The 121,896-nt window shown below is 45.0% G+C and overlaps 3 protein-coding genes and 1 pseudogene across 3 annotated transcripts; 1 reads left to right on the top strand and 3 right to left on the bottom strand.

The window, feature by feature from the left end:
* Nucleotides 1-1,934: 1,934 nt before the first annotated feature.
* On the bottom strand, nucleotides 1,935-2,648 carry RGS9BP (regulator of G protein signaling 9 binding protein). The gene has a single exon (XM_049786986.1). The coding sequence runs from the start codon at nucleotides 2,646-2,648 to the stop codon at nucleotides 1,935-1,937; it is 714 nt and encodes a 237-aa protein (XP_049642943.1).
* A 1,613-nt stretch (nucleotides 2,649-4,261) lies between these two features.
* ANKRD27 (ankyrin repeat domain 27) lies at nucleotides 4,262-72,307 on the top strand. The gene is made up of 29 exons (XM_049786989.1): nucleotides 4,262-4,378; nucleotides 28,446-28,577; nucleotides 34,248-34,358; nucleotides 36,821-36,977; nucleotides 37,595-37,749; nucleotides 38,301-38,360; nucleotides 38,444-38,497; nucleotides 38,594-38,659; nucleotides 38,752-38,828; nucleotides 39,777-39,898; nucleotides 40,927-41,005; nucleotides 41,692-41,824; nucleotides 43,811-43,903; nucleotides 44,950-45,077; nucleotides 45,201-45,283; nucleotides 45,882-45,997; nucleotides 46,252-46,344; nucleotides 48,350-48,547; nucleotides 53,392-53,451; nucleotides 53,538-53,657; nucleotides 55,110-55,154; nucleotides 56,301-56,426; nucleotides 64,386-64,583; nucleotides 66,334-66,453; nucleotides 66,535-66,696; nucleotides 67,915-68,026; nucleotides 68,885-68,963; nucleotides 69,335-69,413; nucleotides 70,947-72,307. Exons 2-29 carry the CDS (start codon nucleotides 28,476-28,478, stop codon nucleotides 71,142-71,144), a joined length of 3,126 nt encoding a protein of 1,041 aa, XP_049642946.1. The 5' UTR covers nucleotides 4,262-4,378; nucleotides 28,446-28,475; the 3' UTR covers nucleotides 71,145-72,307.
* Nucleotides 13,926-14,081, bottom strand: LOC126029356 (uncharacterized; annotated as a pseudogene).
* Nucleotides 72,308-75,330: 3,023 nt separating the features above from the next.
* PDCD5 (programmed cell death 5) lies at nucleotides 75,331-82,150 on the bottom strand. The gene is made up of 6 exons (XM_049786324.1): nucleotides 82,018-82,150; nucleotides 81,323-81,360; nucleotides 78,372-78,433; nucleotides 77,346-77,437; nucleotides 76,114-76,185; nucleotides 75,331-75,530 (listed from the first exon to the last, which is right to left on the bottom strand). Exons 1-6 carry the CDS (start codon nucleotides 82,081-82,083, stop codon nucleotides 75,480-75,482), a joined length of 381 nt encoding a protein of 126 aa, XP_049642281.1. The 5' UTR covers nucleotides 82,084-82,150; the 3' UTR covers nucleotides 75,331-75,479.
* Nucleotides 82,151-121,896: the final 39,746 nt, after the last annotated feature.

The following is a 121,896-nucleotide window of genomic DNA, read 5'->3' as shown; positions in this document are numbered from 1 at the left end:
TCTGAGGGAGGTGTCAGATTCCTGTCATATTGTAGACAGAAGGAGGGTATGAACTGGTGCAAAAGAATGTGGCCTAGCCTCTGCCCACACTCACCTAGACTGGGTAAGGTAGGTTATTTTCATTAAACTTTGAGTTGGATTAAGATCTGCTGATTTTTGTTGTTGTTGTTGTTGTTTTTGGGCCATACCAGGGGTTACTCCTGGCTATGCACTCAGAAATTGCACCTGGTAGGCACGAGGGACCATATGGGATGCCAGGATTCATCCTGGGTCGTCTGCATGCAAGGCAAACGCCCTACTGCTGTGCTATCTCTCTGGCCCCAGGACTGGTGTCACCTTAGCAGCTCACTGCTCTTGCCTGTCCTTCAACCCCAGAGTCCCCTGGATGTTTCTTCCTTCTGGCCCCTCTCTCACTGCTGGATTGAAAGTGAAAACAAGAAATCCTTGCCTGCTTTCAGCCAAACTAGTCTCAAGTTTTATTGCAAAAAACCTGTAGAATTAAATACAGCTGTTTTCAGAAGTGGGCTTGGTATGATGTCTCACATTCCAGATGGGACACAGGGGGTTTGGGGTATTTCCTTCCTTATTGACCCTAAGAAGGAGGTGGCACCTAGCACCCCCTGAAGGCTACACCTGTGCTCTGCCCTCAGGAAGATCCATTTTTTAAAATGGATGTAGCTGTCTATTGTGAACCTAAGTTGGTAAGTACAAACCACACCTTTGATTCTGTCCTTGAAACCAATGCCACATGGCCTAGATACAAAATCACCTCTAACAGTTCACCACGTGGCCATGTGATTTTTCCTGGAAATCATTTTTATTTTTAAAAGCTTATTACATTCCAAAGGAAAGAGACTCTCTTCTAGCCTTCAGAGACTATTAGCTCAAAACTTTAGTGTACCAGTGGTACCAATGTAGCTTGCAGGCAAGGTGTGTGTGTGGCAGGGGGGCATGGTAGGGCCCAGAGAGAGCAGAGCCACTATCTCTGAAGCTGGCTTTCCCACAGGCCAGAACACATATTCCAGGGGATAGACAGGATTAAGGGTTCCAAAGAGGATTCGCCCAGCCCTCCTAAAGGGGATCAAAAAAAAACTCTGGTCTAATTCTGGGACAAAAATAAAGTCTCCATCAGAGAAGTGCATGCTTAGATAGCACATAGCCCTTCCCAAAGCTTGTGTACCTCCCAGGCCAGCTGGAGTGAGCCTTTTCCCATAGGAGGAAGAAGGGCCCGGGTCCCAGCACAGGGCAGGTCACCCATCTTCCTAATTTCCTGAGTAGCTAAGGGTATGCAATATCTTAACTCTAAAACTCTCTTGCTGCTAATGGCTAAACTGTGCCAAGGAACGGAAACTGTGCCATCCAGAAAGCACTCGCTTGAACTGTTATTTGCCATTTCTCTAAGCTTAGGCCCCAAAGGATTAAGGTAAATAAAAACCGCTTACATCTGACAGCTTTGTGCTTCTTGTTCCGGAAACCAGCCCCCCCTCACCTTTCGAAAGCAGCCCCTCACCAACAGCCTTTCATTTGTGTGACCTTTTCCAAACTGTCGGTGCAGAAGGGAGTGGTGGGGCACCAGGCTTCCATTCAGTGTAAACACGCTCCAGCGAGCACACGTGGTAATCCATTAACTCCATGAAATCTGGGGTAACCGTGGACCATTTTCTATTTATAGGGGCTAAAGCTCCTGCATAGGTTAGCTTCAAAGGCTTAAGCGGCCCATGAAAAATGAACCCCCCTGGGCCAGCAAGAGGAAAAAACCGAGTTCTTGAGCTGCCCAAGCAGATGGGTGCTTGAGACGCACGTGTATGAAGAAGACATAACTGTGCTTTTTAAGAGTCGTCCCCCTTTTATACATGCTGGACCCCACTACCAGCATGTCCCAAGTCCTGGCAGTTGTCTTTTTCTTGTCTCCCAGGAGGAGAATGCGGCGTCGGTCAGCTCAGCTTCGCCACGCACACGGCCAGCACTACCGTGGCCAGCAGTACGGCGCTGAAAACCCCCGCAGCCGTGGCCTTGCTGAGGTCGCAGGGTCGCCTGCGCCCTCCTACCGACATGCCACCCCCAGAGGAGGCTCCGGCGCTGGCACTGGACAGCAGCTCGGCGCCCGCAGGCTGTTGGGCCTGCACGGTCCAACGGGGCACATTGACCTTCATTTCCATCTTCTGCATCATCTCGCTCACTTGCAAAACCTCTCGCTCCAGTTGCTGCAAGTCGTGCACCTCGAAGTCCTGCTCAGCATGGTCCGACAAACTGCGGGCACTCAGCACACGCGCTGCCACGCCGCTGGTGGCACCCGCCACGCCGGTGCGCACTAGGGGTCCCCGCGGCGCATGCAATGGGAATCCGGTGCCCAGCTCCAGTGAGCGTCGCATGTCGGCTTCCAGGAGGTCCAGGCAGCTGGAGAAAGTCGCCCAGAGGCGCTCGAACTCGACGCGTTCCTCGGTGTCTAGGCTCCGGTCTCGAAGCGCGGTGGTGAGCCGGACGCAGACGATGGCCGCCAGCTCCTGCGCCCGATGGCGCGTCTTCTGCAGCTGCTCCCGCAGGTTCTGCGTGTCCGCCGAGCCCCCGAGGGTCAGCACCAGGTGGTGGTAGCACGCCGTGGTCTTATTGAGCCTGTGCAGCAGCTCCTTGCACTCTTGTCTCGCCATGGGCACGTTCCCACCAACCCAGGTCCCCTCTTAGCTGTCAAGCCTTCAGCTTGGCTGCAGGGCTGCAGGGCTGGTGGCTCCTAGGCTTGCAGCTTGGCTGCAGGGCTGGTGGCATGGTCGATGCTGAATCTGGCTCGAAGATCTGGGCCCGCGATGGTTAGACCCGGTAAGGAGGAGAAACTGGATTAGTTGTCCCTGGTCCTGTCATCCATCCAGTCCCGTGACATACGTCCAAGGTCACCCACTTGCGGTGGTAACGCTGCTGCATTGGCCAAGTTTCTTTCCCCCACTTTCCTCCAGAGCTCTGGCCTGGGCTGGCCGGCTACTGAGCCGTGCGCTCTGCCTTAGGGGCCTGTCTGGGGGAGCAGCTTGGCCGTGTTTCTTCGGATCCACACGCCCCCGCCTGTCCTAGCTGGGCGCTTCCATCCTCTGGACTAGGAGGGAGAGGCGGGGGGAGGGGGCATGCTGGGCAGTCACGTGTAGGTGCTTTAACTCTCCCTCCTTGGCAGTCTAGTTAGTGCAAGGCTGGTACTAGCACTGGGCAGAACCAGATTCCCCGTTAGTTGTGAATGGGGAAACTGAATTCCAGGTAAAAGGGGATGGAGGTAGCGTCTGCCTTGCCCGCGCTAGCCTAGGACAGACCTGGGTTCGATTCCCAGGCGTCCCATATGGTCCCCCCAATCCAGGAGCGATTTCTGAGCGCAGAGCCAGGAGGAACCCCTGAGCATCACCGGGTGTGCACCCCTCGAAAAAAAAAGAAAAGAGACCTCAGCTAGGAGGAGCGATGGCGCAGTGGTAGGGCATTTTGCCTTGCACGTGGCTGCCCAGAATAGATCTGGGTTCGATTCCCTGGTGTCCCATATGGTCCCCCAAGCCAGGAGCGATTTTTAAGCGCATAGCCAGGAGAAAACCCTGAGCTGTCATTGGGTGTGGCCCAAAAATTAAAAACAAAAGGGGGTGGAGGTAGATTACAGGGCATCCATGAACATGAAGGTAGAATCTAGGGGGACCTTTTTTTAATTTGGTTTTGGGGTCACACCCAGCAGCGCTCAGGGGTTCTTCTTGGCTCTACGCTCAAAAATCGCTCTTGGCAGGCTCTGGGGACCATATGTGATGCCGGGATTCGAACCACCGTCCTTCTGCATGCAAGCAAATGCCCTACCTCCATGCTATCTCTCAGGCCCTTAGGGGGACCTTTAACTTGCACATCTTGCAAGGGCTAAGTGCTGTGTCTCTAGCACCGGGCACCCCGGTTTTCCAAAACGGAGTTGCTGAGGGGATTGAACCAATCGCCCCTCGGGGGCGCCTGGGTCTCGCCTAACTGGTCCAGGCAGCTCAGCAGCATCTTTGCATCCCACCCCTAGTGCTAGATCTGCTCTTGGCCACGCCCCTCGGGTTCTGCGCTTGCGCAGTAGGTGTCCCCGGGACGGTACGGCTGGACTAGGAAGCACCGCGCGGGCCTGTGCTCAGCCGCCCCGCCCACCTAGCACGATGGACTCAGCGATTGCTCGATGTGCATGTCACTCATGGAAAGAGCGGCCTATGATTGGTTTGACCGAGAGGAGGCCCCGCCCAGCGGCGGAATAAGGCTGGCGGGTGGGTGGTGCTGCAGAGTCGTCGCGCTGGGCTAAGTGGGCGCTGAGGTCCAAGCGGAGGAGCCGGGAGGTGTCGCAGCAGCTCAGCTCGGGGCAAAAGCCTGGGAGTGGAACTAACTATGTGTCACCTTTCCAGTAAGCGCTTCTCTGCAGCCTGCTCGCGTTTCCACCTTTCCCTCGGGACTGCTGCGGCCCAGACCCGGGAAGGAGAGGGAAGGAAGGGGGTTGGAGGTTTTCTCCCTCCTGGGCCAGCAGCTGCCCAGGTTGGACGGGTCAGGGCCTTTTGGGGGTTTTGGGGGGGACACCTCCTGATCTGTGGCTTTCCTGCCCTGACCGGTCCGATCTGCAGCTCTGCATGTTCCTGCTGACTTTGCTCCTGGTGTCTCGTGTGTGTGTGTGTGTGTGTGTGTGTGTGTGTGTGTGTTGTGTGTATTGGTGTGTAATGTGCATGATGTGTGTGTGTTGGATATCTGTGTGTGTTGTCGGGATCAGTTGTGCGTGCATGTGTGTGTGTAATGCGTCCTCAGACCTGCTGTCCCTGGGGTGAGTTTGGGCCTGGGTGCAGTGGGCAGGTGGTAGCTCTCCTGCCAAGTGCTCTTTTGGTTTGCTGGTTGTCTTGTTGGATAGCTGAAGTTGAAGTCCTGGAAGGGGGCAGCTTGGAACCTTCAGCCAGGAGCTCTTGGCCCGAGTGTGTGGGAGCAGAGATAGTGGACACTCGTCTTGCTGGGTAAAGATTACTTTTAAGCATCTAGATATGTTATGGGGGTTTTGGCTGACACCCGGTGATGCTCAGTGGTAACTCCTGGCTCTGCACTCAGGCATTATTTCTAATAAATAGTATATAGGTCCCATATAGAATGCCTGGAATTGAACCCTGACCACGTGCAAAGCAAGAGCTCTCCTCTGCACTATCTCTCCAACCTTGTTAAGTTCTTTCTGCTGAGAATGGAATGCTCTGAGCCTTGAGAGTTGGCCTTGCTCCACAGGCGACTTCTCCATATGCTGTGGACCTGCTTAGGGGACCTGAGCTCCAAGAGGCCAGTGAAAGGCACTGGAGCAAGCAGAACCTGTTGATTAAGCATTTGGGGCTTTCCAGGAATTCGAGGCCAGCAAAACTGGAAGGACTAATAGTTTTGCACACAAACTGGGGTTTCCCAAGTTTATGGTTTAATGGCAGAAGACTCCTATTTTGACTAAGTGTTGCACTTTTCTACCAACCCTAGAGAGGAGAGCTCTGAAAGATTTCCCTCCCTCAGTCCAGTGAGATAGTATAGCGGGTAAGGTGCTTGCCTTGCTCATAGCTGACCTGAGTTCAGTTCCTGGCATCCCATCTGGTCTTCTGAGCACAGAGCCAGGAGTAAGCCCTGAGTTCTGCTGTGTGTAGCTAAAGGAGCCGAGGCTACAGAAATGGTCGGGAGAGAAGGGTGGTGGATTGGGAGAGGCTCTCAACACCAAGGGAAGAAGTTGAGAGTTTATGGAGAGAACCTACAGTAGAGTGGAGGGGAGGCATTGAAGAAAGCGACAGCTGACCTCCTCATTGGCCCATGTGCCCCTCAGGGAGTAGGATCCAGCCAACCAGCTTAAAAACCTTTGTTGGGGGGAGTTCTGGCAACCTTTGGTCTGGGGAGTATAGGTGGGAGCTAGAACTTCTGCTGAGGGATCAGAGTACAGCTGGGAGGGCTTGCCTTACACTTGCCTATGGCTGACCTGGATCCGATCCTCAGCACCCCATAGAGTCCCCTGAGATCACCAGGAGTGATCTTTGTGCACTGAGTCAGAAGTAAGTCCTGAGAATTGCTGGGTGTGCCCCTTCCCCAAAACTATACTTCTGGTTAGTCCCACTGGGAAGCTGATGCGGTGCGGAGGTTGGGTGGATGTATTCTGACTGCGGACACCCTGGGCGACTTGATTCTTTGCATGACTTGTAACCTGCAGCAACCCTTTTTGTGGAAAAGGAAATAAAGAGCATTGCTGGGAGCAAGTCTGCTCTTTGTGCCTGCTTGTCATCAGAGCTTTGAATGTGTATCCTGGACAGTGCACTACACAGTACAGACACTGTCTCCTGTGTCCTTGTGTCTATCAAAGTATTCTTATTAATATATATTTTTCTGTTCTGGTTTTTGGTTTTGGTGACACACCTAGCAGTGCCCAGGGACTGCTCCCACTGGCTGTGGTGCTCAGGCATTGCTCCCTGTGGTGTTTGGAAGACAGGGCTCCCTCTCTCATTAGAAGCATGTGCTCTATCTTTCCTCTCCCTTGATGAAATACTGGTTGAGTTGGCTGTCTGATAACTTCACTCCAGAGGAGTAAAGGAATGTGACTAGATACCAGACCTAGAAAGGATTCAGAGAATCCAGACCTGACTTGCCCCAAGGTTGCCTCTGCAGCTGAGAGGTACTGAGAAGGGTCCTGTCCAGGGTGATGGGTAGTGGTGACTTGTCGGCAGCTCAAGGAGCAGGGAGATTGAGTGGCAGCTGAGTGATTGTGCTCACTTATGCTCCCCTCTTGCCCGCTCCCCTTTCCTCTTCTTCCACATTCCAGCTGTCAGGATTTGGCCAACTCTGGTTATGCTCTTTGTTTAGGGGCTTTTTGTCATGCCTGCCTGGATCCAATCCTTCCTGCATCCTTGGATATGGACAGTGGATTTTCAGCTTCTGTGAGAAATGCTCCCTGCCTGGGAGTTTACATCTCTGACACTCCCCTTTTCCTTTGTTCAAGTGGAGGAACAGTTAACTGCACGCCTGGCCTACATTGAGCCTCTAGCAGGCTGAGTGCTTTGCAGAGGAGCTTGGAGAAAAAAATATAAGCAGGTTTTCACTGATATCCCAGCAGAGGTACCAGAGACTGGAATACCATACATTATATCCATTTGGTATGAATAGAGGAATAGGAAGTTATTTGCCTGTTCTTTCTGAATCCTGAGTTAAGCCAGTTGGAGACTGCCACTCAGGGGGTTTGGTCAGGGTTCCGGAAGGGAGGAGCAATGCCTAGCAAGGAGAGTTTGGCTGCATCGGTCTCTTGGCAGCACATGCCTGCTGGGCTTGACTCTATGTTCATCAGGTGGCCCCTAACCGACTCATCCGGACTGGCAGGAGACAGTTAAAAACCACAAACTTCTGAAATGCTCAAGACTGCTTCAAGGCCTTGCCCTTACTGTCCTGCTACTAGAATGACCTTTAGAAAACACCTTTAGGGGGTTGATATCTTTAATCATGAATCATGTAATCTTTAATGCTGGAGGTTAAACCCAGTCCCATAAATCTTTAGCACCAGGGTAGATTTATTTTATTTCATTTTATTTTATTTATTGTCATTATTATTTTGAGTTGGAAGGTTATATCTACCTCTGCTCAGGGCTTACTTCTGGTTCTACGTTCAGGGATCAGGGTTCAGGGAATAGGGCCCAGGTCTGCTTGCAAGGCAAGTGCCCCTACTCTCTGTACTATCTCTCTGGACCCCCAGGGTCGATTTCTTTTAAAAATGAGTTTTATGGGGCCAGAGCGATAGCATAGTGGTAGGGCGTTTGTTTTGCATGTGACCAACCCAGGACGGACCTGGGTTGGATCCCCGGCATCTCATATGGTCTGCCTGAGTCAGGAGCAATTTCTGAGTGTATAGTCAGGAGTAACCCCTGAGCGTCACAGGGTTGCCCCCAAAACCAAAAAAAAAAAAAAAAGTTTTTAAGAGGATTTTCTTACCTTTCCAATCAGTTTACATTGTGGGTTGTATTAAAGTCTAAAATTATTTATTTATTTATTTTTGATTTTTGGGTCACACCCGGTGGCGCTCAGGGGTTACTCCTGGCTCTGTGCTCAGAAATTGCCTGTGGCAGGATTGTGGGACCACATGGGGATCAAACCTGGGTCCGTCCTGGGTCGGCCACATGAAAGGCAAATGCCCTATCCCTGTGGTATCGCTCCAGCCCCTGAAAGTGTTTCTTATACTCAAACTTGTTAGGATTATTATTTTTTGATTGATTGTTTATCATTTTTATATTTTTGGGAGCCCCTAGGTGGTACTCAGCAGGTCTGTGGCCCCACCTGTGATTCTTGGCCAATTGGGCCAGAGATTCAGTGCAAGGGCTTATGCAAGGCATACCTCTGCTAGGGTGCTGGCCATCTCCAGGGCAGTACCTTGCATTTGGGACCTTGTGGTACCAGAACTAGGACTCAGGTTGGGTGCAAGCTATTATCTCCTGTCTCCTCAATTGTTTTTAAGCATTTCCCCCTATTTAAGAATTAAATGGGACCTTGTGGTACTAGAACTAGGACTCAGGTTGGGTGCAAGCTTGTTTTTTTTTGTTTTTTGTTTTTTTTTGTTTTTGGGCCACACCCGTTTGATGCTCAGGGGCTACTCCTGGCTATGCGCTCAGAAGTCGCTCCTGGCTTGGGGGGACCATATGGGACACCGGGGGATCGAACCGCGGTCCGTCCTACGCTAGCACTTGCAAGGCAGACACCTTCCCTCTAGCGCCACCTTCCCGGCCCCTCCTCAATTGTTTTTAAGCATTTCCCCCTATTTAAGAATTAAACTGTGGCTTGGGATGTAGTGTAGTGGTAAAGCACTTGGCACTATGAAAGTTAGTGAATTTAAAAGTTAAGTGAAAGAATTAAACTCTGGCATTAAGTACTATATTCTATGCAGTTATTTCATATTTTTACATTGGGACAAGAAAGCTTATCCCAGTATGTCCCAAAATGGTGCTGTGGTAGCTGGGGTTAAGTTTAAGTCTAACTATAGAGCACAAAGCCGGGAATTATCCCTGAGCACGTTTGATTATGACCCAAACTCCTTCACCTCATCTCTTCAAACATGGTTCCACGTAGAATTCAAAGAATCTGTACCCATCTGGAGATGGTGACTAAGAGATACTTTAAGAGTTTAAGTGACCTGGAACTGAATAATAATAGCAAGTTCTGTCCCACTCAATGCTTACTAAGAGTTTCATGCAGTTATTATAGCTCTTACATTTGGCATGTATTTCTTTTTCTTTTTTCTTTTTTCTTTTTTTCTTTTTGGCTTTTTGGGCCACATCTGGTGATGCTCAGGGGTTACTCCTGGCTATGTGCTTAGAAATCGTTCCCAGCCCTGGGGGACCATATGGGTGCCGGGAAATCGAACCCCTTACCGCATGCAAGGCAAACACCCTACAGCTTGCGCCACTGCTCCGGCCCCTGACCTGTATTTTCTGTGTTGTTTGATTTTGTTTTTTGGGAGAGACTTCATAGCAGTCCTGGGGCCACTAGTACTATATGGGTGCTCTGTAGGTTGACCAATGCTGTAGAATGAACCCAATGGAGGAGTCTATCTCCAGACCTTGAGCTGTGTTTCTTTGTTTGATTTAATTATTATAACACTGGTTTACTAAGTTGTTCATAATAGTTGTTCCATGCGGTGTCCTGAAGCCCCCCCAGGGGGGACCCGGCCAGCAGGAATTAGCTGGAAAGGCTTCTCAGACAACCGCACTCCTATTTTGCTGAGTAGAAGAGCAACCACACCTGTAAAAAATCTGAAAGAGGTTAATAATAAAGACCCAAGGCAGCGTCTCACTGTTCAAGGGCACCTTTATTGGCTACAGTTCCTTCTTATATAGTGAAGGAGAAGGGGGCAGTACAAAGGTGATGTCAGTCATACTTTTGGCGCGAAGGCCCATACAAGGCAAGGATATATTTCAGGTTTCAAGGAACAAAGAAACTTAGGCATTCTCTAAATAAGGAAGTGGGCAGTGGGTCTAGGTGACCTTCAAGTTATGCTGAACGTGCTGTTTCTATGGAAACCTCTAGTGTCCTTCAAGCTGCATTTTTAATTGCTTGATTATCAGGTGGTGCAAGATGTGCCTGCCTCAGTGATCTTGAACAGACAATGTAGCATACACTTATTGATAATAGCCTAGTTCACTCCGAAATGTGGTCTTAAGGAGTGAGGCCTAGTTTCTGATAACGGTACCGGACAGTGTTGCTCTCCTCCGGGCTAGAGTTAATTATATCTACAGTTGCACATTCCTTTCTCTATAGCTCAAAAACTTACAGCAAGACTGCAAAATAGCTTTAAGGTGAAAAGCTGGAATATGGCAGAAAGAACAGCAAAATGGCCTCAAACAAGTCAGTCCCCAACATCTCCCCCTTTCTCTTCTAATAAAAGAAGGAAAGTCGTGAGCGGGTGGAAGAACCGTGTCTTAGGCATACAAGGTTTGACCAGGTCGGACACGGCCAAAGCCGCAATTAAAAGGTGGCTACAAACGCCGTGGGTGTGCACAGGGATCCGAATTATGCGCTGTAGCCTTTTTGGGCCGTGCCCTAACTGGGACCTTGCTAATCCCGTCGTAGGTGTCTCCACAGCCAAGAGCACAAGTGCCGGAGCGAGCTCCGCTTGTTAGCTATGCGCTCTATCTCCTGGAAACTTAGTGGCTGGAAAGGCGGCTTGGTGACTAAAGCCAAGTTTTCACAGGAGTCACGCGGGGTTAGATGCTGGTAGTTAACCTGAATAGAGGTTTTTGCCTGTTCATCTACCTGGTTCTTAATAAAGGCAGTGATTTTGCGGAAAATCCATGGGCTAAGAGAAAGGAGCAGCATGAGGCTAATGAGTGGGCCCAAAATAGTGGACAAGATAGTGTGAAGCCAAGGAGAAGAGAAAAACCAGCCCTGGTACCAGCCTTGTTCTTCATCGAAATGTTTTTCAAAATCTTTTATACCGTCACCAATGTGTTGAACGCTATTCCTAACTAATCCAGGTTTATCTTTGAAAATACAACATTGTTCCTTAAGGGCTACACAGACTCCCCCCTCTTACATAAGGGCAAAATATAGAGCACGACGATTTTGGAGAACAACATCAGCAAGGGAACTAATAGTATCTGTGAGAAATTGCAGACTAGTTTTGATTTCATTAATGTCTTGTTCCACTGCTTGAGTAAGAGTGCGGAAATTGGATTGAGAGGATACAAGAGAGTAGATACCAGTGCCAGCGCCAGTAGCGCCAACAGCAAGGAGCACTGCAAGTGTAATGGAGGTGAAGGGCTCACGGCATTGTCGAGAAAGGGATTGAGAAGAATAGGAATAGGGTGAGGCGGCAGGAGAGGGAAATGGTGATTTTTGGAATGAGAATAACGAGAATACAGTAATCATGTGAAAGGAGAAAAGAGGAACAAATGATGAAAGGAGTAAGGCCAGAAGCACAGGCAAAATAAGTACCATTGGGGGCTAACAGATAGGGTTGTGAGGAGGAAGAATTGTAGATGTCAATAGTTTCGTTGCACACGTCAAGTAATTGGCTAGGAAGCAGGGAGTCGTTAGGCTTAATGCAGAGGCCAGAGCCTACGACTTGACTGACTGTAATGCCATGTTGAGGTTGTGTGTTCCAACGGAGGTCAGAGGGGTTGAAGGTAGAGGAAAGGTTGCCAAACACTGCAACACCTTCATAGAAAGGAGGTTGAGGAGAAAAGCAAAGCCAACATCTTTCATAGGCAGGATCTGTAAGGGCAAGAGCAGAAGCATTCATAAGATTGAGAATAACCTGAGAGGACGGAGAAGGACCTGAAGGCATAGTGAGCTGTCTGAGAGAAGGAGAGGCAGATGGAAGAGGATAAGGAGGAGAAGGCATGTGTGATGGACCTGAATGAGGATGAAGAAAGGTGTTAGGACCAACGGCGAGGGGGTGAGAATTCGGCAACTGTTTAAGTAAACGGAGGGAAAAAAGAAGTCCAGGGTCGGTACACCTAACGTAAAGTCTGAGTCCCCATTGTACGGGTTGAGTCCAGTGATGCTGACGTCCAGCAGCAGTAAATTCGATGATGAGGGGGTTACACCAACCACGGGTAGCAGAGGATGCATCACAGTTCAGAAAAGGAGGAGTTGGGGGGCGTGAAACGGTGATGAAGTCCCAGGAGGAAGAGGGTTTCCAATAAGCAGTTCCGGTGGTTTCACAGCCCCAGGAGGCGCAAAAGTGTTGGTTATGAGCGCCACACTTATAGTCGCTGGAACGGGGCCGGTGGTGACCAGGGCAGACGTAGAAGGTGGTGAAGGGGTGGCGTAGTACATCACGGCGAATAACAGAGTTGCAGCCACCGCTAGCAGGGGAGTAATAGTCATCGGGGTCAACAGCACGAGGTTGAGGCAGGCGGAAATTGGAGGTGCCCCAGTATAGGCTTGCACCCATGGCTAGGGCACAAAGGTCGACTTGCAAGACCGGCCAAGGGATGGAGGTAGAGAGGATGGAGGTTGTTGGTGGCATCGGTGGGCATCCAAGGCAGCTAGGCAGAGTGTCTAATTCAGCATTGTCAAAGGTGGAGTCAGTTAGAAACAGGTTTGCAGGAATGGCGTCTAGCAGGAGGTTTATAAGAAAACAGCTTGGCAGAAGGCAAAATGGTTACTTCATATAAAAATTAAGAATTTGCAGAAAACATTAGCAATTTACATTACACTAGTTATTTTTGAATACCACGGGAATGCTATTTGACCTCTGTTAGACTTTGGCATAAAAGAAAATTTATAATTAACAATTGCTAATTAAAAAAAATTTTTTTAAACTGAATATAAAGGATTTTTCTTAAACTTCTAGTTATTATGTTAAAGCTGGATGCTATTTTTTAGCCATAAATACATATTCTATAGGCTTGAACTTACACATAGCAGGAAAGCCAGGTGACTGCAAAGTCCAGAAATTCTCCAGGGAAAAGTTATCCCCGATGGCCATTGAGAAATCTGGGGTTTGCCATTCTCCACACCCTCCGCCATGTTCTTAGAAGGACAAAGCTAGCTTAATACATAATTTTTAACACATGATTTTTAGTTGTAAGATGCCAGTTTGTGAACTGACCAGACTGAACCAGGTTGAAAAAATTAATTGAAATTTAAAAAATGGATAAGGCTTTAAAAATTGTATTATTATAAAATGTAGAGATAACAAATAAACAGACAAAACAAAACAACACTAAACACAACATTTTACACTTGTGGCCACTTTCATTCATCACAACAGACACATAAACAGACAAAAGGATTGATTTAAGACTTATTTATAAAAAAATTGACAAGCGCTTTTAAATATTTAGCTAGCATGTTTGTGAGAAGAAAAAAAATTTTGTAGAAAAACTTTTTTAGTTTTGAGAAGTACTTAATGTAGATGGAGTGGAACTTTGCTGAAAATAAATTTTAAGGTTTAGATTTAACACAAAACATTTTTAAAACAATTTTAATTTGAAGTTTAAAACATTAAGTAAAATGGTTAATGAGCACTGTAGAAGGAGTCTTCACTCTGAAGTATGAAATCATTTGCTGTAAATGAATAGGTTTTCTTTAAATTGGTTTTGCAGTAGAACAGTAAGACAGCTGCAATAAAGTGTTAAAATTTTTATGATTAAACACAATAGCATGAACTATGATTATTAAAGGTATAAAAAACTGATTTTAAAAAACAAACAACTGTTTTTACTATGAAGACTTTAAGTGAATAATTTGTAAAAAATATTATATACTAAATTAACTAAATGCTTAGATTATTATAAAATATAGTTAAAGACATCTGATGCATTTACACACCTAGAACTTAAGACTAAAATTATATTTAATACTAGTTAATTTGCTTATAAAGTTTAGTTACTTTTATATATTACTTATAAAATTATATATAATATATTTTTCATCAATATTATTTTTTTACTGCGACACAAATATACAGATTTGTATAATGTGCTGATATTTTGAATGCACTTAAAATAATAGTTTTTTTTTTTTTTTTTTTTTTTTTTTTTTTTTAATGCAGAAATAAAGAACAACCATTGCTGTAGCACAAAGTTAAAACTAAGGGTACTATAAAGCATACTTAGGTGTTTACTGTGCATTAAATTAACTATATTGTTTAAAAAGGCTAACCACATTATTTTTCACATAATTTTGTAAATACTTTAAAAATTAAAATAAAACTTTTAATAGAAATATAAGACTTAATTTTAACACTTTTGTGTTCGTTTGGATTTTAAAACACAAAGAAGTTTTTCTTTTACCAATATTTTGTTATCTGTAAAGTGACAGAATTATGACCTTGCTTTAAAATTTTCTGAGAGGCATGAAAAAAAAATTTATTGCCTTTATCTTTCTGTTGCTTTTTAATGTTTTAATAATTACTTTATACCACTTAATGCACTAAAATTAATAACACATATTTGACGAAGTGTAGGGCTGACAAGGTGAAGCAGAGTTTTTCACTGATAACTCGGGGAGGGGCCAGCACAGTTAACAGCAGGAAGGCTAGAGGCAAATTATTTACAGTCAGCAGGGTGTAATGATATAGAGAAGAAAAAAGCAATCTTTTAAGATTAATTACTAATTTATTGGAATTAGAGGGAGTGGCAACCGAAGAGGGGAGTCTGGGTTGCAAAAGCACCATGAGAATCATGGTTTTATTAATTGATTTGAGAATATGCAAGAGATGCTACTTTTCAGATTTTTTTTTGAATAACAAAGATTGGGTATTTCAAGGTGAATTGGAAGGCTTAAAGTGGGAGTGTCAGGGCTTGAGCTGGCTGTTCTCCAAGGCTGGCAGGAAAGAGGCTGAAGGAGGCTGAGGATTGGTTTGAGCAAAGTAAAGGGTACATTAGGCTCAGAAGTTTTAACAGCAAAGTGTAGATATCGCAAGGTTTTATGGCTTAGCAGATGATACTTTGTAATTATCCTGCTTACTGTGCCCTTAGAATTTTTTGTAGGCACTGCAGCAGTTTCTGTTTTATGGCACTTAGCCTCACTTTCATTAGTTTGTCTCTTTGAGTTCTCAAGAGGGGGGGCTTGGCCGTGGAATTCAGTGGGCAAAGGACAGACAGCTATAGATTTAGGAGGGCGGGGGAAAGCCTGAAGGGCAGAAACTTGTGAATTAAGAGAAGCAGCCTGTTTTTGAAGGCTTAAGATTTGTTTAAGATTTTCAATTTGGCCAAGTAGTTTCATATCTATAGCTTTAAGAGGGGGAGCGGTGAGAGGAGGGAATCTGCCATGGTTAGGGACTGAGCGTTCTCCGCGGTGGAGGCTGCTGAGCAGGCGGGGGAAGACTTTCTCCATTAGGGAGAAAGACAGGAAAGGTAGCGCTGGTTTTTGAGCCAAGAGCATTATCAAGTTTGTTAGAGAGGTGAGAGACCATGGATGTAATTGTGGTGAGTTGGGAACTCAAGTCAGAAAAAGGGGGGGGGGAGGGAGAAAGCAGCAACAGTTTGTTGCCGGTGTGGGGGAGCTGCTGGAATACTGGCTTTGGGGAGCGACTTCCAGGCACGGAGGGCAGCAAGAGCCATGTTGGCAAGCTGGGACCTGGAAAGTGTGTGCTGTACCTTTAAGGTATGAAAAGAGGCGAGGCCAGCTATAAGAGCTTAGAGATCAGGATTCCTGCCTATCTGCAAGGGCTTTGCAGCGGAAAAAAAAGTTAACTTCCCAAGAGACAAAGAGTTCAGCTTTTAGATTCTAAGCAGGAGAGCGTGTAAGGGGCTTGGGGGCCATAGGAGGTTACGGCTTGAAATGGCTCTTTGAGGCTTTTCCAATTAAAGGCTTTGTATTGTTGCAATTGCTGGCTAAGGAGGGGAGGGTGGTGAAACAGGGACGGAGCTGAAGCTAGGGAAGTGAAGGGCTGTTTAGGATTTTGCACAGAGGGTGCAGCGGCCTCTTCTGTAGGGGTCTGGGTGCATAGAGCAGAAGTATGGACAGAAGTAAGGGAGGGATATAAATGAGAAGCATTAGAGAGATCTTTAAGAGCATTAGTTACTTTGGAGACAAAGGTAGAAGAATCAGTGGTGGAGGGAGGACAAGGGGAAGTATTCTCAGAGGGAGAAGGGAGATGAGAGACAGAATTAGAACGAGAGGGAGTCCTGGAACACTCACGGGAGACTTGTTGTACATGAGATTCAACGGCATGGATGATGTCTTTGGCGGTTCCGGCATTTTTAGTTACAATGATATCTCTTAACAGGCTCCAATATTGGAACATAATTTTTTCCTTCTGTGAATCATCATTATTTACAAAATAATCACTCATTTCATGTCCTACTTTGTCCCAAGTGGACGCAACAATTTCTGGACAGGTAATAATAAACCAATGACATACATTATGAATAAACATAAGAAAATTACAAATATTCTTTTTTGGTAACCTCTACATGTCTGGCTTTCAACTCAGACTGAATATCAATAATGAATTTAAGTTCAGTACTCAATGAAAACACCCATGGAAGTGAAGCCAACGGGCGAAGCCCCAAGAGCCAATCAGGGGCGGTGATCAGAACGACTGAAAAAACTGCAGTTTAAATATTTGATTAAGGCTAACTCGTTTCAACGCCTACCCGGATGGGGTATATCCTGCGATTTACGAAACAGCTCCAGACTCGCCGACCCGTAGTCGTTCGGAGTGTGGCGGTGGTCTTCGAGCCCAGCGTTGGGCGCCAAAATGCGGTGTCCTGAAGCCCCCCCAGGGGGGACCCGGCCAGCAGGAATTAGCTGGAAAGGCTTCTCAGACAACCGCACTCCTATTTTGCTGAGTAGAAGAGCAACCACACCTGTAAAAAATCTGAAAGAGGTTAATAATAAAGACCCAAGGCAGCGTCTCACTGTTCAAGGGCACCTTTATTGGCTACAGTTCCTTCTTATATAGTGAAGGAGAAGGGGGCAGTACAAAGGTGATGTCAGTCATACTTTTGGCGCGAAGGCCCATACAAGGCAAGGATATATTTCAGGTTTCAAGGAACAAAGAAACTTAGGCATTCTCTAAATAAGGAAGTGGGCAGTGGGTCTAGGTGACCTTCAAGTTATGCTGAACGTGCTGTTTCTATGGAAACCTCTAGTGTCCTTCAAGCTGCATTTTTAATTGCTTGATTATCAGGTGGTGCAAGATGTGCCTGCCTCAGTGATCTTGAACAGACAATGTAGCATACACTTATTGATAATAGCCTAGTTCACTCCGAAATGTGGTCTTAAGGAGTGAGGCCTAGTTTCTGATAACGGTACCGGACAGTGTTGCTCTCCTCCGGGCTAGAGTTAATTATATCTACAGTTGCACATTCCTTTCTCTATAGCTCAAAAACTTACAGCAAGACTGCAAAATAGCTTTAAGGTGAAAAGCTGGAATATGGCAGAAAGAACAGCAAAATGGCCTCAAACAAGTCAGTCCCCAACAGTTCCAGGCATTAAATGTTCCAACACCAGCCCCACTTTTCCTCCATTATTGTCCCCAGCTCTCTACCACCTTGGTGAGAACAAATTGACTTTTGTTTGTTATAACACAAAGGCAAGTGGAATTATCAAAACTTATTAATTCGAGCCAATTTGTGATAATTGTTATAATCTCACAAATGTGTTACTAAAGGCTATGTCAGAGAATTTACTGGGCTGAATGGTGTTAGTTGAGTCTTCTGTATTATTGTTTAGGCTCATTGAGGTTGGTGGTCTTCTATGCAACATTTCCTTCAGATTTGCTGTGATCTTACTGAATTGACAACTATGAAATTTGGAGGCATATGTAGCTGCATAGTCCAGGAGCTGGTATGATTTGATGGCTTGGGGCTTAATGAGGTTCGTTTGTGGAGCTAGCCTGTTTCCATGCCAGAGGGTGTCAGTGTGGCTGTGGGCTTCTGTGCCTTCAGACAAAGAGAGGGAGTCTGCCTGTCCCCCAACCCTATTCCAAGAAGGTCCCAGAGTTGTCAGCCCAGACCAGCCTGCCTGGGAAGATTTTACTTTTAGTTCTTTTTTTGTTTTGTTTTGTTTTGTTTTTTTTGTTTTGGGTCACACCTGGCTGCGCTTAGGGGTTACTCCTGGTTCTACGCTCAGAAATTGCTCCTGGCAGGCTCGGGGAACCATATGGCCCCACCCCACCCCTTTTTTATAGTGTAATAATTTTTTTTTTTTTTTTTTTTTTTTTTTTTGGTTTTTGGGCCACACCCGGCATTGCTCAGGGGTTACTCCTGGCTGTCTGCTCAGAAATAGCTCCTGGCAGGCACGGGGGACCATATGGGACACCGGGATTCGAACCAACCAGCTTTGGTCCTGGATCGGCTGCTTGCAAGGCAAACACCGCTGTGCTATCTCTCCGGGCCCAGTTTAATAATTTTTTAAAATAATTTCTTTATTTAAGCAAAATGGTTACAAATAGTTTTGTAATTGGATTTCAGCCATTAAATGCAAACTCTCCTTCACCAGGGCAACTTACCTGCTACTACTGTCCCTCCAATGCTCGGGAAGATTTGACAGAATTGTATTCTTTTAGAGATGAATTGTGAACCTGGGCCATTTTTGAGCTGTGTTTTGATGGGGCTTTCTGGGACTTTCCCTTCCCTTGCTGTTGCTTTTTGACTTCTACTTGGGTTCTTACCCTGGACTCATTTTCTCATTGAGTCCGGAAAAACTCTTGGGCCTTTGTGCTCATCATAGGAACATGTTCTTATCTCCTCAGCCTTGGCCCTGCAAGGATTGCCACCACTCTTTCCTTCTCTGCTTCTCTTCCCCTTCTCTGAACTTTACCTCTCAATGCAGTTAGTTCACTTGACTGTTTCTGGTCCCCGCCCACCAAGTTGTTAATACATCCTTTGAAGCTTATCTTGGGTCCATCTTGGGGAGGAGTTATTGGTGCTTTGTTTACATCAGTTATGGAGAAGGCAGCTTCTGCAGCTGTGCTCCACTTATTTGAATAGCTCCCAGCCCTCTCTCTCTTTCTCTTTTCCTTCCTTCCTTCCTTCCTTCCTTCCTTCCTTCCTTCCTTCCTTCCTTCCTTCCTTCCTTCCTTCCCCCTCCCTCCCTTCCTTCCTCCTTCCCTCCTCCCTCCCTCCCTCCTTCCTTCCTTCCTTCCTTCCTTCCTTCCTTCCTTCCTTCCTTCCCCCTCCCTCCCTTCCTTCCTCCTTCCCTCCTCCCTCCCTCCTTCCTTCCTTCCTTCCTTCCTTCCTTCCTTCCTTCCTTCCCCCTCCCTTCCTTCCTTCCCCCTCCCTCCCTTCCTTCCCCCTCCCTCCCTTCCTTCCCCCTCCCTCCCTCCTCCCTTCCTCCCTTCTTCCCTCCTCCTTCCCTCCCTCCTTCCCTCCTCCCTCCCTCCCTCCTTCCCTCCTCCCTCCTTCCCTCCTCCCTTCCCTCCCTCCTTCCCACCTCCCTCCTTCCCTCCTTCCCTCCTCCCTCCCTCCTTCCCTCCTCCCTCCCTTCCTCCTTCCCTCCTCCTTCCCTCCTTCCTTCCCTCCTCCCTCCCTCCTTCCTTCCCTCCTCCCTCCCTCCCTCCTTCCCTCCTCCCTCCCTCCTTCCTTCCCTCCTCCCTCCCTCCCTCCCTCCTTTCCTTCTTCCCTCCTCCCTCCCTCCCTCCTTCCCTCCTCCCTCCTTCCCTCCTTCCCTCCTCCCTCCCTCCCTCCTTCCCTTCCTTCCTCCCTCTCTCTTTCCCTTCCTCCCTCCTCCCTCCCTCTCTCTCCTTCCTTCCTTCCCTCCCTCCTTCCATTTTCTTCACTTTTCCTTTCTTTTCTTTCTGTTCCAGCTGTGATGATGGGAGGGCACACATGTTTGGAAGCGGTGCTTCTCAGTTCTAATGTTCACCCAGGGTGGGTGTAGAGTCTCCCCCTTTACTTGCAGTGACTGCACACACCTGACTGCAGTGAGACTGGAAATCAGACAGCAAAACCTGCCAGATTCCAGGAACAAAGCTGCCAGGACTGGGCTTTGGTCCCTTGCACACTAGGGATTGAACCTGGGCATTAGCCTTAGACTTACATGGCTGGTGCTGTAAGCTACTAAACTATCCTTCAGGCCTCCCTTACACTAGCTCTTGACTGGTCATGTAGAAGTCTCTCTCTCTCTCTCTCTCTCTGGTGTGTGTGTGTGTGTGTGTGTGTGTGTGTGTGTGTGTGTGTGTGTGTGTTTAAAGCATCATTACTTCTGTGCTCTATTTGTGTCAAGGAACCAGAAAGGTTTTTTTTTTTTTTTTTTTAATGACTTCTGGCAAAATCACAATACCTGTTGTTTTGATAGGGACTCATGAAAGGATTAACTGGGCTCCAGTAATAACTGAATTCTGCTATTTAAATACCAGCATTGTTGCAGAGCTGTTTCTGGGGCCAAGGAAGGGATTGTATTTGGTCATTTTCATACTTAACTCTTAAGAGGATTGACTGGGAACTCAGGGGCCTCCTTCCAGCAGTCCCCAGAAGCGCCCAGCCCAGTAGCCAAGACATTTCTGGACCTACAGGATATAGGGAATTTGATATGGGGCCTGGGAAACTTCTCCTTCGGGAACTTCTCCATGGGAACTTCTTTGGGAGAAACAAACTTTTATCCAGCGGTGGATCATGAAATAAACTCCAAACCAGGCATATTTATTTTTATGATGGACATAGGCTCAAGAAGTGGATATTTGAACAATTCAGGTGATGCTTATGGAGTGAAGTGGGGAGGAGAGAGGCGGCAGCCCCCAGAAGGGAATCTACCACTTTCTTTCTTCCAACCTCTGTCACCCTGGGGATAGCTGGGTAAATCTAGGATTGATAAAGTTTGTCATGAGTCCCTTTCTTATCACTTAAGTCCCACCAGTCCCACTAGGCAGCCATCAAGCTGCACCTGATGTCAGCTTGTTCTGTCCAAGTGTGGGAGTTAACCCCCAGCACCCAGTTTCTTAGGGAACTGTGGACTCAGGCTGGAGCAAGGGGTTGCTCTTTGCAGGAAAGGAGAATCAATCCTGGACCTGACCTAGGATTTTCAGGTCTGTTATCTTCACTTACAGAAAAGAATAAGAGGTTTTATTTGGGGGTACTTGAGGAGGGAGGGAAGGAAGGGGAGGGATGGAGGGAGGGAGAAAGAGAGAGAGGGAGAGAGAGAAGAGAGACATCCAATTTGGAGAGAGCCCAGTACACATCCCAGAGTTTACAATGGGGGGTGGGGTGGGGTGGGAACTACATGTGCTTGCAGACACCATATATGGGGCTGACAACACACATGTGCCTCTTCCATTCTTCTGTTATTTTTTTTTTTAAATATGTATATACAATCTTTATTTAAGCACTATGATTACAAGCATGATTGTAGTCATAAACACCAGTTGACTTTTTGTTCGTTTGTTTTGGGGCCTCACCCAGCCTCACTCCTGGGTTACTACTGGCTCTGCGCTTAGGAATCACTCTGGGCAGGCTTAGGGGACCATCTGGGATACTAGGGATCAAACCCAGGTTAGCCACATGCAAGGCAAATGCCCAACTTGCCCAACTTGCTGTGCTATTGGTCTGGCCTCCCAAATTGACTTTTTATAGGATTTTCCCAACCTGTCCCTGTCCCTTGTGGGGCTTTCTACCTAGTTAATGGTCTTCCTGGGGTAGTTAATGGTCTTACCAAATATTCCTTTTCTGGCCTTTGTTCCTTTGTTCCTGCTGGTGCTTCTCCCGGTAGGGGATCTGGTCTTCTCTGGGCTCTCAGTGGCACCTTATGAGACTCTTATCAGTGACAAAGTAACTCCTCCAAAACCTGTCTCTTGGTTTGATCACATCTCAAGAATTCATTGAGGGTGGAGGGTGGGGTCCCTTCCCTACCTGCCTGCATCCTTACAAGCTGCAGTTAGAGCTGCAATTATCTGTGTTATGGCTTAAGATACCTGTAGTCATGCCACGGTAATTATAGTTAGTTACCAGTAGTTATTTTCAGCATTAGAATGGATTAAAGACTGGAGAGAACACCATGTTTGTCTGCCTTGTATTATTACATGCTGACCTGGGTTTGAATTTGACATTGGATAAGGTTCCCTGAATATCACCAGTAATAAATACTGAGCACAGAACCAGGGGTAAGTCCTGAACACAAAGGGGAATCTTCCTCCTTTCTTCAAAGATGGAATTAGGAGATACAGAAGTTTTCACAGTACTTGGACAAATGACACTTTCCTTTGTTCCAACACTGCTTTTATTATGGAATGGATTAGATAAAAAGTAATTTAGCTTTTAAATTTTTTTCACTTATCTGCATTAAATATAAGTTCACTTGAAGTTTTCTAGTAGTTACTTACTTTCTCTTTCTACTGAAGAGGACAGACTACAGACTCAAGTTCAGAACTATATAGATAAGCAATAGTGTTTTGCAAGGTTTTAACTAATACCATTTTTTCCCTTAAATAATTAAGACATTTTCTGATTATTCTTTCTTTGGGGGAAGTGATACCATTTTTCCATGAAACATAAAGTCTGAAAGACAACTTAGAACTGGAGAGATAGTACAGCTTATAAGACAGTTACCCATCTAGATTGAGTCCCCAACATCTTGTTTGGTTTCTCCCCAAGCTCTACCAGGAGTGATCCCAGATCTCAGAGCCAGGAGTAAGGCCTGTGCATAACTAAGTATGCCCCAATCTCTCCAACCCCCCAAAAAGCAGCAATCCCCAAACACAATTTAACAGAACATAAGTGTTTAAAAGAAAATGACAGAGATTAACAATAGAGAAAATATACAGAGTCTGAAAAGACAGAGTATAAGGGAGGTCTGTGAGGGGAACTTAAGAAATTATTGGTATAGGCTCTACACACTCTGGTGGTGATTTATTATAAATAATACTGTAAATAATGATGCCTAAATAAAAATTAATTATTATCTTGAAAGTAAATATTTGAATTTCTCAAAGAAAGACTATAAACACTGAAAACCTTGATGTATTTTGATACGATTTATATATGAAGGAAATCCTTGTTCTACATTTGCTACCAAATAAATAGTGTCTGTGACAGCCATAAGAGATAAAAAAAAAAAAAAACAGAGAGAGAAAATATATACAGTTAATCAGGATTTTCACTATGTAGGATGCCTCGCCTACATTTCTGTTTCTGTGGGGGGGAAGGTATCTAACTGCGGCCCATAGGTGGTCAATGAATTTCTTACCTTGTGCCCTGGTCCAGATAGGAGGTGCTGGTTCTTATTCTTACCAAGGTACCAAGTGGCTAGCAGTAAGGGGTGGCCTTGCAGTTTAGTAAATTGAATGGTCAGTGCCATTTGTATTCCTGTCACAGACTGAGGTGGAGGCAAAAAGACAGAGCTGCATAACCAGAACCTCAGCTCCTTAGTGTTTGTTGTTTTATCCTTGGTCCTGATAACCCAGTAAAAACCACATCTGTGTGTTAAGGAAGGGGATCAGATGGGGACAATAGAGATCTCATTTGCAGCAACAGCAGCAGCAAATTTATAGAGGACAAAGAAATAATTACTAGTATAAGTTGTATGTGATCCACAATATTTTTTTGTTTGTTTGTTTAGGGCTACACCCAGAAGCGCTCTGGGATTATTTCTGGCTCTACACTCAGAAATCACTCCTGGTGGGCTCAGGGAACTTATGAGATTGAACCTGGTTCACCTGTGTGTAAGGCAAGTAAGTGCCCTACCCACTGTGTATCTTTCTGGCCCCTGTGTCCCCCTCCCTTATTTTTTTTAAATGTGACAAATAGAACATTCTAAATGTGACAAATAGAACCAGTGAAGCAGGCCTAGTTCTAAAAATATGTGGGCATGTGGGCAGATGAGAATGATAGCAATATTAGCCATAGCAAAAGGGGTAGGAGACTCAGAAATGACAGTGGCTAACTGCATAATTTGCATCCCTGCCATTTATAATCTTCCCTGCCACAAAACCACAATTCTTTCTTTCTCTTTCTTTTTTTTTTTTTTTCCTTGAAGGGGTTTTGGGTCACACTAACAATGCTCTAAGGTTACTTTTTTTTTTTTTTTTTTGGTTTTTGGGCCACACCCGGCGGTGCTCAGGGGTTACTCCTGGCTATCTGCTCAGAAATAGCTCCTGGCAGGCACGGGGGACCATATGGGACACTGGGATTCGAACCAACCACCTTTGGTCCTGGATCGGCTGCTTGCAAGGCAAACACCGCTGTGCTATCTCTCCGGGCCCGCTCTAAGGTTACTTTTGGCTCTAGTTCAGAAATTACCCCTGGCAAGCTCAGGGGACCATATGGGATGCTGGGGATGGAACTTGGGTCAGCCACTTGCAAGGCAAATACCCTATCACTTTGCTACAACTCTGGCCCCACAAATCCACAGTTCATTTGTTAAAACCCCTGTCCTTACTGAGATGGTATTTTCTTTTCCAGGTTGAAATTAATTCTTTTGTTTTTTATAATATATTTAAGCACCATGATTACAAACATGTTTGTAGTTGGGTTTCAGTCATAAAAAGAACAACCCCCTTCACCAGTGCAACATTCCCACCACCAATGCCTCCCCATACCTCTCCTCCCCCAAACCCCTGCTTTTATTTGAGACAGGCATTCTACATCTCTCAGTCATTACCATTGCCATGATAGTTGTTAGTGTAATTATTTCTTTAACTACAACTCACCACTCTTTGTGGTAAGCTACATGAGATGGTATTTGGAGTTGGCATCCTTGGCAGTTAATTGGGGTTAGACGAGGCTCTGCAGTTGGGGTTTCATCATGAAATTGTGTCCTTATCAGAAAATAAAACAAAAAACAAAAACCTCTCTATTATGTGAGGATATAGCAGGAAGATAGTCTGTATCTTGGCAGTGTGTCCTCACCAACAACCAGATCTGCTCCCAACCTTCAAGATTATGAGAGAGGCCAGAACAACAGTACAGTGGGTATAGTGCTTGCCTTGCACACACCTGATCTGGATTCAACCACTGACATCCCATATGGTCCCCTGAGCACCACCAGTAGTAATTCCAGAGTGTAGAATCAGGACTAAACCCTAAACATCACTGGGTATGACTCAAAAGAAGAAAAAAAGATTATAAGGAATAAGCCACAGAGTCTATGGTGTTTAGCCCAAACAGACCAAAATGTTTATAAGAAGGAAAAAATTAGTCAGATACCTGATTTACATTAGATACATATAGAATGAATGGGAACCTAAAACTGATAGACTTTAAGATTCCTAGAAATTAAAGAGCTTTATTTTTATGGCGTTGGAGTTGGAAAGGGTGTGACTTCACCTAGCCTTATATAGCAGACAAGCTCAATATATAGGGCTTTCAACCATCTAGTTTGTTATTTCCTGCTATTCCATGAGCTCAAGCATAGTGTTTCTGCCCATCTCAGCTGGACTCATTCCCCTGGGTTCAGCTGCCTGCTGGGCTGTATTCACCTCACCACATGTGGCCTCTTTTAACACTTGTCATAATGCTTTCATCACGGTGGTCTCAGGGTGCAAAGAGAACTAGTGTGGAATCTGCAAGTCCCCTAGAAGCTGAAATCACAGAAAACAGTCAATTTTCTCTGTTGGTTGTTTATATAGCATAGCACTGTGCTAACTCAGATTGAAGGCGTGAATGATCCTCTTTTGAGAGGGAGAGTGGAGGTGAAGGACCACATTGTCAGGTAGGCACGTTCACTGCAGACTTTCTGAGATCTAGAAACTGACCCTGGAGGCACAGAAGGACAGGTTCAACTACATTAAAACCAAACGCTGGAATGGCCAGAGAGATTGTACAAGGAGTCGGAATCTAACCCTGCATGTGGCTGACCTGGGTCCCATCCCCAGCACCTCATAGGGTTCCCCAAGCCTCACCAGAAATAAGTCCTGAGCATCAGTGAATGACACCCCTTCCCAAATAAAACTTAGATGCTTCCATTTCTGACAACACTTGTGGGAAAAAAGAAAAGATAAGCCTCACAGATTGGGAGAAGATAGTTAAAATATCTTAGTGTTCATATGTTTAAAAAACATAAAATTGGGGCCAGAGCTATAGCGCAGTGATAGGGCGTTTGCCGTGCACATGGCTGATCCAGGACAGACCTCGGTTTTATCCCCAGCGTCCCATTTGGTCTCCTAAGCCAGAGCAATTTTGAGTTCATAGCCAGGAGTAACACCATAGCATCACCAGATGTGCCCCCCCCAAATAACCCCCTAATATATATATAAATGACTGGAGGACCGACAGTCCTCAAGAGAAGAAGGCAGTAGCCAGATGTGGTTTATAGAACATAAGGAAATGATTTCAACTTCATCAGTCAGAGAAATGGAATTTAGAGCAGAGAGGGACTGTTCTATTCTCACAGCTGCAGAAAAGTCAGAGTCAATCCATGAGACCCGGAAGTGTTGGCAGGGATAAGGTGCAAGGAAAAGGGGTGTGCCCATTTTTTTCTCAGGGTTGAAAGTGGTCCAGCACCGACAGCCAGCCTCTGTGACCTCCTCCTCCCAGGGCCTGTTAATGCTGTGCTCAAGGCATACTCTGATGTACAAATATGACAGCAGCTTCATTGTGGGCTCTCGGTCAGCAGGGACACATTCACTTGCACAACACACAGTCCAACTTGTGAGTACAGCAGTGTGGGAAAACTGGTAACTGGAATGTGGATTGAAGCAGGCACGTTCAGAAAACTTACGTAGAAGGGGTGGAAGGATACTCACCAGCTTCAGGATAGTGAGGTCTGTGAATGGGGAATACATGGAGATTTGCAAAAAACTCCCCTGGTGTATTTCTTTGTTTTGTTTTTGTTTTTTGGCCATACTCAGCGACATACAGGAATTACTTCTGGCTCTGCACTCAAAAATCACTCCTGGAAGGCTCAGGGGACCATGTGGGATGCCAGGAATCCAACCTGGGTCTGTTCTGGGTCTTCCGCATGCAAGGCAAATACCCTACCACTATGCTATTGCTCCAGCCTCTCCTGGTGTATTTCATTTTGTCATAATTATTGTTATTTTTTGTGGTGCTGAGGGGGGTTGACCTCCCACAGGGGTGAGGCATGCATTGTCCTATATTTTCCCAGCCCTTATATTTTATGTCATAAACTATGTTAAGATCAGATAATTCTTGGTGATAGGTATGCATTATTACTCTGTATATACTTTCTTAAAATTGTTCACCAGAAATCTGAATATTTTTTTGTTTTGTTTTGTTTTGTTTTGGGGCCACACCCGGCGCTGCTCAGGGGTTACTCCTGGCTGTCTGCTCAGAAATAGCTCCTGGCAGGCATGGGGGACCATATGGGACACCAGGATTCGAACCAACCACCTTTGGTCCTGGAGCGGCTGCTTGCAAGGCAAACGCCACTGTGCTATCTCTCCGGGCCCGAAATCTGAATATTTTAAAAAGTTTTAATTTAGGTCAAATAGGATATTCCAAAAATAGCTTTTTTTTTTTAAACTTTTGTACTAGTTTGGAGCTTAACAAGATTTTCAGAATATAATTTATTCACTTAATTAGAAAAAGACATTTTGGGGCTGGAGAGATTACACAGCAGGTAGAGCAGAGAGGGCTCTTGTTTTGCATGTGGCTAACATCGGTTCGATCTCTGGCACCCCAGATGATTCCTTGAACACCTCTTGGAGTAATCCCTGAGTGTTAGATATGAAAGAATTTCCATAAGATTATTATCTCTGCCTGTTGTCCCACCTACGACCTTCCAGGTGGGGGCGCTGTTGAGAGCCTAATAAATAGTTTCCGAGCTAGGGAGGTGCTTAGTGTCTTTTGGAACAATTTACTAGCTGGCTCGAGGTTTTATTGGAGCTGCTGGTAGGCTGACAAAGGACTCTGCAACCAACCTTGTTGCCCTTTTACCCTCCTGTCTGTGTGGATTATTTGCCGCAGACAAATATTACCAACATCTGGGGTCGGAGAGATAGCATGGAGGTAAGGCGTTTGTCTTGCATGCAGAAGGTCGGTGGTTCGAATCCTGGCATCCCAGATGGTCCCCTGACCCTGTTAGGAGTGATTTCTGAGTGTAGAGCCAGGAGTAATATATATATCACCAGGATCTCTTCCCCCTCCAAGGTGGTAGGGAAATAGGAATCAGTTTCTCATTCTGGGAGCTCTTTGAGGATCCTTCAATAACCAGTCAAGAAGTAAACGGGACCCAACATCTGAACACCAGGTGTAACCCCAAACAAAACAGAATAAAAAAGCATCTTAAATTGGTGGTTTATTGCTAATATTTCCTGATGGAGTATTAAGACTGTAGAGTAGAATTACACATGTCAGAAATACTCTTTCGGGGTCAGAGTAGTGGTGTAAGCAGTAGGGCTTTTACCTTGCACTTGGCTAACGTAGGATGGACTGCAGTTTGATCCCCCGGTGTCCCATATGGTCTCCCAAGCCAGGAGCGATTTCTGAGCACATAGCCAGGAATAACCCCTGAGTGTCACCGGATGTGACCCAAAAAGCAAAAAAAAAAAAAAAAAAAAAAGAGAGAACTCTTTCACAATTGGCCCATCAAGACTTCTGTGTTGCAATAAGTGAGAAAATGGCTTATTCACTGTTTTCCTCCTCTTTTCCCAGGAGACTCACTTCGCCCCCTCTGATGTCCATATGGCTATGTACGATGAAGATCTCATGAAAAATCCTTTTTATTTGGCTCTTCAGAAGTGGCGTCCAGACTTGTGTCACAAGGTGGCTCAAATCCATGGCATTGTAAGTAGGTCACTGATGAGGGCCACCCTCTTTGAAGACTTCCCCCACTAGGGCTGAGGGAGCCTGAAATATGGCAGAGTTGGGGAATTAAATTTAGAGAGGGTCAGTGACAGATACCCCTTTCTTATCACCAAGCCCCTGGCCACACTTGTTTTTCTCATGAGCAGAAAGGGACTTGCTTAGGACAGAAAGTACTGGCTTAGCGCCGGGAACGAGCCTTTCCCTGAACATAGGGGCATATCCCTATGCCACCTTTCTGGTTGCGACCAACAACCTTAAAAACCTCAGAGACACTGGGCCCGGAGAGATAGCACAGTGGCGTTTGCCTTGCAAGCAGCCGATCCAGGACCAAAGGTGGTTGGTTCGAATCCCGGTGTCCCATATGGTCCCCTGTGCCTGCCAGGAGCTATTTCTGAGCAGATAGCCAGGAGTAACCCCTGAGCACTGCCGAGTGTGGCCCAAAACCCAAAAAAAACAAAACAAACAAACAAAAAAAACCTCAGAGACAGTGAGATCCAGGACTAAGCATGCAGGGAAGGTGCCAATGGGAACTTGGGCACACGCTGCAGCACAGTACTTTCCAGTAGAACTGAACTCTACTCCAGTAGAGTACAGTAGTACTCCAGTAGAGTTCAGGGCTTTGGGCTGGGGCCACACCATGCCCGCCTGTTGCACTGCCTTTTTGTGCCTACACTGGAGCAAACTTCTGTTTGCTTTCGTACTTCCTGCCACATGATGTGACTTAGGGCTTCTGCATGAACAGCATGTGTTTGCTCTGGCCCTTTGAACTGTCTCCCTGTCTCTTCTAAAATATGTTTTCACTTTGTATTTTAGAAGCCTTGACATTTATAAAAAAAAAAAAAAATCAGAGATTACAGCTATTTCCAAAGGTGAACATGAAAATCTCAGAAAATCTCAGTGTTTTTCATGGTGACTGAATACTGCCTTAGGGTAGGCAAGGTGATTAATGCAGAAAAGTCAGCCAGAAATTGGAATATATGCTACTGCCTTCTCTCTTAGTAGGTTCTAGTGGGAGAAACAGCCATGCCCTGGGCAAGTGAGGCTAATTTTAATGTGGTCAGAGTCTCAGACAAAACTGAGTGCAGAGCAGTCCTGTTCTCCGGGAGCTCCGGGAACTCCTTCTTTGTCCTGTGAGAAGTCTGAAATACTGTCCAGAGAAGAGCCATTCTCAGCCTTGATGTCCTCTTGCTTTTAACAAGTGCCCTCTGGGGATGCTAGTGCTGTGGAAGCATTGCCTGGCCTGCTTGTTTGTCCATCAGGTGCTACCACTTGGCCCTGTTCCCTGCCCAGTACCTGCTCACTCAGCTGCTCCCTAGTGAGCTCAGTCCTGAAGTCACTTTAGTGAAAGAATGTTTGGTTTTGGGTCACTCCTGATAAGCTTGGGGGATTATATATATATATATGGGATGTAAGGATTAAACCCAGATTGGCCAGGTGTAGAAAAAAATGCCTTACCCGCTCTGTTATCTTTCTGGTTCCATTTAGCAAGAAGAGTTTTATATATTTTATTATTTACTTATTATTTTGCGGGGCTCTATCTGGCAGCTGTGCCCAGGTATATGTGTCCTTACTATTGGTCCCGAGTTGGTTGGCTTGAGGGTCCTGGGGATTGAACTTGTTTCAGGTTCATGCATGGCGAGCACCTTTCCCATTGTCCTATCCAGCTCCATCCAAATGAGTTTTAAACAAGAACTTTTTATTCTGGATTGGGAAAGAAAGGGGTAGGTGAGGGATAGTGGGGAGGGATATAGGCACTTAGGTCTTGGGCATAGTGTATAATGAGGCTTATCTAAAGCACTTATCTAAATTAGTGTGATTGTGAACTATGTGGCTGCTAGTAAACAACGTATTATTCATGGACTCAATCCAATCCTATTCCCTAAAGAAACTTTTCCATCTCGGATACTTTTCCTTTTTGTTTTTGGGCCACACCCTGTACAGATGCTCAGGGGTTACTCCTGGCCATGCACTCAGAAATTGCTCCTGGCTCGGTGGATCTTATGGGACGCCGGGATTGAACTCAGTTTCATCCTGGGCAGCCAGCCTCGTGCAAGGCAAACACCCTACTGCTAAGCTATCGCTCTAGTCCCTTGGACACTTTTTGTTTGTTTGTTTGTTTGTTTTGTTTTGGGCTACGCTTAGTGGCATTCAGGGTTATTCCTGGTTCTGTGTTTAGGAATCACTCCTGGCAGGTTCAGGAGATCATATTGAGATGCCAGGGATCGAACCCAGGTTGGCCACGTGCAAGGCAAATGCCTTCCCTGCTCTGCTGTTTGTCCTTCCCTTGGGCAAGTTTCTTTTGGGCCACACTGAATAGTAAAGGATATTTCTTCAACTGTGCTGTCAGGAATTCCTGGTGATGCCCGGGACTCTACCCAGGCCTTGTTGAGACCACAGAAGCTTCCAGGGACCACGTTTGGCTGCACTCTGCAGGCCAGAATCCATATCCTTGCCTAGTTTCATCACACTTCCCTGTGTCTGCTGGCTGACTGGGAAGAATGTTCCAGCTGCCTCTGGAGGACTCTTTCTTTCTGCTTTGTTTCACTGACACTTGGTCTTCCTAGCCAGACTCTACTTCCTGTATGGATGTAGTGGCTGAGTCGCGCTTTGCCTGACACTGGGAGTCAGGCCTCTTCTAGATGGTATTGAAGTCCATATTTCAGTTCTCACCTGTGTTCAGTTGTATGACCTATGTCCTTCAATCTTCCCCATCTGCCACACTTTGGGCTCAGTCTCACATTGTGGCTGTGTGTGACTTGGGGTATTCCTACTGCCCTCCACTGTCTGAGCCCAACTGTTCCTCCCTACTGGCCAGACCACCTGCACCCTCCTGTTCCCTGCTTCAGTCACAGAGCCCAGCTCTTGCATGCTAAACTCGCCGGTCACCCCATCCTCAGAACTTCATGCCTCAGTGGTGTGTGCCCGCTGCAGGCTGCTCTATTCCTGGGGCTGTGGACTGGGATGGGTCGGTTCACTTACTGGAAACAGAAGGTACCCAAGAAAGATGGGGCTTGAGGCTCTGGAGGGCAGACTGGGAATTTCAGTAGCTGCACTTTTGTGTCAAAGAACTGACTTCCCTAGAAGGCCCAGCCAAGGGCCCTGATGTCGCTGTTGCAGTAGTCAGGATTGACTTAGTCTTGATCCTCTGCTGGAGCCACAAATGTCTGGCTCCACTGCTGCTCAAGGGTGAGTCACTAAGACATGGTGACCACCAGAGAAGGACCTAGATTGGGGCAGGAAAAAAAAAAAATAAAAAAAGAAGGACCTAGATAGTTTGCAAGCTGGCAGATGGGAAGATGGCAGACTCCTGCCATCAAGAAGGAGCTTTATCAAAAGCTATGGAGAGAAAGGAGAGGAGGGGAACACTTTTGAAAAATGGGGATGTAGATTGGTGGGTGGTTCAGTGATTCAGAACCCCCCTGGTGTCCTTCAAAACCCACTTCTGGGGTTCTTAGGATGTGGGTAAAGTTTTTGGCTGACAGTTCCTCACACTGGGATGTGGTAAGGGGACAGACCCAACACTGCCCTATGCCCAGATGCATTATCTGGTTTCTCATATTAAACTTAGCTCTTCATTTTTTTGGACCATCCCCCATTGTCCCTATAGCCAGTGTCTCCTCCACAGTTTCCCCAGCAAGTGTGCCTTGTCATTGCAATAATAAGCACCATAAACCCTAAGCACTGTTGGGTGTGGCCCCAAAACAAACAAGCAAACAAACAAACAAATAAATACATTTAAACATAATTCAAAACTGTGGACTGGGCTTGCTGGTTCTCACAGTGAATAAATCTGAGGACAAGAGGAAGAGCAGAGACAGTGTCATGTGTCTTGTGTACCCACCAACCTCTGACATGCTCATGTGCTAATCCTTGGTCCTGTCTCGTCTCTCCTCTCCCCTTGCCACCACTAGGTTATTTTGAAACACATCCCAGAACATTATATAAGTTAGTCACGCATTTCATCCGTACTTAGGGTTGTATTTTTAAGTGATACGGATCCTTTCTGAAAAAATCACCACAGTTGCCATTATTAAAGTTAAAAAATGCTTCTGGAATTCTTTAGTATTGTCATCGAATCCAAGGTGGGAGTGCCCCTGCTGAAAGCCCAACACTCCAGAGACAAAGACTTGGATTGTGGAAAACAGGTGTGTTCAGGGGCCAGTACCTGAGAAGATGGGGGCTCGACTCCCCCAGAGTCTCTGGCTCTCAAGCGGAGACATGGTCAATGATTGACTCCTAATTTAGCAGTAGCTTATGGAAACGGTTCTTGACCGTTGGGGAAAGGCAGAGCAGGGGTGAGAGGAAGATGAGAACATTCCATGGAGAATAGGGTGAGAGTCCTGCTGCTGCCTGACCTGGTCACTGTGCGCATTTCCCAGAGCAACACATCCTTGAGACGTGACCCACGTGGTTTGTTCGCACCAGGAGCCAGAGGTGAAAGCTGAGCTATGCACTGATGGCCCCGACCAGCAATGGTTCCTCGAAGGATTTTCCAGCTTTATTTGTTTGTTTGTTTTTGGGTCACATCTGGTGGTGCTCAGGGATTACTCCTGGCTCTGCGCTCAGAAATCACTCCTGGCAGGCTCAGAGAACCATATGGGAGGGATGCCAGGGTTCAAACCTGGGCCTGTTTCAGGCCAGTCACATGCAAGGCAAATGCCTTACCATTGTGCTCTTGCCCTGGATTTCCAGCTTGACGTTGGTATGAAAGTTCAGTAGGAACTGCAGTGAGAAGGTCTCTTCTAGCTCCAGGCTAAGAACCACCGAAGCTCTGTCAGCAGTTTTGAATTATGTTGAAAAATTATATGTTTATTTATTTTGGGTTTTGGGCCACCTCCAACAGTGCTCAGGGCTTACTCCTGGCTCAAAAGTTACTCCTGGCAGACTAGGGGGATTATATGGGATGTGGGAATTAAACCTGGGTTGGCCCTGTGCAAGGCACTACTCTGGCCCCTGTGTTTCCAATTTAGATTAGGATAACCCCATTGCAAGTCCATCTTACTTTGTTTTTTAATGCCACACTTATCAGTTCTCTGTGCTCAGGGGCCACCCTTTGGTCTGAGTGAGGATTTAGCAACATCCTGGCTTTGGGCCTAGGCTCCTCGTAAATTTGGGTCCCAGACCATCCCAGGCCTGTGTGTGGTTGCTGAGGCAAGAGGGGCTGCCAGGAGCTCAGCCCTTCCCTGGGCTGTGTTGAGCAGGGAGATGCACCCTGGTTTTTGTGGATTCTGGTACCCACACAGTAGGGAACTGTAGTCTGTGGCCTTTGCTGCATCCTCGTATCACAAGGATCCTTGTGATCACAGCTAGACCCAACCAACAAAGTTGGTGGGAAACTGAGCTTCATTTCCCTCAGTCCATGCACGTCACCTGGGGTGGTTTCTGGGGTTCACTGAGGGCAGGGACCCCGGCTGGGAGTGGGGATGGGATCAGACCCCCCATTGTGCAGGGTGGAAGTGGGAGTGGACACGCATGCCCATCCTGGGTTCAGCAGCTTCTATCTAGACCACAGAACCGAACTTGGCTAATGCACATCCGGAGACCCTTGGCCCTGTGGGGCTCCATCCCTTTTGTGCCTTGTGCCTCTCAATACTGCTGGTTGCTGAACAGCCATGAACCTCTTTGACTCGCCCTGTCTCTCTCTTCCAGGTCCTGGTTCCCTGCAAAGGAAGCCTGCCGGGCAGTGTCCCGTCCAGCTGTCAGTTCGACTCCTATATTTTGGTGCCCGGGGAGGAGCACTTTCAGACTTTCAGTGGGAAGGTACTCGTGGCTCTTGGGTCTTGGGGTCCCCAGTGGGCTGTGGGAGGGAAAGAGACTCATCCATAAAACACCCCATGGAGTGAGGGCTGGGAGGGCTCCTGCCTGTACAGTGAGAGGAAGTGGTCAGGCTGAGACGGGGGAAGGGGGGGGACACACGACTGTGGAGCACTCCCTCCTCCTAGGGTCCTCTCTCCACCTCCTTTCTTTGTTTTGGGCCATACCTGCTTAGGGCTTTCTCCTGACTCTGACTCAGGAATCACTCCTGGTGGTTATATTGGTCCCACCAGGAACCATATGGGATGTCATAGATAGAAATTGGGTAGGCCTCTTGCAAGGCAAGCACCCTCCCTGCTGTACTGTCACTCCGGCCCCTCCTCCTGGGGATCTCTCAGGTCTGCTTTTGTCTTGTTTCCTGACCTCATGAGTTCTTAGCATTCAGATAAGATTTATTGGAACCAATCTCAAACCTCCAGGAATTTATAGTAAAGTGAAAACTAATGTGCCCTTCTTGGCCACCTATTAAAATTTGCCATGTTTGGTGTTTGTGTGTGTGTATATATATCTTCATATATATTTATAGAGACATACTATTGCTATTACCATTGTTGCATGTTGCTGCCTTTTCTTTTTTCTTTTCTTTTTTTTTTTTTTTTTTTGGTTTTTGGGCCACACCCAGCGGTGCTCAGGGGTTACTCCTGGCTGTCTGCTCAGAATAACTCCTGGCAGGCACAGGGGACCATATGGGACACCGGGATTCGAACCAACCATCTTTGGTCCTGGATCGGCTGCTTGCAAGGCAAACGCTGCTGTGCTATCTTTCCGGGCCCTTTTCTTTCTTTCTTTCTTTTTTTTTTTTTAAGTAAAAGTTTTATTTGGAGGTTCTGAGGAAAGAGAGGGAGACCATAAGAGAGTGAAGTGCTGAAGAGAGAGCATAGGTTTCTCCAAAGGTGGAAAGAGCCCCAGTTCATTCCAACATCAATGTAATAAAGTTCATATCACATGCATAGCACGTGCATGCAGGTACCATGTATGCACACAGACAACTCATGTATGCCTTTGGCTGCTTTTTCTGAAGTACTTTGCTGGACCCAGGTGTTGCTCCTCCCCTGCATGTGCACATGTGTGCACACACACACAGAGTTGCATATTTCCCATTTACACAGGGACATGATCAGAAATTCAAGTCAACGTTAGTGCTCCCCCACTTTCTCCTCTGGGGTGCAGCATCACGTGTGGGTGGGTGCTGGTCTTTTTACCTTCCTTCAGGCTGCATCAGAGTCTCAGTCTATGTCTGTGCTTCCTGTCATTGTCATTTTTTTGTATTGCTGGGAGGTACCCCATCAGGTGAGCCCCTCAGCTGTTCCCTCCCAAGGGACCCGGTCTCTCCCAAGTCAGGAAGTCCATGATGCTGGACTCTCCTGTCACTGTAGTTCACAGAATACTTTCTTTCACATTCTCTCCACTTACTGAATCTCACTGCGTAATGGTCACATATTCTCTGACACATTTTTCCCCCTCAAAATATAGGGTGCACCTATTATGTGAGGTTTAATAAAAATTGAACCACTGTGGGTTTGTTTGTTTGTTTTTTTGTTTTGTTCTTGGGCCACACCTGGTGGCACTCAAGGATTATTTCTGGCTCAGAAATCATCCTGGCAGGCTCGGGGGACCATATGGGATGCCGGGGATTGAACCTAGGTCCATCCCAGGTTGGCTGCTTGCAAACAAACACCCTACCACTGTGCTATTGCTCCAGCCCCTATTTTTTTTTTTTAATTTTTTTGTGAACCAATGTTTAATTTGTACCAGGGTGGGGCAGTTCTGTGGTGAAATACAGTCATTCTGGGGTATGCACTTTCTCTGTTGAAGTAGAAGCTGGTAGGTTATGGGACAGGGCATTCCTTTCCTTATTAGGGCTGGCCATGACTTCTGCTGACCTTGCCTGGGCACAAGGTCACACTGTGCTGTGGGTGATAAGAGACAGCCTGTTGGTCCCTGCCAAGGAGAGACCCCAGGGCGTCTTCACCAGAAGCCAGCTCCAAGCCGTGCTATTCAATCTGTTGCCAGCCTCGTCTCAGTCATCATGTTCCCTTGTGGGTCCCCAGGTCTGTGATAAGGACAGAGGTATCAGCTTCAACTTATTGATTTGTTCTGAGCTCTGGTCCCTGCACAGCCTGGGTCTCTGGCTCAGCTGTGTTGCTGAGCGACTTATTTCTCTCCCTGAGCTCAGGGACAGGGTCTGCAGGAACAGTTGAATGCTTGTTCTATTGCACTGTGGAGGAAAGCTCAGGACACTAGATAGCCTCAGCTGCAAGATGGATAAAAGATAACAGTAGCAGAAAGCAAAAAGGAAGTACTTACAGGACTGTGGGTATGAGACAGCATTGGGCATGTTTATTCTGGAGGCTGGACCAAGAGGGTGCATGTGGGCTGCTGGTGCAATGAGGGCTTTCTTATTCCAGGAGGTCCTTATTCAAGGAAACAGAATTAAACTCGGAGCTGGTTTTGCCTGTCCTCTCTCGGTGCCCATTCTCTTCGAAGAAACTTTCTACAATGAGAAAGAAGAGAGCTTCAGCATTTTGTGCATCGCCCATCCCCTGGAAAAGAGGAAGAGTTCAGGTATTCTGGGGGATTGCCCCTCTCTCCTTATCTAGAAACGTGTTTGCAATGAACTTCTTCAGACAGCACCCAGGAGCCCCTTGAATTTAGTCTGGAAGCACCTTAAGCTAAGGAGCTGGGTGCAGGGTTGTGAGGATCGAATCCCATGTCTGTGAGTGCTGGCAGGCTGCTTCTGTGTGGATGTCGCCCCCCTGGGGGTTTCCCACGTGCATGGCCTAGCTTTGCTTTCTTTCTTCAGGTCCAGGGCTTGCTCTTAGAGCATCATCACTTTCTGAGAGCTGGATGCTTCTCTTTAATAAATTATAATTCTTCCGCTACTGCTGGATAACAAGATGTCCTGAAATTATTACTGTCTGGAATCTGGCTTCTTCCCCAGAGCTCCATGTGTCTGACCCTTGGTCCCCAACAGTCCAGGCTTTGTCCTTAGAAGGACTTTTGGGAGCACTAAGCTCTGCATCCTGCTTTTGGGCCCTGTCTTGAAATAAGATCGGCCCCCACCTGTCCTCAGTGGTGCTATTCCAAACCCTGTGGTACTGGAACAAGGCTGTGGCTGTACCCCCCTACCCCCTGAGGAAACCATGGAGGCTTCTGCCAACTGGACCTTCTGTCTTTTCCAGAAGAGCCTTCAGCACCCTCGGATCCTTTCTCCCTGAAAACCATGGAAGACGTGCGAGAGTTTTTAGGGAGACACTCTGAGCGGTTTGACCGGAGCATCGCCTCCTTCCAGCGCACGTTCCGGGAGTGTGAGCGGAAAAGCCTGCGGCACCACATAGTCAGTATCTCCACTTGGCCTTCAGCCGGCTGCCCAGCTTTGAGTCTTGGTGTTTCTACCATCTGGGGTTTACTTGTTTCTTTTCAGCTGTAAAAGTAGTATTGGGCCAACTGAAGAGACTTGAGAACCAGGAGAAATATAAGAGCTAATATGCCTTCCTAGTTCTGTGGGATGGGGCCCCCAGGGGTGGTGACTATGCTGAGAGTTCAGTTCTGTCTGGTGATTTTTATGCTGCTTGGGTCAGCCTTACTCAGCGTGTTAGTGGGGAGGTGGGCTGGCATGCAGTACCAGGGAATGAACCTAGGGCCTCACATATGTCAGGCATGCATGTGTCACATCTCATGCATGGGCCAGTCACATCTCCGACCCCCTAAGGGTGATCTTTTCACCTCCACTACTTTTCAACTATGCACCAAAAAAAAAATTACATCATTGAATCCCTAAGGTCGCTCAATCACTTCACGGGGCCCACCCAGACAATATGTACTTTTGGAAACCATCTGTGCCCCCCAACCCCCTGTCCTGAGTGATCACATATATTGTGCCCCCAGGACTCGGTGAATGCCCTCTACACCAAATGCCTGCGGCAGCTTCTCCGGGACTCACACCTGGTGAGCTTCGGGACCTCCATGGAGAGACCCACAGGGCCCCCACGGCGCCCCCTCGCTCCTAACCTGCTTCTCTCATCCTGTAGAAAGTGCTCGCCAAACAGGAGGTGCATATGGCCTTGATGAAGCAGGCCGTGGAGGTAAGGAGAAGCAATGTGGGGAGGGCCGCCCCATCAGGGTTCTCCTTGGTGTGAACTCCCCGTCCTCACCTGAGCCAGCACCCCTTGACTTCCCAGATGTACGTCCATAATGATATCTACGACCTGATCTTTAAATATGTGGGGACCATGGAGGCGAGCGAGGTAGGTGCAGAGCCAGCTGCAGCCTGGGCCCTGGGTGGAAGAAGGCCTTCTTCCAAGGTTTTCACAAAGCTTTCTTTAACATCTGTTGTTAGGACGCCGCCTTTAATAAAATCACAAGGAGCCTCCAAGACCTTCAGCAGAGAGATATCGGTGTGAAGCCCGAGTTCAGGTAACAGCTCATGCCTTGAGGCTGATGGGGCAGCTGGGGTACCGTGCTGACCTGCCTTGGCTCCTTCCTTTCTTGGTGACCCAGAGAAAGGGAAGAAGTTGGCAGGTGTGTTAGGGAATTGCTGCCTCTTGTACCTTATTCTGGCAGCATGGCTGAGAGGGGGTTAGGGGAGTGGTGGTGGCTGGTGGGGTGAATCTACCCCAAGCTGGTCTTGTTGTGGAGAGGGCCCCTTAACTGCCTGTTTCTGGGTGCTCTTGTTCTTAAACCAGTGTAAGTTTCATTCAGATATTCAAATGACTAAAGTATTCTTATATGTGTGAGGCCCTGCGTTCCATCCCTGGCACCAAAAAAGAAAAATTTGTCCATCTAAAGAGGCTTTGTTTTGTGGTTCTTTTTTCTCTCTGTGTGTCACATGCTGAGGATAGAGCCCCCACGGTCTCAGATGTGTGAAGTCTGTGTTCACAGATCCTCATGCCTGACCCCTAAATTGATGACACTCAGATTATGTGTGGACTTTCCTCCCCTCTCTGATCTGTTCTGCTTTTCTTTCTGATTTCTGGTGCGTCTCTCACTGGCTGGCCACGGGGGCCCTGAGAGCTGTGGTGTTTGTCACTGTCATTTGAAGGGGGTCACATCTGGTGATGTTCAGGGGTTACTCCTGCCTTTGGGCTCAGAAATAGCTCTTCTTAGGCTAGGAGGATCATATGGGATGCTGGGAATTAACCTGGGTTCGTGCTGGGTTGGCTGCGTGCAAGGCAAACACTGTACCTTGTGCTGTCTCTCTGGCCCATGGCCACTGTCATGAGATGGATAATTCGTGTTCTTGCTTTTGTGGTTCTTCATGTTCCTTGTGTTATATTGTGTAGAATGCACACCTACAATGTGTTTTTAACTGACGAGATGGCACTCTCACTGAGCTCTCTGTTCCTTTCCCACATCGTGTCACAGTTTCAACATACCCCGGGCGAAGCGGGAACTGGCCCAACTGAACAAATGCACATCCCCACTACAGAAGCTGATGTGTTTGCGAAAGGTGGTGCAACTGATCACACAGTCTCCGAGCCAGAGAGGTTTGTGCCAGGGAGTTCCAGCATTGGGGTGGGCACGGCAGTCCAGCTGCAAAAGTCTTGGACTGGGTGAGGGCTTGATAGATGCCAAATATCCCAGTGTGAGCACCTCGAGTCTCTTAGAAGAGGGTGCAGTACAGAGGGCCAGGGTTGATCAGGCATGGTTAGGCTGAAGAAGCTGCCATTATTATACCAGCCAAGCTTCTGGGTACCTATTCGGGTTCCATTCAGCTGTGTTACCTACTTTTGTCTGTTGTTTTCCATTTATAAAAAGTAAAATAGAGTTGGAGCAGGTAGAGTGCTTGCCTTGTACATGGCCAAGCTTGGTTCCATCCCCGGCATCTCATATGGTCCCCCAAACACTGCCAGAAGTGATTCTGGAGTGCAGAGCCAGGAGTAACCCATGAACATTGCCGTGTATAGCAAAAAGCCACCAAAAAAAAAAAAAAAAGTAAAAGAATAAGCCAGGAAAGATGTAAGGCAGCACATCTGTGCATGCAGATAGTGAAGGAGAAGGAACTGCAGAAGTACACTGGTGTGTGAAGGAGGTGAGGTGTGCTTGTGGGTGTGGAGGATGCAACAGCTGGAGCCTCTTGGTGAGTCAGATGTGTGGTGGGGATTATCATGTCAGCTTTCCTGTACTGTTTGGGTTTTCAGTGTGTATAGGGTGAAGGGCTGACCAAGGCAGAATTTCAGTGAGATTTAAGGAACTCAAGCCACATGCAAGAGTCTGACTCTACCATGTACAAGTGGAAGTGCTCTCTGGCTTTGGTGTGGTCCTGAATAACTGTCACCCTGTGGTGACAGGTAACAACCACAGGGTGACAATGACCAACTTACCTTAGTTCCCAATCTGAGGAACACCCCTGGAACCTTAGCTCCCTGCAGGACCCTGTGCAGGAGCTTTCTCTGTTGCCTGCTTCTTGGTGTGGGGTCTTGCTCTGCTATAGGTTGGGTGGCACTGGGGAATGAATATGCTCATGGGTCAGTCGAGTCTCATGATGGCTTTACACATGTGTTTCCCTTTGCAGTTAACCTTGAGACTGTGTGTGCGGATGATCTGCTCTCAGTGCTGTTATATTTGCTTGTGAAAACAGAGATCCCTAATTGGTAATATTTTCTGTTAAAACACTCCTTTAAGATGGGTAGCACTCTGTAGGAGAGAATTTGCTCAGACATGGATAAACATGGAGCGTATCATGCTGAGTTGAGGGAGAAGGACAGACATGATCTCACTCATTTGTAGGATATAACAAATAATCCACAGAATGAGAATAATACCAAATAGAAATGATGGAGGGGAGTACAGTTAAGACAGGGAAGAGGCCACTGTGACAGTAATAATTGGAAATGATCACTCTGGACAAGAACTGGGAATTGAAAAGAAGTAAGGTGATAGGCATGATGCCCCTTCAGTAACAGTATTTCACACCACAGTGTCTCAAAGGAAAAAGTGAGGAGAAAGAGAGAGGAGAGAGAGGAAAAGTATGTCATAGAAAAAGGCTTGGGAGAGAGGGAAATGGGACATTGGTACACTGTTGAAAATGGGTGTTGGACCTTGTTTTACTGAAAATGAATTAAAATTTTAACCCTCTCATGATATAATAATAATAATAGTAATAATAAAGAGGTTATTACTGTAAGGGCTGGAGAGAGTACAGTGGCCAAAGCTTGAGATAGGGACCTGGGTTGGTTAGAGCTTGGTTCCTGGAGCGGACTGACCTCAGACACCTAGAAACAGCATTACTTCTGCAGATGTGTTTATTGTACGGCAGTAAAACATTTCTTTTTGTTAGGATGGCAAACTTGAGTTATATCAAAAACTTCAGATTTAGCAGCTCAGCCAAAGATGAATTGGGATACTGCCTGACCTCGGTTGAGGCTGCAATTGAATATATTCGGCAGGGAAGCCTCTCTGTTAGACCTCCGGTAAGCTCTCCTCCCTGGCTTTTGGTGTACTTTTGATGGGATTCCAAGGTTGATGCATGGGCAGGGGGAATTCTTCAGCGGTCATCTGAGAGGCGGGCCTCAATTGCTGGAGGGCTGCAGGGTTTTTGCTAACATTCTGCCCCGCTGCTTCTTTTTTGTTTGTTTATTTGTTTGTTTTTTTGGGGGCCACAGCACTCAGGGGTTACTCCTGGCTCTGTGTTCAGAAATTGCTCCTGGCAGGCTTGGGGGACTATATGGGATGCTGGGGATAGAACCTGTGTCAGTTCTGGGTAGGTCACTTGCAAGACTAACACCCAATCTGTTTGGTACCCTACTGCTGTTCTCAAGCTCTGGCCCTTGCCCAGATGGTTCTGTGGTGGCAGTTGCTATTGGAACTCACGTTGGTAGTTACCTGCCTCACAAACCCTTGCCATCCCCAGAAACACGTGGGCTGAAGGGAAAGCTCCAAGTGGTAGATTTAGAATATCTTGACCCTGATAGGCTAGAACACAGATCAGTGTGGACAGTATTTCGACCTTTGCCACTTCCTGGGGCCCCCGGGGAGAGGAGTTGCATAGAGCCATGAGAGTCAACATCAGATGTTGGATTCTACTTTGTCGTCAGCTCTTCATGAGTGTTCACTTTTTAGATATGTTCTTCCTGGATCATATCTTGTGAGGTAAACATAGACATTCTTTAAGTGTATCCAAGAAGGACATTATCCTAAAAACAGCTGTGATGTGGATGGCGTTGGTCTTATCTGAGGAGAACCCATAGAGTATTGGCTTCTTCTTTGCAGATATTGGTCCTTACACCCTCTCTGGAGAGTTGGTCCCCTCCTCGTCACCGCACATCCATGCTAATCCACAGTGCAGTGGGAACCCAGTATATCCCACAGTGATGCCTCTGCCATCCCTCAGCCCAGGTGCTTAAAACTGTTGAGGAAGGGGCCAGAGAGATAGCATGGAGGTAGTGTGTTTGCCTTGTATGCAGAAGGACGGTGATCCTGGCATCCCATATGGTCCCCCGAGCCTGCCAGAAGCAATTTTTGTGCAGAGAGCCTGGAATAACCCCTGAGCACAGCTGGGTATGACCCAAAAGTCAAAAAAAATTAAAAAAAAAATTGCTGAGGAAGATGGGCTTTGAGGTATAGGTAGCACAGGGACAGAAGTGCTTTCATCTGCCCAGTTAACCCTTTTAGAACAGCTAGCATGGCTCCCCTGCTAGGTGGTAGACATAGATTCTGTCTCTAGGTGATCAGAATGTGGGGATATTCAGTAAGTCAGTGTTCGAAGGTGCTCTTGACCACTGTGAACTATGAGAAATTCCCTTTACTCTTTCCAAAAAGAAGTCACTCACTGGGCAGCTAAGTGGCAGGTAAATAGTTTTAGATAGTTTCAGATATGGAACAGTGCTTGTAAGATGAAGTTGTGAAGGGCCTGGAGAGATAGCGCAGTGGTGTTTGCCTTGCAAGCAGCCAATCCTGGACCAAAGATGGTTGGTTCGAATCCTGGTGTCCCATATGGTCCCCCGTGCCTGCCAGGAGCTATTTCTGAGCAGACAGCCAGGAGTAACCCCTGAGCACTGCTGGGTGTGGCCCAAAAACCAAAAAAAAAAAAAAAAAAAAGATGAAGTTGTGAATTTATTCACTGAAATGGACTCCAGTGTCTTAGCAAACTCTGAGCCAGTGGCCAAAACTGTGTGATGTTTTAATTGGTACATTTGAAAAGCAAGACTCCTGTCTCCTGCTGTTTGATAGCAGGGCATGTAGGCCAGTGTGTCAGAGCTGACTGGAAGGTGCAGCTTTTCATTTGGGACTTTGGTGGCAGACAAGGAAATGGGTGTGAAAACTTTCCCTACTAGTGGATGCTGCTCTTGGCTCAGTTGATGGAGAGTTTCTGACCGGGTTTCAGGATGATGGCTGTGTTTGAGCCTCTGTTTTGAAGGTGCTGGTGCTCGGAAACAGATCGCTGGTTCTTCCCACAGGAGTCGGAGGGGTACGGGGACAGAGGGCTCCTTAAACAGAGGATGAGTCTGCTGTCTCAGATGATGTCCACTCCCATTGACTGCCTGTTCAAGGTAGGGAGCCCAAGTCTCTGCACCCCCTTTAGTCTCTAGCATCTCTCTGACCTCCTGAGTATCTGCATTGCTCTGTTTCATTTTGTTTTTTTGTGGGGTGCTCAGAGATCTTGAAATATCCACTCTGGTGGGACTCCTCTTATGGGGACCTGGTGACATGATGTTGCTTAGGCCCAGTGGTACTGGGGCCCCTGGCTACCAGGATCACATCTGGTAATTTTCAGGGGGACTTTGGGATACTGGGGATCAGTTGAGAGGCCCAGCTCTCTGTGCCATCTCATAGCCTCTGCACTGAAGTTGATTGTACTTAGAGAAGCACTGAAGGTCAGGGCTCAAGTCAGCATGCCCACTGTCTTCCCCAGGCCAGGCCTTGTGCCAGCCATACTGAGGCACCAGATCTCCATCCTTGGAGCCTCTCCATGGAGAGAAGTGACTTTATTCTCTGATACTTGCTTTGAGTGTCTGGCAATACTGTGTGCATGCCAGGGCTGGGTTACAGTGGCCCATGGCAGCTCCCTGCTGGTGGTCATGGTAGACCTCTTGGCAGCCTCCCTGGGACACTTCAGTGCCAGAGGAGGCAGTCTGTCCAGGCTGGGCAGGACTTTTATGGGGAGGGGCCACAGTAGCACTTAGGGATTACACCTGGATTAGCATTCCAAAATCACTCCTGCAGGCTTGGGGGACCATATGGGATGCTGGGGTTAGAACCCTGGTCAGTCCCATGCAAGGCAAACACCCTACCTGCTTTGCTATCGCTCCAGCCCCTGGGCAGAACTTGTTAATGGGTTCTGCTCTTGGAACCCAAGACCATGGCTTTGTCTCATGTGAATGGCCTGGAGCAAGGGCCTGTGCAGTAAGGAACCATGGTTACTGTGTCCCCAGAAATGACCTCCCACTCCTGTTGCCTGGAGTTCTGTCTTGAGGCTTGCCGACCTCACTCCGCTCACTCCTTTCGGGTCCGAGTGGGTGACAGACTTGCAAGCAGCACCTCCGAGGTACCACCAGGCCCGCTCACCCTGGCCCTGTGTTTGGTGCCTGTCTCTCAGCACATTGCAGCGGGAGACCAGAAGGAAGTGGAGCGGCTTCTGAGTCAGGGAGACCAGGATCGAGACACTGTCCAGAAAATGTGCCACCCACTGTGCTTCTGTGACGACTGTGAGAAGCTTGTGTCTGGGTGAGGGGCTGCCAACTCTGCTCAACCACCTCCCTGGGCAGGCTGGGGTGGTGGGTGCTCCCCCAGACAGAGATGTGCCCTCAATGCCAGGGCCCCGGGTAACCCTCTTTTCCCATCTCCTAGGAAGCTAAATGACCCCTCAGTCGTCACTCCGATCTCCAGAGATGACCAGGGTCAGACGCCACTCCATGTGGCCGCCCTCTGTGGTATGTGGCCTTGGGTTGGGCCCGTGAGTTAGTGGGGGCCCAGCAGAGCTATGGCTGATGGTGGGGGCAGGGCTGTTCTTCTCACCCCCCAGGATCTCCTGAGGCCCAGGAGCATTTCCCACAGAAGAATGTAAGCTCCCTCCCAACCTCCATCCTCCTGGGACTGGTAGTCTGCATAGGCATGTTAGAATCAGGCATTGAGATGGTCTCAGAACTGGGGTTCTATTGTCCTGCTTCAAAAAATTAACATTAATGTCCTTGATGATTACATGAGAACAGAGCAGGCAGTGTGTGAAGGGTCCCTCCTCCCCTCTCATCTGGGTCCTGAGTCTCTTGAGTGACTACAGAGAGGAATTTTCTTCTTGTCAAAACCTCTTTTGGGTTCCTGTTCCTCTTTGCCAATATTTTATAAGAACTGCTGGCCCATGGAAGGTCTAGGCTACTAGACTCAGCCTCCTGCTTTCTGGGGGTCAACTGGTCCCCTCCAGTGATTCTGAGGCCTTCTGTATGATAATCCACCTGAGTAGACTGCGCCAGGGATGGGCAGGCAGAACTCCAGGGCCTCCTCCGTCTCCATCCTGAAACCCTCTGCTCCCAGGGCAGGCGACCCTCATCGACCTTCTGGTGTCCAGAGGTGCCGTGGTCAATGCCACTGACTATCACGGGGCCACGCCGCTCCACCTCGCCTGTCGGAAGGGCCACCAGAGTGTGACAGTAAGCCATTTCTTCAGATTGCCAATAGTGCCTTGCTTTCCCTGTCCCGGTGCAGGAAGGGCAGTATCTGGGGAGCCTCCTGGTGGGCACCCCTGGGCAGAGAGATGACAAGCTCGTTTCCTGGGGAGGCTGCATGGGGCTGTTCCTTTCTCTAGACTTCTGAGGAAAGATGGGGTACAGCAGCTAAGAAGGAGCCAAGGCATACCTGGCGGGGCCTTTGGTTTGGGGAGTCATGCTTGCTCCTCTCTTTGAAGCTTCTGCTGCTGCACTACAAGGCGGGCCCCGAGATGCCAGACAACAATGGCAACACCCCTCTGCACCTGGCCTGCACATACGGGCACGAAGATGTAAGTACGGTCCAGTGACCCTCCTTGGCCAGCTTACTGAGGGAAATGGGGACTTTCAACTGGCTGAATGTATTAGTTTGTGCTGACGGTTATTGGAATGTATGGAAGCATATTTCTTCTGCTTTTGTTTTGGGGCCACACTTAGCAGTGCTTCAGGTTTACTTCTGACACTGTGCTCAGGGAACATTTCATTCCACCCTTGGTAGGACTCAGGGGGTGACAGGGATTGAACCCAGGTCAGCTGAGTGTAAGGCAAATGCCTGACCCTCTGTACTATCTTTCCAGCCCCAGTATTTCTTATTCAAATAATAAAAAACTTGTTATGGCTATGGAGTGATAGCACAGCAGGTAGGGATCTTGCCTTGCTCCTGGCCAGCCCAGGTTGGATTCCTTGTATCCCATATGGTCTCTGGAGCCCGCCTGGAGTGATTTCTGAGTGCAGAGATAGGAGTAACTAGGAGTAACTCTGAGCACAGAATACTTGCTCTCTCTCTCTCTCTCCCTCTCTCTCTCTCTCTCTCTCTCTGTATATATATATATATATATATATATGCTATATTGAAATGACAGAGATTCAAAACTTTATTGTCTATTCTCTTCTCCTGAAATGAAATTATTTTCCTGCTTTGCTACCACTCAGGGTTTAGTTTTTTTTTTTTTGGTTTTTGGACCACACGCAGTGATGCTCAGGTGTTACTCCTGGCTATGTGCTCAGAAATCACTCCTAATTCGGGGGACCATATGGGATGCTGGGGACTGAACCAAGGTCCATCCTGGGTCAGCTGCATGCAAGGCAAATGTCCTACCACTCTGCTATCACTCCAGTCCCAGGTTTTACTTTTTTTTTTCTTTTTTGGGCCACACCCGATGACAGTGACCCTCAGGGGTTACTCTTGGCTATGCACTCAGAAATCACTCCTGGTTTGGGGGACTATAAGGGACGCTGGGGGATCAAACCACAATCTGTCCTAGGTTAGTGCATGCAAGATAAATGAATGCCCTACTGCTTGTGCTACCACTCTGCACCCCCCCCCCGGTTTTACTTTTTATGATAAAAATTAAAATATTGGGGCCGGAGTGGTGGCACTAGAGGTAAGACATCTGCCTTGCAAGCGCTAGCCTAGGATGGACCGGGGTTCAATCCCCCAGCATCCCTTTTGGTCCTCCAAACCAGGAATGATTTCTGAGCACATAGCCAGGAGTAACCCCTGAGCGTCAATGGGAATGGCCTAAAAACAAAACAAAAACAAAACCCAAAACCAAATATTACCTAATATCTGCTCTCAGTATTTAATTAATTTAATTAATTAATAATGTGTGTTATTGGGCCTGGAGAGATAGCACAGTGGTGTTTGCCTTGCAAGCAGCCGATTCAGGATCTAAGGTGGTTGGTTCGAATCCCGGTGTCCCATATGGTCCCCCGTGCCTGCCAGGAGCTATTTCTGAGCAGACAGCCAGGAGTAACCCCTGAGCACCGCCGGGTGTGGCCCCCCCCCCAAAAAATGTGTGTTATTTCCCCCACCCAACCTCCCTAGAATTCCCCTTATCTGTAGAGAATAGATGGGTGGACCTTTGTAGGGGCTGCTGGGTTAGGTGATTGATGTGTAAAGCAATCTTAAATATAGCTACATCAGTGGAATCCTCTTGGGCAATACATTTAGCTCATTCTTTAATGACTCTGCGCTCAGAAACCACTCCTGGCGGGGCTGGTGAGAGGTGCCATAAAGGGTGCTAGGGACCCAGCATGGGCTGGCACCTGCGATGGCTTGTGCAAGCAAGCTTCTTATCTGCTGTTTTAGTTCCTTATTCAGCTGACTTGTATTTTCATTAGCATTTGGCTTCTTTTGAACAATTGGTGAATCCTGGTCCAAATACCATGTCACAACCTCGTGGGGTGACTCCTGGTGACTGTACATTTGCTTGTGGAGGGAACCTCGATGAACCTGGGATGTGGGCTGAGGCTCGGCATGTGAGGTCACGGGAGCATTTCATATTGTGTTTGCAGTGTGTGAAGGCTTTGGTGTATTATGATGTGCAGTCGTGCAGACTGGATATTTGCAATGAGAAAGGAGACACCCCCCTGCACATCGCTGCCCGCTGGGGCTACCACGGCATCATAGAGACATTGCTGCAGAATGGTGCGTCCACAGAGATCCAGAACAGACTCAAAGAAACACCGCTCACCTGTGCATTGAACTCAAAGGTATCTGGATTTAACTGGGTGCAGCAGTGAGACTGGAAAGTAAATCCCTGGGCACAGATTAGATCTTGGCTGTGCCGCCTGCCTGAGGGTGCAGCATGGACTTGGCTTCCAGGCTGCTGCAGACTTGGTTCCTCATGCAATTTGCTTATTAACTTCCCTTTCACTAGCTATTTTCTATTTCCTTTGGCCTCCAGCTGTGGTCGGCTGCTGAGCACACAGAGTGGGTGGAAACTGGATGACAGCTGATCCAAGACTTAGTAGTGCAGGGACCAGAAATGTGCCAGGGCCCCCCACATCCTGTTCCTTCATCTTCAGCTCTTTGAAACTTTATTTATATTTATATATTTTTAATAATTTTTATTGTGACCAACGTGAATAACAAATCTTTCACAGTAATTTTTGTGGTACATAGTGGCATTGAGTCAGGGGTATTCCCTGTTGTCCTCCCTCCACCCCAGTTTCCAGCATCCACCTCCTTTGCCCCCCAGACTGCTAGGGTAACTGGTCCCTTCTGTGTATAGTGTATTGAAGATTGGCTATTGATTCTATTGTCGTTGACTTTGGGTTTGGTGTTTAAGTCTGATCCTTTATTATTTCTACTCAATGTTCATACTACTGTTTGGTTCTGTACCATACATTCCACCCCCTCAATTTGTGAGGCAGAACAAGATGATCAAGTTATGTGGTTCTGTTTGAAAAAAAAAAAAAAAAGAAAAAACAACAAACAAAAAAAGGGAAGAAAAACATAAAAAATACAAAAAACAAAAACTTACAATAAAAACAAAATAAACAAAACAAAGAAAAGAGAAACAAAAATCAAACAAAAGACCAAAACTAGGAACTACGAAAAAGCACCACAGCAACAAATACAATAGCCAAACAATAATCACAAGTACGAAAGAAAAAAAAAGAAAAGGAAAGAAAAAAGGAAGGAGGGCTGATGTGGCAAAGTGTTGTTGTTGTTGTTGTTGTTGTTGTTGTTGTTGTTGTTTTTGCATAGAGCTCTTTGAAACTTTATTCTCATTCAGCCAGTTTGGATATTGTGGATCTTTCCCTTCCTCCCCTGCTCCCCTGTGCTGGACAATCTGTTCTGTCATTCAAAGCCATCGGTTTGTCATTGTCAATGCCATCTGTTCCCTTGTCGTGTCTCTGTTTTCCAAAGATGATGGAGATGCTATGCCTTTGCTTCACACAATACTCTCCCTTTTCATCTCCATTGTTACAAACTGCATGATTCCATTTCTTCTTACAGCTGCATAGTTTTTTATATGTCATATGTATGTTGTGTGTATATAGGCAACAATTTATCCACTCAGTTGTGTTGGGTTTTAGGTGGTTTCTGTATCCTGGCTATTGCACTAAGTGCTGCTGTGAGCATAGGGGAATATGTATCTTTCCAAATAACTGTTTTTGTGTTTTGGGGTAGATGCTGAAGAGTGGAATTTCTGGTCATCCGAGACCTCAAAAAGTCTCCATCTGTCTTCTGTCGAGGCTGACGCCCATGACAGCTCCACTGAAGTGAGCTTTTTTACTGCATCCCCACCTGACACTGATTGTTTCCAGTCTTTCTGATAGCTGCTGTTCTCAGTGGTGTGAAATACCTTACTGTCATTTTGATTTGTACTTCCTTGATAAGTTATGATGATCACATTTTCATAGCCAGCTAGTAGCCATACATATGTTTTTGGAAATGAATCAATTCATTTTCAATTTTTTCTTTTAGTTTTTGGGTTACACCCAGTGACGCTCAGGGGTTACTCCTGGCTCTGTGCTCAGCAGTCTCTCCTGGCAGGCTCAGGGAACCATATGAGATGCCAGGGTTCGAACCGGGGTCCGTCAAGTGTTGCCTGCATGCAAGGCAAATGCCTTATCACTGTGCTGTCGCTCTGGTCCCTTCATTTTCAACTTTTGATAAAGATATTAGCTTCTTTGTTGTTGAACTTTGTGAGTGCATATTATCTTTTTGGCTAATGTTTTGTATACAAATGTTTCCTCCCATTTAGTAGGATGTCTTTTCATTTTGGTCATGCTTTGCCACGTGAACATTTTAGTTGGGTGTAGTTCCATTTTTTTGTTTTTGTTATCTGTGCTTCTGGATCAAATCAGTAAAGAAACTTTTGAAGGCCATATCTTGGAGAGTTTTATTCATGTTTTCTTCAATGAATTTTTTTACTTTGGTTTTGGGGCCACATATGATGGTACTCAGATTTTACTCCTGGCTCTTTTCCTTGCAGTGGTTGGTGGACCATTTGTGGTGCCAGAGGTCAAGCCTGTAGGTTTGTGTGCAAGGCAAGTGCTTATCCTCTGTACTATCTCTCTGACGTCTCTGCATATTTTGTAGTTTCTGGTCTAAGCTTGAGGTTTTTAATCCACTTTGGAATGATAACTTTTGTGAATGGCCCAAGATGTAGTTCTGATTTCATTGGTTTTGAATATAGCTTTCATGTAGCCCAGTATTCCCACTATCGTTTGCTTCTTGCTCCTTTGTCTTACTCCTTTGTGTACCCAACTCCTTTGTTATAGATACACCATTTATAAATCTGAGGTTTATCTTGAGATTTTCAGTTCTTTTTCTCTGGTCTCAGGACCTGTTTTTACTCTAGTACTGTACAGTTTTGATTACTGGAGCTTTTAGAACAATTTAGCTTCAAGAAATGCAATATTCTCCATCTTTTTTCATAATTGCTTTGGCTACATGGGAAGTTTGTATATGATTCTTTTGATACGTTATTGAATTTGACTCACTAAAATTTTGTTGAGGATCTTTGCGTTGATGTTTATCAAAGATAAAGCTTTAATTTTTTTTATTTTTAATGATACTTGTTTGCTTTTGGCATTAACATCACCTTTATAGACAATTTGTTAAGAAGCTACTCATTTTCTTGGTATGGAATTTTTGGAGTCACTTTTCTCTGAAAATGTGCTTCTTACATGGAGGTCCCTGAGATGGCAGTCCTGGTTAGGGATGCTCTTGTGGCAGTGCATTGGACAAGCTGGTCCAAAAAGCCAAGCCTGGGAAGCGTCACACTGATGCATCCAGAGCATCTTCCATGTGTGGCTCACATCAGCAGTCGGGTTTGTTTTTTTCTGTCCAGGATAGCACCCAGACCCAGGCCTTATATAAGTGTAAGATGTGACTTTCATGCTAGGCCATCTCCCTGGTCTAGAATTTTGTTTGAACTTAGTGTCTGATTGCCTGGCTCATGCTTAGGCTCTACCTGAGCCTCCTTTTCTCCCCAGCTGACCACACTACACAGCTATCTTTTGGGGATGCTCTCAGCTTTCTCTTTTTTTTGTTTATTTTTGGTTTTTGGGTCACACTTGGTGGCACTCAGGAGTTACTCCTGTCTCTGCATTCAGGAATCACTCCTGGCAGGCTCAGGAGAACGAACATATGGAATGCTGGGAATTGAACCCAGGTAGGCCTTGTGCAAGGCAAATGCCCTACCCATCGTGCTATCACTCTGGCCCTGGCTTTCTTTTGTTAAAAAAATAAAATAATTGTGTTGTTGCTTGATATCCAGCTGTGTTCAGGACTTAATCCTGGGGCTCAGAGGACCATATGGAGTTCTGGAGATTGAACCAGAGTTAATTGTATGCAAGGCAAGCTTTTTACCTACCTACTGTCTTCTCTGTCTTGCTGGAGAACTACACTTAAATTTGAGTTGGGGACTCTGGGCCATGTTAGGTGGAACCTGTTGCAGTGGTGTGGCCTGAGGATCCCATATTTGGGTCTAGTGGTGCTGGGGCCCATTTGGTTGGTGCTCCAGCTCTTTGAGCTATCTTCCCAGTCCTAGCTCTTTAAAAAAAAAAAACACATTATATGGGGGCCAGAGAGATAGTATGGAGGTAGGGCATTTGCCTTGCATGCAAAAGGACGGTGGTTTGAATTCCAGCATTCCATCTGGTCCCCCAAGCCTGCCAGGAGCGATTTCTGAGCATAGCGCTGTCAGGCGTCGCACACGTGCGCGCACGCGCGCACACACACACACACACACACACACACACACACACACACACACACACAACCAGAAAACAATCCACATCATAGAGAGATGATCATTACATTCTATGTCACAGTCATATATATTCCCTCCAAAAGTTTCTCTAGCTCCCTTTATTATGTTTATGGTGTGTGTTTGTGTTTGTATGTATGTATGTGTGTGTCTATATACAGAACACTTTGCATAACATCTAACAGTGGTAGATGGTGGAGAGATAACTTGGGGGTTACAACACATACTTTGCATGTGGTTGACTTGGGTTCAATCCCAGGCAACCCATGTGGCCTCCTGAGCCTTGCCTGGAGTGATCCCTGAGCAAAGTGCCAGAATTAAGCCCTGAGCACTCCCAAGTGTGGTTCCCAAACCAACCAACCAACCAACCAACCAACCAACCAACCAACCAACCAACCAACCAACCAACAACAAAAAAAAAACAGTGACCCAGTTTTGGAAGTTTAAACTGTGCTCTTGGCTGCAGGGCTTCTTGTTGGTGCTCTTGCTTGCATCCACAGGGGCTTGGATTGAGAACAGCTGAGCTGAAGGAAAGAGGTGGTACTGCTAGGCTTTGCTCAGGGAGGTGCAGAAGGAAGAAGCCACCTTAGGACTGGGCTCTGAGGTCTCCTTGCCTGCACTACCACTGGTGGGAAAATCACGCTTGGTGCCTGATGGCAGCCTAGGATGGTTGAAGCAGACTCTGAGGTCCAGGCTACATCTGACTGCAGGGATGTGACTGTCCTATTTCCCCTTCTAGGAGGCCTGCAGGGTATGGAATGGTTCAGGCCTTGATGTCTGGGCTGCCCATTGCATTGCACTCTCTTCTTCCCTGGCCCCTTGTTCCAGGTTCTGGCCTCGATGGAAGCCCGGCGCCCGGCCTTGGAGAAGAGGCGGACTTCTTCTGAGGTACGGGAGCCTTTGTGCTGGCTGGTCCTGGGGATCAAGGTCCCTCTTCGCCCTCCCCCTCACTGTTGTATCTCTGTCTGCTGCAGGTCTTTTCGCAGCAAACTCCACCTTCCGCAGACTCCATCAGCCTGAGCTCTTCCACCTCTAGCTTCTCCTCCACATCAGCGAGCTCTAGACAGGACGAGCCCGGGAAGGATTACAGAGAGGTGAGGGTGGCATTCAGCAAGTGGTGTCTGCACCAGCATACGTGATCCCTGAGTGTAGAGCCAGGCAAAACCCCTGAACAACTCTGGTGTGGCCCACAAACACAAAATAGCAATAGAAAACATCCTTTTCCCAGTGCATCCCTGGCTTGCTGCCTCTCACCCCGACTGCGCCATTAAGTGGTTCTGCTGTGTCGTGATTGGCTCCCTTGCATATGGAGGGCAACATTTTCATTCCCACACACTGCATGTAGACCGTGCTGACTTACTGCCTGGCATGCTGTTCCCCCACACTCCCCATCTTACTGACCTCAGAGTAGGTTCCAGTGTGGACTTCTCTGCGTCGCTTGAGGTGTCTGTGTGAGGGACTGCTCACTGTGTGGATGTGCCCTGGAACCTTCTCCGACAGCCCTATGTCTAGTTTGCTCCAAATGTCCTGTCTACTTGCTAAATGCAGAGCTACAGCCCAGGCCTAGTAGAGACATGCTGGGGGCAGGGTACATTCCAGCGGCTGTGCAAGTGATAGGAACACCTGGTCAGGTCACCTGGTCTGATAGTCACACACACACACACACACACACACACACACACACACAATCACTCACTCACTCACTCCAGTGGCTGTGCCAGTGATAGGAACACCTGGTCAGGTCACCTGGTCTGACAGTCAGTCACACACACACACACACACACACACACACACACACACAATCATATAATCACTCACTCACTCACTCACTCACTCACTCACTCACTCACTCACTCACTTCCCCATCTGGGAATAGTAGTGCTCAGTACCAGACCTCTGGATTCTGGGCCCACTGCCAGCATCTCCCCTTGCAGCTTTGCCCTCAAAGTGCCTTTGGAGGGAGGTGAGTGAAAGATACAGAAAGAAGGAGGATATGAAGCTGCCCCAGATCTGGATACACTGCAGCTGCTGAGATACATGGGCTGTTAAGCTGGAAGTACCAGATACCCAAAGGCAGTTGAAATGAAGAGCAAAGAGTGGGACAACTGGTCATCAGGCAGAAATTTGTCACTGGGGCAGAGTGGAAGGTTAAATTAGGGAAGGAAACATTAGGACAGTGTGGGTAAAGGGAAGTGCCTGCCACAGATGCAGGTGGCCACACCTGGTGGCACTCAGGGTTTACTCTTGGCTCTGCATTCAGAAATCACTCCTGGCAGGGGACCATATGGGATGCTGGGGATCAAACCCAGGTCCATCCGGGACAGCAGCATGCAAGGCAAACGCCCTACTGCTGTGCTATCACTCCAGCCCCATATGACTAAACTTAATAATGAATACTTTGTGGTGAATTCCTGGTGGTCCAATTAAAAAACAAAAAAGGTTATAAATAGGAAAAGATACTAGGCTCTCAGAAACTGTTTCTGTTATTTCTGTTACTGTTTTGTTGTGAAAATCATTTTTCTAACATTATTTTCCTTTATCTTAAGGTAGAAAAACTTTTAAGAGCAGTCGCTGATGGAGACCTAGAAATGGTGAGTGTTGGGATGTGCTTTGGTGCAGACAGCCTGATGTCTGCGCACGTCTGGGCCCTGCCTGTCCTGTTCACATGGGCCACCTGATTTGTTCTCTATACTGATCCACGGAATAGCAGCCAAGTGGCCTAAACTCTGCGGACAGTTCAATTTCAGGAAGGAGTGCAGAGCTGGTAACAGACTACCTCCAGGGTCTAATGATGATAGGGCTCATTGGGAAGCCAATGAGAGGACAGGACTGGGGGAGAGAGTGGAGCCCAGAAGGTGTTGCTGTAGTCTCCGACCACCAGAAGTCATTGGTAGCCTTGACCCTGGGCCAGGAGGCTGGGAGGTGAGGTTGAACCTCCAGGGAGGCATTAAAGAATGAGATATACAAAAGGGATGGTGCTGGCTGCTATGGGGTGTCTGGGGAAGCCCTGCTGAAGGACCAGTCCAACTGAACCTCCATTTGGAGGTGGGTACTAGGGCTGAGGTGGCCTCCTCAGAGGGGCTGCTCTGCCTCTCTGTCTCTGAAGAGGAATAATCCAGGTGCTTTAGCCATACTAAAATGTGCCACTGAGGGACTCTAGGGCACTGACTGCCTTGGAGTTGATGGGCAGAAGTGACCAGGCCCTGATTGTAGTGGGTGTCCTGGGCCAACCTGTGCCCCCGTCAGGCCTTGCAGTCCTGGGAGGATGTGACATGAGTGGGCATGGACAGTCTTCAAGGATTGTGTCACTCAGGCTTCTCCCACACACTGGCTGTATGGCTTGGATGAGGCCATCAGAGCCAGAAACAGAAAGCAAGGAGGATCAAGGAGGGTCTGCAATACCTGCTCAGATAACCTGGGAGCAGCTGCATGTACCAGGACCCAGCCTGAATCTGTCCTCAGACACCTGGCCCTCACACCGTTCTTTAAGACAAGCAGTGGCTCTCATGGGGGCTGCAGAAATGCTCACCAAAGCTCTCAAGCACCATTGGAGAATTTTTGGTGGAGTCATGACCTAGTTGTAGACCACACACCTTTTATGTGTACAGCCTGGGTAAAATTCCTAAAAGGGGAGTTTCATGAGCTTCAATGGCCCTGGGAACAAAGGAGGTCCCTCATCACTGAAGCTTGTACAGAAGCTGAGGGAGGCTGACATGCTTGTTTCTTCTGATCTCCAGGTTCGTTACCTTTTGGAATGGACAGAGGAAGACCTGAATGAGGCGGAGGAGGATGTTGGCAGCACAGCAGGGTTGGACTTGTGTCATCCTTTATGCCAGTGCCCCAGATGTGCCCCTTTCCAGAAGGTTGGACTTTGCTTCTTAGGGCATGAGAGGGTAGGGATGGGTAGGGATGCAGCTTCTGCATTTCCCCCTTAGGTGTGTTGGCTTCTCTGCCAGCTGAGAGATGGTGTGTAGGTGGGGCTCGCTCAGAGTGGTAGAGGCTGCAGCAGCACAGGGCGTGGCATGGACAGGAGCACGCAGACATGTGTATAAGCTCCCAACGTGTCCTACTCTGGATATAACTGGGCCTGAGTATACATCTCCCTTCTTACGTTCTCCACTTCACCCGTGCTCATCCGTGTCTCTGTGTCTGTGGTTACTGTTCTGTGGTTTTGTCGGTTTTGTCACTGTAGGTCTACCACCATTTTCATGGTTCAGATCCACTCCTTCCCCACATACCTCTCTCCCTCTCTTACTGTCACCTTTTTATTTTGGGAGTAAAATCAGGTTTTATTCCAAAGTACTGGGGAAAGGGAGAGAGAAGATAAGAAAGGGCGAGAGTAACGTGCTTCAGAGAACACAGGAAAAAACAAAAAGGACAGGACTAAATATCCAAGCCAAACAACAATGGAATTAAGAGACCTAAACTTTAAGCACTCTAAACTTAAAATGGGTCTGTTACGCTAGTAGACTGGGGGCAAGGGTGGTGGGTGGCATGGGGATGCACTTGGGGAACATGGGTAGAAGGATGTGGACACTGGTGATGGGATTGGCCCTGATTCATTGTATGCCTGAAACCCAACTATGAAAAACTTAATAAATCACAATGGTTTCAATAAAATATGAGAGCGAGTGAGGGAGCAAGAGAGAGAGAGAGAGAGAGAGAGAGAGAGAGAGAGAGAGCACAGACTTCTGCAACAGTGGACAAATCCCTGGTGCATAATCCAGCATGAAGTAGGAGAATTCACATCTCAAGAGGGTAGATGTTATCACCATATGCATGGCACAGGAAGCACATGTTTTGGATGTACATTGAACCTATCATGCTGAGTGAAATAAGTCAGAGGGAGAGAGAAAGACGCAGAATAGTCTCACTCATCTGTGGGTCTTAAGAAAAATAAAAGACATCCTTGCAATAATTTTCAGAGACAAAAGAGAGGAGGGCTAGAAGTTCCAGCTCACTACATGAAGCTCACCACAAAGAGTGATGAGTGCAGATAGAAAAATAACTACATTGAGAGTTCTCGTAACAATGTGAATGAATAAGGGAAGTAGAAAGCCTGTCTAGAGTACAGTCGGGGGTGGGGTCAGGAGGAGGGAGATTTGGGACATTGGTGATGGGAATGTTGCACTGGTGAAGGAGGGTGTTCTTTACATGACTGAAACCCAATCACAATCATGTTTGTAATCAAGGTGTTTAAATAAAGATATTAGGGGCCGGAGAGATAGCATGGAGGTAAGGCGTTTACCTTTCATGCAGAAGGTCATCAGTTCGAATCCCGGCATCCCATATGGTCCCCTGTGCATGCCAGGAGCAATTTCTGAGCACGGAGCCAGAAAAAACCCCTGAGCACTGCCGGGTGTGACCCAAAAACCACAAAAAAAAAAAAAAAAAAAAAGATATTAAAAAAAAAAAACAGAACATTGTTCAAATACCAAAAAAGAAAAAAAAGAAAGTATCTAACATGTTCCTGGGAATCTTGAAGGTCATGTACATGTGTGTGACTGTGCTCATATAGAGGTTTTACTAGGTTGTGCACAAATAGAAGAAACATTTGAGAAGGCCCAAATCTCTCACATTAAAGACATTAACGTTTCATACAAGTCGGAGGTGAAGGCAAAGCCAAAAAAATAAAAAGGAAGCACATGTTTGCACCCTACCCTCATCTTGAGGTCTAGCAACTACCTAGCTCCTCATCATTTCTAAGATTTTGTTTCTTTCCCCCCAAATGTCAGGCAGTTTGAGTCATTGCTCACTTTGCATGGCTCCAAGTGTTGAAGGGTGATGAACAGTTTTTGGCCAGTGGTATTCCGTGGCTGGTGTGTACCACTGTTTAACAACTTACCTGCTGAAAGTAGTTGATTTTGGGTTGATTTTTAGCTGTGATTATTAAAAAGTACTTATGTGGGGTTTTGTGACAACAATAATTTTTGTTTGCTTAAGAGTGCAGTTGCAAATCGTTATCATGGTTATAGGATGGATGGTTCCACTGTTGGTTTTATCAGGGAAAGGGTGAGAGAAAAGAAGGGAGATGAAAAGGGGGAAAGAAAGCAAGTAGAAGCCACTAGTTTGAACCTGAGCTTTTTTTTTTTGTGTGGAGCTCTTTGATTATGGTTTCAGTTCTTTTATATTATTGGTCTCTTCAAGCTTCCTACCTCCTCCTGTCTTGAAAGTTTGGGTCATTCTAAAATTTCTCGACTTCTAGATGTTTTAGATTAGCGATATTATCTCTTGTAATATTTTGCATTTATGTAGTATGTTTTGTTGCTTCTCTCTGATTTCTGATCAGATTTATTATGTTTTTTATTTCTTGTGAATCTTGCTAAAGTTTCGTCAGCTTCATTCTTTTGAAAAACCAGATTTCTGGTTCCATGAACTTTTGTTTTATTGTTTTCTTGATTTATATATTACTGGTTTGTTATTTTTCCATATACTTATTATGAGTTTTATTTGTTATTTTTATCATTTATTTAGGTATCAATATTTTCTTTTTCTTAATAAAACTTGTGTTACTATGGATTTCTCTCTTACTGTGCCTTCTGCTCCTGTCAGTTCTGATTGCTTTTTTTCCTTGATTTCCTCTTTTAAGTTTTCCATTACTTTTTTTTAAACTTTTCTTAAACAGCCTGGTTATAGAGTTGTTCATAATACAGTTGTTTCAGGCATTCTGTGTTTCAACACCAAATCACACAACCAATGTGACCATCCTTCCACCTTTGTACCTAGATTCCTAACCCTCCCCCACAAACTTGAGCCTTTGGCAGACTCAAATAACTTAAACAAAATGTTAAATAGAATCATCAAAAATGGGACTTTTGGGGCCAGAGAGATAGCATGGAGGTAAGGCGTTTGTCTTGCATGCAGAAGGACGATGGTTTGCATCCCAGCATCCCATATGGTCCCCCGAGCCTGCCAGGAGTGATTTCTGAGCGTAGAGCCAGGAGTACCCCTGAGCACTGCCAGGTGTGACCCCCCCAAAAAAAAATAGATCTGTAAAAGAAAATTTGTGAAAATCATTATACCTCATAATGGTGTTAATCAAGTCTAAGATGAGTGCAGTTATAGAAATAACTACACTGAGAACTACCATAATCATGTGAATGAATGAGGGAACTGGAAAGCCTGTCTATAGAGTACAGGTGGGGATGCAGTGGGATGGAAGGAGATTTGGGACATTGGTGGTGGGAATGTTTCACTGGTGAAGGGGAGTGTTCTTTACATGACTAAAACCTAATCACAATCATATTTGTAATCAAGATGTTTAAATAAAGAAAAAAATGCAAAAAAAAGTTAAAAAAGGGGAAGTTTGTGCCACATCCAGAGGTGTTCAGGAACTTAATTTGAAAGACTGAGGTGAGGGAAGGTTTGGGCCACATCCAGAGGTGTTCAGGGTTTATTGCTGACTCTGCACTCAGGGAACCTTCCTGACTGCCTGTGGCACCATATTTGGTGCCAGAGATTGAACCCCAGTTGACTGCTTGTAGGCACTGCTACTCACAGTACTACCTTTTCAGTCCCGTAATTTGAGAAATTTATTTCTCACTGTAATATCTTTCCTGTCCCATAATCTGAAATATTTATGAAAGATTTACATAATTTGAAAGATTTAAGAAGATTACTTTACATGGGCATATATAGGCATACATATATAGATACATAGAAAAGCATGCTAGGAATATATAAGTTAAATAAAAAGCCTTTAAAAAAACATTCACATGAGGACTAGAGCGATAGCACAGCAGTAGGGCGTTTGCTTGCAAGCAATCAAACTGGGATGGAACCGGGTTTGATTCCTGGCATCCCCCTAGCCTGTCAGGACTAATTTCTAAGCTCAGAACCAGGAGTAAACCCTCAGCGCTGCTTAGTGTGGCCCAATAACATAAATAAATAAATAAATAAACAAACAAACAAAAATTAAAAATATTTAAAAAACACACAAACCTTTCTTTGATATAAAAGCGAAGTTTCTATCTACTTATATGTGGACTGAGGGCTTAAGGATTTTCATATCTGAGACATCATGTGACCTACGGAATATTTTATGTGATTCAATGTAATTTTTGTTTTTGTTTACATAAAAGTGACTTTTACCATTCAAATAAAGAGCATTTACCCTAACATGAAAGATGTAAGTTATATTAAAGCAGTTAAGAAATGGGATGGTGGGCCCGGAGAGATAGCACAGCGGCGTTTGCCTTGCAAGCAGCTGATCCAGGACCAAAGGTGGTTGGTTTGAATCCCGGTGTCCCATATGGTCCCCCGTGCCTGCCAGGAGCTATTTCTGAGCAGACAGCCAGGAGTAACCCCTGAGCAACGCCGGGTGTGACCCAAAAACAAAAAAACAAAACAAACAAACAAACAAAAAAAAAACAAGAAATGGGATGGTTCTCACTTCAGCAGCACATATTTAAAAAAAATCAAGTCTAAGAGCTGGAGAAATAGCACAGTGGTAGGGCATTTGCCTTGCACGCAGCCAACCTGGATTCAATCCTCAGCATCCCATATAGTCCCCTGAGCCCTGCCAAGTGAAAATTCTTGAGTACAGAGCCAGGATTGGCTGAGCATTGTGAGTATGACTTACAAATTAAAAATAAATCTAGTCATTTCCTGGTAATTTACTGAGCTGCTTGTTGCTAGTTGAGCCATCTGTGTTAGTGTATTTGCTTGTTTAGCTTAGTGGATATCTATGCTACTTTCCCGTCTGATTTGTTGTGCTCCTGTGGAATTTGGAGGTGTCATATGGCTGCACATGTAGTCATGCACTCTAGGAGCTCCAGGATCTCTGGAACCGAGATGATTATCAGTCCACCCTACTCCTAGGGAGACAAAATTTTCAGCCTGAAGTCCAGCGTACTTATGAATTTCATTGGCTTGGTGTCTCTTTTCAGATTAGTCATGAAGCTGTGAAGCTGGGTCATTAATGGTGAAGGTTGTGGGATGTGGGTGGGGCTTTGTGTTCCTGACTCAATACTCTTCTCACTCTGCTGCTCTCCGGAAGCTGCTGTCTCCTTCCCTGGCTTTCTTAGCATGGTCAAATTTTACCTTCATAGCATGGTGATCTGAGACGAAACTTGAAATGTTTTATGCTTCCATGACATTATGGACACTTGGCTTTGTGTCCCAGGATGTAATCTATCTTAGAGAATGTTCCATGTGTACTAGAAAAGAATGTATATTTCATTTTGGGAGAGACAGAGTTCCTATATAGATCTGTTAATCCCAGTTCTTTCAGTTATTTGTTTAGGGTTTTATTTCCTCATTCATTTTCTTCCTGGCTGATCTGGCCAATGATGAGTAGGATATTAAAGTCTCCCATTACTATTGTACTGGATGGATGTAATAGGATGTAATATATGGATATGCATGGATGTATCTCCCTGGTCTGTTAGTTGCTTTAAGTACTTTGAGATCCCTTTCTTTCATGCATATAATATTGATAAAAGTTTACTTCTCTTGATACAGTGATTCCTTGTTATAATCAGTATGTAATGTCCATTTCTACCTTTCCTTTAGTTTGATGCTGTTTGGTTCAATACATATATGGGCATCCCTGTCTTTTTCTAAAAGCCTACTATTGACCAATAAAATTGTCTTGTAGCCTTTGACTTTGAACCTGTGCTTGCTGTGTGTACAAGTTTGGGTATATCTGCTCGTAAGCAGGAGAAGTTGGATTTTTTTTTTTATTGGATTGTTTTCTGATCCATCAAGAAGCAATGTGCCTTTTGATGGGGAATTCAAATCAGTTGTTGTTTATAGAGAAATTATTGACAGAAAAGGAATTGATTGCCATTTTCTTGTGAGAATTTTGATAATTTACAGCTTGACTTTGTCTCACTAGCTTTTCTTTATTATCTCTGCTTGTACTCTGAGGCTGGCCTTTTATGCAGTGATATGTTTCCATTTCACTTTTTTTTCTTTTTGTTTTTGGGTCACACTCAGCAATGCTTGCTCCTGGCATTATGCTCAGGATCACTCCTAGTGAGACTTGGGGGTCCATATGTTATGCCAGGGATCAAACCTAGGTCAATTGTGTGCAAAGCAAGCACCCTACCCTCTATACTATTGCTCTATTCATCTCATCTTGTTAACTTTGCCTTGGCTGTTTTTGTGTTTACATCTGAAGTTCTAGCTTATTGCCATTTTTGAATGAAAAACAAATCTCATGTTCATGCTAGGAGTCCCCTTTATTACTGTTCTCTTTCCCCCATTTACGTATCTTTCTGCTTATGAGTGTTATTTCTTTACCTTTTATAGAAAATCATTCTTAGAGACCAACTGTATTTTTTTTGCAAAGCTGATTTAGAAGCAATGAATGCCTTTAGCAGTTGTTTGTCTAAAAATGTCTTTATCACACCTGCAAATGGTAGCGATAACCTGGCAGGATAGAGTATTCTTGGTTGGAGTTGGAGATTCTTTTTATTCAGGACTTTGCTTATATCATTCCATTCCCTCTGATCTGAAGTTTCATTTGAAAAACTTGATGTGTTTTTCATTTGAAAAACTTATGGCTTCCCTTTCCTTTTTCTTGTTGCTTCTCTCTCTCCATCTTTGGTACCTGTCATTTGATTACAGTGTGTTCTTCTGTGTAGGTTTAATTTGTTTGAAATTCTTTGGGCTTCCTGATCAGTGAGTATGCCTCCCTCTTTAGAGTGGGGAGGTTATTGCTATTATTTCTTCCACAGGCACGTCTTCTCCTTTCTCTCTCTTCTAATTCCAAGGATGTAGATATTGTTCCTCTTAACGCCATCTCATTTATTTCTGATGGTTTCTTCATTTGGTAGGGTTTGGGAGGTCCACCTGGTGATTCTTAGGGGCTATTCCTCACTCTGTGCTCAGACAACCATATCCAGTGCTGAGAATTCAAGCCAAAGTCAGCAGGATGCAAAACAAATACCTTGACTCCTGTGCTATCTCTACAGCCATCCTTTCTTTTTTTTTTTTTTTTTTTGGTTTTTGATTTTTGGGCCACATGGCGATACTCGGGTTACTCCTGGCTCTGTGTTCAGAAATCACTCCTGGCAAGCTCAGAGGGCCATATGGGATGCCAGGGATCCAACCTGGCTTCATCCCCGGTCTACAGTAATCAAAGCAAATGCTCTACTGCTGTGCTATTACTCCAGCCCCCATCCTTCATTTTTTTCCAGTAAGACTTCAGCACTTTGTTACTCATGGGGTCTCCAAACCCCACCTGGGCTGTGTGTGGTATGCTACTTGTTGTTGATTTCAAGAATCTATGGGGTCATTGCATTTCAGTCTCTCCTCTATCCCCGCCCTTCTTTCCTTGGGATATATTTTAATTTCTGAGCTTGGTGTGCACTAAGTACCAATGGATAACTTTTCCACATATGGTATCTAGTTTTTCCAGCACCATTTGTTGAAGCCTTTCCTTTCCTCATGGAATTACTTTGCAATGAGAGGGTATAATTTGAGGGGGCTTGCTGACTTGAAACGGTGCTAAATTTTTTTTTTTTTGCCACACTTGGCGATGCTTAGGGGTTACTCCTGGCTCTGTACTCAGAGATCACGCCTGGCATTGCTCATAGGACCATATGGAACCTAAGGGATCGAATCCAGGTTGGCTGCATCTAAGTACAAAAACACCTTACCCACTGTGCTATCACTCTGGCCCCTTGGCAGTTAATCTGTTGTATCTCTTGTCTAGAGAAGTGAAGGTTTGCCTGCAGTCAGCCTGATTCTGGAGCCCACTGTGACCCCAGATTTTCTAACAGTGTCTTTGTGGGGCCAGAGGACTTCATTCAGTTCTTGTCACCTGGCTTCTCAAATCTTAATGTCTTTCTGTTTCCATTGTATGCACCAACTAGAAGCCCGCAAAGATTCCCGCCAGTGGACTTAGTGTAAATGTGACCAACCAGGATGGCTCCTCCCCACTGCATGTGGCTGCCCTGCACGGTCGGACCGACCTTGTCCCCCTCCTGTTGAAGCATGGTGCCAATGTGGGTGCCAGGAACACCAACCAAGCTGTCCCGCTCCACCTGGCCTGCCAGAAGGGCCACTTTCAGGTATGAGAGAGCCCTTGGCTTGAAGCTCATTTGGCAGAATGCTGCCAAAATGGATGTTTCCTCCTCCCCAATTCTGAGAGTTGGATAGGCACTTGCAGGTTCGGTTCACTCAGCAGTAGCATTCCAAACTCAGGGGGCTTGTAGGAAGGGGACCAATTCCCCCCCTCCCCCCACTGCTCTGCCCTTCAATGATGCACTGACATGGCAATTCTCATTGGTCACTGAGGCTGTGTCCATTTCTCCCCACCTTTTTATCCCACAGTCTGCATCCAAACAGTTTTGTATCTCATAGACATAGGATGCTTTAAAAGGGAGTTAAGAGGTTATTGTATGTGGCAGTCAGTGCTAGGCATTGTGCTGAGAAATACAGAGCAAGGAGCCTTGGATCCATGATAGGAGGTAGAACCCAGTTTATTAAAAGCAGTGCTTCTTTAAGGCCCCTCGGGATCAAAGTCATGCTCAAACAAGCCTAAATCTTCAATGTAACCACAAAATAAAAGTCAGAAAATTTCCGGAACAAGCTCTTTTGCTCATTCTCATAAGTACTAAAAGGCACATAGACCTTAACTTGTATTCTGCTGATTGGTGATTTTCCACTTAACTCTTTCCTTGGCACCTATTATTGTAAGACTGGGTAGGGTCCCTGGTACAACATGTTTCTCCAAGATGCCAGGAGTGATCCCTGAGCACAGCCAGGAATGACCCAGAAAAACCAAAACCAAACAAACAAAATATTATTATAGACTGGCTTTTCACAAGTCCAATATTTAGCTCCTCCTGTAAGCTTTCTTAGACTTCCCTCTGGGCCATAACAGTGATGCTGTGTAAGCCTGCTGTGAGGATGTGAGCTTTTTTGTGGATGGAGTAAAGGGAAAACCAAGTCCTAGCACACTCTGAAGTGCATCTCCTCTGCTCCCCCACTGTCAGTTGGCTGCTTCCTCCAGGATGTCAGCCCTGCAGAAGAGCTTTTCACATCCCCTTGCAGGCTCCCCCTGCAAGTTCTTTCTTTTTTTTTTTTCTTTTTTTTTTGGTTTTTGGGCCACACCCGGCGGTGTCAGGGTGTTACTCCACCCTGGATTTACGTGTGGCGACCTGAGACCCACCCATTTTTGGGAGGGGTTTTGGGAACCGGATATTAGGTGTGACCTTACCTGCAAAACCCGGCCCATTTCTGGGAGGGGTTTTGGAATAGGGAGATAAACCCTGGAGCCAGGGGAGTTGGTCCTTGTCGGCCCTGCTGAGCTTGCTGGCTTTGGGGTCTCTGTTTCTGGTCTTGGACCAGATGGAGGCCAAAGGGAAGATGGCTAAAAGGGTTTAGACGCAGGGTAGCCTAAAATGGCTGAATGCTTAAAAGGTTATGAGATAGGCCACACACCTGTGGTGGTCAGGGCATGAATAAAAATGATGCTTCCTAATGCCTGCATGTGAGTAAGTGATTTTGCCAATCACCTGGGCCTTGGACCCGCCGCTGCATGGGAAATAAAGCCACGTGGCTGGGGCCTAAGCACAAAGGCCTCCATCCATCGCCATCCAGCTCCATCATTAATTATTTAATGCAAGTCCTGGCTATCTGCTCAGAAATAGCTCCTGGCAGGCATGGGGGGGAACCACATGGGACGCCGGGATTCGAACCAACCACCTTAGGTCCTGGATCGGCTGCTTGCAAGGCAAATGCCTCTGTGCTATCTCTCTGCACCCCCCCCCCCCCGCAGAGTCTAAGGAGTGTTGCATCTTTTCTTCTGCTGCCCAGGTGGTGAAATACCTCTTAGATTCCCACGCAAAGCCCAATAAGAAGGATCTCCGTGGAAATACTCCCCTCATTTATGCTTGCTCTGGTGGCCACCATGAAGTCGCAGCACTGTTGCTGCAGGTAAGCATCCCAGCTTACACCCTAGGAGGCCCCCTGCTGTGCATTTGGAGTGGGGGGGATGTTGACCTTTCCTCTCTGCAGCATGGGGCCTCCATCAACACGTCCAACAACAAGGGCAACACAGCGCTGCATGAGGCTGTGATGGAGAAGCGGGTGCTGGTGGTGGAGCTGCTGCTGCTGCACGGAGCCTCAGTTCAGGTGGTGAACAAGAGGCAGCGCACTGCCCTGGACTGTGCCGAGCAGGTGAGTGGGTGGAGGGAACCATGGCACCTGAGCCCTGGTAGGTCCACTCTGTGGTGCTGGATCGATCCCAGGGCATCACTCCTAGGCCCTTGAGGGCTCTGCCAGATGCGAGTGGGCTGGCAGTTTCCCAGAGGTGGGAGGTCCAGCCTGGGGCCACCTATGCTTCAGTGGGTTCCCTCCTCAGCCCCCACTCCGGAATTCTGGTCTCTCCCCAGCACTGGACGCCAGCTTCTGGGTCAGCGGCACAAAGGAGAAAGAAAGCTTATGCTTTGGTGCCTTTGAAACTCCCTGACCCCATTTCACTTCTCCTAGTTCTAAGTATATTTTCTCTGCAGAAATGGCAGGGAAAGACCCTTTTTTTTTTTTCCAGCAGGGCTAAGGTGTTCTTTTCTGCCTGTTTTGGTTTTAATCTGTCTAGTTTTCTACCTGCTCATAGATTCATTGTATCAGTGTTTGACTTTTCAAGCTCCCTCCCTCCCTCCCTCCCTCCCTCCCTCCCTCCCTCCCTCCCTCCCTCCCTCCCTTCCTTCCTTCCTTCCTTCCTTCCTTCCTTCCTTCCTTCCTTCCTTCCTTCCTTCCTTCCTTCCTTCCTTCCTTCCTTGTTTTGGCCACACCTGGCGGCGCTCGGGTTACTCCTGGCTCTGCACTCAGGAATCGCTCCTGGCAGGCTTGAGGTACCATTTGGGATGCTGGGTATTGATCCTGGGTCTGTCCCATGTTAGCCGCATACAAGCCAAAAGTCCTTCCCTTGTGCTATCGCTCTGGCCCCTCTAGATAATTTCTTAATTTCAGAATTGACTTTTTGGGGGGGAGGCTCAGGGATTGAACCCTAGTTGACAGTATGCAAACAAATATCTTACTTCCTGTGTTATCTTTCCAGCTCCAGAATTGACATTTTGAAAACATTTTAGTATTTTGCCCAAGTGATAATGATGAAAGGCTGTGACGTGCTGGGCCTCAGCTCAGCTCCTAAGTAGACACTGATAGGTCCTGTTATTTTCTGGAAGTAGTGGGAAGTGTGACCTTGGCAGTCAGACTGCCAGGCAGGCTGTGTGGATGCGGTTCTGCTCCCAGCCATTCCTTAGGCTTGATGGTGACCATTTTTGTCTTGTGGCAGCCACTTGGCTTTCCTGCACAGCTATAATCACGATTTTCAGATCTAAAATAGGCAATAACCTGCACAGAAGGAATAAAAATATTCTCCCTTTCACATTGTAGAATTCAAAAATAATGGAATTACTTCAGGTAGTACCAAGCTGTGTGGCCACGTTAGATGATGTTGGTGAAACAGACCACAAGGAGTACGTCACAGTTAAGATCAGGAAAAAATGTAAGAACTGACATTCTTTCTGTCATTGTCTGCATGGGATGATTTGGAACTTCATGAGTGGTTACTGGTTCTAATGGTGTATGTAAAATGTCCTTATAACCTTAACTGGGGTTGGAATAAAGGCTCCCAGGATGTGTATGTTGCATCGTCATCAGGATTTTATTAGTACTGGTTTCCTAGTGGGTTGTAATGGCATTTCTTAAGAAGGCAGATGGATACTCTCAGCATGGCCTTCAAAGACAAGTCTCTGTTCATTGCTTGGACAGGGGGCCTCATCTGGAACTTTCTCTCAATGTCTTCTGGGACCATATTCTAGACATCCAATGAAAATGTTACCTTAAAAATTTTATTTTTGGGGCCGGGAAGGTGGCGCTAGAGGTAAGGTGTTTGCCTTGCAAGCGCTAGCCAAGGAACAGACCGTGGTTCGATCCCCCGGCGTCCCATATGGTCCCCCCAAGCCAGGGGCGATTTCTGAGCACATAGCCAGGAGTAACCCTTGAGCGTCAAACGTGTGTGGCCCAAAAAACAAAAAAAAAAAAATTTTTTTTTTAACTTGCTGGTCAGTATGATAATAGAAGTTTCGAACAAGAAAAATACTGAATTATTTTTTTAAAGTTTTTATAGTTTACTTCTATAGCAGCATCCCCCTGAGGTTGTCTTACTGTGATTTTTCTGAAGGGGGATTTACATAAGTGTATTAAAGATTTTTCTTTCTGTTTTCTGTGCGTTTACACAGTGAGAGATGCCAGCCATTTCCTTAAGCAAATTCACTGTGTCATTTTCTATATTTTGCTAAACTATTTAAATCAGTGCTTAAATTATTTGGAAAATTTCAGAAGTTTCTCCTTTCATCTACAGGGAACTCTAAAATGTACGATCTGCCTGATGAACCTTTTTCAAGACAGTTTTACTTTGTCCATCCAGTTGGTCAGTTGAAGTGAGTATAAGACCAAGCTAGGGCCGGAGTGACAGCACAGTGGTAGGGCATTTGCCTTACATGCTGCTGACCTGAGACAGACCCAGGTTCAATTCCTGGCATCTGATATGGTCCCTGGAGTCTGCCAGGAGTGATTTTTGAGTGCAGAGCCAGGAATAACTCCTGAGTGCCACTAGTTGTGGCTTAAAAACCAAAACCAAAAAAAGAAAAAAAAAAGACCCAAGCTAAATTCTCTGTGTTTGACTGGATTTCCAGACAATGAAGTAGGGTTGCATGCAGTATCAGGGTCTCGGGCACAGCTGCACTTCTCAAATGCTTCATGGCCAGCCAGTATTTACAACACCCTCCCAGACTTTATTTTTTCCTTTCAGTTCCAGGGGGAAAAGTTCAAGAGAGATCATGACAAGAGATAGAAGTGTCCCTAATTTTACTGAGGATGCTTTGCATGAGGTAAGTTATTAAACACTGGTTTATTATCTAATTTTTTTGGAGCCTGGCTTGTCCACAACTAATCCATGGCAAACACATTTCTTATTTCATTATTTTCTTCACTAATAAAAGATACCTATAAAAAGCAGATTTTCTTTTACTGAGCAAATTTCAGGAATTGTTATATTCAAAGACAAATAATACCCTTTGGAACTGAGAAAGGAAGTGAGGGAAAGTGTGTAGTAACTGTCTCCCTGAGAAACAGCAGTCTATGCGGTGCCTGCTAGGTCAAATGGCTCCTTTTTCCAAGATGCTTCACTCCTTAAGTCCCCGAGCATAAGGAAGTGAGCAAGTTTCTATACTGATGGGTGACAGCTCTTCAAATACAGACTGTTGCTCTTGCAGACATTTTTGTGCATGGCCATCTTCCTACAGTCCTGCAGCTGCCCCAGTTGGCTATAGCAGCAGTCTGCATTTTTTTCTGTGGTGCTGCTTAGGATGATGCTTCAAAAAAAGACCTTGTCCGACTACTGTTTGCCAATATGCCGATTGGTAACAAAAAGTTGAGTTTAAGCTATGTCACAGGCTTGTTGAAACAAGTATCCTAAAGTGCTAAATCTTTGTGTTAGAGAAAGTGATTTTTGCTAACGTGACTGATTTTTCTTTTGAGCATGATTTATTTACTAAAACAAACATTTTGCTTTAGGTATAGAATACATCAATTTCAGTGTCTTTTCTGCACTTGGTCAAATTAAGAACACCCCCATCCCACCTCACAATATTTACCATTCTGTATTTTGTCTGTTTGCATTTATTTATTTTTAAGTTTTTTCTTTCTAATTTTTATTATAACATAGTGATTTACCATGTTATTTATAATAGTCATCTCAGACATTTAAATGTTCAAACACCATTTCCACCACTAGTGTGACCTTCTCTTTACCAGTATCCCCAGTCACCCACCCACCACCATAGCCTGCCCCTTGCAGGTACAAACAAATTTACTTCATATTGTTTGTTACAACACAAAGGCAAATTGAATTTGCAAATCTTCCATCCACATAGGTCATTTTGAACTGATTGTTACATCTCTTTGTGATGTTACTAAAGTCAGTGGTTTGCAATAATTTTACTGAAGGGGTATTATCATGCATGTCACACTACCTCCTTTCAGCACCCAGTTCTTGCTAACACGACTGATTTTAATTTCCCATGCATTTTTTTGTGGCTTGGGTTACAGATTGTCATGTGGGAAATCTATGTGTTGGAACTGGCCTGGGTCTAATCAAGGGTGAGCTATGAGGTTTTAGTGCTTCCTTCTGCTGACATGTTTCCTCGGGTGTGAAACAGGGATATAAACACACACATGTTATCATTGTAAAGACTAAATAAAGGTGGGAAGCTTGTGCACAAGCCACAACCCACAGGAAGCTTAGAGCTGAAACAGTGCCCTGATGTCACAGACAAGTGTTCATGGGTAATGCTTATTACTGTCATGATGGCTTTTTAAGTACTATGCAAATGTGAACTGTCAGGATTGTATCTTTTCTGTAGGCAGAGTTTCCAAGAGGCCCATCAAAACAAAAGAACCTACCAGACCAGAGCCAAGCTCAGACTGCCGACCAAAGCAGTAGCGGGACAGCAGTGAAACACGGCACCCCCAGAAACAGGCACATGCTCCGGAGACACACGCTCAACGAGGCTGTGGCCAAGGGCCCTATGGAGGCTGGCGTTTCCCAGACTGATCAGTGAGACAGAGTCTGCCACAGGATGTGAGCATGAGCACAGCTTAGAATCAAAACATCATTAAAAAAAAAAAAAAACTGGCTTGAGAGATGGACTTTCAGAAAGTTCCTGACAGCTTTTCTTTGACCAAGGGAAGAAATGCAACGATGACTACACTTGACAAGAAGTGAACAAAAATTCCAGGGGCAGGCATGATAGTATTTTTGCCTTGCATGAGGCTGACTGGGATTTAGTCCCTGGCATACCATATTACTCCCAGCAGCACCAGGAGTAACCCCTAAGCATCGCCAAGTGTGGCCCCCAAATAACAAGAATTCCAAGGCCATCCAGACCCTTCTGATGGACTGTGTTTCCCTTTGTGTTAGGGCTCCTTGGCTATAGTGGCTTTCTGTCGCCAGATCCTGACCTCATGTAAGCTGTTAACCTTCTGTGATGTGTGGAAGTTAGCAAATAACACACAAAAAGAATTGTCCCATCTGAGATATGCTGAAGCGAAGCCATTTAGGTCTAATAGTATAGTGGAGGCAGGACAGAGGTGTCAGACTGAAGTGAAGAAAATAGGGCCTGGAAAAGTCCTTTGCAAAGCTGCACTTGAACCAAAGATGCCTGCCTGGAATGCCATTTTCACATTCATTTTGGATAAAGAGGTTAGGCCTGTCCTAATCCACTTATGGGAAAAAGTAGGTTAATCTCTCTTCCAACAAAATAGACATATTTGTCACTGCACATGTCCCAGTAGCAGTGTCTCTAGAAATATCCTTTTCTGTTAAGAAGCTCCCTAAAACATCACCCCTGATGGTCACTGAGTGGATCTGGCACAACTTTTCTTAGTCTCTTGATTCAGATTCAATACTTACAGCACAAACCAGGTCAGATTACTTTAAGTTAAAATTTCTTGCATTTATTCCTTTTTATAAATTTCTACAGATTATACTGTTATTTTTTTATGTTACCAGTTGGCCTAGAGCTGCAGACAGGGTTTGTCTGAGTACATTTCCAAATAACTTTGTAATAGGGAAATGGTTTTGTGCATGTTCTTGGAAATAACTTGTGTATGTACAGAAGGGAGGGGCTCATTATTTTTCTACAAAGTAATTTATGATTTCTAATTTTTGAATGTGCCTTGGATATGTGCCAAATGATGGAAAAGAAACAGTAAATTTTATGATTCTTGAGTGTGTCATGAAAGCTATTTTGGCTACTATTTTTGCTATGAAGGTGTGTTTTGTGACTTCTCTAGAAAATGCATTTTGTTGGTTTGTTTCTGATTCTTGGGTCACACCTGGGAGAGTTCAGGGTTTACTCCTGGCTCTGCACTCAGGAATCACTCCTGGGTTGGGTCAGGGAACCATATTGGATGCTCAAGATCAAACCTGGGTTGGCTGCATGCAAGGCAAGTACCCTATCTGCCGAACCATTACTCTTGCCCGAGTAGAAAACTTCCTTGCTAGGCATTTTATTTTTCATTTACAGATCAGAGTGAGACTAAACCATGTAAACTTCAGAACAGTTGTTATCCATGTACCTAACCAGTGCTGACCTCATCCAAATGCAAGGCCCAGGCTTTTTTTTTTTTTTTTTTAACTTTAAAATAGAACATAGAACCAGATAGAGATTACAGTCCCCAGCACCACATATGGTCCCTTGAGGACCCCCAGGAAAGGCCCCCGAGTTGGAGCTAGTAGAAAGCCCTGAATATCATACCTATATGGCTTCAAATCCCTAAAACAAAATAAAACTCAGAATACTGATGTAATACATCCCAGAGTGGGTAACCACTCTTGATTTGTGAATTTTTTTCCTCCTCCCCATTTTTGTCACTATTTGTGGTGGTCATACCTGGAGGTGCTTGTGTGTAGGGGGTGTAAAGCCATATCAAGCACTCAGGTTGCCAGGCATTGAACACAGGACACCCCCCCCCACACACACACACACATAAGGTATATACTTTTCTGTGACCCCTTCATCCCAATTTTCTGGTTTTTTTGGGCCACACCCAGTGATGCTCAGAGTTACTCTGGGCTCTACACTCAGGAATTACATATGACAGTGCTTGGGGGACCATATAGGATGTTGGGGATTGAGCCTGGATTGTCCAAATACAAGGCAATCTACTTGCTCTATTAATCTCTCTAGCCCCTCATCCTTTTACTCTTGATTCTGTGCTCAAAAATTACTTCTGGCAGGCTCGGGGACCCAATAGGATGCTGGGGATCAAACTGGGCCAGCTGCATGCAAAGCAAACACCCTACCCACTGTGCAATCACTCCGGTCCGCAATTTTGTTTTAATAAATGCTTTAATTAAATCACCGTGAGGCAGTTACAAAATTGTTTATGGTTAAGTTTCAATCGTACAACACCCATCCCTTCACCAATGCATATTTCTCAACACTAATGTTTCCGTTTCCTTCTCATTCTCTCCCCTTTCTAGGCTGCCTCTATGGCATTCTTGTTCTTCTCTCCCTTTTATCCTTTCAAACACTGGTTTGCAATACTGTAGTTACCGAAGGGGTTTCATACCTATCACTTTAACTCCTTTCAGCACCCAGTTCTTGTTCAGGGTGACCATATCCAACTATCATTGTCATAGTGGTCCCTTCTCTGCCTTAACTGCACTCCTCTGCTCTTGTGGCAAGCTTCCTCCTGGTCCTTGTCTTTATTGTCTTGGAAATTACCTATATATATCTATATATACACATACATACACATATATATTATATCCCAACTTTAGCAGAACATATTGACTTAATTGTTCTGGTTCTATACTATTTATGACCTATGATTTATTGGCATAGCCATTTCCAAAATGCAAATCACATAATTGGTACTACCTCATTTTGAGTGTCTATACAATTCTCAAAACTTTCACGTATAACCTATTTAATAATTGTTCTAGCTGGTTAATAATGGCAAATGAGAGAGGTTCAAACGGAGTTAATTGGCTTGAGAATCAGAGCTGCCGGGGTTAAGGCCAAATTGGCTGAGTCAACAACTGGGCCTTCCATTGTCAAATTTCCAACTTGGCTGCTGCTTCATCTGGAGATGGAAACACTCTCTGGCTGGGATCGTCAGCCTTGAGGCAGACATTAGCTCAGGATCTATTTTGGTAACTAACCAGTATAAGCCAGTTGAAGTACTTAAATTATTTTAAAAAACTTTTCTCCAGTTGCTTTTTATTGGGGGAAGTTGGCCACACCCCACAGTCCTGGGGTACTCTTGGCTCTGCATTCAGAAATTATTCCTGGTTGGGGGGGCGGGGGGTTTAGTTACACGGGATGCCAGGGACAGAACCCAGGTTAGCCACATACAAGGCAAATGCCCTAATTGCTGTGCTATCACTCCAGCCTCTCCAGTTGCTTTGTTTGCAAAACTAAACTTGGTTACAGTTGAGAAACTAGGCAAGTTTTGAACTCAAGGGGTTGCCAACTGAATTGATGGATTTAGACTAACCGCTCCCCAACTCCTCTACTCAATCGGTTTTCCAATTCTTTATTTATACTCCCTAGTCACAAATGTCCCTGAAGAAATTGATCCTTTTTTGGGGGAGAAGCCCACACCTGGCATGGTACTCCTTCATTAACAATAGTGCAAATCACTGTCTAAAAGGAAAACACAAAGAAGGGGTGAGAGAAGAAAAATGTGTGCAGGCAGAGGGCATGGTGGGAAGGAAACTGGGGACATTGGTGGCTGGAAATGTTCAATGGGTTGAAGGTAGTGTACATTAGAAGACTGAAATTCAATCATGAATAACTTTGCAACTATGGTGTTTAAATAAAAGGGGGAGTCATTAGCTTGGATTGCCTTTGGGGGAGTCAGTGTTGGGCTCTACTGATGGTAGTTTTTCAGGTCCAAGTGCACCTTATGTGCTGCTAGGGTGGTCCACAAATAAGGGAAGTGCCTTAACCTTTATATGCACTCCCTGGCCTGAAGTATTCGAGTTGATGCATTCTATTCTAAACCAACATGGGCTTAATTCCCACAACAGTCCTAGCTGCTGCCATTCCCCTCTCACAGAAGAGTGCTTGTGGAGTTTCTATTTCGGCTGAGGCCATTTTCCTACCCAACACTAATGTCACAATTACAGAGAGAATATATTCATGCTGCTACACATATGCTTTCAGTACGAATGGAAAAAATTCAAAATGCAGACCTTCTGTTCATTCGGCTATGGCACAAACAACTCTGCCTAAATTGTTTTATTTAGCATAACAAGTTTATTTTTTAAAAGGCATATACACAGTAAACAAAGTAAACACATTCAATTAGATCGGAACTTCTGCCAAGTATTATCTGTTCTCAAATTGTTCCATTAAGTTCCAGTCTCTATAAACATTTGAAATTCAATAATCATCGTCATCTTCATCTGAGTCCATTACTTTTCTCCTGTTGAACTGGGGGGGGGGGGAGGATTTAAATGAGTGTCATAACATGTTTAATAGTGACTGAAATTTTTCATTTGTACCACATTCAAGTGTGAGAGCCACTAGTGGTACAATGGCATTATTATGTTAAGAAAGTATAGCCCAGGCATAAATGTTTCTTATGTGCCAAACTCTGGGCTTGATCTCTGGTAAAACACACATATAAGCACACACATGCACTGTCATCAACATGTCAACATGTTAAGAAAGCTTTAAGAAAGCTCTAAGTCTTAAAAAAAAAACAACTAAGAGCACTGAGGCCAGAAAGATACTACAGCAGGCAGGGTGCTTGCCTTGTATGCTGCATTCCTCAGTTTGATTCCTGGTACCACATAAGGTCCCCCGATCCCCACTCAGGGATCCCTGAGCAGAGCCAGGAGAAAGCCCCAAGTACCACCAGGTATGTCCCCCACCCAACTGAACCACATAGTATGTGTACCCCCACTTCTGTGTTACAAAATGCAAGTATAGGATGACACATGACCTGGAAGAGAAGCAACTTAATGCTTCATTTAAAATACCCATCTTTTCAATGTGCATCCAAGAAACTTACTTTGACTGTTGTTTTCTTTTCTGTTTGTTGACTAACTTTTTCAAGGATTTCTATTAAACCTTGTTCTGAAACCTAAAATAAAATAAAAAAGAGCACTTTTTAAGATGAAGATTCTTCTATGTCAGCAGAGTGAATTGTTTTACAGGTCAAGAGGGCAGAGGAAGTGGGATGGAAGGTAGAAACTACTGGCTCTAACTGTTGTCCAAATAATCTGCTCTGCCCTAGTCATCAGGAGGGAGGGAAAGTATCCCTCAGCTTCCTCAGAAAATCCAAAGTTGTTGTTGTGTGTCTAGGAATGTCTGTATCAACACTAAAGGGGACAATCACAATCATCCAAGACTACTATGCTAGACATCAGGGGCTGATGAGTTTAAAGTTTGGAAAACACAAGCCAGACTTTCTCCCACTGATAAAGTCCTAGTGTAAGGTGTTGAGTCCCTGTGTAGGCAGACCTAAAGGATCTGGACTCTAAAGAATCCTGTTTTACAGAATCTACACAGTAGGACATCTATATATTTGAATGGGTATCTTAAATATCTTGTCTCCTTGCCTTCACCCTCACAGACACTGAATCAAAGGGATACCAATATCTATAGCATTATTGGGAAAGCAAAATAACATTTCAGAGAAAGCAACCAGTTATCCTTTTGGATTTATGGTAAGTAGAACTATTTTCTTTTTTTTTCGTTTTGTTTTTTTGTTTTTGGGGGGGGGGTGCCACACCCGGCAGTGCTCAGGGGTTACTCCTGGCTGTCTGCTCAGAAATAGCTCCTGGCAGGCACGGGGTGGGGGTGGGGGGTGGGGACCAAATGGGATACCGGGATTCGAACCAACCACCTTTGGTCCTGGATTGGCTGCTTGCAAGGCAAACGCCGCTGTGCTATCTCTCCGGGCCCGGAACTATTTTCTTTTCTGTAAAGTCACTTCAAAGAAATTATTAACAAGAACTCATACCGGAAGAGAAATTTATAATTTTTAAAGATATATTCTGCGGGGCTGGAGAGACAGCATAAAGGTAAGGCGTTTGCCTTTCATGCAGAAGGTCATCGGTTCAAATCCCGGCGTCCCATATAGTCCCCCGTGCTGCCAGGAGCAATTTCTGAGCCTGGAGCCAGGAATACCCCCTGAGAACTGCCGGGTGTGACCCAAAAACCAAAAAAAAAAAAAAAAAAAGAAAAGATATATTCTGCTAACGTAGACACATAAGACTGCTACAGGCAGTTCAAACTTACCTTTCCACTTAGCTGTCCATATCTTGCCATTTGTATGAGGTAATTCTCTACAGCTTTAGATTTTTCAGGCTTTACAAGTGCTAAATTACTTACTAAAATAAAACAAAGCAAAATATATATATGAATACTGTCCAAAATGCACATTGTGTCTTATATATAACATGTTAGAACTCTGCACTGATATTTCTAAAACACTGGGACTTTATGACTGAAGATTAGCAAGGACGGTAGGACAGATATTGTTGCCCCTTAAAAAACAAAGAAACTTAAGTTCAGGTATTCAATCTCCGTCAAGGCCACAGAGAGGTAGTAGCTGATCTTAGAATCAAAGGGTGTCCTCGGATTCTAAACACTACTGACTTTTGGAAATGCATGATAGCATTCTGAAAATACTATAAATCGACACTGTTGGTACTCTAAGACTTCTAAGTATGATACAGAGCTATAAATTATAACAAAAATAAGTTATATAAGGTTATAGTTAGATTTCTAGTTATACACTGGTGGTGGGAATTGCCCTATTTCACTGTCACTATATGCCTGAAATACAACTACGAAGGACTTGTAATTCACAATGGTCTCAAAAAATAGAGAAGAAAAAAAGACTTCTAGTTATAATACAGAAGATAGTACCTTATTCTTCAACAAGATTTTCGTTCATTTTTTAGAAATTATAACATATACTATAATCAAGACAACAAAAAACCTGAGAATGACCACAGTAGGTCAACTTCAAGCAATGTGAATGACTCCACTGAAGAGCTGTTTCTTATGTGTTTACCCCTCCAGACTTGGCCATCATCTATGCTACAAAGGAACTCAACTGGTCCTCTAACATAACCTAAGCATATTTATTTATACAGGCCACTCTTCTTATAAGAAGAATATATGGAGTTCTTTATATGGAACTCAAGTGTTACACGAGACAAAAACCTAATCCAGACAGCAATAATTTCACACACACACCTCCTTATTCAGGGAAGTCAATTTTATGAATATAACTTAAAGGAAACTTAAGATGCTTACAGCGGGCCCGGGCTGACTGATCCAGAACTTGGGCTAACATATTGTTTCTCATTTCTGCTTCCCTATAATAAAAACAGGTCATGCAAAAATAAGTTGTCAGCATTCTACTGAACATATGTGATTCAGTATATTTCTCAAGAGGGAATCCTGCTGTGTATGTGAATTGGCTGGTGCTGGGTGCTCAGCAGCAGGTATATTCAAGTAGAAGAGCCCAAGAGCTAGTACAATGGGTAGGGTGTTTTGCCATGCATGTGACTGACTTGGGTTCCAACCCCAGTACCATATATGGTCCCCCTGAACCCCACCAGGAGTGATCCTGGGCACAGTCAAGAGTAAGCCCAGAGTACTGCTAGGTGTGCCCCCCAAACAAAATCTAAGAGTCTGCTTAAAACATTTACATTTTCATTTCATTACACTTACATTTTCATATTTAAGGATGGAGATTTGGTTCAACCATTAATAACAAAGGACCAATTTGTGAGAAAGGTGCTAAAACTAGTGAGATTTGGAGTAATTAAAAGAACCAAGTGTACTAAAAAACAAAAACAAAAAAAAAAAAAAAAAAAAAAAAAGGGGCCGGGCGGTGGCGCTCGAGGTAAGGTGCCTGCCTTACCTGCGCTAGCCTAGGAGACGGACCGCGGTTCGATCCCCCGGCGTCCCATATGGTCCCCCAAGCCAGGAGCGACTTCTGAGCGCATAGCCAGGAGTAACCCCTGAGCGTCACCGGGTGTGGCCCAAAAACCAAAAAAAAAAAAAAAAAATTGGGGGCCGGAGAGATAGCATGGAGGTAGGGCATTAGCCTTGCATGCAGAAGAACGGTGGTTCAAATCCCAGCATCCCATATGGTCCCCCGAACCTGCCAGGAGCGATTTCTGAGTAGAGTCAGGAGTAACCCCTGAGCACTGCTGGGTGTGACCCAAAAAACTAAACAACAAAGAAAAAACCCAGACCACCAAATGATTAATCCATGTAATTTTCTTGGAGATGAAGCTGAGAGCCAGGGAGGAGTTTCAGGAGATGTACCTGAGATCAAAATAGAACATAATCCCCCATTTCAAGACTCTCTTCTGGTTCCAGGTAGGGAGTAGAAAAAGAACCAACAACACATATGCAGTTTCCTAATTAGGAACTACTTTACAGTCCTAGTTTCAAATGTTATAGCAGCATAATCCCCCCACCCCATGTAAGTCTTTTAAATAACTTAATATATAATGAAAGACAAAAGCAAAGCTTGGGCTAGGGAGGAAGTTGAAAGAGCTGAAACACATGCAAGGCCCAGAGTTCGATCCTCAGTACCAACCCACTCCTCCCCAAGTTCATCTTGGTTGAAACTAAGAGCAGGTATGGGATGGCTGTGCGGATGCTACCTGAGGACTCTTAAGAGAGCTTCAAGCCTGAAAGCCAACCTCAAAGGCCATATCCTTCTCACTAGCTATGAACTATACAGTTCACTAAAGCTAAGATGCCACAATCTCACCAGTTTTATATATAATACAATAGTTTTCATACTTGCAATGCATAACTAATATATTTTACAACCACTCAACTGGTTAACTGTATAACTATAAAATGAATTTTATATATAAAACACATGTATACTTGTTTTGTATATGAGAACATAAATACCCTCCTGGTACCTTTAAGGAAAACCCCACTTATAGCTGGTTATTGGGGTACAAAAAAACCCAAGCAACCAACCCCCACTGAAAAGAGCAAGGACAAGAGTGCATGTAAGCATTTAAATGGTTCTGAGCAGTGTAAGACAAACATTACCCAAAACTCAAACTTTGAGCTGAAGAGAACGAGCTCAGTTGCTGTCATAAGTCCTATCTCCCATACCATGTATGGCCGCCAAAACAAAGCCTGAGCACTTCAGGCTGGCCCCCAAATCAAAGCCAAACCCTCAAATGTCATGTTTCAGTCTAGCATCTCTATCTGAAAAGAGATATCTATCTATATAGATTTATATATATAAATATATATCTTTATAGATAGATATCTATAGATATCTTTTCAGATAGATATCTGAAAAGAGCAAGGTGGAGGGAGGGGGAACTTCAGAGATTTCAATTTTAAGAGGTCTCAGGTTTTGAAAGATACTCAGGAGAGAGCAGAAGCAAAGAAAAGTTCTGTGAAAATGGAGGGCAAAAATGATTCGTTTTGAGACACAACTCCAAGTGCAATGACATAAAACACGAGGGAAAAAGCCTATCAGAGTTCAAAAAATGCATTTTCTCCTGGGCACTATCCTACTATTTGTTTTAGTCCATTGATGCAGGCCACTTCAGGTCATTTTCCATCTGCCTATATTCCTGACCGGGCGAAAGTGCCCAGTACTTAAGGACCGAATTCGTATGTTCAATGGTAAGGAGATGAGAAGTTGCTATTTAAGAGCTACAGTCTAGGTTTGTGTGATGACATTATAAAGTGGTGGCATGATACACAGAATTCTGGTAGTAGCATTCCTGATGGATGGTTAGGTGAGGATGGCAAATGTTTATATCCTTTAAATTGTTTTAAAATTAGAAAAATCGTTAGTGTGATAGGCTAATCCAGTATTCATTCTGCCAGGTGTGAGGTGCACGAGAGAAAGCAACAGTAAAACTAGTATTCAGTGGATAGTCACGAAATGTGAACAACTGACACACCCGTGGAAGTTCTAGCCCCACCTTTTGCAGTTAAGTACTGCCTGGTTAAAACCATCAAGCAGAACCACAGGGGCAGCAACGATTTGATGACTCCATCTGGGCCCATTTAGGGAGCAAATTAGCAAAAAAACAGCTGCCTAATAAGGGATGAAAAAAAAAAAAAACCTCCCTGCTTAGAGAATAAACCTTAGACTCACTCACATACATACCCATGGCTACAAATCAAATAAGTAAATAAAAAAAAAAAAAAACCCACTTGGTGAAACCAGTCTTCAAAACAATTGAGCTCTGCAAACTACCTACCTATGCTTTGCTTCCTGCTGTGCTGCATCTCCCGGATCCTGGATGAGGGGGTGGAAATAAAAAAAAAAAAAACAAAAAAAAAACATAATTTTATCTTTTAGTGATTTCACACAGAAAGGCATAAAAAAAATAACAGAAACTGAAATTTTAGGGGGACACAGGAGAGGTCCTGGTTTCAATGAGGGGGATACTGGATGGGAGGGGGTAAAAATAACACATAATTTTATCTTTTAGTGATTTCACACAAAAAGGCATTAAAAAAAAGGAGCTGAGATTTTAGGGGGGACACAGGAGAGAGGCTCCTGGCTTCAAAGAGGGGGCGTCGGCGGTGCAAGCAACTTTCCCATAGGTCAGAATCCCAGTGCAGGAACAAGAGGGGTTGGCCCCTGCAGGAGAAAAATGGGGCGATTTCAGGAAAAATCACACTGCTGAGGACTTGGCTCCCTGGGGCCTACCTCCAGCCGACCCCACCCAACAGCAAGTCCCCCCGATCTCCGAATTTCGCTCAGGACGCCTTTGGATTCCAGAATACAATTGGGAGCACAAGCGGCCCGGGATGCACCAGCCCAGGTGGGGCCTGGACGCGCAGGGCAGGCCGGCCCCGGCCCCGATCAGCCTCGCCCTTCCAGCTAGGGCGAGGGCGGCGCCCAATGCGGCCAGGCTCGGCGGGCGGCAGCGGCGGCGCGCTCACCCACCCCGTGCTTCGCCTGCAGCTCCGCGATGCGCTGCTTCCGCAGCGCCTCCAGCTCCTCGTCCGCCATGCCGAGGGGTTGCGCTCCCGCCGCTCTTGCTCCGACCCACGCCTCCCGCTCCTCGGCGACTGCGCAGGCGCGCGCCGACGCGCCCAGGCAGCACCAATCCAGCCCCGAGCGCGCCGCCAGGCTTTCTGGGGGAGGCCGAACCTGCGATCGCGGGCGGAGGGCGGTGGGTGGGATGCACTCGCGGTGGTTCCTTGCTCTGGGCTCCGCTTGCTCCCCTGGCAGACTACTGGGTGGGGAGTTTAGTCATTTACGGGCACCCCTGCATCGCAAAAGGCAGTACTCAATCTTTTCCTTCCTTCCTTCCTTCCTTCCTTCCTTCCTTCCTTCCTTCCTTCCTTCCTTCCTTCCTTCCTTCCTTCCTTCCTTCCTTCCTTCCTTCCTTCCCTTTCTCCTTCCTTCCTTCTCACCCCCTTTCTCCCTTGCTTCCTCCCTCCCTTCTTTCCCTTTCTCCTTCCTTCCTTCTCTCCCTCCTTCCTCCCTTGCTTCCTCCCTTCTTTCCCTTTCTCCTTCCTTCCTTCTCTCCCTCCTTCCTTCCTCCTCCCTCCCTCCCTTTCCTTTTCTTCCTCCTTCCTCCCTTCCTTCTCTTCCTTCCCTTCCTTCTCTTCCTCCCTCCCTCCCTTCCTTCTCTTCCTTCCCTTCCTTCTCTTTCTCCCTTCCTCCCTCCCTTCCTCCCTCCCTCTCTCCCTTCCTTCCTTCCTTCCTTCCTTCCTTCCTTCCTTCCTTCCTTCCTCCCTCCCTTCCTTCCTTCCTTTTTTCTTTTCCTTCCTTCCTTCCTTCCTTCCTTCCTTCCTTCCTTCCTTCCTTCCTTCCTTCCTTCCTTCCTTCCTTCCTTCCTTCCTTCCTTCCTTCCTTCCTTCCCTCCCTCCCTCCCTCCCTCAATGCAAGGCAATGCCATTGCCCCCTTGCATTATCTCTATCACAGTGCCCTGTCTTCTCAGATGGGGAGAATATTCCAGAATCTCCCATGCTTCAGAGAGGCAGGGCTGGAACACTTAAGAGTCAGCCTGTAGACTGCCTTCTTTTTCTTTTTTTTTTTTTTAGGGGTTCTGTTGGCTGTGGTCACAATTCCCCAAAGGCCACAGCAGAACAATTTGTAGAGATGCAGGAGGTAGTGAAGAGCAGAGAAAGGGGCTCAGTCTTCTCACTCTGAGGAGGCTGCAGGCCAACACTGGTAGTAAAGACTGGCCAGAGGCAGGGTTTGGGGTGTTGGTGCTTTTCACAAGAGGCAGGAGGGAGTTTTCAAACTCACCATAAGATTTCTGTCCTCTTTTTTTCTTCCCCCTTCAAGGTTTTCTATCACAGAGCTTGGTAACACTTTTCCCCTCCATGCCATTAAGCAGGACCTGTCTGAGAGGAATTAATGCTATGAAAATAATATGAAAGTCTTGCCTTGCACACAGCCAACCCAATCTCATATGGTCTCCTGAGCCCACCAGGAGTGACTCCTGAGCACAGATCCTGGAGTAACTCCTGAGCACTGCCGGGTGTGGCTCCAACCTGCCCCCAAAGAAAGTTTAGACATGGGCCATTTCATCCCATTTTCCAGATCTTTGATAAAATCGTTTTTTAAATTATTATTTATTTGTTTTGGGGCCACACCCATCAGTGCCAAGGGGTTACACCTGGCTCTGCTCTCAGGAATCACTCCTGGCAGGCTCAGGGTACCGCATGGAATGGTAGGAATCAAATCCAGGTCTATCCTGGGTTGGCCACATGCAAGGCAAAAGCCCTACTGCTGTGCCATCTCTCCGGCCCTATGATAAAAAATAGTTTTAATTGATTTGAGCATAGTGTAACATGCCTAACACAGAAAGTATAGTAACTTAGAGCCATATAGAAGACATCTTTTCAAATTCTAGCACATACATAGAGTATATGAATAGAAGTATTAGAATAGAAAATAGTTGTTTTGTACATGACTAAAAGGTGGCTCATCCTGATGCGGGTCAGAGGGCTTTCTTTCATAAGGAGTTGAAACAGAATTTCTCACAGCAAAACAAAACAAAGAACAAATTTTGCAATGATTTACAATTGCAAATTCATATTTGCAAATAGGAATGGGGGCCAGAGAGATGGTGCAGTGGGTAGGTTGCCTTCCTTGCAGGTAGCTGACCTGGGTTCAATCCCTGGCCCTCAGAAGGGAGAGTCCTAGGATTCAGTGGTTGTCCTACTGAATTCTAGGACTCTCCCTTCTGAGGGCCAGGGAGATACCAAGTTTAGGTGCTTGCCAATTACTCAAAACACCAAAGTTAAAAAATAGTTTTATTCAGAGTCTAATAACCTGAGAAGTTGTGGCCTTCTTGTCCTCAAAAAATTTTTCTTATCTCAAACTGGGGTTAGTAAACAGGACTAGTTGGGAAATTTGTGGAAAATTATGGAAAATTGGTTAGTGAAAGGAAAGAGTCTTTTCAGAGCCCTATTATTTAGTCTCCTCTTTATCCATGGCTGTGCCTGGTAAAGCAACAAACACAGAACATGAGGTTTTTAAGATTGGGAAACTTAAGAGGACCTGGAACAATAGTATTGGGTCAAGGAACCTTGCATGCCACTGACCTGATCCCCACCTCTGCGTATGGTCCCTGGAGTAGCAAGTGTGACCTCTGAATGCCACATGCAGAGTCTGTAATAAAACACTGAGCAGGTCTCAAATCCCCCAAGTAAATTAAATTAAATTAAAAACTTTAAGGAGCTTTTTTAAAAAAAGTCAAGGCAAAGTCTGGTTATTAGAAGCACATTTTTGAGTTTGAACTGAACTGCAATTCAGTCCCTGAGCTCTGCCAAAGCAAACTTGAGACCTGGGCACAGACCCACCTTTCTCTGGTTTTTGGTTTTTGGTTTGAAGCCACACCTGGTGATGCTCAGGGATTACTTCTGGCTATGCACTCAGAAATCGCTCCTGGCTTGGGGACCATATGGGACACTGAACTGTGGTCTGTCCTAGGTCAGCCACTTGCAAGGCAAATGCCCTACTGCTGTCTGCTCAGAAATAGCTCCTGGCAGGCACGGGGGACCATATGGGACACCGGAATTCGAACCAACCACCTTTGGTCCTGGATCGGCTGCTTGCAAGGCAAACGCCCGCTGTGCTATCTCTCCGGGCCCAACTTTTAACTTCTTAACCTTCAGAGTTTTGTATGCAAATTTTTCATACAATTCTCAAGAACCCACCAGTGCAGGAAAATCCACTTTTATGTTAACAGAACCTGTGTCTGGAATGCACAGCATGCATACTCACTGCTCTACTATCTCCTGGTGTCAAAAATCTTCATTCAAGCTCATCTTCACATTTAGAAATATGTGCCTGTGTCTATAATTCCAAGTGAATATTTGTTGTATTAATTATTAATTATTGAGTCCTAGTGCTGTGGATTGTGATTAGGCCTTTCTCAGGTTGGCCCAATGCCTGCAACCCCTTCAGCCAGTGGTTATGTAGGTACAGGCTGACAGTGAAGAAATGATCCACAGGCAGTCAGTTGAAGTTTTAGGAGAAATCTAGCTTTATTATAAGGCCCTAATCACCATGTGCTTTTTTCACATGGACTCTAAACTAAGCAGCCTTCTTCCAACTGCTCTGCATCCATCCTGTGTCTTTTCTCTCCTCCCCCCAGGCAACCCCTTAATTACCAACCAAAGACCCCTTCCCAGCTGTGGGTGAGTCTCACCCTCTAGGTGTGATTAGCATAGGTATTGGGGAGGGGTAACAATTCTTGGTTTGATGGTTCACTTAGATCATTGTTTCTTTCCTTTTCTTGATTAAACATTATAATCATTTTCACATTTCCTCCCAAATCACTCACATTGATAAGTGTCCTTTAATAAAAGAAACCTTCTGCTTTTGTGGTGGTGTTGGGGATCAAGCCCCAACTTTATATCTAAAGCTGTGAGCTGCCTCCTTCACACCTGAGCTACCTGCCTGCCAGCCCCTGCTTTGAACTTTATAGGGTTACCTTTAATAAAAGGTTTTTTGAGCCTATAGCGATAGCACAGTAGGTAGGGCATTTGCCTTGCATGCAACCCATTCACGTTGGATCCCGGCATCCTATATTGTACCCTCGAGCCTGCCAGGAAGTAACCACTGAGCACTGCTGGGTGTGGCCCAAAAGACAAAAAATTTAAAAATATTTTTATTTCATATCCAGTGTCTTCAAGATAAATATTCTATTTATTATGGAATTATGAAAAACCAATGGATTAAATTATGAATACAAATTTGGTGCCCTCTTTTTTTCCTGAAGTTTAACATTCTTTTTTTTTTGTTTGTTTGTTTGTTTGGTTTTTTTTTTTTTTTTGGGCCACACCCGGAGGTGCTCAGGGATTACTCCTGGCTGTCTGCTCAGAAATAGCTCCTGGCAGGCACGGGGAACCATATGGGACACCGGGATTCGAACCAACCACCTTAGGTCCTGGGTTGGCTGCTTGCAAGGCAAAAGCCGCTGTGCTATCTCTCCGGGCCCCTGAAGTTTAACATTCTTATCTTTTTTCCTTTCTCATAGTTATCCTAAAAGAATTTTCAATTTTCTTGAGATAATAATTTCTTTCAATCTTGATCAAAACAATATGTTTCCATGTTGTTGTTGTTTTTTAACAGTGGCATACCAGGAAGACAGACCTGGCCTCCTCTTCCCAAATTCAATCTCAGTTATCCAAAGTGGAATTAAATAGTCTTCCAGGGCTTGCCTTCAGTTGCTCCGATAGTATTACTCACATTCACACTTCCAACAACTATTTATTGAGTGTCTCCTGTGTGCCAAGTAACTGTCGTGACACCAGTGTGGGTATACAGAGGTGAAAAACAAAATCATCACAGCTTCGCCTTCCTTGGTCCTGGGAGCTAAGCGGGATAACTGTATTTTCTTGGCTCTATTAGATGATGTTATGTGCAGGAATCTGCACGTAGCAGAGTCAGAAGATGTTTGAGGAATCTGACTGATTAGGTCATATTTATTTTTTAGTTAAAAGCCTGAGTGTATGTGTAAAGAGAGAGAGAGAGAGAGAGAGAGAGAGAGAGAGAGACAGAGACAGAGACAGAGACAGAGAGACAGAGAGAGACAGAGACAGAGACAGAGACAAAGAGACAGAGACAGAGACAGAGACAAAGAGACAGAGACAGACAGAGACAGAGACACAGAGACAGAGAGGGAGAGACGCAGAGAGAGATGATACATTGGGAAAGAGTCAAATGCTAACTAGCTTTTGACAAATGGAAAGGCTTGTTCATATAAAGAAAGGTTATTCACATAAATGCCTCCCAAAAGAGTGGATAGGATTTAATGCATCCTACAACCATAATTTTCTTATTAGCTTTCTAATATATAAGTATTATTTTTATATAAAATAATTTATAAGTACCATTTTCAATTCTAAAATTGGCTACTTTATTTGGGCCTCCCCTGCCCCCAGCAGTGACACTTGGCCAGGCTAGGAGACCTGATGATGCACTGTCCCAGGACTTAGTGTTGCTCTGCCCAGTGATGCTGAGACCCACAGGGCCTCAGCCAGAGGAGAATTGGTACCCACGAGGTACTGCAGTGTTGGTTTTGAACTTGGGCTCAACCCATACAAGCATGGACTCCAGCTTTATATATATATATATATATATATATATATATATATATAATATATAATATATATATATATATAATATATGTATATATATATATATATATATAAAATCTTTATTTAAGCACCATGATTACAAGCATGATTGTAGTTGGGCTTCAGTCATAAACAGAACACCCCCTTCACCAGTACAACATTCCCACCACCAATACCCCCCTTTCCCCACTCCTGCCTGTAGTCGAGAAAGGCATTCTACTTTTCTCACTCATTAAGATTGTCATGATAGTTGTTACTGTAGTTATTTCCCTAAGTGCACTCATCACTCTTTGTGGTGAACTTCATATTGTAAGCCTGTCCTTCCAGTTCTCATTTCTATTGTCTCTGGGCATTATTATAATAATGTCTTTAATTTTTCTTAAAACCCATAGATGAGTGAAACTATTCTGTGTCTATCTTTCTCCCTTTGACTTAATTCACTCAGCAAGCTCTGGGTATTCTTCCTTTGTTTCGTTTCCTTCCTTCCTTCCTTCCTTCCTTCCTTCCTTCCTTCCTTCCTTCCTTCCTTCCTTCCTTCCTTCCTTCCTTCTTCCTTCCTTCCTTCCTTCCTTCCTTCCTTCCTCTTTCCCTTTCTTTTTACTTTCCCTTTCTTTCTCTTCTTCCTTCCTTCCTTTCTTTTCTTCTTTCTTTCTTTCTTTCTTTCTTTCTTTCTTTCTTTCTTTCTTTCTTCTTTCTTTCTTTCTTTCTTTTCTTTCTTTCTTTCTTTCTTTCTTTCTTTCTTTCTTTTTTCTTTCTTTCTTTCTTTCTTCCTTCCTTCCTTCCTTCCTCCTTCCTTCCTTCTTCCTTCCTTCCTTCCTTCTTCTTCTTTCTTTCTTCTTTTTCTTTCTTTCTTTCTTTCTTTTCTTTTTTTTCTTTCTTTCTTTCTTTTTTCTTTCTTTCTTTCTTCTTTCTTTCTTTCTTTCTTTCTTTCTTTCTTTCTTTCTTTCTTCTTCCTTCCTTCTTCCTTCCTTCTTCTTCTTTCTTTCTTTCTTCTTTCTTTCTTTCTTTCTTTCTTTCTTTCTTTCTTTCTTTCTTTCTTTCTTTCTTTCTTTCTTTCTTTCTTTCTTTCTTTCTTTCTTTCTTTCTTTCTTTCTTTCTTTCCTTTCTTCTTTCTTTCCCTTCCTTCCTTCCTTTTTTCTTTCTTTCTCTTTCTTCCTTTCCTTCTTTCCTCTTTTCCTTCCTTTCTTCCTTTTTTCTCCCTCCCTCCCTCCCTCCCTCCCTCCCTCCCTCCCTCCCTCCCTCCCTCCCTCCCTTCCTTCCTTCCTTCCTTCCTTCCTTCCTTCCTTCCTTCCTTCCTTCCTTCCTTCCTTCCTTCCTTCCTTCCTTCCTTCCTTCCTTCCTTCCTTCCTTCCTTCCTTCCTTCCTTCCTTCCTTTTTTTTGTGTGTACCTATTACCAGCCTTAAAAGGTAAAAATTTAAACATTTTTGGGGCCAGGTAGGTGGCGCTGGAGGTAAGGTGTCTGCCTTGCAAGCGCTAGCCAAGGAAGGACCGCGGTTCGATCCCCCGGCGTCCCATATGGTCCCCCCAAGCCAGGGGCGATTTCTGAGCACATAGCCAGGAGTAACCCCTGAGCGTCAAATGGGTGTGGCCCAAAAACCAAAAAAAAAAAAAAAATTTAAACATTTTTTACTTTTTCAGTAAGCTCTCATCCTTGCTCCTAAATTTTTTGGCCATACTCAGCAGTGCTCAAGGCTCAGTGCTTCTGGCTCTACACTCAGAGATTACTCCTGGCAATGTTTAGAGAACCATATAGAATGTTGGGAACCAAACTGGGATCAGCTGTATGCAAGGCAAATGACCTACCCAAAGTGCTATCACTCTGAAACCTCTCTGCTTCTTTTATTAGTAGTTTGCTGTTATCAGAGAATTGCTATTCCGATCTGTATTCACAATGAGAACTTTTTTTTTTAAAGCAAAATAGACTCATTCTAAATAATGGCTTTTTAAAGTTCAAAGTAGTTTTTCCAGTTATGACTTTTGCCTTTTTATTGTGGTAAATTAGCATTTTAATCAATTTTTGCGTAAAAGATGTGCAATATATCATATTTGTGTAAAAGTTTCCATTTTAATCATCGTTACGAGTCCAGTCCATGGCATTAAGTACATTCATACTGCTGAACAACTATCACCACTATTTATTTCTAGAAAATTTTATTTTCCCTGACTGACCTCCATCTCATCCAGCCTTTGACATCCACCATTCTACTTCCTGTTCCTGTGGTCTTGGCTATTTCAGGTACCTCAGATAAGTGGAATCATATGATATTTGCCCTTTTGTGACTGACTTATTTTAGTGGGCATAATATAGTCAGGGTTCATCCATATGTTGGAGCATATTTCTTTTTAGAGGGTTGAATAATATTCTATTATATATGTACATGGTACACCACATTTTATTTTATTCACTAATATGTTACTCTCCTTTTTGTGACAATTCATGAATTATTTTCACCTTTTGACAATTGTCATTGATGTTATTGATATAAGATATAAAAAAAGGGGCCGGAGAGATAGCATGGAGGTAAGGCGTTTGCCTTTCATGCAGGAGGTCATCCGTTGGAATCCTGGCGCCCCATATGGTCCCCTGTGCCTGCCAGGAGCAATTTCTGAGCCTGGAGCTAGAAATAACCCCTGAACACTGCCGGGTGTGACCCAAAAACCACACACACACACAAAAAGAATAATCTATTTAAGGCTCTGTTTCTCTTTTTTTTCCCTCAAAAAAATTTCTGGATCATATGGTAGCTTTTTATTTAGGTTTTTGAAAAATTTATTTCCCAAAGACTTGCAATGTTTTGTTTTCTCACCAGCATTACACAGGATTACAATTTCTCTACATCTTTCCCAACACTTGTTCTGATTTTCTGATACCTGTAACACTATGGTTTTGATATGTTTTAAAATGGGTGATTTTAAGTATTTTTATGACCTTATTGATTATTTGTACAATTTTTTAAAAATGCATTCTAGGGGCTGGAGAGATAGCATGGAGGTAAAACGTTTGCCTTTCATGCAGGAGGTCATCGGTTCGAATCCCGGCGCCCCATATGGTCCCCCGTGCCTGCCAGAAGCAATTTCTGAGCATGAAACCAGGAATAATCCCTGAGCACTGCCGGGTGTGACCCAAAAACCACACACACACACACAAAAATGCATTCTAAATTTCATTGCCTATTTTAAAATTTGTGTTGTTTCTTTTTGTTGAGTTGTAGGAGTTTTATATATATAAATATATGATAAGAAAATATTTTTTGTCATTGTCTGGATTATCTTTCACTATATTTAGAGCATATTTGTTATGATATATTCAAGGTTGATATGTTAAAGTTTTTAGATTGGATGAAGTCTAACCTTTACTTTTTCTTTGTTTGCCTCTGGATTTGGGATTATATCCAAGAAACCACTGCCAAATCCAATGTCATTAACTTTTCGCACTCTTTTCTTCTGGTAATTCTACCATTTTAATTATAGATCTTATGTTTAGGTCTTTAATTCCTTCTAAGTGAAAATTACAAATTGTTATAAAGTGAATATCCATATACTTTTATTTATATTTTGCAAGCAGAAATTTCCATGTTACAATTTTTTAAGAAATATTGTCCTTTCCCGATTGAATTGTCTTGACACCATTGAAAATAATTTGCCAATATATACTAAAGTTTATTATTATTATTTTAATTTTATTTATTCATTGATTGATTGGTTGATTGTTGGGCCACACCCAGCGGTGCTCAGGTGTTACTCCTGGCTTTGTATTCAGAAATCGCCTCTGGCAAGCTGGGGGATCATATGGGATACTGGGAATAGAGCTGGGTCTCTCCCAGATAGGCCTCATGCAAGGCAAAAACCTCACAGCTGTGCTATCTCTACGGCCCCAGGTTTATTTTTTAAGTTCTCTATTCTACTCCATTGCTCTATCATGATCATCTTTATGCCAATATCATGCTATTGAGAATGCTGTAGATTTGCAGTAAATTTTGAAATCAGGAAGTATGAGACTGCCAATCTTGTTCTCTTTCAAGATTGTTTTGGCTATCCAAAGTCCCTTGAAATCCAAAACATCAACCAATGTTCCTTGAGATTCAAAACATAAATTTTAGGTTGGAGTAATTGTACACTGGTAGTGTACTTGCCTTGCATGTGGCTGACCTGGGTTTGAGCCCTGACATGGTCCCCCCATCACTGCCAGGTGTAATTCCTGAGTGTAACCCCTGAGCATCATTTTGTGTGGCCCCAAAACAACAAACACCAACAACAAAACAAAAACACATTTTAGGACAACTTTTTATATTTATTCAGAAAGTATCATTTGGGTTTTGACAAAGATTATATTAAAACATGTATATATATATATATATATATCTTAAATAAATATTGCCATCTTAAAATGTTTTTTTTTTTTTTTGGTCTTATGGACATGGAAATGTTGCGTTTATTTTTATAGGTTTCTTTTAAGTTTTTATTCAGTATCATTATTTGGTGGGTGTCGTGGGAGTGAGGGATAAGTTTTGACCAGTGCTCCAAGGACCCAGATGATATTGAGCTAACTGGACTTATCTGTTTAATGCTTGGACCAGAGGATGCAATGCTGGTTTGGCCCTTCAGAGTGCTAGAAACCACCAGGAACTACTAAGGTTGCGGGGAGAGTGATCGTGCTTTCAGTAGTATTTTGATATTTTCAGTGCACAAGCCTTTCTCCTCCTTGAATATTTATTTCTAAGTGTTTTATCCTTTATAAATGGGGCTGCATCCTTAATTCCCTTTTCAGGTTGTTGATGTATATAGAAATGCAGTTTCTTTGTAGGTTTATTTTGTATCTTGCTGCTTTGCTGAATTGGTTTATTTCTCACAAATTTGTTTATTTTGCAGCTTTGCTGAATTTGTTTCGTTCTAATAGCTTCTTTTAAGTGGAATCTTTTGACTTTTTTTAAAGATATGAAACTCTGACATTTGTGAGCAGAGATAATTTTACAAATTTCTTCCTACAATCCTAATGGTTCTGGCTAGCTCTTCTAGTACTACGTTGCATAGATATGAAGAAAGTGAGCTTTCTTATGCTGATTTCACTGTTTCCTGATCTGTATTTTATGCATCATCACTGTAATCTCTTTTCTTTCTTCTGCTGCTTTAAGATGTTCTTTTATTCTGATTTCTTAAAATGGTGGGTGCTTGAAACTTTTTTTGGACTTACGAAGACACCATTTCATATAGCACTGTTTTTGCTGCTTTCCATAAGTTTTTATATCCTTGCTTCCTTTTCTTTCTTTTAATTTTTTCTTGGGCTTTCACAAGGATGGTCCCCAAGCATGTAATACTAGAATTGAATTCCTGTGCATGCCAGGCATGCATTTAACCTTCAAACTACCTCCAGTCCCAAATGTGTTTTTATTTTGCTGAAGATTTGTCATTTAATATCCACATATTTGTGAACTTTGCAGCTTTCCTTCTGCTATTGATTTATAGTTTTATTTCTTTGTGATCAGAAAATATTCTTTATGTGATTTTAGTCTTTTATATTTATTAAGACTTGTGACCTAACATATGGTCTATACTGAGAATGTTCCAAGTGCACCTGAACAAAATGTGTGTTGAGTTGTTGGGCAGAAGTTTGTATATCAGTTAAGTTCAGCTGGCCTGTAGTATGGCTCACATTCTCTATTTTTGTTTTAAAAAATTGGATTGAACTGATCTTTCCATTCTTGAAAATAAGGTATTTCTTGGGGCCAGAGTGATAACTCTATGTGTTGGAGCACATACTTGATATGTGGGAGGCCTGAGTTTGATCCTCGGCACATGGATCCACGGAGCACTTCCTGAAACAATCCCCCAACAACTGAGTTGGGAGAAGCCCCTGAATTCTGCTGGATATGGCTCAAAAAACTATGCACACACACACACTCCAACCCATCAAATGCCAGGTAAAGTATTAAAGCTTCTTACTGGCTCATGATATAAAGCTTACCACAAAGACTGGTGAATGCAGTTACAGAAATAACTACACTAACAATTACCATGACAATGTAGTAAGTGAGAGAAATAAAATGCCTGGCCTTGAGGTCCCTGGGGGGCCGCAGAGGATGGGGTGGGATGAGGAAGATGGGGGCATTGGTGGTGGAAAAGTTGCACTGATGAAGGTTTATTATTTTTTATAACTAAAATCCAACTACAAACATTTTAATAAAAATATTATTAAAAAAATAAAGTTGTTCAAGTTATTAAGAGTTCTGTTTGTGGGGCCAGCATGGTGGTGCTAGAGATAAGGTGCCTGCCTTGCTTGCGCTAGCCTAGGACGAACCTAGGTTTGATTCCCAGTTGTCCCATATGGTCCCCCAAGCCAGGCGCGATTTCTGAGCTCATAGCCAGGAGTAACCACTGAGTGTCACCAGGTGTGGCCCAAAAACCAAAAAAAAAAAAAAAAAAAAAAGAGAGTTCTGTTTGGTATACTTAGATCATTCTTGTGAACTGATCGTTTTTATCATTATAAAATAATCTATTTTGTTGGGCTGGAGTGATAGTACAGCAAGTAGGGCATGAATGCAGTAGACCCAAGTTTGATCTTTGGGCATCCTGTATGGTTTCCTGAACCCACCAGGAGTTATTTCTCAGTGCAGAGTCAAGAGTAAGCCCTGAGTATAACTGGGTGTGGCCCCCCCAACAAAATAAAACAAAACAAAAATAGGCGCTGGAGCAATAGCACAGCAGAGAGGGCATTTGCCTTGCATGCACCTGATCCAGGTTCGATCCTTGGCATCCCATATGGTCCCCTGAGCCTGCCAGGCATAACTTCTGAGTGCAGAGTTAGGAGTAACCCCTGAGCACCGCCGGGTGTGGCTCACAACATAACAAAACAAAACATAAAATGGATTTTGTCTGCTGAAAGTTTTTAATTTCAAGTCTATTTTATTCATTAGTAGTACAGTTATTTCTGCTCTTTGAGTTGTTATTTGCATGGAGTATCTTTTACACCTCTTTACTTTCAGTTTATTTATGTCCTTCTATTGACAATGCACAGCTGAATTCTGCTTTATATTTGGCACTTGATTTTTGCCATTCTGCTATTTGTTTTTCCATTTCATAACACTCTTGTTCCTTATTTTTCCATTATTAGCTTTTTTTATGGCAATAATAGGGTAGTAAATTTGATTTCTTCTTTACTTAATTTTATTATTTTTGTTTGGGAGCCACATCAGGTGATACTCGAGACTGACTCCTGGGTTTGTGCTTAGGGATCACTCTTGGCAGTAATCAGAGGATCATATAGCATGCCGGGGATCAAACTAAGTCAGTCGTGTGCAAGGTAAGTACCCTCTCTACTATACTATCTCTCTAGACCCTATAATTTATATATATAAATATATATTTTATAATATATATCGGGGGAGGTTGTTGGGCCACACCTGGCAGTGCTCAGAGTTTACTTCTGGCTCTGTGCTCAGAAATCGCCCTTGGCATGCTTGGGGAAACCAGATAGGGTGCCATGAATCGAATCTGGGTAGACCATGTGCAAGGCAAATGCCCTACCACTGTGCTATCACTCTGTTCCCTATTATTTATATTTGTAAAGTGTCTTTTGTTTGGGAGGGAAAGGGAATCTTTGGAAGCCAACTTAAGAGGATTTTTTCTTTTGGTGGTGGTCCTAAATAGCACTTCAGGGACCTAGAGGTCACTCCTAGCAATACTCAGGCAATCTGGCTGGTGGTTGCGCGCAAGGGCCTGAGGCTGCTGCTCCAGCCCTGTTGTGTCACAGACCACAAGGGCTACCTCAGAAGTGCTGAGACCTACCTCAGGGTTATACTCAGTGAGCTTGGGTGCAACCCGGGAGGACCTGGAACATGGCAGCAGCTGCCATATAAGCCCTGTACTACCTACCTCTTGGTCCTGACCTGTGGCTATGCTCTCAGTTCACTCCTAGGTATGTCTTTGGTAAGAACAAAGGCTTTCTCATGAATTCCTGTACCCAACACATGAATATGGATAAAATATCATCTCGTTGACATTCCACCTACCTTTGCATCTCACCAACTGTTCAGATAAGCTCTCTCCAAGTGTTTGCTTCTTGTCAATCTGCTATCTGGTTGTGCTCAGCAGCCGTTCTCTCCCTCAAGTATGAAGGTGCGTAGCTCATCTGTTCTTTAACATTTGGCGACGGTGAGGGAAAAAAAAATCTGACAATGTTCCCTCAGAAATAGTATTGTTTTTTTTCTATGTGAAACAAAGTTTTAGTTTTCTTTCTCCCCTTTTTTCCCAATGTTCTAAAATTCTACAAAGGAGTCTTTGAAAAGTCGTGTGATGTTTGCTTGATAGCCTTTTCCATCTTTTTGCATTAATTCACTTCAAAAATCATATTTTTATTTTATGAGTCTTTCTTGTTCTATGTGATGGTATGGTTGTACCATTACATCCTATTTTGTTTTCTTTTTTTTTTTTTTGTGTGTGTGTGTGGTTTTTGGATCACACCCAGCAGTGCTCAGGGGTTACTCCTGGCTCCAGGCTCAGAAATTGCTCCTGGCAGGCACGGGGGACCATATCGGACACCGGGATTCGAACCAATGACCTCCTGCATGAAAGGAAAACGCCTTACCTCCATGCTATCTCTCCGGCCCCCTATTTTGTTTTCTTAATACAATAATTTCTTGACTATCATAATAATTGAAATGTGTAAATTATATTTCCTGAATTGCTTCTTTTTCCTCTGAGTTGCTGGTTTCACATTAGGCATGTATGACAGGTAGCTTGGGGTGCAAGAGTGTGGGGCTCCCACTCTGTTGCCAGGGATGGTATTGAGGGTCTCCCAGGTGCTGCTCAGCATGTGCTCTGTCACCTCCAGCCCCTCTTCAAGTGTTTCCCCTTTTCTAATGGTACTTTAAAAAATATATATCCATAAGTGGTATTAGTTTATGGTAGGGTTATTATAATTATTTTGCGGAAGTCCTTAACAAACTAATACCTATGTTTGGCTCTTTCTGTTTGTCCTACTTTGCCTCCCTACCTCCATTTTTCTTTTTCTTCCTCTCTCCCTCCCTTCCATCTTTTCTTTTCTTCCTTCCTTCCTCCCTCCCTTCCATCTTTTCTTCCCTTCCTTCCCTTCATTCTCTACTCCCTCCTCTCTTCCTCCTATACCCTCCCTCCTTTCTTCCATCCATCCATTCATCCATCCATCATCCATCTATCCTCCCTCCCATCTTCCTTCTCACTCCTTCCCTCCCTCTCTATTATCCTCCTTCCCTTCATACCACCTTCCATCCTTCCTCATATCCATGCATCCTTTCTTCTTTCTTTATTTTCTTCTTTCCTCCCTCCATTTCCTTCCTCTCTATCCCTTCCCTCCCTTCTTCCCTGCCACCCACTCTCATTTCTTCCTCTCTCCCTCCTCCCTCCCTCTGTTCTTTTCTCTCACTTTCCCTTCCACCATTCCTCCCTCCCTTTCTTCCTTCCCTTATCCTCATCTTTTTCTTTTTTTCTCCTCTCCTTTTCTTTTTTGTATAGAGTTGTTAATATTTTACTTAAGTTTTTCAATTGATCTAGGGTGGATCACAACTCTGTTTTAGAAGCACAGCTTCTCTGCACCTCAAAAGAAATAGTGCCCAGGATACAAGAGCCACCCACCGTGTGGGAGAAACTATTCACCCAATACCCATCAGACAAAGGGCTAATATCCAAAATATACAGGGCACTTACAGAACTTTACAAGTAGAAAACATCTAATCCCATCAAAAAATGAGGAGAAGAAATGAACAGACACTTTGATAAAAAAGAAATACAAATGGCCAAAAGGCACATGAAAAAATGCTCCTCATCACTAATCATCAGGGAGATGCAAATCAAAACAATGATGAGATACCTTCTCACACACAGAGATTGGCACACAGCACAAAGATTAGAACAAACAGTGTTGGTGGGGGATGTGGAGAGAAAGAAACTCTTATCCACTGCTGTTGAGAATGCCATCTAGTCCAACCTCTGGAAATCAATATGTAGATTCCTCCAAAAACTGGAAGTTGAGCTCCCATTCAACCCAGCTATTCCACTCCTAGGGATATACCCTAGGAACACAAGAATGCAATACAAAAACCCCTTCCTCACACCTATATTTATTGCAGCACTATTCACAATAGCCAGGCTCTGGAAACAACCAAGATGCCCTTCAACAGACAAATGGCTAAAGAAACTGTGGTACATAAACACAATGGAATATTATGCAGCCATCAGGAGAGATGAAGTCATGAAATTTTCCTATACATAGATGTACATGGAGTCTATCATGCTGAGTCAGAGGGAGAGAGAGAGACAGAATAGTCTCACTCATCAATGGGTTTTAAGAAAAATAAAAGTCATCTTTGCAACAATCCTCAGAGACAATGAGAGGAGGGCTGGAACTTTCAGCTCACTTCATGAAAAAGAGTGGTGAGTGCAGTTATAGAAATAATTACACTGAGAACTACCATAATCATGTGAATGAACGAGGGAACTGGAAAGCCTGTCTAGAGTACAGGTGGGGGTGGGGTGGGATGGAGGGAAATTTGGGACATTGGTGGTGGGACTGTTTCACTGGTGAAGGGGGGTGTTCTTTACATGACTGAAACCTAATCACAATCATATTTGTAATCAAGATGTTTAAATAAAGAAAAAATGCAAAAAAGAGAAATAACAATGTACACTTTTGAAAATATTTTATCATAAAAAAAGTACACCTTCACTCTTCCAGATTTCTGTGAACACCCATCCCTTAAGCATCCACAGTCCCATCCACAGTCCCTCCAACCCTCAATTCTTTGCTTATCCCACCCCTGGGGCTTCCTCAACCCTTTGCACTCATTCCCTGACAATTTAGCCAGGGCCTGGCTGAATCACAAGCCCTGTTTCTAGCACCTCAATGCAGGGTACCAACCTACCTATTCAACACCATCACTGGGATGCCTAACAGGCATGAGAAACTAATCTTACCAGCCCTTAGCTTCTCCTTTCTGAAGGAGCTGGAGAAAAGAAAACACATCCCAGTTCACTGTTCAGCTATTCTGTCAAGGTCAAAAGTAGGTCCTGCTGTCATGCCAACTACCTTTCAATCTCTCAGATCACTTTCACTACCTCATCAACATTCAGAACACCTGACCAGGACATTTTTCTCTTCAAAACCTGAGATCTCCCCATTTCCTCTATCCACTTCAGCCAAACCTCCTTTCTTTACCTGGATGGTGGCTGGGATAGCTCCCTAGCTCAGGGGCAAATGAATAGATGCTCTAAATGTAGAAATTAATTATTAATTGTAAACTGGAGGGTCCAGGGTTCAAGTCCCTGTTCAGGCACTACTTGTAGATGATGCTGGTGAAGTCAGATCCCAAGATGTAGAAGTCACTGATGAAGTCTGATCTCAGGCAAGTAGAACACCCACAAAGAAGCCTCTACCAGCTACTTTGGGAGAGTAACACAGTTTATTGTAGGTAGGAAATGGATATTTATATTAGGGGAGAGTATGTGGGGACTCTGTCAGCCAATCAAATAAGATGTGAGAGAGGATTAAAACAGGGTATGTGGTTCTGTGTTTAGGGAAGACAGGGTAAGGGGATTAGGGAAAGCGTATGCTCTGGGTGTTAAAATTGGGTGTGTGCTTAATAAGGTGGTTAGCTACAATTAATAATGGATGCAAATGTGTAATTGAGTACAGCATCAGAAAAGTCATTTTTCTAGGAAGACTATGTAGGTTGGAATATGAGATCCACTATCAATGAGACCAAGACTTTTTCCATTGTCTTGAGTATCATACATGACAGCATTGCCTGGGAGTGGTCTGCCAACAGTTCTGGACCTCTCCCCCAAACACGAACAGTATATTTCCTGGTTGGTTGGTTGAAAATAAGTCAGACATGACAGCATTGCCTGGGAGTGGTCTGCCAACAGTCCTGGCCCTTGCCCCCAAACACAAGCAGTATCTTTCCTGGTTGGTTGGTTGGTTGGTTGAAAATAAGTTAGGGTGATCATTAAAACTTCGTGAGAAATCCTTGGGGATAGAGTGGTGGCGCAGCAGTAGGGTGTTTGCCTTGCATGCGGCTGACCTAGGACAGACTGCAGTTTGATTCCCTGGCATTTTATATGGTCACCTAAGCCAGGAACGATTTTTGAGCACATGGCCAGGAGCAACCCCTGAGCGACACTGGATATGGCCCCCAAACCAAGAACTAAAACAAAACAAAACAACAAGCTACTGCCCATGTAAACAAGAAACTGTAGCAGAGGATGAACGCAGTAGGAATAGTTGATCATCTGTTCCAGGGAGGAGAAACATGTCCTGGTTCCACAGACCATCTCTCGGAACCCCATCTTCTTCCCACACCCCAGCTCTCTTCCAGGGCATGTGTGAAGTGTCTTCTGTCTCTTTTTGGACCACACCAAGTGGTGCTCAGAAGTTACTCCTGGCTCTCACTCAGGAGTCATTCCTGGCAGGTTCCTGGGACCATATGGGATACTGGGGATTGAACCTGAGTTGGCCACTTGCAAAGCAAATGCCCTACCTGCTATGCTATTGTTGAGGCCCCATCACCTGTATCTTAATAGAATGAGCTGGAGTTTAATTTGGGGGTTGGCTGAGAAGGGATGTGCTCAGTCTGTGCCCCAGAAATGTATGTGCTCCTGGAGCTGCTGAGATAGGCTGCAGGAGTGAAGGCAGGGCTGAGCCACAGAGCAGCGCTCCCTGCTAACCTTTGGGGTTATGCAGCCTCCTATGCACCACGCAGAGTGGTTGATGGCTGCCTTTAACCTCGGCAGGACATAGGAAATCGCAGAATTGTTGGCAAAGATCTGGTACAGAACCACAAGTACTTCTTTTCGGGTTTTAGGGCTACACTGGGTAGTACTCATAAGTCATTTCTAGCATTGTGCTCAGCAGTGCTCAGGGGACCACGCCATACTAGAGATTGAAGCTGGCCCACCTGCATGCATGCAAGGCAAGCAACTCGCTCAATCCTCCAGAGAAACTTCTGGCAGGGGCTGGGTGGAAGATAAATGAGGGAACAGGGTGGGGAAAGAAAGACGGAGGCAGAGAGACAGAGGCAGAGACAGAGAGATATATAGACAGAGAGAGACAGAAGCAGAGACAGAGAGACAGAGGCAGACACAGAGATATATATAGACAGAGACAGAGGCAGAGAGATAGTGAGACAGAGGCAAGACAGAGAGACAGAGGCAGAGAGATACAGAGATATATAGACAGAGACAGAAGAGATAGAGAGACAAAGAGAGACAGAGAGATAGAGACAGACAGAGACTCCTTTAGTACCGCACAGAGGCTGCAGACATCCAGCAGGCGGTTACCTCCTGTGTATTTCTGTGATTTGGGCCTGCAACTTGGTGGGCGCGTACTGTAATTCCCCTGCAGCTCTCTTTTAGGGACAACCCGGCCAGGCTCTGTGTGGGGGGTGTAGGGAAGCCGCGGTGCCCCCAGCCAGCAGCAGAGGGAGCCCTGACTCTACATAAGGGCTGCAGCTGCTCATTAAAATACAAAGCCGAAAGCACAATAGTTGTTTTTCTGCCGCGCAGTATGTCCTTACAGATGAAGCTTTAATCTCCCTCGTACATCTCTGTTGCTGTAAATTCATGCTCCATTATGGTACCATATGCCTGATTCGCTCCGAGAAAGCCATCGCGAGCTTGGCAATGAACTTGGGCTTCAGATCTGTTTGTGCCACATGTTGAAGACTACAATTGTTCGCTTAAAGGTTATGTCTTGAGACGTTGCTTGGTTCCTGTCTAGGTGCCATGCCTAATCCGCTATGTTGTGGGAAGGCGTCCATGTATATCATTGGAGCCACAAGTAACCTCAGTCTACCTTTCGGCAGGAGGTACAGGGAAAGTTTGTTCCAGTGGAAAAATCCAGGGGTGCCAGGGAGTGGGGTGTCTGGTTGTGCTGCAACTGGTGACTCTCCCAGTCATCTGTTTCCAAGAATTAGATATAGAAGCTTCTTAAGAATAAGGTTGTTTTTTTTTTGTTTGTTTTGTTTTTGGGTCACACCCGGCACTGCTAAGGGGCCAATCCTGGTTCTAAGCTCACAAATCGCTCCTGGCAGGCTCAGGGACCATATGGGATGTCGGGATTCAAACCACAGTCCTTCTGCATGCAAGGCAAATGCCTTACCTCCATGCTATCTCTCTGGCCCCAAGAATGGACTTATTTTACAAAAATTACATGTGTTTCTGGAATGGGATTTTTTTTTTCTTTCTGGATTGGCTGTGAGAGCAGCGTGGGGTCAGCTATTGGGTGCTCTAGGAGCTGAACTGTCCCATGGTGGTTCTATTATCAGTAAAGATGAAAATGTTTGCCTTTTGCTTCCCTCTCTCCAAGGTCAGCTTGTGCAGAATCTCTCAGGAGGAGAGACCCTGCTTCTTTGTTCTGAACTCTCAGGCTTGGGAAGGCAGGGCCAAGAGGAAACATTTAGGGAAGTTTCTCATTTTAAATCTATACTTCAGTCTTTCAACTACTTTTTTGGTTTGTTTTTGGGCCACACCCAGCATGCTCAATGGTAATGTTTGAATGACTCAGGAATTACTCTTGGTGGTCTTGGGGGGACCCTATGGGATGCCAGAAAGTGAAAGAACCTGTGCTGGCCACATGCAAGGCATGTGTCCTACCTGTTGTATTATCTCTCTGGTCTCTCAATTACTTACTTTAATTTACTTTAGGAGAGACCCACCTATACACCTGGTAGTGTATAGGGTTATTCCTGATTGTTCATGGATTGCTCTGGCAGTGCTAGCGGACTCCATGGAGATGGGGGAGACCCTGGGTCTCCTATATAAAGGCTAATGCTCCAACCCCAAGTTTTGGATTCTATAGCAACTCAGGCCCCCTATGCCTGGCTAAGCCACATTGCCTGTCGAGGATCCCAATGCCATACTTGAAAAACCAATGTGGGAGAATTCCTGATGCCATTTGCTTTTGACACTCCACATCATAAATATGGAAACTAGGGAGATGTACTCTACTTTATTCACATAAAGCAAAAGCAACAACTCATGGTGTGAGTGCCAGTTGGCATATTTCATGTTGTTGGGGTCATTTACCCACAGGGGGCTCTTTGTTCCAGAGTTTCAGGCAGATACATTCCCCTCCCTAGACTGGGTGTCCTTCTTGAGAATCTTGGATTTGCTTTGAGCTCTGGACCTTACCAGCATCTACTTGAACATACCTTTAGGACCTAGAGTCAGTGTTTCTGTTTACCACTGTGGCCTGAGACTCAGTGGCTTGAAGATGACCTCAGATCTTTCTCAAGAGAGAAGACAGAAACCAGCTCCCACTTCCCCAATCTAGTGAGTGTTTCTGTGGAAAGGTAAAGCCCCCATCTCCTGGCTCTGAGCTCACTTTGTCTCATTTCTCAATTGCCTTTCAGCAGGTGTAGACGACAGATCAGTGGATGTGGAGGATGTTGTTGATGACAGGGTTATGGGCACCCCTCCTTCCCTAGGCCAGGCTGTTCCTTGAAGATGAAAAGGTGCTATGCAGGTGCTGCCAGCCAGTGGCCTACTTTTTTTTGGGGGGGGGGCATACCCGGTGACACTCAGGGGTTATTCCTGGCTATGCGCTCAGAAATTGCTCCTGGCTTGGGAGACCATATGGGACACCTGGGGTTCGAACCGCGGTCCTTCCTAGGCTCGAGCAGGCAAGGCAGGCGCCTTACTGCCTGCACCACCATTCCAGCCCCTATGACCTACTTTTTTTCTCACTTTTTTTTCTCTACTACAGAAGATAGGACCCAAAGGGTCACTGGCCCTGGTTCTCAACTTTACCACTTGAAGAGTACATAGGCCTTGAAAGCCCTCTGAGTCTATGGCACCCTTACTACAGAGCATCCTGCTGGGCTGTCTCTTCCTTCTGCTGCCTTTGCTGCTCAAGTCTGCCCTGGGCCCAGCTGAGAGGCTAAAATTTAGCGGTGGGTTCTGCAAACAAAACCCAAGAAAAGAACCTCGTTTGCAGTTTGCAGACTTTTCTGGTGCAAACGCCCCCATCAGGATCAATTCCAGGCTTCCAGTCTGGGGTCCCTGAAGGGGGCAGTGGGAGGGTATTTGAAGTAGAAAGAGATTCCCACATGAGTTACATTAGTTGAAAATTAACCTCAAGAGCTAATGGGGGAAAAAAAACTTAATGAAATTATTAGGAACAATATTTGGGGGTGTTTATTTCCTTTGCATTTTAATACAATTAATCTCATTATAAAGTCATAAAATTTAATTTTTAATAATGACTGTGCTCAACAACCAGCTTGCAAAATTTCTGAAACTATTTCACGAACCCCCTCGGCAGTCAGTAGGAGGACAATGACCCTCTGGGTGCAGTGGGTAAGGGTGTGGGGACAGTTATGAGCAAAGCTGGTTGATTGCTGGTCACACAAAAGCCAAACACTGAGCATAAGAAGCCTGTTGCTGAGGAAAAGTTGACTTCATCTTCTGGGAGGGTAGCAGAGTCCTGACTCACAGAGCCATCTCCTTCCAGGCCTCTGGGTGCCCAAGGAAGGGGTTCTGGGTATGGACAGGGGTCAAGTAGTCCTCAGAAAAATTCTTGCATCTTAATTAGTTGGGTACAGAGGGCCTGGATTGCTACAGATGCCTGAGTTGCTATTGAATCCAAATCCTGGGGCTTGAGACAGCCCAAAGCTGAAGCATTTGGCTTTTATGTAGGATACCCAGATGGGCTGGAGCGATATCACAGAGGTAGGGCGTTTTACCTTGCATGTGGCCAACCCAGATCAGATCCTGGTTTGATTTCCAGCATCTTGTATGGTCCCTGAGCCTGCCAGGAGCGATTTCTGAGTGCAGAGCCAGGAGCAACCCTTGAGTACCACCCCCAAAAAGTTATGTAGGGGACCCAGAGTGTCTCAGTTCACCAGGAGAGACCAGATTCCCCATATTATCAGCTCCAGAATTTGAGAAGAAATAAAAAAAAAAAGAAAGAAAGAAGAAAGGAAGGTGTATGCCAGAAGCTGTTAGAAAAAGAAGTCAAGAAATTCGCTTATAGATGGATGGATATGAAGAGTATCATGTTAAGCAAACAAGCAAAGGAGAGGGATAGACTTAGAATGATTGTGTAGCATACAACAACAACAACAACAACATAATAGAAGAATAATACCCAAGGGCAATAGAGATGAGGGCCAGGAGGACTGGTTCATGGTAGGAAGCTTGCCACAAGAAAGTAGGGAAAGACAATTAATACAGAGAAGGGACCATTGAGATAATTATAGTTGGAAATGATCACTCTGGAGAAGAACTGGGAGCTGAGGGCCCGGAGAGATAGCACAGCGGCATTTGCCTTGCAAGCAGCCGATCCAGGACCAAAGGTGGTTGGTTCGAATCCCGGCGTCCCATATGGTCCCCCGTACCTGCCAGGAACTATTTCTGAGCAGACAGCCAGGAGTAACTCCTGAGCACCGCTGGGTGTGGACCAAAAAACAAACAAACAAACAAACAAAAACAAAAAAAAAAGAACTGGGAGCTGAAAGGAGGGAAAGTATTATGTGTAATACCCTTTCAGAAACAATATTACAAACCATGGTGCCTAAAAGAAAAAAGGAGACATAAAAAGAGAGGGAAAGGGGCCAGAGCGGTGGCAAGTGCTAGCCTAGGACAGACTGTGGTTCGATCCCCTAGTGTTCCATATGGTCTCCCCAAGCCAGGAGTGATTTCTGAGTGCATAGCCAGGAGTAACCCCTGAGTGTCAATCGGTGTAACCCCTGAGTGTCAATCGGTGTGCCCCCCCCCAAAAAAAACCCCAAAAACAAAAAACAAAAAATAAAAGAGAGGAAAAGAAAAATAGTGTCTGCCATACTAGCAAGCAGGCTGGGTGTGGGGCAGGAAGCAAGAGCATTAAAAACAGAAAGTGTATGTACGCTGGTTAAGGAATGGGTGTTGGAACACGGCATGGCTGAAATGCAAATAAAAACTATAAAGGTAAAAAAAAAAAAAAGAGGGCCGGGAGAGATAGCACAGCGGCGTTTGTCTTGCAAGCAGCCGATCCAGGACCAAAGGTGGTTGGTTCGAATCCCGGTGTCCCATATGGTCCCCAGTGCCTGCCAGGAGCTATTTCTGAGCAGACAGCCAGGAGTAACCCCTGAGCACCGCCGGGTGTGGCCCAAAAACCAAAAAAAAAAAAAAAAAGACTCCCTGGTACCATCAGATGGCAGTGACAATGTCTGAGGGGTGTTCTTGGTAAAAAGACTAACCAGGCCTATGTGGCACATGAGGCATGGGACCAGGACTGTTTTCAGACAGTTCGGCACTCACACATCTCCTGTGTGATCCTACAGAGCAGAATGATTTTTCCTTCTGGGCCTGAATTGTCTGCCTTATTGGCCGCCCACATCTGTTTTCTTTCCCTTTAGGGTTGTACTGAAATTTTTTAATTCGTGAGAATGGAATGATTCCTGTAATTGACTACAATTGTAAAAGCACCAGATTCTCAATCAATATATAACCTACATTAAAATAAAAAAAAATAGGGGCCAGTGAGGTGGCGCTAGAGGTAAAGTGTCTGCCTTGCAAGTGCTATCCAAGGAAGGACCATGGTTCGATTCCCTGGCATCCCATATGGTCCCCCCAAGCCAGGGGCAATTTCTGAGCGCTTAGACAGAAGTAACCCCTGAGCATCAAATGGGTGTGCCCCCCCAAAAAAAACTAAAATAAAAAAATAGGGACCTGGGGCCAGAGTAATAGCATAGCGGTAGGGCGTTTGTCTTGCACGCTGCTGACCTGGGGTGGACCCTGGTTTGATCCCTGGCAAACCATATTGTTTCCCAAGTGTTCCAGGAGCGATTTCTGAGCACAGAACCAGGTGTAACCCCTGAGCGCTTCAGGTGTGGCCCAAAACCAAACAAAAAAATTAGGGGCCAGAGTGGTAGAATAGTGGTAGGGCATTTGCCTCACATGCAGCTGACCCAGGATGGATGCAGGTTCTATTCCTGGCATCCCATATGGTCCTCCAAGCCAAGAGCGATTTCTAAGAGCTGAATCAGGAGTAACCCATGAGTGCTGTCAGGTGTGCCCCCCCTCAAATAAAACAAAACAATTAAAAAATTATTTAAGTGGAACCAGAGAGATAGTGTAGCAGGTACTTATCTAGCATACACCTGACCCCACTGAATCCTCAGAATCCCATTATGGTTCCCAGAGCAGTGCCAGAAGTAACCCCTAAGCATTGCTGGGCATAACTCTCCAAAAAAAAAAAAAAAAAAAAAAGCAAAGCAAAGCAAATCAAAATTTTGGCCATGCACTGTGGTGTTCAGTGATGACTTGGCTCAGTATGCAGGAGTCACTCCTGGCAGGTTTGGAGACCAGAGGAGATTCTGGGTATCAAACTCAGCCAGGGACAGGCAATGCAAGCATCTGCCCTCTCTATGATTGCTCCAATTTCTATTAGATTACTTTTTTTTTTTTTTTTTTGGTTTTTGGGTCACACCCGGCAGTGCTCAGGGTTTACTCCTGGCTCCATGCTCAGAAATCGCTCCTGGCAGGCTCGGGAGACCATATGGGATGCCGGGATTTGAACCACCGTCCTTCTGTGTCTAAGGCAAACGCCTTACCGCTGTGCTATCTCTTCGGCCTAGATTACTTTTTTAACTAAAAAGCTAAAGGTTCTCTTGGTGTTAGAATCATTCACAGTAAAAATTCAAAAATCCACTAGTAATTAAAGATAATAAAATCATCCTGGTCATTAAATATTAATATCCATAAAGTGACATTGTCAAGGCATATACTTCCTCTGCTGGGTCCACATGAGGAATCAAAAGGAAACTCTGATCTGGGCTGACATGGGTCCATTATAGAAGCATGAAACAATGTTGTTTCTCCAGGTAGGTAACTTATAGTGACTCGACAGAGGCCTCTGCTCTTTCCCCATTACCTGATGTGCTATCTTTCCAACACATATTTGTTATTTTTTATTCTGGCTTCCTCAAAGATTCTGCCTGTGGATTAGGGCAGAGAATGGGGGTCACCAATGATGGCCCAATGTTGCAATACTGTTTGAGCCAGGCAGACCCTGAGTGCTAACAGGGCCGGCCATGAAGGAACTGAAGTCACCACCATGCCTGAGGGTGAACTCAAGGCCTTGCTAATCAAGCAAAGGCAGTCTCCATTGCTCTGAGCTATCTCCCTGGTCCTGTTGTTTTTAAAAATAAATGTTATTGAGATATAATTTGCATATAATAAAATGCACATATTTTCAGTATACAGTTTAAGGAGCTTTGACAAATGTATATACATGAAACCATCACTACAATCAATATGCAGATAATTTCCATCACTCAAGATATTCCCATGTGCCCAGTAGTACACTGGTAAATGTTCAGCAGCAGGATCCCTGGAAAAAGTGTTCTATATTTAACATCTATTTAACATATTAATAATTTAAAGTGAAACATATACATTTTCTAAATAAAGGATGACACAATTTATAAGTCATAACAATAAAATATAATGTGTTCTTTATTATAAATTCCATTTAGTTAACTGATTATTATAAAATGTTTTCTTTGATTTTTGTCAGAGTTTTGTATTTGCAGCCAACCAGTAGTTTCAATTAGCTAATATAATTAGCTAATGTGATTTTGACATTAATGTCAGTTGCTACTTTCATATTTTTTTTAACCTATGTTGGGATTTCTCTTGCTTGTTTTTGACATATTCAAACTCTTTGCTGAGTCTAATGATAGTTTTTGACAGTCAAAATATTTTTAAAATTCTATTAACTAGTCACTACATAGGAACCACACGTGCTCCATACTTTTGTGTATAAATGGAGTTAGTCCAAAAACTGTCTGAGCCAGAGAGATAGGACATGAGTTATGACACTTGCTTTGCAAGCGACCACCTCTGGTTCAATCCCTGGCATCTCCTATGGTCCCTTGAGCTCTGCCAGCAGTAATCCTAAGCAGAGTGCTATCTATTATGCCAAAGCACAGCCAGACATGATCCCCAAACAAAAATAATACAAAACTCAGGGCCAGAGCAGTGGCACAAGTTGTAGGATGTTTGCCTTGCTATGCACTAACCTAGGATGGACTGCGGTTCGATCTCCCCACATCTCATATGGTCCCCCAAGCCAGGAGAGATTTCTGAGTGTATAGCCAATAGTAACCCCTGAGTGTCACCAGATGTGGCCCAAAAACCAAGGAAAAAAAATACAAAACACAAACCCAGACCAAAAAACTTCCAATTGACTTCCAATTGACTGTGACCTTCTACATGCTGACCACTGGATGACTGCCTTGCCATTCACCTCCCTCCCACCTCAAAGTGTCTGATCAAAAATGGAACCTCTGAGGATTCATTCTCTCTCTCTCTCTCTCTCTCTCTCTCTCTCTCTCTCTCTCTCTCTCTCTCACTCACTCTAAAAAAAAAGAAACCTCTGATTAGGTGTGTAAGGGGTTCATACTAGAGGGTTTAATTTGTGTTTCTCTCATTACTAATGATGCTGAAAATTTTCTTAAGCTTATGGACTATTTGTATGTTTGTTTAGTGAAGTTCCTGTTGAAGTTATTTGTGCATATTTATTTATATTGGTTTTGGGGCCATACATGGCTGTGCTCAGGGCTTACTTCTGGCTTTATGCAAAGGGACCACTCCTTTGCTCAGGGGGTCCTGGGATCAACCTCTTTGATCGGATCAACAGGATCCAACCTTGTTCATGCATTTTTAAAAAGTGAGTTGAAGAAACAGCCTAATGGCTCTTCAGTTGTGAGTGTAGATATAAATTTTGGTGTGGTCATATAAATAAGGCATCTGAGCTGGTAAAAGGAACGAGGTACTGATGTGGTCCTGCAGTGTGGATGAACTTAAAAAACAGAGCATGAAGGAAGTTGGACACTAAAGGTCACGCAATGCTCTTTACTTGACATTTCTGGAGTGTGCAAATTAGTAGAGATGACAAGAGGATTAGTTATTGCCTAGGCCTGGGTGGGGAACAGCAAGGTGGAGCAACGTTTCTTTCTGAAGTAATAAAAATGCTAAAAGTTGCAAGTTGGGGTAGGGTGTTAGATCCTCCTGTGATGATGTTCCTGAACCTTCTGCAGATGAAACCCCATAGAGCAACGGTTCCAGTAATTCTCCTTGAGGGAAAAATTTTCAGAGATACGGCTCTAGAGATGAGGAAGGAAAGCACCAAGAGGAGCGCCATCTCCCCATGATCAGTGGTTACTAATCAGGCTTGGCTCCTGTCCTTCCTCCCTCACAAAGAACTCTGGTTAAAAGAGATAATACACATCAATACACCTCAATACATATCAATACATTACAAGACAATACAAAGGAGATAATACACCCTGTGCTGATCCTGAGACATTTCTAAACCTCAAAGTTTATGCTTATCTTCTCCCTGGTGTCTCACTTACCCTTGGCTATGCTTCTGCTATGTCCTGCTACCCTGCATGTATCCCAGCTCCTCTTGTCCTATATAAGCATTGCTGCAATGGAATATAGTGTTTCTGGTCATCAGCCTTGGGGATCTGTTTTTTTCCTGGTCATAAGCTGGGGGAATGTTCTCAGTCCGGAATGTAACATGTAGGGGCAGAGAAAGGGAACGGAAGTTGACCCTTGCCAGATGACAAGGTTGGCACAGTTGGGGATATGTGTCCAATGCCACAATATAATACAAACCTATGAACTGTACAGGTATATTACAATGATATTTTATTATTATTTTTCTGAAATTTAATATTTTCATCTTAAGTCTCTGGTCTATTTCAAATTAAGTTTTATGTACAGCATGAGTTTAGAGGGTTGATTTTCTCTGAGAGATAACAACATCATTTATTTTGTCTTATTTTTATTTATTTATTTTTGAAGTTTGGGCCATACCCAGTGGTGCTGAGGAAACACAGCTCAATATCCAGGTATCTCTCCTGGAGGTGATTGGGGACCAAGTAGTATCAAACCAAACTTCCACAGGAGAAGCATGCCCTGAGTCTTTTGCACTGTCTAGCTCCAACATAATTATTATAATTTATTTACTTAGGGACCATACCTGGTTGCACCCAGGGCTTACCCCTAGTTCTGCATTCAAAGGGAGGTTGGGGCTTTATAGGGTGCCAGAGATGGCAAGCACCTTGCCCACTGTACTATCTCTCTGGCCCCACATAATTAAAGACTGTCCTTGGCTTAGAACTTTGGTACAGAGCAGCTGCCTTGTTGTGCCTCCAGCCCTGACCCCACCACACAGCAGGTATGACCTTTGACATCACACATGTGCGATTGTGTTATGCCCAGCAAGCATAGAAAACAAGAAGGCAATGCCTGGATCTCACACCAACAAAGTGAGGGTTGGGGGAAGCCCTATCCTCTTCACTTCTGCCCGATCTTGTTGCCTTTTCAGTAAACCATATGTATATAGTTCTATTTCTGTCTTTCTATTATGATTTAGTTAGCTATTCATATATCTTTATGGTAACATCATAGCTTATAGTAAGTATTAAAATAAGCAGAATTCTCCCAACTCTGCTCTTTTTCCAAAAATCACAATAAAAATAGTAATGTTTTCTTGATGCCAGGGATTAAGCCCAGGCCTCAGACATGGGACGCCCGTGTTGTACCACTAACTGCATCCTCCACTTTGTAAAATTATTTTACCTATTTTAAGTCCATTTGAATTTCTGCATAACTGAGAATCATCTTGTAACTTCCTACACTAAGGCCTGCTGGGAGTTTGACTTGAACTGCTTGAGATGATAAATCACTGCCGGCAGAATGGACAGCTTAACAAATGCAGTCTTCCAATCCATTAACATGACTCGATTTATTTAGTTCTTAAAATTTCTTCCAGCAAAAAATTTTCTAGTTTTCAGTACAGATATCTGGCACAGATTTTATTAAACTAAGTACTTCATTATTTTTTTCCCTGCTGGGCCTCCCAAGCAGTGTTCAGGAGCCTGGGTGCCCCCAATGGGGGATTTTGGATCAACTGGGCCTATGGTTTAGGAAGAGACCGAGGAGGCAGCCAGAGTGTCAGGGACACTTGGACCACCCTGGTAGGCTGGAGACCTCCAGATCTATCCCTTTTGCACTCAGGGCCATGTGGTGCTAAGGGTAAAACCCAGTGCTGGTATACCATTGCACTAATTCCCAGCCCCAGCATTTTATTTTATTTTATTTTAATTTTATTTTTTTGAAGAGGTGTCCTGATTTCTAGCACTACAAATTAGTTTGAAGGCTATTTAAAGTAGTATGTTAAACTTTTGTTTTCCAGGAACCTGTTGCTGTGGTTTAGAGTGAGGCATGAGAGATAAAAGAAAATTGAACCATGTTAACCTCTACACTTTCACTAAGAAACAGCTTAGCTCTGATGTCAATGTTTGTAAAACAGGGAGGTAAGGTGTAGAGTGTGTGTGTGTGTGTGTGTGTGTGTGTGTCTGTGTGTGTTTGTGCATTCCTGCATTCACTGATTTCAAAGATTTTCTTTGCTAAAACTAACTGTAAAGCGCTGACTTTCCAGCAAAGCAGTCCTCTTTCATCCGCCTTTTCCCCGAAGGCAGAGCTTTTTTTGGATGGAATCCAGTTTTTTGGTAACTTTTTATTTTTCTGAGTAAAATTAATGTAATAAGAGTATAACAAAGAAAAATCTGAATATTCTAAGATAAACAAGGGTACTGGAAATATGCACAAATACTTCTTCCTCCCTCCCTTCCTCCCTCCCTCCCTCCCTCCCTCCCTCCCTCCCTCCCTCCCTTCCTTCCTTCCTTCCTCCCTCCCTCCCTCCCTCCTCCCTCCCTCCCTCCCTCCCTCCCTTCCTTCCTTCCTTCCTTCCTTCCTTCCTTCCTTCCTTCCTTCCTTCCTTCCTTCCTTCCTTCCTTCCTTCCTTCCTTCCTTCCTCATTCCCTCCCTCCCTCCCTTCCTTCCTCACTCCCTCCCTCCCTCCCTTCTTTCCTCCCTCGTTCCTTCCCTCCCTCCCTCGTTCCTTCCCTCCCTCCCTCGTTCCTTCCCTCCCTCCCTCCTCCCTCCCTCCCTCTCTTCCTCCCTTTCTTCCTCCCTTCCTTCCTTCCTCCCTTCCTACCTCCCTTCCTTCCTCCCTTCCTTCCTTCTTTCCTTCCTTCCTACCTCCCTTCCTTCCTCCCTTCCTTCCTTCTTTCCTTCCTTCCTTCCTTCCTCTCTTCCTTCCTTCCTTCCTTCCTCTATTCCTCCCTCCCTTCCTCCCTCCCTTCCTTCCTTCCTCCCTCCCTTCCTTCCTTCCTTCCTTCCTTCCTTCCTTCCTTCCTTCCTTCCTTCCTTCCTTCCTTCCTTCCTTCCTCCCTCCCTTCCTTCCTTCCTCCCTCCCTTCCTTCCTTCCTTCCTTCCTTCCTTCCTTCCTTCCTTCCTTCCTTCCTCTCTTCCTTCCTTCCTCCCTTCCTTCCTTCCTTCCTCCCTTCCTTCCTCCCTTCCTACCTCCCTTCCTCCTTCCTCCCTTCCTTCCTTCCTTCCTTCCTCCCTTCCTCCCTTCCTTCCTTCCTTCCTTCCTTCCTTCCTTCCTTCCTCCTCTCCTTCCTTCCTTCCTTCCTCCCTCCCTCCCTCCCTTCCTTCCTTCCTCCTTCCTTCCTTCCTTCCTTCCTTCCTTCCTCCCTCCCTCCCTCCCTTCCTTCCTTCCTTCCTTCCTTCCTCCTTCCTTCCTTCCTCCCTTCCTTCCTTCCTTCCTCCCACCCTCCCTCCCTTCCTTCCTTCCTTCCTTCCTTCCTCCTTTCCTTCCTTCCTTCCTTCCTTCCCTCCCTCCCTCCCTCCCTCCCTCCCTCCCTTCCTTCCTTCCTTCCTTCCTCCTTCCTTCCTTCCTTCCTTCCTTCCTTCCTTCCTTCCTTCCTTCTTCCTCCCCCCTCCTCCCTCCTCCTCCTCCCTCCTCCTTCCTTCCTTCCTTCCTTCCTCCTTCCTTCCTTCCTTCCTTCCTTCCTTCCTTCCTTCCTTCCTTCCTTCCTTCCTCCCTTCCTCCTCCCTCCTCCTCCCTCCTCCTCCTTCCTTCCTTCCTTCCTTCCTTCCTTCCTTCCTTCCTTCCTTCCTTCCTTCCTTCCTTCCTTCATTCCTTCCTTCTTTCCTTGCTTTCTTGCCAGAGTGATGATTTTCCACTGTCATTGTCATAGTGGTCCCTCACTGTGGTAGGCTTCCTACAAAGTACCAGTTCTCCTAGTTGTCTTTTTATATTGTCTTGGGGTAGCTATTCTCCTACATTTTTCTTTATATCAATGATTATTTCAAGGTCAAAATTCCTCCTGAATATTAGCCAACATGTGTTAAGAGTTGTACTTCGTGTTGGAAGCATTGTCCCTTTTTTCTTAGAAAGGATGAGTATGTAATTCAGCCACCCCAAAACTGAGACATCTTGCAGATAGATAAGAGCCCCAGACTTCATAAGATCACCAATAACTGAGACATCTTGCAGATAGGTAAGAGCCACAGACTTCGTAAGATCACTAGAGCTGGGTTCCAGATCGGGTCTTTGCATCACTCCAACTCTGCAATAGGGTGCAAGGCCCTGGGTACTCTCGTTTTCCTGTTTACTTGGAAGTGTCTCCCACTCTCCCCCATGGCCCCATGGCTCAGGCAGATGGAAAGGTGGTCTTCCCCTACTGTACTCTATTTGAAGCTGTGCTCACCTGCTGTGTCTCTTTTTCTTTGCTTCTAGCTCTCTTCTCATCCTTTCAACAAATGACATAGCTCTAGAATCTTCTTTGTTCTTTTAGTCTTTCTGTTCCCAAATTTTTCAGAGTTGGGCTGCCCAAAAGAGACCTGGGAGATGCAAGTTCCCTCCAACATTTCTGGTGTGTGTGTGTGTCTGTGTGTCTGTGTGTGTCTGTGTGTGTCTGTGTGTCTGTGTGTGTCTGTGTGTGTGACAGAGAGAGAGAAAGAGAGAGAAAGAGAGGTATAACCATAACCCTCTTGTCTCTGTCCTAAGGGCATTTTTGAAAGTGATAGGTGCCAGTTGATGAGAATAGCCATTAACACCTGCACTCAACTGGGATTCTGGGATCTGGTCTGGAAACAAATAAATATATATATATAATCTACATTTTAATTGATGTACTAAGTACCAAGCAACTTTGTAATTTGGGAATGTGCATGCGCTTATTTATCTGGTGTATGTTTTGATTTGGGAAGTCTACAGGAGTCTACACCTGATTCATTGCTGGGGTAGGGTGGGGGGAGTTACTCCTGGAAGAACTCTGGGGAGCATGCAGTGTTGGGGGTTGAACTCAAGTCTCCAGCATGTAAAGCTCTGTTCCACTCCGTTGAGCTCTCTCTAGCCTATTTTATACTTTTCACTTGAAAGTCAAAGTTAAGGAGACATCTGCTCATGTCCTGCTCTGATGCTTGAGAACCTGATCTGACCTCATGGCAGAGACCTTTGGTGTGGGTCCATCTTTCTTTCTAGACACAGACTGCCCAGTTCAAAGATTGACAGAGAGTAGGCTTGGCGGGTTCAACCTTTTCTTTCCCCCAGCCTCCTCCTCTCTCTTGTTTTCATTTTTCACCTGTACCCCCAATAAAGATGGAGTCCACATGAGAGACTCTCAGAGCCTTGGTACTCTTGCTTTCTGGATGCACTACAGAAGTGCCAGAGCCTGTCAGATTGGAGACCCTATCAGGGCCAATATGTCCCTTGTGTTGAAGATCTTAGGTCATAGTGACCATATGCCATTGGTGCTAGTCTGGGGCCTGCCCAGCATATGTGTAGACCCCTGATTACATTTGGAAGAGAAGAGACCCTTGATTGTGTGTGTGTGTGTGTGTGTGTGTGTGTGTGTGTGTGGTGTGTAAGAGAGAGGCCAGAGTTCTCAGAGCCTAGTGGTTCTGTTGGGGTGGGAGTGAGCACTCCCCTTTATTGGACCCAGTATCTTTTATTCCCCTCCATTTTGGGTTGAGCTTTTTAGTATCCTGTGACCTATTCAGGGGATCCTAAGAATTGATTTTAAAGTAAATTGATGATTTATTAGAAGCAAATGTTTTATTTATATACCCATTTATTTATATACCCATTTCACATACCAAAATTGTGTGGACATTTCTGGGGTTTGCACATGGACAGTGTCCCAGAAGCCAGGCTGTAGGACAGAAGGACCCAGTTGTGAGCAGAGGCTGATGGTGTCTCTGAAACTCAATCCTTTTATTGATGTAGTGGAAAGTAGCATGCTCCCGGAAAAAACTTAATAATACTACCGAATTTAGGGCTATGCTACTGTCATTTCTGGGACCAGAATGTCACCCTTCTTGCTGTATACTTCTGCAAATTTTTGAGATGGGCTGAGAAATTTAATCTTCAAAAATAATTTGGTTGACCCACTTAGGATTTTGACTCCCTTAAAATGGGGTTCTGAGAGCCTGGTCAATGCAACTCACAAATACAGGAATCTGGCTGCAGTAGAGTTTGTTAGCACTGGGACAAGTTTTAACCAAGTCATGTTCTGAGGTTCCCTCAGTGGCCTGGCTTTCACCAAGTCCCATTTCTCTAGGTATCTCCTGAGAGGCAGACCCCAACAGATTGAGTGGCAAAGTCATAGCTGGGACCCCTGCACCCTGCATCCAGCAGGGAGAATATGGAAGAACTTTTGAGGAATAAAGTGGCTTGACTTAGTTTTCCTGGAAAACCTTTTGGTACGTTTGCCCTAGTCAAATAGGAAAGGTCTCTTGGGAGCCATCAGGTAAAGATGCCCAAAAATGCCCTATATTCTCTGCCCTATGCACTCTCTGCTGCTGTCTCTCACTTCCTGACCAGCTCACTCTGTGCTCTGCACCCCTCCAACTCCCCACCTAGCTCACTGATGGTCATTGGCAGAGAGTTCTTGATACCCTAAGGGTATCAGGGAGGTTGGTGTGCCTAAGGAAGCTAAGATTCCCAGACTGTGCAGGGCAGGACACCCCATGAGGTCTCCTCTGTGGCCCTGACCAGCATATTCTTCAATAAATGATGACTTAGATCTTGCCTAGGCATCTCTCCATAAATTCATTCACCAGCCCTTAGGTGCTAATTTCGAGTTACCCTTCTCAGGGAATAAGGAGACCCTAAGGCCACAGAGGCTGCTGCAAGATGGTGAGAGAAACATCATTTCAGAAAAAAAAAAAAAAACCAAAAACAAACAAACAAACAAACAAAAAACCACCTCAATTTCCCCATGGGAGGGACATTTGTTCCCAGCTACAGCTGCCTGGAAACCATCATCTCTGCTGTACTCGTGTGTTGAGTCCTCTCTGGGTATCAAGAAAAGTTCTTGTCCCAGGCTTCTGAGCCTATCACTTCAATGCTGAAAGTCAAGGCCACAGTGAGGAGGTGTCTGAAACCCTGTGACATGTTTTCCAGGTAATCCAAGCCAGATGGTGCCTAGTAACAGATGTACCCGACCACATTCCAAGAGCTAACAGCTCCCCTGCCAGCTCTCAGAGCCTGCCCAGGGCTGAGTGGGGCCAGCAGCTCTTTTCTCCTGGCTAACAGAGGCCTGAAGGCTGAAAACAGCCATGCTGAACAGGGGCTGCTCCTGGACCCTGATGTGCAGGCAGCCGCCTTTGCACTGCGGGAGAGTCTGGGAAAGTGTTGGGCTCACAAAGGGCCTCCATTGCCCTCAGAGATGCTGTTTACAGCTGCCTCCTTCATTCAAGTTCAGCCCAAAGAGTCATGATTAAAAGCAACCATATTATCCTTCATTAACATTACTGCAAACATAATAAATCTCCTTAAAACTTGAGATCAGGGCTCAAAGGGCTGGAGCACAGGCTTTGCATGCAGGGGCATTGAGGTTAATCTCCCGAGACATATGATTCCCCAGCGCCGCCATGAGTGCACCAAAACCAAGTGTCTCCACCCTCCAAAAAACCTAGGGTTCAACATGTTTGCTTTGTCTTGGGATTATGTGGACTGGATGACTGTTTCTCTGCACACTTCACTGGGGATCAAGCTGACTTAGTAGGTGTCATCTGAGCTAGGAGGCCAATAAGGGCCCCGGGGGTCAGGGTTGCCCTCTTTCTGCTCGGCCTCTCATTCTCATGGGGTGGAGTGACATTGCAGAGAGAAAATCCAGAGAGTCCCCATGTCACTCTGGCAGTGGGACGCATGCTACCAGGCCATTTCCTTCAGACAGCTCTGGTTTTCCAGAATATAACTGGCAAATTTTAATATGTTGCTTAACTTGGTTACTCTTATTCAATTTATATCTGGTGACTTTTATAGATGCTCAGTTTGACCATGGAGTGATTTCTAGTCGCAAGTTATTAGACTGATTTTTTTAGTCTAATTCATCATTTTACTTTATTTTTGTTCACAGAGGCTATGGTATGTGCCCACTGTTGGTAGAATTAGTTTTTGTTTGTAGTCTGATGCATGATTGCCTTTTTGTAAATGCACAGTGGACATTTAAAAGGATAGTGGATGGGGGGCTGGAGTTATAGCACAGCAGGTAAGTTCATTTGATACCTGGCATCTCACATGGTCATCTGAGATTGCCAGGAGTGATTTCTGAGCACAGAGCCAGGCTCCTGAGCACCATGGAATTGATCTGGTGTGTTCCAAAAACAAAACAAAAAGTATAATTTATTCATTGGTTCATATTTTTTGTTTGTTTGGTCTTTGGATCACACCCAGAAGTGCTCAGAATATATTTCTGCCTCTGTGCTCAGGGTTCATGCCTGGTGGAGTGCTGGGGATCAAAATGCAGGTCAGTTGTGTGCAAGGCAAGAACCTACCTGCTGGACTATCTATCTCTCCAGTCCCCCATTGATTTATATTTTTCAAATATTCTACACTCTTATTTACTGCTTTCTCTAGTGTCATGACACAGGCAGATAGACTAGGGACTACTGGGAGGTTGAGGAGGTAAAATAAATTCAGAGGGTCAGAGCAATAGAACAGCAGGTAAGATGCTTGCATTGCACATATAGGGGTTCAATTCCTAGCATCCTATGGTCTCCTGAACTCTGCTATAAGTGATTCCTGAGCTCAGAGCCTCGAGTAACCCCTAGTGCCACTGGGTGTGGCCCCAAAACCAAAACAATATAAAATTAAATCAAAAGAGCCAGGGAAACAGTTCAATTTGGTGGAATGCGTGCTTTGTTTGCAGCATTGTATGGTTAATAAACCATTGACAGGAGTAATCCCCCCCAGCATATTTATAAGGAAACAAAGACTCCATAGCTCCTGGTTAGCCATAAGCAGGTGTCCTGTTAAGGGTGAAGATGTCAGTTACTAGAAGCCCATCCCTTGTAACTGCTGCAGGATAACAGTTGGCCTGTCATATAAAGCCTAGGTTGAAGTGCTAAGTGGGGAGAGGAGAGTCTACTGCTCCTGCTGTATGGTCTTTGCCTGATTGTTCTACTCCCAGTTCCTGTCACTTTTTACCACCTCTCCTACTGGTCTGGGCCTAAAAGTAACAATGGAGATGTGAATGGTTCCTGAGCACCTCCAGATGTGACTTCAAAAAAAAATGTTTTTAACTTAAAAAAAATCAGAAACATTGAATTTCACTGTAACCATAACTGATCACCAGGGACGAGAATCTGAATTTGAGAGGAGACGTAGGACAAATCCAGACACACGTTTCTGTATTCATTTCTTGCATGGTGATAACAATCACAGTGCCCTGCACTTATTTTCAGAGACAGTCACACAGACTCTGAAGACAATACAAAGTGCTTCTTGATGGGTGTATCATGTTGATCTACATGGGTGACTTGGAGTGACAGAGTAATGGAGCAACACATGAGGGAATACATGGGAGCCACAGTAGAGAGAGCCAGGGTGGAGGACATGAGCGGGAAGGGAGCCAGCCCAACAGGGAGCCTGTGAGATGGCACAGGGATCTGGGGTTACAGAGATTCCTGGAGCCACCACAGGGCTGCCTTTGGCCCATGGAGAATCCCAGCATCCTAAGAACTTTGAGCACATGGTAAGTTGAAGTGGTGTCACATGAGGCTTCCAAAAGTGATAAAGTTTGGGATTGACTCTGACATTCAGCACAACAGAGGTCAATCTTCAACAGAAATGTTGGGATGCTCAGAGCTTGGCTTTCCCAGGACAGGCACCCCACATCTGTTCCTTTTGTCTTACAGAATTCTGTTCTCCTTTTTGCAGTATCTTCTTCAAAGAATTTTATCTTCTTCAAACATGAAGAACTTCTATGACATTAGAGTTAAGCTCTAGTTATCACTGACTATAATTTACATTATTTTTGTCTCCAAAAAAATGTTTGCTAGTTGATGGTTAAATTTGACCCTTTTACCTGCCAGGATGATGCAAATCTTAGGCCTCTTAAGGAGTCGAGAACTCATTCCCTTTGTGATGTTGTTCCGTGGTCAAGGTAATGACCAGCTCAGTAAAGGGGCCAGCATAATCATGATATGGAATAAAATGCATCATGCAGGGTGGCCCTGAGCTGAAGAAGGTCCTGAACTGCTGTGCACATCTTGATTGCTAATTAGAAAAAGGTGTTTCAGCCCAGAACCCACTGAAATATGTGAACCGAGAGGCATTGGTTATGGAAATTAAAATCAAAGGTGTCAGGCTTTGCATTTCTGATTACATATTTAAACCATACAATTACAGTGTATAAAATCAATTTTTACTACGTTGTAAGTACTAATTAGACATCATTAAAAAAATTCAAATCGTATTTGTATTAGATGAAATGCCTCACTTCTTTACCCCCAAGCAGAGTAAGATCTGAGAGGAGTTATTGCCTGTGGGTGCTTATTCTCTGTGGGTGCTTCTTCAATGGCAGCTTAACAGTCCATTTCCGAGTGGGGTGCACTGGAGAACAGAGGGAGGTGCTGTTTTCCTCCTAAAATATTGTACCATGTAGGTTCATGCTTTTATCTTTAGAGTCTCTAGGATTTGAATATTTCTATGCGGGGTGGTTATAGAATAGGCCAAGAGATAATTACAGACCAAACATGCCTGAGTGCAGGAAAATAAAAGGGTTCTGGAAGTCCAATGAAGACTCAAAGCACCTGAATAATGTTCCAAATATCATTTCCTACAAGGTATTTTGGAAAGTGGTGAATTCCAGGTCTGGAGCCAAAAAGTGTACAAACTGAAGGAAGAGTATTTGGTCCCCAACTCTGATTTGAGATTGATGAAAAAACAATATTGGGGCAAGTTGAAGGGATTTCCACGGAACAAGTGAGCATAAAGGATAATCGCAGAAACAGACTGACTGACTCAATGGGAAATACACTCGGGGAAAATAGTGTGAGTCATTCTAATCCTGCCCCTATCTTCATCACCCCCATTAGAGATAACTGCAAGAAATGAGGCCCAGGGAGATGATGGAGAGATTCAGCAAGAGCAAGTTTGGAATATGTGAGGCCCTGGATTTGATCCTCAATGTGGGGAGAAAAAGCAAGAGATAAATTATAAAGCTTTTTTTTTGGGGGGGGGCACACCCGGTGATACTCAGGAGTTACTCCTGGCTCTGCACTCAGAAATTGCCCCTGGCTTGGGGAACTATATGGAACGCCGGGGGATCAAAACGAGGTCGGTCCTAGGTTAGTGCATACAACAAACCTATTGCTTGTGCCACCGCTCCAGCCCTTTAAAGCTTTTTGTAACAAAATTTTCCATAATTAGTTCCAACTAAATTTACCACTAAATTAGTGTATTGTAGGTTTCTGGGAAAAGATGGTAACTCAAGAAAATGATTCACTTTGAGAAGGAAAGGTCCTTACTTTTAGAAGTCTGGTGGATGCTGGCTTAAGCAGATGACCATATTCCATTGCCAATAACAGACCAACTGAGACTGTGGGTGGCCTTCTTCTTCTTCTTCTTCTTCTTCTTCTTCTTCTTCTTCTTCTTCTTCTTCTTCTTCTTCTTCTTCTTCTTCTTCTTCTTCTTCTTCTTCTTCTTCTTCTTCTTTTCCTTCCTTCCTTCCTTCCTTCCTTCCTTCCTTCCTTCCTTCCTTCCTTCCTTCCTTCCTTCCTTCTCCTTCCTTCCTCCTTCCTTCCTTCCTTCCTCCTTCCTTCCTTCCTCCTCCTCCTCCTCCTCCTCCTCCTCCTCCTCCTCCTCCTCCTTCTTCTCCTTCTTCTTCTTCTTCTTCTTCTTCTTCTTCTTCTTCTTCTTCTTCTTCTTCTTCTTCTTCTTCTTCCTCCCCCCACACCTAGCAGCACTCAGGAGTTACTCTTGGCGCTGTGCTAAGAAATTGCCCCTGGCAGGCTTGGGGGACCATATGGGATGTCAGGGATCAAACACAGGTACATCCTGGGTCATCTGTGTGCAAGGCAAATGCCCTACACCTGTGGTATCACTCCAGTCC

This window comes from Suncus etruscus, chromosome 14 (assembly GCF_024139225.1).
Source record: "Suncus etruscus isolate mSunEtr1 chromosome 14, mSunEtr1.pri.cur, whole genome shotgun sequence".
Taxonomy (NCBI): Eukaryota; Metazoa; Chordata; class Mammalia; order Eulipotyphla; family Soricidae; genus Suncus; species Suncus etruscus.
Note: the sequence above shows the minus strand (reverse complement) of the source record. Positions and strands in the feature narration are given on the sequence as shown.

Bases quoted from the DNA above. Each gene is read 5' to 3' on its own strand.
- RGS9BP (XM_049786986.1), bottom strand. From the start codon at position 2,648: ATGGCGAGACAAGAGTGCAAGGAGCTGCTGCACAGGCTCAATAAGACC.
- PDCD5 (XM_049786324.1), bottom strand. From the start codon at position 82,083: ATGGCGGACGAGGAGCTGGAGGCGCTGCGGAAGCAGCGCATCGCGGAG. The intron at 77,438-78,371 runs GTAAGCATCTTA...GTTTTATTTTAG, and splicing joins TCAGTCAGCCCGGGCCCGCT to TAAGTAATTTAGCACTTGTA. The intron at 75,531-76,113 runs GTAAGTTTCTTG...CCCCCCCCCCAG, and splicing joins AAAAGAAAACAACAGTCAAA to TTCAACAGGAGAAAAGTAAT.
- ANKRD27 (XM_049786989.1), top strand. From the start codon at position 28,476: ATGGCTATGTACGATGAAGATCTCATGAAAAATCCTTTTTATTTGGCT. The intron at 38,660-38,751 runs GTAGGTGCAGAG...ATCTGTTGTTAG, and splicing joins GGACCATGGAGGCGAGCGAG to GACGCCGCCTTTAATAAAAT. The intron at 46,345-48,349 runs GTAAGTACGGTC...TTGTGTTTGCAG, and splicing joins GCACATACGGGCACGAAGAT to TGTGTGAAGGCTTTGGTGTA.